The sequence below is a fragment of the Diplotaxodon limnothrissa genome, linkage group LG5 (assembly GCF_057381915.1).
Source record: "Diplotaxodon limnothrissa isolate DT_005_m linkage group LG5, D_limnothrissa_male_GT1.1, whole genome shotgun sequence".
Taxonomy (NCBI): Eukaryota; Metazoa; Chordata; class Actinopteri; order Cichliformes; family Cichlidae; genus Diplotaxodon; species Diplotaxodon limnothrissa.
This window is the reverse complement of record NC_140600.1, coordinates 24,235,141-24,376,208: the sequence shown is the minus strand read 5'-3', so window position 1 is coordinate 24,376,208 and position 141,068 is coordinate 24,235,141. Positions and strand designations below refer to the sequence as shown.

At 39.8% G+C, this 141,068-nt stretch overlaps 9 protein-coding genes and 1 pseudogene across 12 annotated transcripts; 2 read left to right on the top strand and 8 right to left on the bottom strand.

The window, feature by feature from the left end:
• The first annotated feature begins 6,930 nt into the window (after nucleotides 1-6,930).
• On the top strand, nucleotides 6,931-19,481 carry mmel1 (membrane metalloendopeptidase like 1). 2 transcript variants are annotated; one of them, XM_085354323.1, is made up of 23 exons: nucleotides 6,931-7,087; nucleotides 7,461-7,505; nucleotides 7,815-7,874; nucleotides 8,005-8,166; nucleotides 8,267-8,347; nucleotides 8,771-8,866; nucleotides 9,389-9,507; nucleotides 11,203-11,268; nucleotides 11,632-11,766; nucleotides 12,060-12,149; nucleotides 14,678-14,814; nucleotides 14,914-15,007; nucleotides 15,083-15,211; nucleotides 15,787-15,885; nucleotides 15,968-16,051; nucleotides 16,124-16,227; nucleotides 16,475-16,533; nucleotides 16,685-16,804; nucleotides 16,935-17,068; nucleotides 17,195-17,260; nucleotides 17,365-17,460; nucleotides 17,933-18,009; nucleotides 19,382-19,481. In XM_085354323.1, the coding sequence occupies exons 1-23, from the start codon at nucleotides 6,931-6,933 to the stop codon at nucleotides 19,479-19,481; spliced, it is 2,310 nt and encodes a 769-aa protein (XP_085210449.1). The 2 variants fall into 2 exon arrangements, with proteins under 2 accessions (XP_085210449.1, XP_085210450.1); XM_085354324.1 differs by lacking the exon at nucleotides 7,461-7,505.
• Nucleotides 19,482-26,588: 7,107 nt separating this feature from the next.
• prxl2b (peroxiredoxin like 2B) lies at nucleotides 26,589-33,978 on the bottom strand. The gene is made up of 7 exons (XM_085354322.1): nucleotides 33,814-33,978; nucleotides 33,214-33,418; nucleotides 32,941-32,992; nucleotides 31,824-31,887; nucleotides 31,654-31,729; nucleotides 30,270-30,388; nucleotides 26,589-26,730 (listed from the first exon to the last, which is right to left on the bottom strand). Exons 1-7 carry the CDS (start codon nucleotides 33,874-33,876, stop codon nucleotides 26,704-26,706), a joined length of 606 nt encoding a protein of 201 aa, XP_085210448.1. The 5' UTR covers nucleotides 33,877-33,978; the 3' UTR covers nucleotides 26,589-26,703.
• Nucleotides 33,979-37,860: 3,882 nt separating this feature from the next.
• slc45a1 (solute carrier family 45 member 1) lies at nucleotides 37,861-44,489 on the top strand. Of its 3 annotated transcripts, XM_085354321.1 has the most exons (10): nucleotides 37,876-38,281; nucleotides 38,391-38,483; nucleotides 39,390-39,614; nucleotides 39,739-40,051; nucleotides 40,127-40,403; nucleotides 40,503-40,643; nucleotides 40,747-40,900; nucleotides 41,024-41,200; nucleotides 41,318-41,523; nucleotides 43,058-43,330. In XM_085354321.1, exons 1-10 carry the CDS (start codon nucleotides 37,876-37,878, stop codon nucleotides 43,328-43,330), a joined length of 2,265 nt encoding a protein of 754 aa, XP_085210447.1. The 3 variants fall into 3 exon arrangements, with proteins under 3 accessions (XP_085210446.1, XP_085210444.1, XP_085210447.1); XM_085354320.1 differs by adding an exon at nucleotides 44,461-44,489 and having other exon boundaries at nucleotides 37,861-38,281; nucleotides 39,739-40,643; nucleotides 43,058-43,283; XM_085354318.1 differs by having other exon boundaries at nucleotides 37,861-38,281; nucleotides 39,739-40,643.
• Nucleotides 44,490-46,238: 1,749 nt separating this feature from the next.
• Nucleotides 46,239-48,182, bottom strand: LOC146632369 (uncharacterized). Its single transcript, XM_085354317.1, has 5 exons — nucleotides 48,011-48,182; nucleotides 47,323-47,394; nucleotides 46,847-46,910; nucleotides 46,549-46,622; nucleotides 46,239-46,462 (listed from the first exon to the last, which is right to left on the bottom strand). The coding sequence occupies exons 1-5, from the start codon at nucleotides 48,059-48,061 to the stop codon at nucleotides 46,391-46,393; spliced, it is 333 nt and encodes a 110-aa protein (XP_085210443.1). The 5' UTR covers nucleotides 48,062-48,182; the 3' UTR covers nucleotides 46,239-46,390.
• Nucleotides 48,183-58,925: 10,743 nt separating this feature from the next.
• odad1 (outer dynein arm docking complex subunit 1) lies at nucleotides 58,926-64,311 on the bottom strand. The gene is made up of 14 exons (XM_085354316.1): nucleotides 64,230-64,311; nucleotides 64,046-64,142; nucleotides 63,773-63,962; nucleotides 63,567-63,692; nucleotides 63,367-63,480; nucleotides 63,161-63,228; nucleotides 62,886-63,073; nucleotides 61,479-61,613; nucleotides 61,236-61,318; nucleotides 60,783-60,951; nucleotides 60,391-60,554; nucleotides 60,223-60,308; nucleotides 59,153-59,252; nucleotides 58,926-59,036 (listed from the first exon to the last, which is right to left on the bottom strand). Exons 1-14 carry the CDS (start codon nucleotides 64,309-64,311, stop codon nucleotides 58,926-58,928), a joined length of 1,713 nt encoding a protein of 570 aa, XP_085210442.1.
• A 3,729-nt stretch (nucleotides 64,312-68,040) lies between these two features.
• On the bottom strand, nucleotides 68,041-72,500 carry LOC146632367 (taste receptor type 1 member 3-like; annotated as a pseudogene).
• Nucleotides 72,501-81,561: 9,061 nt separating this feature from the next.
• Nucleotides 81,562-85,762, bottom strand: LOC146632366 (taste receptor type 1 member 3-like). The gene is made up of 8 exons (XM_085354315.1): nucleotides 85,560-85,762; nucleotides 85,153-85,453; nucleotides 84,521-84,877; nucleotides 84,006-84,422; nucleotides 83,718-83,916; nucleotides 83,482-83,613; nucleotides 82,561-82,931; nucleotides 81,562-82,164 (listed from the first exon to the last, which is right to left on the bottom strand). Exons 1-8 carry the CDS (start codon nucleotides 85,760-85,762, stop codon nucleotides 81,562-81,564), a joined length of 2,583 nt encoding a protein of 860 aa, XP_085210441.1.
• Nucleotides 85,763-90,630: 4,868 nt separating this feature from the next.
• Nucleotides 90,631-97,204, bottom strand: LOC146632365 (taste receptor type 1 member 3-like). The gene is made up of 8 exons (XM_085354314.1): nucleotides 97,002-97,204; nucleotides 96,599-96,899; nucleotides 96,121-96,477; nucleotides 95,598-96,023; nucleotides 93,779-93,982; nucleotides 93,548-93,668; nucleotides 92,112-92,482; nucleotides 90,631-91,233 (listed from the first exon to the last, which is right to left on the bottom strand). The coding sequence occupies exons 1-8, from the start codon at nucleotides 97,202-97,204 to the stop codon at nucleotides 90,631-90,633; spliced, it is 2,586 nt and encodes an 861-aa protein (XP_085210440.1).
• An 8,126-nt stretch (nucleotides 97,205-105,330) lies between these two features.
• LOC146632364 (taste receptor type 1 member 3-like) lies at nucleotides 105,331-115,499 on the bottom strand. Its single transcript, XM_085354313.1, has 8 exons — nucleotides 115,297-115,499; nucleotides 113,569-113,869; nucleotides 112,951-113,307; nucleotides 112,432-112,848; nucleotides 112,139-112,342; nucleotides 109,860-109,980; nucleotides 108,119-108,489; nucleotides 105,331-105,933 (listed from the first exon to the last, which is right to left on the bottom strand). The coding sequence occupies exons 1-8, from the start codon at nucleotides 115,497-115,499 to the stop codon at nucleotides 105,331-105,333; spliced, it is 2,577 nt and encodes an 858-aa protein (XP_085210439.1).
• A 5,462-nt stretch (nucleotides 115,500-120,961) lies between these two features.
• Nucleotides 120,962-126,973, bottom strand: LOC146632363 (taste receptor type 1 member 3-like). The gene is made up of 8 exons (XM_085354312.1): nucleotides 126,771-126,973; nucleotides 124,805-125,105; nucleotides 124,192-124,548; nucleotides 123,677-124,093; nucleotides 123,365-123,568; nucleotides 123,144-123,264; nucleotides 122,020-122,390; nucleotides 120,962-121,564 (listed from the first exon to the last, which is right to left on the bottom strand). The coding sequence occupies exons 1-8, from the start codon at nucleotides 126,971-126,973 to the stop codon at nucleotides 120,962-120,964; spliced, it is 2,577 nt and encodes an 858-aa protein (XP_085210438.1).
• Between the last annotated feature and the right edge of the window lie 14,095 nt (nucleotides 126,974-141,068).

The following is a 141,068-nucleotide window of genomic DNA, read 5'->3' as shown; positions in this document are numbered from 1 at the left end:
ACCAAGCTGACAAAGAGTGTCAGCACAACATACACTGTCAGACAGACAGACAGCCTCAACATCCACCTGCTTCTAACAAGATTCAATGCCACTGTTTCATGCAATCTCTGCCTCTTTCAGCAAACCACTCTTACATAACCAAGAGACTATAGTGGTTTTTGAAAGAAGAGACAAATATAAGTTCATATCACCTCATCAGAAAGTCCCAGTAAATGAGCTTTTTGTAAAATGGCATGGTTTTAATTGTTGGAGTTGAAATATTCTGAGCTTTTTAAGCTTACGCTGACTGCAGGCCTAATCCAACAACCCACAGGATGTAATTAATAGGGAGATGAGAATGTAAAGCCATGATTGCTGCTATTGTCGTGCACCAAGCTCTAAAATAGGCAAAACCGTAATGAGCAGAAATGAAAAACTGTTTTTTAAATGTTTATTAATTAAGGCGTTTACAGTTAGAACATGCTGTTTTCTTGTCTACTTAGTCTAATGAAAAAAATTAAATAAAATTTCTATTTTTTCCAAATTGCATAACACATAATCTATTATCATTCTTAGTTACGGGGTTTAAATATACAAACTGTCTTCCCACAACAACAACATCCTTCTAACCTCACTCTGAGAGTTTCTGAACACACATTCCATTTTCTGGCAAAAGCTTTTTAGCAAAGTAGATCAGCCTTCTCCATCAAATACGTACAGTAGCATTCATCAACAATAGCCTAATTAAAAAGCTTTCAAGCTTGTTTTTCAGATCCACTAATCACCAAGACAGTCCAGTATTTGTTTATGGCCTGCGCGAGAACAAACGGTCTTACAGCAAATAAATCTCCGATAATCTAATTTCAGGTTGCCTACTTAAACGCTATAAGACTCTTGCAAAACCGCAGGTAAACTCTGCACTTCAGTATATGACATGCAATACGTGGAATTGTAAAAAGTACGTTGAAAAAAGTAAAGACTTGATGCGAGCAGAGCAGCTTGTTTGAATTGTGGCAAAATAGAAAAAAGAAAAAAAGAAAAAAGAAAGGTCAACCAAATTAACCAAAGCTTTTTGTTTGCCTACTCCGAATTAAAGCTCGTATATGTTGAAAAATAGAAGTCCTTTCTTTTAAAGCAGCAACATTTTTATTGCCTAAAAAGTAATTTCACAGCTCTTTGTAACACTTAAATGAGCATCTGTGCAAGTCCTCTGCTTTTGTGTGTATTTAGCTCGGTCCTTGTGGGATGACTTCATAGTTCAGAAGCAGAGAGCGATGACCTAACACTTTTATGCCTGATTGCATGTTCCTGTTTCTGTGAGTAAGAAATACATCTCAGCACCTCCCCTGCAGGAATTACACTTGGACCATGCAATAAGACACATCTCTCTGTAGAGCCGACATTAAAGTATTAATAAATAATAATGATGATGTCTTGGGAATATGTTTCAAACTGTGTTTAAAATCCATGTGTAGTTTTCTTTTTTTTAATTGTAACAAGTTATTCTACTTTTTAGTAGTTATTAAAGTTAGTCTGATCATTTCCTATCACTGTAAGCCTTAATTACATGAAATCAGTGAAATCAGTGGACTGATGACCAAATTCAGGATCAACACTGAAATAAATTGATTGCAGTCTTGCAGAAACATTATAGGAGAGGAAACATTCTCCTGCTAAATAAAATCTATGAATAAATTATTAACTCAGTTTCAAATCTCCACTCCCTGCTGCGTTTCACTCCATCAGTCATGCTAAATGACTGCAGCTTTGCACTTGTAAACATCTCTCCACAATTCCTTTTTCTAAATGTAAATGATGCTGCATGTGAGTAATAAACACACGAGTGCATTTTCAACAACACGTGCTCTTTATTTTTATATTTTTTAGTTTTGATCAAGATCCTTAAATTTGTTGTCAATTTCTTGGGTAGCAACAACACCTGACTGGGAGTCTATGATCATCAGCCAAACACATTACTTTCTCTTTATTATCAGCTTATTAGTGTGGTTAATCAGGCTGATAATGAGCCCAGGCGCCATGCCATTTAGATTTGATACCAGGCCAGGTATCCCCATCAGGCTCTCCATAGGCATCTAAGAGCTCCCTGGAGTTAAGTTTTCCTGGACACTAGGGGAGAGAGGGGTGACAGGAGGATCAGCGGTGAGTGGTGCTTGTAGTGATGATGACTGGAGTAGTATAGATCCATATGTTTGTGGCTGCTGGGATGAGAACAAAACAGCTAAAATAGGTTTAAACACACGGTGTATGCCGGATTATTTGTTAGCAGAGGGCTTTGAAGACGTGTTTGTCTTATCTCTCTGAGAGCTTTCCAGATTTTTCTGGTCTTTCCGCTCAGCAGCTGGGCACACTCCACAGTGAGAAAAAGAAATTGATGCTCACTGTAACACAACCAATATCCTTTTGACCCCTCAGCTACACACCTCAGCTCTTCATAACACACACACTTGTTCCTGATGTGCGTTTTTTTTTCTTATCACAGTCATGCAATCAAAAACAATCTAGTACTATCACCTCCCATCTGCCTCCTCTTTCTCCCTCCCTCTATCCTCTCCTTCTTTTATTCTCCCTCCCTCTCGGCTGCCTCACTCATTCCCTGAGCAGCACACTGAACTGGATAACGTCTCCTTCAACCCGCAGCACAGACTCATTTCTCTACACACCAGCTCTGAGTGGATGCTCAGCAGGGGTGTTTGAGATATTAGCACGCTGTGGGGGAACGGCTCAGGGACTTCTGCCATCCATATACAAAGGTAAGCCTCCGGATCCTCTAGATTGCATTCCTGTTTGCTGTCAAGTGCCAAAGTGAAAGTGGTTAAAGTTACCCTGTGAAGCTGCAGCCTTCAGGCATCAGGTCAGCAGCAGAGTGGTCCCAGGACAGATTCAAAACACTAAGCTGTTAAGACATTGCTGTGGGGAAAACGTAGATGGCACCGTCACAAAGTTTAGGGCAAAATAAGGGAATGAGAATGAACGCCTATGAAAGTGTGCAGATCGCTGGCTGACCTGATAATCCTTGTTTTGTTTGTACAAAACAGTACCAGTCACTGAACAAAGCCGCATATAATCTTAACGTGCCTAAAACAAAGACTCCATAAGACCTTTAGCACAGATTGATCCCACTTACAGAGAAAGGCTCTTATTTTGGAGACCCTGAATCTCTGACTGTTAGATTGTATTTGATACTTTTGGGTTTTATTGTTTTCTAGCTTTTAATGTCAAAGCTGCCGTGAATACCTTTGGAAATGAGTTAAAATCAATCTGAAAGTGTTTAGCAGAATTTTAACTTTTGATCTGCAATGTCACTCAACAAATGAATTGGTTTTCGCTTAAATGCTCATCTCACTGTTGACAGAGTGTACCACTAACTTAAACACATTAATCTCTGTTGGTTCTCCCATATCTTTTTATATGAATGTGTAGAATTAACAAAATAGCCTGTAGAAGTTGTTTGCACTTGTAATTTGTCATTTTAAATATATTTTAAATAAGCTATACCATTTATTCTCTTCGCTCTTGTCTATTCTCCTACCCTCTTTGGCCAAATATCTTCAAATATGATATCGTAATTTCAGCATGGTTTTTAACTGATCAAACAAAGGAGCCTAGAAATAGAAATGCCATCTCAGCTGTGACAGACAGTGTTACTCTGCCTTGCTAAAAGCTTACTGACAGACTGTGATGGACTCAGGAATATTGAAAATGTGACAAGCCTGCTGCAGTTAGGGAGTTTCAGAGCTGTGAGTCCTTTAAATGGTGCTTATAAAGGCTTAGCGTTATGCTACATTGAGCACAGTAATCTCACAGTGTTATGAGTAGCAATATGATTACCGGCCAGGTAGCCATGTGAGCCTTTGAACTCAGCTAAACAAAGTAATTTGAACCAACAACGAGAGAAGGAAACGATCTCGATCAGTGATCTTGATGATAGAGTTGGAAATATTTACTCTCTTGGCTGATTAAAATTTTTGTCTTTGCTCGCTTATGTCTATTTGAGCCCTACTTCAGTAAAGGTTATCAAGGTTACCAACTCAGCAGCCACCTAAATTTCAGCACCCATTTTACTTCTGTGTTTTTTTGCCTTTCTTTTAAAAAGCAAGTAAAACTCCGTGGATCTCAGCTACAGCTGACGCAAGTTGTCCTCCACTGCTAAAAGCTCGTGATTGAGTCAGTGACAATGCTGATTCATCTCACTTTGAAAGCATGTGTTTAACATGTCTTTTTTCAATCTGCTGAACATCTGAAAACCTCAAGCATGGTGCCCATGCCGTCTCTTAAAAGTGTTGCCAGCTTTATAGTTGGTAAAATGAAGATAAATCAATACGCTGGACTGACAATGATGAGTGTTTTCGGTCCTCTTTTATCCCGAGTTGTGTCTCTCAGGCTACAAAGAGCCTGTCCTAACCATCTGCTTGGTCATGTTGAGGAATAAAGATGGAAGCCGGAGGTAGGCAATATGTTTTTGGCTTCACTGGACATAAAAATAAACGACAACTTTTTCCCACATGATAAAGAAAGTGGTCTGAGAAGGAATTGGACTCCTGAACCTCCTCTAGGGTCTGGTTATAGGATTTAGAAAATCGAATTTATAATAGGAAACGCTTGCCAATTACAGGTGTCTTCAGAAGGCTACATCTTGGCAGAGCACGGTTCAGATGCTGAGTGAATCAACACTGATTTAATTTTAGTGCATGTGAAGCACATGCGCTTGCGCACACTCATCTGCTTGTTGTTCATCTATAAGATAAAATTTTAAATCTCAAATGCACTAATTCAAACAAATCAGCACTGATAAATATCTCAGTTTCCGTAATGGCGTGAAGTACAAATTAAAAGTGACATCCTTGTGTTCAACTTTTAACCAGCTTTTCCTAAAATGACCAGTCAAAAATAATACATGATGGTTTTAAAGGTTTCTTGTCTTATTAGAAAAGGAGTCTGTAAAGAATAATGAATTTTGCTTCTTTATTGTCCATTTCTTTATGCCAACTCAGTTTTGCATTAGTTGGAAATGAACATTGGATTTAATATTCAGTGAGACTGTCTGAGAACATTTGAAATATGTAAATAAGTCCCTGTAGTGAGCAGTAAATCTTGTGTCGTCACAACAGACTGAACATTATTCCTGAACAGTTTTCTACAATATGAGGTCGGTCTTTAACGCTTTGTCAGGATTGAGCCTCAGAGGGTGTTTCTATGCGGTGTGATGCTGATACAGTCTGCGGCTGGTAGTGAAGCTTTAACAAGCCCCTGCCTGCTCTTCATCACTATAGAGCCAGATATGTGCCCATGAGTATTCATCAGGAAGGGCTAATGGGCCACAGCAGTGTGAACCTCTGATTTACAGCCCGTCCCTGTCAGGCCTAATGATAGGGCAATGGGAATGGTTATGGAAGAAACAGGTGCTGCAGAGTGAATAGATGCAAAGCAATGCTGCTGAAAGCCACGGGTGATTGTTGTTTTGTCCATTGCACAAATGCTCATTTGCAATATTGTGCTCACAAATGCATAATTATTGTGCATAGAAATTAGCTCCCTTGAAGTAAAGCATGGCTCAGTGTGCATGTGTGTGGGGCTGTAAGGTGGGACCAAATACTTGCATTTAAAAAAAAACAATGAACAGAGTAGGCAAGTTTAATGTTCAACTGTTTGTTAAATTGTTGTCAGCTTGAGCGTCGCATTCGATGCACAGTGACTCTTTTCTTGCCAGATTAATAACATATGGACCTTAGCGATAAGGGTGCACCGGTGAAATGATCTTCTACACAGTACAAAATATGCTGAATATAGTAAAAGTATTAAACCATGTAGACCAACCTCTGTAGAATCATCAGGATTATAGAAAAATATTTAACAACCAAACATTCCCGCTGACATATTAAAGCTACAGAAATCCATTGTGTAATCCAAAACAACAACACATCCACACGGCTTCTACAAAAAAGTCTTTGACCCTCACACTTGGCCTTAAAATGTGTCGAAGGTGATGGGCCCACAAGTGGACAGCTGAGACACATAATCATTTACACCTGTGTATCTAAGGTGTCCAGGTAAACGTTTGGCTCTACTGGAAGGCCAAGATGCCTCGAGCACAGTTCTCGTATCTGTCTGTTCATTTTTTATAGCAACAATGTTTGACCTATGCCTGTGGTTCCTCTCCATTTTGGCACATGGTTGCTTAAACTGAAGCACCTACTGTTTTGGACTGTGCCGCCGACTTTTTTCTGAAGGACTTAAGAGATAAAGATATCCACCAGTTTCACTGGGGGGGGGGGGGGGGGGGGGGTTAAAGTACCCAAAATGGAAACATAATTTTGACATTTCTTTCATAGTTACTGTCTCTTAAATCACACCAAAACTTTTCATCTCCCCCCATCCGTCTGCACGATGAAGACTCATTACCCACATGGTGACCTTTTCAGTTTAAATATTAACAGCAGAGTAATTTCTCCATATTTATATTTCTCCATATTTATAATTCAGCATTCCTCCTCCTCTAATAAAATAAAAAGATTGGCACTTTAACCTCTCCAGCTACTTGGATTTTATTAAGTTTATAATATATTGTTAAGCTGTGTAAAGAAAATCTCAAAACCTTATTTGTGGATTGAACAGGTTCAGAAGTCTTAATGAAAGACTACAGAAAAAAACCTGAGCTAAAACATTTTATGTCACTTTAGAAAAGAAAAATAAATCGCATCGTGCATCAAGACCAACAGTTTCACTGTCAGTGAAACTCATGTCAGTGAAGTTGTTGTAGGTGTTCGGCAGTTGAAGCTCACTCACTGCAGGTCAGCTGGCACAGTTTACCGATGGATCACTGCACAGCCCACACACACATACACACGCAAAAACACACGGCGGTAGCTCTGTGCCTGGACCATCCCACACTCCAACGGTGTCTTTCCTACAGAGCCGGCAGTTAGGAGGAATATGGGAAAATCCGAAAGCCAAATGGATATCATGGAGAAATCAAGTAAACCCGGAAAGCGTCGCTGGACTGTTGCGGAAATCGGTCTGTCTGTGCTGCTCCTGTTAGTCAGCTGTGCCTTGGCCGGGCTTGTAGTCCTCTACACATCAGCTATGAAAGGTAAATGCTCTGCTACGATAACCGTGGAAAAATCCAGATATTACAGTAGTAATGGCATGTGTCTCCCTACTCTGTTTGTTTGTAACATCAAGGCAAAACTGACACATGAAATAATCCTGGAAGTATTTTTTAAAATGGTCATCTTTATGCAATAATAATGTGTGTATGTTTTTAGATATCCTTGGTAGAAAGTTTAATGTTTAATGTCACTCACAAAAATTTAAACATTAAGTTGGAAAATGCAACTGGCTTCTGTCTGATGGCCTTTTGTTTAAAAATATAATTCAACCCACTCAACCCAGTTATTAAAGTCATGATAAATGATTGCAGAGTTTGTCTGATGTTTTGATCGTTTTTCTTGCATCCGACTCAGAACAATCAAGCAGGCCGAGCGCGTCCAGGAGCTCAACAGGTGAGGGTAAGTATAATCTTCTAAGCTCAACACAGAATACACTGCGGGATGAGCGGGGTGGCATGTGTCATATTTGAGCCTGCACCTCTGAAAGACACTGTAATACTGTAATTCCTTTTACTGCCTGATCAGCAGAGCCACACAAAAGTGAAAGAACACAGTCACTGCTGACACAGGCATTTCCTCTCTCGCACAGACTACAGATCTAGGCTACTTAAAATTGGGTCTGAACTTCACACAACAACATCCTCCCTCTCAGCTGGGGCACAGTTTGTCAAAGAGTTCTCTCGTAATTGTTCGCACTGATTTTTCCAGGCCAGCTGTTACGCTCCAACCCCAGCAATGTGTGTACAACTGCAGACTGTGTTACCGCAGGTGAGAAATCTGCTTTTTCTTTTTTTTCTCCTGCTCTTACAATTTTGAAACTATCATCCTCCCTCAGTTGCCTTGTGAGATTTTCACCGCACTGTTCTTACGTCTCTCTTTCCTCGCCGACATCTTAAAGCTGCCCGGCTCTTGCAAAACATGGATGAGTCCGTGAAGCCTTGTGATAACTTTTACCAGTATGCCTGTGGGGGTTGGCTGGAGCGACATGTTATTCCGGAGACCAGTTCCCGTCACAGCGTCTTTGACATTCTGCGAGACAAGCTGGAGATTGTCCTCAAAGGTCAGCTGGGTGAAATCTTCAGTGTGGGTCAGTGTGGGCTGCAGTATTTCGGTGAGACATTTTCAGACAGAAAATGTTTGTTTGTGTTTGGTTGTTGCAGGTGTTCTCGAGACAGTCAGTGAAGAGGACAGAGATGCCATCAAGAAGGCCAAAATCCTTTACAGCTCCTGCATGAATGAAAGTAAGGCTGTCTACAAAGGGGCAAGAGAGCACAAGATACACTGACAAAAAACTGTTTGCTGTTTATTATATCAGTCAGCCTTCCACAGCCGGGGTATCAGCAGGGTTCCCCAGCTTGAACTGAAGACTTTTTAAGACCTTAATATTTAATACTTACCAGCTGTGCATACCAGTAATTTCTGCTATGCAACCTGGGCCTGGCTAAATTGCATAAAATCGTTTGCTAGAGTAACCTGTTAGAGTCACTGGGAAATTTATTTAAGAAAACTTGCCTTTTGAGTCAGTGAATAAATAGCTTTGTATCTCAGAGCAGTGTAGGTGCCTGCTGCTGGTCTGAACTCAACATGGCGCAATTTCTTTTAGTAGTGAGACCATAATGTTCCTGTTATGTTCTACAACTGAGATTGTTCTTTTTTCCCTGCAGGCCTCATAGAGCAGCGTGACTCGCAGCCCCTCCTGAAGCTCATTGAGAGTATCGGTGACTGGCCTGTGGCGTCAGAGGACTGGAACACCACCACAGGTACAAATCACACTCTGATTAATGCCTCCTGCCTGTTCTATACAAACAAGCACGTGTGCACATGTAACACCGGCACACAAACAAGTGCTGTTCTTTCTCAAAAACATCACGCAGAGCCTGTGCAGCTATATTTGCTCTCAGTGAATAGCTGCGTATAAGCTTTGTTGGTGGGATCAAGAGGCCGGTCGAGGCTTTTCAGTCGAGCAGTCAGGTGTGGGGTTTGGGAGAGTGATGCGTGGGCAGAAGAGCAAGTCCTCAATCAGGACTGTGAAGGATGCTTTAAATAGTCCCCTCTTCCTCGTGCTCCTGGCTCTTGCCACTTTAATTAAATGTAATCATGGATGGTGGCTCAAACAGAATTAGCCACGCATAGCTGCATCTGCGCACACCGATTTACAAAGCGAACCCAGAAAATGTGCAGCAGAGGCATAGAGATTTCTGCAGCCAGGTATGCTGAATAGCTCCTTACAGCTAGATAAATGTTCTTAAACTGAGTACAAATTTCTCTTTTTTATTTTGCAGAGGAAGCCTGGAGCTTTGAGGACACACTGGCAACACTTACTGCTCATTTCCACAAGAAGGTTGTGCTGGACATGTATGTGTGGACGGACGACCGGGACTCTCAGCGCCATATTATCTATGTGAGAAAACATTTTGTCTGGGCACAATTAGTACATGACAGCTGCTATACAACTACTACAGATAAACCTGACATTTGCTGTTGTCAACAAGGTCCGTAAACTAATGAAATGAACAATCTGTCCAACTTCCTTCATTGACTCAATCCTAATCACACGTACTCAGACATTTGTCTGGTTTGAGCTGGGCTTGAGCACCCTCCCCTTTCCTGATGGGTGCCCAAAGTGCCCTTTTGTTGAGGCAACTTTTCAAAAAAAGTTATTATTATTATTTTTTATGTGTGTGTGCGTGCGGAGTCCTGTCTGTGCCCCTCAACAATAATATTTAACTATTAATCACAGTTTTGCTAAATAAAAGGATCTGGCTTGCATCAGTCACATGATCACATTTAACCAATGATCGCCCTTGACGGCAGAACGCGCTGGTTACGAGCCGGGAACGAGCTCACAAAGAGCACGCGCATTTTTAGCGGTCCGGAGCTGTAGGAGAAACACAAGTTAACTCAGAGACACAGACTTACTATATTTCTTCCATACAGACTGATGCGACAAAACCAGTAAGTAGGTGTACAGCGTACACTGTAGTGTATAGCACACAGGAGTATTAGCTTATTACGTACACGTTGGTAAGTTGTCTTGTTGCAACTGACGAACTGAAACAAATGAGCGTGCTGTGTGTGCAACAGCGCGACAAACATTACCTGTCCTTTTTTTTTTTTATTAATGTGTGTTTTTTATTTAGATGGATTTTTAAAAAAAATATTACTCATGATATAACATTAGACGTGCCTGGTAAGGACATGAGGAGGAAACAGTAGGAGCTGTGTGAGGCTACTAAAGGCAGGGCTATAACATTTTTCTGTCATCATTTTATTATAGATTAAGTGCTGGAGTTGTTAGGTGTGGATAATCAGATTATAGTTTGCAATAGCAAGTTGTGCCTTGTTGTCAGATAGACAGCAAGTGGAGAGTGATATATGAAATGATGGGATGGAAGGAAGAAGAGAAGCAAAGAGTGATTCACAGGCAGAGCCTAAATTATTTTTCACAGTTTTTTGTTGCCTTATGGTTCCAAGTGCTGTCACCAATCTTTGCATTTTGTTATTATCTCATGACATTTAATCAGCTACCATCTCTCCTATGGACTTTTTAATGTCTACAGTCTCAGATCAACACAGCCCTGCCCTTCCCATATTAGATTCTTGATGAATGTGTGTTGTTGTTATTCAGACTGGCTCAATGTGCCCCTTTTTAACTTTGAGCACCCGCCCCTTTAAACCTCTCCGCACGGCCCTGCAGCAGATCACCCTATCTCTAACATCTTCCTCCGTTACATCAATCCTCTGCATCTCCTACTACATCCACAAATCTTCTTTGTGGTCATTCTCTTATCCTTCTGCCTGGCAGCTTTATATCTGACATCTTTTGTCCAGCATACTTTTGTTTCCAAACCACTCAGCCTGAGCCATCACTTTGATGTACTCATTTCTAATTCTGTCTGCTCTGGTCAATCCCAGTGAGAGACTTAATATCTTGAACTCTGAAACGTCTTCAGATCTGACAGTCAGACAGATAATTGAGTTTAGCATGCGGATTTTTGATTATCATTCTGTTACAAACACATCTCTGCAAGTATTTTATGGATTATTGGTATGAAAAAGTGTTTAATTGCTGTCCTTATTCTTATATTTTGTTTAGATTGACCAGCCCGGGCTTGGGATGCCATCTAGAGACTATTACTTCAATGATGGAAACTACAAAAAGGTGATACGCAACATTTCACTCAAACCCTGATAAAAAACATACTGTTATCTTCATGAAATCTTGTGGATGTCTTCTCTTGTATTTGATTTTGAAAAATGAATGCATGAGATATCTGCCTCCATCACAGTTCAGTGGAGGTGAAAAGGATTAATATTAAAAGCTAGTATCTGGAACCTGCAGTCCAATGAAAACTGCTCATAGTGAGATCTCATCTTGAATAACAGCCAGTTTGGTTTGGGAAAAAATGTGCTGTTGAGTTTCACTTTTGCAGTTTTTTACTCATATAATACTTAGAATATTCGTTCTAAGCTTTTGTTAAAATAAAATTAATATATTCAAAATTTTATTTAATCTATACCACAGGTTCGAGAGGCCTACCTACACTTCATGGTTTCCATTGCAAAGATAACCCGAGAGGACAGGAATTTGACTCAAGATGACGACCGAGTGTGGGAGGAAATGATGCAAGTGCTGGAGCTGGAGACAGACATCGCCAATGTGAGTGCCAGCTGCAGCAGGAAATGGAACTGTGAAACGAGGTTCAGGAAAATTAACAATGACAAGATGAAAAATGAGCACCTCCTCTCTGCTTCCAGTAAATGAGAGAATCAGACAAATACATATTGGAACCAGGAGATCAGCCAAGCTCTTAACCATCCTTTTTTCAAATTCATGCCTCCTAGGAGCATAACAAATGAGACTCTGCTGATGAAAGGATAGCAAAATGTGACTATATAACAAAAAAACAAATCAGTTTAGATTTTTTGTTTTTCCTTCCTGTTGCCTGACAGGCTACATCACCAGCAGAGGAACGCCAAGATGTCACCATTCTTTACAACAAGATGGCACTTGGTGAACTGCAGAGCACATACACCTTTAATGTAAGAATTATTTCACTTCATTTTTGTTATTGAGGTGCAGGCAGGTCACTCTGATTGGTTACAAAAAGTCAGATTGCATTGAAGTCTATAAGAAAATGATCGTACTGCTTGCATGATGTATAAACTCACTAAAGCCTTTCCTGATGACTCTTTGGTCACATTCACAATTTTAATGCCTTACTTTATAAAGCCTGACTTTTTGAATATTTTGGGCCTCATTGTAGTTAAAAATGGGATAAAGCAGGGTGTGCTTTAGGGTGAGATTCCACTCAGGTTCCCTTCCTCTCTTCTTCTCTCCAATTTACCAAGACGTCGACACCCAAAATGCTCGGTTTAAGGCTTCAGAATAGGACTTCACTAAAAATGGATGACCTCATAATAACTACCAGGACTCAGTTAGCATGTAAAATGTTAAAAATCTGTGATAGTAAGATCAGCAAAAAGACTTTGGAAGGGTTGCCAAGAGAAAACCTTTTTCTCTCTAAAAAGAGCATGATAGCACAGCTTAGGTTTGCAAAGCAGCATCTGAACGAACCACAAGACTTCTCAGACAATGTCCAGAATGGACAAAGGCCAATTTCAAGAATGCAACAATGGACAGATGGGATCAAACCACCACATTTGGTAAAAGCCAAACACCTCATACGAACTGTCAGCACAGAGGTGATGATTTGGGCTTGTTCTGCAGCCACAGGTCCTGGATACCTTGCGGTCACTGAGCTGACTGAACACCAAAGTATTGTAGTGTCAAGTTTCTGAAAGCTAAAGCTTTGTGCCATGAAACAGAACAGCGATCCCAAACACAGCAGCAAATCCCCAGCAAAATAACTGAACATGGAAAAGAAATCACAGTGTTGCAATGACTCAAAGTACAGACCTCAACCCCAATGAAATGATGTGTTTGCACATGAACAACTACCTCCAAACCTCAATAAACTGAAGCAATGTTGTAAAGAAAAGTGGGTCAAAATTTCCCAGCAGTTATGTGAGAGACAGATAAAATCCAGAAAATATTACTTCAGGTTATTGTTGCTAAAAACGATTGTACACGCTACTGAATCATGGGGTGTGGTTAGCTGTTTATAGGACTGCAAAAAGCCCTGTGAAAACTTTCTTTTTCACATGACTCCATGTACTGTTTATGAGAAAACATCCGTTTCTGAAATGTAAATGCAATTTATATGCCTTGTTTTAAATTTTGCAAAATCACCTCATTCCTTTTATTATTAAGAGTTAGGAAGAAGATCGATGACCCTTTTCCTGTACAGGAAATATGAAGATATAACCGGCAACTAGTTAGGTCAGCTTTGCATAAAAAGTTCCCAAAATGCAAAATATTTCTCCAAAAATCTGCAACAAGAAGCCCATATGGCAGTTAACAAGCGCAAGACTGCTGGTTAATAAGGCAGCATTGCTTCAGAATTATTCAGGTTAATGCTTTTGACTCTTACATGTGATACTTATGTAGCTGCAAAGAAAGTATTTACAGAAAAAGAGACCTTTGGAAACATCTCTTGGATCCTGTGCACAACAAGCGGCCAGTGTTCAAAATCTGCCGTGTTATTTTTGTGAGTAATGACGCCTTGTACAATGTTTACACCTTGCACATTGTAATTGATGGTACCACTTTAACTTGTTGTGCATGGTGGCTATTTTGGACACCGACCGACACGGGGGCCATATTTGATAGCTGAAATTAGAAACGTTACAAAAACCCAGGTGATTGATATATGCTTTTTTTTCTTTTCTTTTTTTCTTCTTTTTTTTTCTTTTTCTGCTCATTCTGTTGGTTTTTGGTTTTTGCCCTTCTCCCCCGTCCCTCTTCTCAGCTGTTTCTCTTTCCCTCTTTCTTTCTCCCCTTCTTTCCCCCAGTCAAGTCTGTCCCATATTCAGTAAGTGAAAATAAAATAAACAAAAAAAAAGAAAAAAAAAAGAAACGTTACAAAAAAATGGCTGAAAAAAATAATGTTGTTATTCAGTTAAAAAGGAACATTTCATAAGCATCCCCCAAATACTCACATAAGAAAGGAGCACACTGACTTATTGGAAAGTCAGTGGTTTGATTCATGGCTCCTCAAATCCGCCTGTCTCTTTAGGCGAGATACTGAATCCCAGGAAAGTTCCTGTTCTTTCCTTCACTGTGTGTGTGTGTGTGTGTGTGTGTGTGTGTGTGTGTGTGTGTGTGTGCTTTCAGTAAAAAGCACCATATAAATGCAGTTAATTCACAGTGTTTGTATGGCTTTGGTCAAAAAGCAAAAATCAATAAGTAATTAACATGTTTCTTTAAGAAATACTGTTTATCAGCCATTGTTCAACCTTATTTTAAACAAAGGAGGTGTTGAAAACCATCTTAGTTGAATCCAATGAGATGTAAAATCTTTAAAGATTTAAAGTTTGTACCTATGAGTGACCCCTCACCCTCTAAATTAACTGAGAGCTGGAAGGCCTACAACATGTAACCATATTAAATTATAACTATACACAAATAAAACTAAATATGTTAAAAATATAATATATTTGTCTTGCAGGGTTTCAACTGGACACGATTTATTCAAGGTGTGCTGTCGAGTGTGTCCATTGATGTCCAGTTGGACGAGGAGGTGGTCGTGTATAGCTCTCCCTATCTTGAGAAGATGAACGATGTTCTCTCCAGACACAGTATCAGGTCAATCCTGGACTGTCATCCAAGGAGTCTGTAAAGATTATATTATAACTGAAAATATACACTGCAACACAGCTTAACAAAAACTATTAATCTTTGCAGAACTATGCAGAACTACCTCACCTGGCAACTCATCATTGACAGAGTTAACAGCTTGAGCCGCCGCTTTAAAGATGCCAGAGCGCGATACAGAAAGGTTTGACATAACAGAACAACATATGCTAATGCCAGCTTATTTGAAGACAAAATAACTGTATTTGTGCGTGGTTAGACTCTCTATGGGACCACTGTCGAGGATGCTTGGTGGCGAGAATGTGTGCGTTATGTCCAAAGCAGCATGGAGAACGCAGTGGGAGCTCTGTACGTGCGCGAGACTTTTGCAGGAGAAAGTAAACGAATGGTGAGTGCTTTTGGCCCCGAAACCGCTTCGAACACAGCAGAAAGAAGTTTGAAAATGAGTTTAAATTCAAGTGAAACACAAATTCTGCTTCGTTGTTACGTATTTGTAGCATTTTTATCCAAACGCCAAATTGGAAAAAAAAAAAGTACATATCATTTATTAGCACTGATGCTTTGGAAGAATTAGACAGTATGGGGATAACTTGCCTTCTTTATTTAGAATTTATCGCAGGTTTTAATACATGCTGAGTCAGCTGAGTTACTTAAATGCAGCTTTACTTAAACAGAAAAATAAAAAGGGGGTGCAGGTTACAATTGTTAATGCAGGAAAAGATAAAGACATGGATAATTTGCTCTACGGTCTAGGCTTGAACTTTTTTAGCAGTATTTTTGAGCTGCAGTGCCACAAAATTAGGAAGCCAAATAGGATGAGACTTTCCATTAGGCCATGCTTAACATTTTTATCACACTAGACAGACCTATTTGTAAACTCAAAACATATTTTTTGGCATATTTTTTCTGAGTTTCTCCTTTAGTACAGGACTCAGATTCTCAGTCTTTGTCATTTGTTCACAGGTGAGTGACCTCATCAGCAAGATCCAAGCAGCGTACGTAGAAACACTGGAGGAGTTAAGCTGGATGGACACTCCCTCAAAGGAGAAGGCGAGAGAAAAGGTATAATATAAATAAAAGTTTTTGTTGCTTTCCTCAGAGGGTGATTGGCATTATCATACTGATTGCTCTGCATCACTTCAAGGCCATGGCAATCAAGGAACATATCGGCTATCCAGATCATATCCTGCAGGAGAGCAACCAAAAGCTTGACCAAGAGTATGCCCATGTAAGTAAAAGCCTAGTTTCTAGTTTTTCTAAAGATTCTCTCATCATTGATGTGTCACATTTCTCTTTTTAGCTAAATTTCAGTGAAGAACACTACTTTGAGAACATCCTGGAGAACCTCAAGTCAGAAGCCCACAAGAGTCTGAAGAAGCTCAGAGAGCCTGTGGATCCTGACTTGTAAGTGACTGATACAACTGGTCCTGTTTCAGATGTAGTAAACACAGATGTAGTTCTGTCTATCTAAAAATGTACTGGGTGCACTGAATGTACTGCTGCTGCTCCACGTCCTTTTAAAATAACTCAAAGGATACTAAAAGTGAAGGTTAAAATTCATTTTTCATGGTGCAAAATGAGCTCTGCGCATGAGCTGTACAGCTGCTGTATTAAGTATAAATGTGCCTTAATAAAGCCTGTCACACCTCAGGTGGATCATTGGTGCTGCTGTGGTTAATGCATTCTACTCACCCAACAGAAATCAGATTGGTAAGAGCTTTACAAGAATCACACAAGGCCAACGGCAGCCTCTCTGACACATTAAAGATGTTTTTTATAGTAACTCTCCCTCCTAATCACATGCCTGTTCAGCACTGCTAGTACTTGTGATTTCACTCCCTCTTTGCCTGTATCCATCCAGTGTTCCCTGCAGGAATCCTGCAGCCGCCGTTCTTTAGCAAGCATCAGCACCAAGCTCTTAACTTCGGCGGAATAGGGATGGTTATCGGACATGAGATCACGCATGGATTTGATGACAACGGTGAGATGCTGGTGACTGATAAGTCATATTTTTAGGAACCTGAAATGATGAAGGCAGTTTGTTTTTAAGTAACCTTTTATTTCAAATTTGTTATTGCTAGCTAATGACAATGATGAGTGTCTCCGTGCAGGGCGTAATTTTGACCAAGATGGTAATATGCTGAACTGGTGGAGTAATTACTCTGCTGAGCACTTCAAAGAGCAGTCGCAGTGCATGGTGCAACAATATGGCAACTTCAACTGGAAGCTAGCAGGCGGACAAAATGTAAGCAGTTGCAGCACGTACGAAATAGCATGTTTTGTCTTGGCTGTAATACCGTTTATTAAGCGAGCACCACAATGAGTGTTTTCACACTGCTGTGTGTGAATGGTTTTGTCCGTGTGATTGCAGATCAGTGGAATCAGCACTTTGGGGGAGAATATTGCAGACAATGGAGGGGTTCGTCAAGCATACCAGGTTGGATGTTAGACGCACAAAACCCACATGTTACTATTTCAGCAGCAGTGACAAACTCCAGAAGGCTTATAATAAACTTTCTGTGTGGGGATGTGTGTTTACAGGCTTATCTTAAGTGGGTGGAGATGGAAGGTGAAGAGCCTCGTCTACCTGGTCTAGACATGGATCACAAGCAGCTTTTCTTTCTTAACTTTGCCCAAGTAAGTAATGGGGGAACATGAGCTAAAACCCGAAGCTCACAAGGAGCATTTCTTTCAGTGGATACTTTGCGCTGTGAAGTAAACAGAGCAGCAGAAGGAGAGGTTCAGGGCTTCAGAGGGTGAAGCAATCCCAAAGCAAATCACTGTTGAGCAACACACGCAGCTGTGTGGCAGAGTAGCTGCCAAAGTAAAGAGCATCTTGGTGCCACAGTATATAAAGCAAAGGCAGAAAGCTGTCACTGACAATAAAACAGTACAAATAATTAAAAAAAATCTGCTCCTCACTGAGATAAAGAGATAAAAAAATGGACATATAAAAACTGAGAGTTGATTTATTAGGTGGGATATTAATACTTTAAATACACAAAGTATTCAGAAGTATATTTGGTTGGTTTAATACAAAGAGAAGCCTGTGCAGTAATCAAAGTCTGCAAAAAATCGAGCGAAGCACTAATGCATTATTTTTTTCCAGGTATGGTGTGGTGCTTATCGGCCTGAGTATGCCAGCCAGTCCATTAAGACTGACTCACACAGTCCTTTAGAATACAGGTAAGAAGCTTTAGTATGGAATAATTTCAGAGGTACACTAATAACATTTTATTTTTGTCAGAACCTCAGACGTACCCTTAAGTCCTTCCTCTCCACTCAAATGTGAGATCTGTGCAGTGTCATTTCTCTGCACTGAGAAAAAGGACTTTAGGATCAAATCTTTATAGAAAGCACTGAAGTAAATGTGTATATATGAAAAAAATACACACACACATATGTATATATACATAGTGCGTGATAATGTAGCTCTGAAAAGCAGAAAGAGGAAAAATGAAACTGAATAAAACAGAATTAATATTACGTGTTTTGTTTTATATAATGACCCAATGAAGAAATCTTACTGACTAAATAAAGATTTGGATGCAAAATAAATGCTGCTGAATTAAAGTGTTGGTGCAGCTATGCTGAAAAAAACCCTACTTTTTACAAGCAGCAGTCCTTCATTTTTTAGAGCATGTTTGTTGGAAATTTTATACATTTACAACACTGGAAATTCATTCAGCAGGGCTATTTTATATAAAATCAAACAAATTTAATGTATTTATATGATATGATATATCTTTATTAGTCCCACAAGGGGAAATTTCATAAACTATATGAAATACTTATACATATATAAAGTGTTTTGAGTTTCATCTATTTTTAAAATTCACAATAACTTTAGTATATTCACTTAAGGCATGTACAGTTTTACCTTACCATAATAGTATGAATGTTCTCAGACGTACAGATGCTCTCAGTACATAGGGGTAGATCAAAGCTTTTTTTTATTGCACGTCATTCTTTCCAACAGTTATGAGCCCTCATGACTTCTTAAGTACAGCACATACCCACGTGAAGTTTTCAGACACATTTAAGCTGTTAAAAACCACAACCAAATCATCCACCCACTCCAAGTGTCAGCATAATGTTTTTCCATAATCAGCTTTGAGCATGGGCCCACACTGATGACGTAGAAGTCTCAAAAATGTATTAAACATGATACACTCGGTGTTAAATGGTTAAAGCTTGCGGGTAAGTGTGGAAGTGGCTCAAAAAATGAGGTACTGTGAGTATAATTATCACTTATTTGCACTTTGTAATTCATAGTTGTGCTTTTATGACTGACCTTTTATGACCTTTCCTCCCGTCTGAGTGCAGCTGCACTCCTCAGCTGAACAGCTCTGCTTTGCTTTATTCAATTTAAAGATTCTCCATACTGAAAATATAAGCCTGATACTCCCACTTGTCATGACAAAGGATATATCCGTGAAGTACTGGTGCAGTGTAGCTCAGTTTGTTGATCCAAATGAGTACTTGGAGACTGAACTAACACCATCAACATACTTTAGCTTTTATTATCCTTGATGTTCTGCTTTTCTTTTGTCCTCAGGGTCCTTGGATCGCTCCAGAATTTTGAAGCTTTCTCAGAAGCCTTTCAGTGCCAAAAAGGCAGTCCAATGAACCCTGAGCTGAAGTGTCGGGTCTGGTAGAACTCCTGAGATTTGTTGGTTTTCTTAGCATGGGCAAGTCAAATCAAAAGAATAAGTTGTACTTTAAAACCCACAGAGATATCCTGCTCATGACTTATTCCAGTATGTTTGGGGCCGAGTGATGACGCAGACACGTGCATATATGGTACCGTAGGTGTTTTTTAAACAGCTGGCGTCCTCAGTACTCCATAGGTTCTTAAATTTAAAGCACGCAGATTGTAAAAGAGAAACTTGCTTGAATATCTTATCAAGTTTGAATTATTGTCAGTGGATGAGGAGGTCAGTTGTTCCCTTTTGTTTTGTTTTTATTTGTATTTTTTTAATGTCCCACATCGGGGCACATGAATGGAAAGGCTACATGGAAAAGATGAGACTTTTTGAAAGGCTTAATGAGGTTGACTTTAAATGCCCAGTGAGCATTTGTTGAACAAATTCTTCTCATAAATCTTAAGTGGATTTTTGTAATTTAATGTGTAGCCTTTCATCTGATGTACTGTTTTTAAGACATCGTGCCACTTCAGAAGGAATAATGGTGAGCAAATCTGACTCTGGCTGAAGAGCATGAAATAAATGAGAACTTACAGCTTTGCTGATGCAAAGCTACAAAAGAATTAGTCACACTCTGAGAGTTTGGTCATTCACTGTTACATGAAAACAAATTGCTTAAAGACTTTAAGACTGTTAAATCTTTGCAGCTTTAACCTTAAATTAACACTCTGAGGGAGCTGCTGCGTTTAGCATTTTTACACTTACGGCATGGATAAATATTTAACATTTTCAAAGCTGGCTAAGCAGTTTTCTAAGTTTCTTTGCCACATTTTGCAAATGATTGTTACTCAATACTCTACCACGGAAATGTACTATATACATGTACTGTATGTCATGACACTTTGCTGTGGCCTGCTCCTTAGATCGTGAGAAAAAAAACCCAGGATTTGTTGGAGGTCGAGTGATGTGACATTGATATTAGTTGCATTATTGGTTACTCCCACTTTTGACTGTAATCTGTTTAGACCCCAGTTGTTATGTGTTTCTGAAGCCGAGAGGTTAAAGAGCTGAGCTCAAAATCCTTAACATGACGTGAACCTACATTCATTTTATAAAATAATGTTACTCGTGTGAGATCTGTAAGTTCACATTTAACCCAAAATAGTGCTTGGGTTTTTAGTTTTGTGCGCTTTCTTTCCGACATGAGTGAAAACTCACACAGACATTTAGCCTCTGGGGCGTAGCCAATTACATGCTGTGCTGAAATGAGGGGAAAACCCCCTCAGATACACTTGGACAGGCAGCAGATGAAGTGGTTTTCTTCTGATCTTGCATTGATCAGTGTCGTATGAGATGAAAGGATGGAGCGCGGTGACCGCTGTAGCTGATCCACAAGCTCGCACTGACAAGATGGCCAGGGCCAGGACTGTTATTTTCTACCTTTATTAACAAGTAATGACAGGAGAATCAAAGAGGATGGAGACACTGGCTGCCGTAAGCCGACATTTTTGTGCTGGAGAGAGCTTTCAAACACAAACAACACACACACACACAGACGGTTTTGAATGTTTGCTGTCACTGGTCACATTTAGGGTGGCCTTGGTTAACTGAACACGACTGTTAGGTCTCAACAGAGGCTGCTAAATTGAATGTGCATATTGAAGCTTTATACTTTCAGAGGGTCAGTCTCAGTGCTCCAAACAACAAAAACTGTTGTTTCAAACAGGGGGGGGGGGGAGAGGAAATATTACTGAGAGATTTTTCCCCAGAATCTAAGTGATGACAGTGTGCTGCCATCTCAAAGACAAATGTTTGACATTTTGGGAAATGCATTTAAAAAATATATACATGTAGGTATTCATTTTCATATTTTCACATTTAATAACAAAGAGGAAACAGTTACATCTGACTAATGGTAACAAAATTCACCTTTCAGCACCTTTGTCGTTTATAAATCACAAGGATGTCTACTAGAAATTACAGCTACTGTATATACTTAAAGATTTTCCCAGAGAACAACAATCACTTGGCTACAGTTAATAACCCTGGCTGTATCTAAAATCATTATGTATTATATTTTAATTAAGCCAGACCCAACTTTATCACAGGTGGGTAAAAAAAGCAAAGGACAAAATAGTTAAAGTCTCTTAACCCGTAAACCTTGAAACACGAAATAGTTACCAGTAATTTTTTTTTTAAATCTTCTGACAAAATCTTCTAAACAATATAAAGTTAGGATGCAAACCTCTAAGTCAAGTTTGGCAAAAGTTAATTAAAAAACAAAACCTGCCAAAGAATCAAAAAGAGGCACAACTGGGGGGTAAAAAAATGTTTGAAAATCAGCTAGCAATGTGGCTCAAAATCAACTATAATCACAATAGTTGCAGTCTACTATATATATATATATATATATATATATATATATATATATATATATATATATATGTGCGCTGAGAATGATACAAATAACTTTGTTGAGTGAACTGGTAACTGCAAGGGCGGGAAAGGCAGGGGTTATCCTAGGGCAGGTGGTAATAGCATGATCTGAAATGACAGAAGGGTTAGAGTTTGAATAAGCTGTGACAGAATCTTCTCCCAACGGAGGCCAGAAACTAACATAGCCAACCCATAGTGGACCACCAGGAGCAGTCATGTAGAAGATAAAGGGTGCAGGCGGACAGGCAGGAGGGACGAATGGTCCTGCTGGAGAAGTTGAAAGCAGAGCTGGGACAAAGAGACGGGACAGTTGCTCAGAGCAGGATACCTACTCGCCACTGTGCAGCTATTTTAGCTTGAACCTGATGTCACCTGATGTGAGGATAATGTCTTTATATTCCTCAGTTCTCAGTGTTTTTTGAACCAGAGAGATAAAACACTGATGGTTCAATTCAATTAAGTTTTATTTATACAGCACCAAATCACAACAACAGTTGCCTGAAGGCGCTTTATATTGTAGGGTAGACCCTACAATAACCAGTGTTGGGCAAGTTACTTTGAAAAAGTAATTAATTAGAGTTACTAGTTACTCCTTCAAAAAAATAACTGAGTTACAAGATTCTGAAAGTAATTAATTACTTGAAAAGTAACTATTGCGTTACTTTAAAAAAATGTTTAACCCTCTGGGGTCCGGGGATAATTGGCCATTTTTAACCACTTTTGATGTTCCCTCCACATTTCACCTTTAAAAACTATTTACTTTGCCTTGTTTGGTATCATTCTTTTCAGCACAACCTCACGTGTCTGAATTTACAGTTATGTTTTCATGTTGACATACTGTATTAACACAATTGATCTAAAATCAGACAAAAAACATAAAATCCGAGTAGAAAAAGTTATATTTTTTTACTGTAACAACCAAAAAACATGTTTAATGAATCATATTTCATAACTTTAAATGCAAATATAAATTCTCCATTTTAAAATCATATGCACAAGTTTTGCAAACAACAAAGTTATTTGCAGCCATTTATCTTTTACCCCCTTTTCTTTTTAATAACCATTCAAACTGTTTACATAACAATCAGCTGTTCTGCATTCAATAAGATGCCGCACAAATTATTTGTGCCACTCCAAATATTTCTGTCCACTATAAAGGAGAACATCACAGCCTGATACCTGCAGGTCTGAGAGCAGGTGTATCACTCCTGTTTCTACCTGGAGACAGCAGTCACCTCATTGTTCTGACACACAACACAGAACTATCCACAACACTACACACTAACTCCACAAGACACATTAACTACACACTCCAAACACGCTAAACGTCACAAATCTCTCACATCTCAAAACTCACTCTCTCTTTTTCTGCTCTCTCTCTCTCTCACTGTGACTCCTAAAACTTCCCCCTCTTCCTAAACAACCAAATCTCATGTTGCCATATCATTTTTTGATTGGTCGACTTGGTGCATTTTTCCACCAACACGAAGGGGCTGGGGTTTTTTTTTGTTTTTTTGGTCATAAGCAGCAAGCGCTTACTAGCGCTGTCCTTAGACAGTAAACGTGATGAAACTATTCAGGAAAAACACCGGTATATATTGTTTATCATGACTCTGGTTTTACGTGGCCTATCAACACAATTTAAAAACTGGTATATATCACCTTGTATGTCTTTAAGTGGTCATGTGATTGGCTTACCATGACTACTTTATTCTTCCTCAGTCAAACAGCAGCACTCATGCGATCGTTTTGCCCCCTTAGCTCCAGGTGTTGTGCTAGAAAGTGATCGTGATTACAGCCCTTGGAGCGCGCGCAGCTGCTTAAAGCTGTAGCGCCCAGATTACTTACGTAGTCAGCTACTTCCGTGCAACTGATATAAGATGCGGTAAGCTGAACACAGCTTCAACCGTCTGTTGAAAAATAGTAACGTGACCGCATTTTCTTGTTAGTAACGGTAACGGCGTTGTAACGATAGAGACAGTAATTAGTTAGATAACCCGTTACTGAAAAAAGTAACACCGTTACTCCCATCACTGACAATAACACATACAGGACTGGACAAAAGATAGAGGAGAACGTCAACGACACTGGCAGGAGTTCAGGTATTTGGTGAAGACCATGCACTCCAGGTTCCCGTCAAAAGTCAAAAAAAGGCTACTCTCAGCCAATCTCTGTGCTCCTCCAGAGCAAGCTCCACAGCTGTCAGTTCACAGTTGTTAGCATCTTCTGTTCTTTCTTTACCGGAAAGCTTCCAGCAGAAAATCAAAGGTATATGGATGGACATACAGTGAACGGTCACTCCCAAAGTTTGTTAAAGTCCTGGAAGTGCCAGCTGATGAGCTTCTGTATGTCACCAACAAATATGAGTACAAATGAAACTGTGAATCAACATGAATTGCGAAGTAGGAAAGAATCATGACAGACTCTGGTCAATTTTAATTACGTTTTATTTAGCATCAAAGGTAAAGAGCCTACAATAACACAGAGAAGCAGAGTGATACTGTGTGATGGCATTTGAACATGTCAGACTGTAAGCATAATTTAAACCAAGAGCAGTAGAGGGTCACAAAACCGTGTGACCCTCTACTGCTACTGAGCAGTACTCTACTGAGTGACCGACAGGTGCATTTTTAACTACTAGAGAGGGCGTTTTCTTTCTATAGCTTTAGGCAATTTTAGTTCCCTTTGGACTGATATGCGATTTCCTTCTGTTTCAAGTTTTTTTTTTATGCCGAGCCCAGTGAGGTATCAGTCCTCTGCTAACTTTCTCAAAATGTCAGATGTTTCCTTTGAACAACATCGCACATTTTAAAGCGATGCTGGGAGATGGTTAGAAGACAAACAGTTTAAACTTCATGTTTTGTGCAACAAGTTGTTAACTGAACAAGGGTATAACAAATAAAACGTGTTATTGTAGATGCTTGATGTTCTCCACGGAGGAAAATCAGGTACAGAAGAAAGTGTGTCTTCACTTAGTTTTAGCACCACATTTACCTAAATTGTGAAATTGTGTCGTTTTGAAGTTACCAACTAGAAACGCATTTTTTGCTATATATGAACATGTTTCAACCTGTATACCCATTTAGAGTTTATTTAGCTAAATGAATATTTATGAAATATTATTGCTTTGCAAGATTCCAGATGTTTAAGATGTTTTATGAATGTTCCTGCTGCTATGTAATTATCTAGACTGCTATTTTTGTGACTCAGATATGTTATTATTGCCATTAAAGTGACTGTCTCAACTGGCGCAATCTCAAGTCTCTCCTTTAAAAGTGCAATTTATTTTTTTAACATAAAACATGACTAAATCTTTTAGAAACCATTCTCAAACTGCAAAAGACTAAAAGATGGACACAGCCACAACTGCATCACCCATCGGTTTGTGCACTACCTTTATACACCTCATGGCTAGCTTAAGGCCGTCCCTATCTCTCTTTCTGAAACCAGGAAAGGCCATTTGTTGACAGGAAGGGAGAGCGCTAAATTATCAGTGAGCAGACTTGGTTAGGAAGGTCACAATTTCTGTCAGACAGCCGCAATAAAAATCCTCCAAATGGCACCAAGACAACACAATCTGGACAAGAAGTACAGTTCAGTTTGTAACTATTTTTTAAAGCCAGTAATTACAATCACTCACCACCAAGTTACTCTTGAACAGTAAGACCCTGCATAAATAAAACACATAAACAGACTCGGCCTGCAGACCATCACCTGAGTGCTGGTGATCCACTCGTTCCTCTAAACGTTTCAACTTTAAATAAACTCTTAAAAAAATATATTTGTTTACTGTTTACTCTTACTTGTGTCACAGGCTGGCTCAAGGAACTGAGAGGAGAGGAAGACTTGAACTTTTAACTAAATATTATTTTCATAAAATGCAAGATAACCATAATATGAGGAGAGTAACTCAGTAACATCAGTGGAGTGCATGCATGAGGAAATAGACCAGTGTTAGGTATCATGACAGAGGGCCTAAAATATCATCTGAATCTAAGTTTATGTTACAGGTTTGTGAACTTGTCCAAAAATGATATATAGTAAATTTAATATATGAGCATAAAATGAATCAGAAGTGACATTTTTCTATAAAGTGAAGCTACAAAATGGGCCAATTTCAGCTTTAAATTATAAACAAAAAGAGCTGTAGGTGTTAATATTTGAGCCCTGTCAGTTTAGATTTTGTTTTTAAAGTAAATTTTTGTGGATTTTTATCTTTTCTCCTGAGACGACAGTGAAGAAAAGACAGAAGAGAGGAGACAGACATGCAGTGAACATTGTCAGAGCACAGTCAAACCCAGACCTCTGCATTAGCTTTATGACATATGGGTCACCTGCTGTGCCCAGTGAGCTAAAACAGCCTCCAGAGTGTTGAATTATTAATGAAAACAATTCTTCTCTCATATCAAGAAGTCAAATACCTCCTGACCCATTTTGAAAGTCTTTAAATGAAGTCAAAGGCTTTTTAATGAGCAGATATTGTTAGACACATACAAAGTAAAGCTTGTTCTTTATTAACTGGATATTAAAAAAAGACAATCACAGTGATGTAAACACAATTTAAATGTAAAATACCAGCTGTTGTAAAAACAAAGATTAGAGCACTCTATTTGTACCATAAACCATTACAGTTTATTAAAAAACAAACAAACAAACAAACAATAGATTAAAAACTGTGGCACTGGAATATTATTAGTGATTTAATACTTCATTGTCAATCATTTTAAACGGTATCCCACTTCATGAATCTTCCAAAGAGGCGAGACGTGCAGTTCAGGTACGAAGAGCAGCTCCGTCATCATCGTGTACAAACATCATCGTTGCACTGCAACAGATGACAAAGATGCATTAAACAATGAGAACAATAAATAATGAGCCTCAGCCATGTATTTAGGAGAAGCAGCAGCTCATAGATAAAGATGCCGCTCACCGATCACCTTTTGTGGATAAAGCTCCATCAATAGGAAGCCTTGTTTGTCTAAACACTGCGTCTTGTTTGCGGTCCCTCAGAGTGATCGCTCAAGTTAGAACACGAGTCATTCTTGTGGGAAATCTAGTTTGAGAGTTCCCAAACCTGGGCACCTCCAAAGTAAACAGAAAGGTTTGAGGAGAGACATTACTTCTAAACCCATGAGTGGTCTTAGTGGTTTTATCTGGACCAGCCTGTGACCTCTCTCTGTTAACAAAACATTGCCCGGGCCTTTCCAAACCAGACATTAGCTTGTGACTTTTACTCGTTCCTGACACATTTTGACCCCTCAGAGATAACAAGGTCTATTCTGTTGTGGGTTGCAGAGATGACATCGGCTGGTCGTCAGAGATCATGGGGACATGTTGCAATAGTTTCGACACGGTGGATTCTGTGGGAAGCGAGCAATAGCGCTCAGAGGCAAAGTGGTTGAAGAGCATGTGCTGGATGTGACGGGCATGTCGAAAGCCCTGACGATCACAGGACAAACCCTGCAGAACTTAAAGTGTTAGGCCCATGATCTGTGAGCAGTTTGTTTTGTGAATACACTAACATAAACCTAGGCCACATTTTTTTGAAATCTTATAAATCAAACTGAATTCTTATATCTTATACCAACACAGCAATCAATGCAGCTCATTCTCTGAAGCAGAGTTTCTCAAAGTATATCAAAGGTTCTCAGAGCTACAGCCATCAGGATGTGGATGACCGGAGGGGGCGGGGGGGATCTAAGTTGAATGAAAATGGTTGTACAGGAGATAAACAACAGTTTGCTGATCTGACCTTTACTTCATTAAAGTTCAGATTAATTGTTGTCAATGACTGATAAAAACTGACAGGTGTGGGGCTTCTTTTCTTTTCTTTTTTTTTTAGTTTGTGAAGAGAGAAGGAAAGAAAAATAAAACACTGCACTGTCTGTCTGAGACCTGTGCAATGCCTGCACTTACAAACTGATAACATATAAACTGCTGTGCTTAACTGATGTTAAAAAGACAGTTTTTTTGTAGCCTGAATAGGTGAAATGGGATGCATAAGTGTTACCATTTTCATTAAACACAACAAATGCTCTGATTTTGCAAAACTAATTTGTAAGTGTAACAATATGAACACTTAATCCTGAGATTATTCTTTCTTATCAAGAACACAAAGCCAGCGCAACTCACCCTGCAGAGTGAAGCAATACTGAAGCTTTGATGTTTTATGATGTTTTTATTACGACATGCTGATGTCAGCCTGTTATGGCGTCATATATATTACTCGATATGGCTTCTTGAAACTTTTTTAGAGGTCATCCTTGACCTTGGGTGCTGACTGTGAAAGTCAAGGTCAAATGCTTAGCCAACCTAGGTACTCCTGTCACCCAGGTTGAAAGACAATCCAAAAACAAAACACATGTGAGTAATATAAAGTTTTTACTGATTTTGGCCTGACCTTGATCCCATTTTCACCAAAATGAAATCAACTCCTTATTGTTATCTGCCATCACACAAAATGTGAATATGTCTTGAAACCTCTGAATGCTAGACTGCTAACAAACAGACAAACAGAACATATTACATACTCCATAGTGTTACTCTTGTAGATGTTTTTATTATAGACACAGGACCGCAATCAGCAGCTGGTTAGCTTATCTAACAAGTGCCTGGCTCTGTGGGAACATAATAAATATCACCTCAGAATAAGATGTGCAAAACCTTTTTTTTAAGTTTGGATACAGCAAGCCATTTCCATTCTTTGTGTTGTATTAAGCTAATTTTAGCCTGGCTGTAGCTTAATATTACAGTCCTGTTTCAATATTCTTGCGATGCCCCCAGCCAGAAAGCCAGATCTCTCAAGAGATTTAAGAGTAAATAGTGTTGTTGGGTCTTGTACGTTAACATAAACTAGTGGTTTTGCAATAGATACTAAATTCCTGTTTGCAGTAAGCAAACAGTTAAAAAGCAGGCACAATCTGTCACTAAAAATGTGTTAAGTGCTGAGACTTTGCATATAAACATAATGATGGTAGTGCAGTAAGCAAACAGGAACTTATGTTATTGTTAAAAAATTCCCTATGCAAGCAGACTACTTAATACTACATAGCCTCCAAAAAAAATACATCCCATGATTTAAAAGGTTCATGATTACGGAGGAATTTTGATCCTCTCTCTTTGCAACAGTCATTGTTGTAGATTTACTGCTGACTGGAATCATTGGCCCTGTCCTCTTGTTACATTTCTAGGAAAATCCAAGTCAGGTTACACTGTAATTTACGACGTAGGGTTTCAGAAGGGTTTGAAGTTACTGCTGAAGCATAATTCCCAAGTAAGTGCTCAACTTCAAATTTGAAGTATCTGAAATCTAAGCAGCGCTTCATCACAGTGGTCGTAATCAATGAGGAGAATCACATGGATGCTACAGCGAGCCTCTAGTGAGGCTATTGCCAGTCGCATGGTGGAGGAGAAGCGACGATTATGAGCTCGCTACACAATAAGGTTGAGTCAGGACATTTTATAGAAAACAAATCCTCAGTATAACCATTTTTGAAAAGGCAATAATGCTCTAATAACATATAATTCTCAGTTTTACACTTTAAATCTGCTGTAGTTTTAATATTAAATATCTGTAGTTTCTGTTTTTCATTCACAACATGTTTGCCTGCCACAGGCTGTTTATCATTTGTCTCTCAGTGGTAACCAATTTATGACACTGTCATGACAACACTGACCTTCCAGCTTCTTAAAATCCCACTGTGCACATTAGGTAAGAAAATTCTGAGTCGCCTCTACCAGAGGGTTTAAAAAAAAGAAAAAGGATGTAAACAGGGCAAAATGATTAGGGTGGAAACCACATGAGGTAACAATGACCTCAACAGAAATGGTCACCGCAGCCAGTACTGCCAGTCATTCCCATGTCCTCTTACTAGACATGTCCCATTTCTGCTGTGCTGTACGAGTAATCTACCACACATACACAATGATGATGGTAGTGATCAAGGACTTGCTAAAAAATATGAATTCCTCCATAATATAGTGATAATTTCAATCTGCAGAGCATTTGTGCTTTTCAGCTTGCACTACAGCACCGCTATTATATGGATCTGTAAAATAACTGCTGTGTTTTCAAGTACGGAGATCATCTTCAGTCAAGTTTAAAAGGTTTCGGGGCCTTTGACACAGACACTGACAGACCATGAAGATGCTGTAATAAGTGTGAAATTGTCTGTGAAGAGGATACTCTGATGCATTTGTCTCTACTGACGTAAAACAGACTCTGTTGAAAGAAACTGATGATTAGATCCCTCCAGTGTTTTCACACACACAATGACACCAGTTTGCTCTATCCCATTTAACCCTTTGCTTTACAGCTCAGTTCATAGCATCAATTATAACATGGACATGCATGGTATGCCTTACCACTGGCCTCTGTCCTTCTTTTACTGTGGCTGAGATACCCAGAGCCTTGGTAATCTCCTCCAAAGGCAGGTAGTCTCCTGGTGAATCTTGGATAAAGTGCAGTAGGACCTTTTCTCCACCTTTGCAGTGCAAAAATAAATCACTTAGATACTTTCATCATATAAACAACTTGCTGGCCCTGTTTATTACAATATAATAATGTAACTTTGCTTTGGTTGCCTCACTAGGGATCCTTTTTTAAAAGCAAAATACATGAAAATAAAAAAAATGCTACGGCACACACAGAACAGTATTTCAAACATGTATGTATAGTGCAGTTTGGTTTAACGCAAAGCTTCTGTTTGATAAACTACTTCCAAACACAGAAAAATGTTAATATTATAGAAATAGAACTTCACAGGGTTTACTGTGTAGGTGTTGAAGGACTTTTGGTGGAGCCAAGGCTTTAACACTGGGAGACACACCAGACAAAGTGACCCACTACCTACTCTACCAGATGCCTTTTTCCATAAGGACAAACTGTTCTACCGCACCGTAAGAAGACTTTGGCACACAAAGAGGGAGAATTAGAGTGACCAACCATTTTATTTGTATTGTAAAATTAATTGAATACTGTCAAAAAAACCTTTTAATATAGTCTTCGTTTTCCTAATGTTGTGCTATAATGTATATATGTAATGTATTTAGGACTGTGCCTTTTTATTTGGTGAGCATATTTGCTTTTATATGTTTAAATATAGCTAATAATCTAACCTTAATATATTCGAACAATTGAAAAATAATCCTATACTTCATGTAAATGAGCAAGAATAGTCAGCAGACCTGTGGAAAACTGGATTTAGAAGTAAATGCTGCTCCTGACTGCGTCACCATAATGTGATGCTGCACTGCCCTCTAGAGGACACACCACAAAAATGCAACTTAAAATGACAGAACACCTTTTCTGTACTCAGTGCCATACCACAAGGTGAATTATGAGGAAAATCCTCTAATTTGTCATATGTTTTAACTCCTTATCTCCTGAATGGATACTAGGGGTAACCTCTGAACTGAACTGAACTGAGCCATTTCTGTCATACTTCAGGCCTGCTTCCAGAACAAAATACCTGGGTTTTCATCAGAAGTTAGCACGGATGATCCCTGCCTATACAGCTTACCATGGATGCCCTTAAAAACCTGAAACCTGTGCTAATAGTTGTCAAACCACATCTTTATTGGTACAGACTGAGGTAACAAAACTTGTCATTAGGGGTACAGGGGAGGTGGTCATATGTCATCTTTATTTGGTAAAGGTTTAAACAATCAGTGCCTTTCCACTTACTTTTACATAATCTTAAAATGGACCCTTGCACCCCTCCACCCCACTGGTGTCCACCCAGTTTACCTTTGGCCACAATGACCATGCCTCCACTCTGGAGCAGATCTCCTGAGAAGTTTCCCTGGATTCCTTCAGCGCTGGCCTGAAAAAAGCAAAAATTATCAGCTTGAAAAAGCCACCGTGTACCACTGCTCTTTTGTTTTTAATTCGTTTTTGAAAGTGACAAATATGTCTACCTTTGCTGCTACATCTCGTACTTTTTTCCCCAATGCTGCAGGAACCACACTTAAAGCGTTGTACCTGAATGGGAAAAGAATACAGTTTTTCCATTACAGAACATTAAATATTCGTGCATTTGATTTGATTTGATGAATGTTTTCTTGATTCCTGTTATGATCCCAAGATGATGTTTTAAAATGATTGGGTTGGTGAAATTTGTTTACTATAATGAATTAACTGAGTCAAGATCAATACTGTTTAAGTTACTCCTTTTTTTAGTAAGTTTGACAATTTAAAGCAAATCACATCTTGGTCAAAGCACTGGTCTTAGGAGCTTATCCGTTTTAGGTTTGCAAGAGGTAGTGCTGAACACTACCCCAGCTGTCATAGGGCAAGAAGCACTGTTCACCCTGGGTAACAAATACGAAGACAACAGCTCATGCAGACAATCGCCTGCCGGGGTGCATGGCTAATTAACAACAGCTAGTTAATTTAACACTGATTGTAGTAAAACCCATGCAAAACAAGGAATAGCATGTAAACCCCACACATAAAGGCCCCAGCAGGTTAAAACCTAGAACAGGGTTGTCACTTTAATCCTAAGTGGGCCACAATGGGTGAAACTCTTCTTTCTGTTAGTGTAAAGAGATTTAACTATACATTTAATTCCCAAGATCTTTTAATGCAAGAAGTGTAATTTAAACATTACATCTCTGTTTTTCTACGTGATTAAAAAATGCTTCTTTGGGCTTGAAATGAAAGACAGAAATTTGTAATATTGCAGAAGAAAATTTTGTTAGCTCATTGCACAGACTGCCCTTTAGTTATAAAATGGAAACATTTAGTTGATTCATTTTGCTTTTCTTTTTTTACTGTGAACCCACTATAAAAATCACAAGTTTCTATTAATTATTTATTCGTTTAAGTATTACATATTTACTTTGGTGTTGTCTCTTGGGGGGGGGGGGGGGGGGGGGGGGGTCTTTATCAGTTACAATTCAAAAATTTATGTCCTCAATTTTTCCAAAGATGTTCAGTGGGCCAGATTGGAGTCTTTGTGCCTTGTGTTTGACATCCTTGACCCAGAACCTTCTTGGTGTACTGACATTAGCGCTCTACATTTATTGCACTCACCGTTTGAAGCCCAGATCCTTGTAGCATTTCTTTTGTTCATCCACATAAAGGGCTAAAAAAAAGGAAGCTGATTAATGATTATTCACAATCACACAGCAGGAGTGGCTGCTGACAATTTTGAATGCTCTCAGCAGGGAAGTTCTAGTCAGTTACAGAAGGCCTTTTTTTTTAAGATACTCTAGTCTGGTGTAACCTAATTTTTCGACAGCTTTTATAAGAACTTACCAAAAGATAAATTAATATGCACTGCACTGAATGATTAAGGATGCTTACGTCCTTTTAAAAAGCCTCCTTGCTTGAACTCCTGGAGCCCAAATTCTTCTGGTCCGACTCCCACTAGCGCTACCCCGTTGGCCCTCAGGTCTGGCTCCAGTTTGCTGATCTCTGATGCCGTCCACCGACATACCTGACAGCCAAACCTGCGCAGGAAGAAGAGGACCACGGGCTGGTCCTGCCACAGAGACTGGAGCTCTACTTTCTGAAAGACAAGCCGAAAGAAACAGCAAAACACACACACACACACACACACACACACACACACACACACACACACACACACACACAGTAAATATATGAGGAGCTGGCCCTGTGTGTTATATGTGCAAATGAAACGTTATGTCACAAGTGAACATCATCATTATGTCACTTTAAAGGCCTCGTTACTCAGCAGTTGTTTCAGTGCTGGGGAGGGGGGTGGGGAAACAGGTTTAATTTAGCTGCCTCGGCGGGGTAACAAGTCTACTACTTCATATCACAGCTTAATTTGAAAAAAAAAAAGGGGGTGGGGGGCACAAAAAAGCGAAGCAACTATCCGAAACGATAAATAAAGTCCACAGCTGTAACCCTCAGCAGCCGCCCATCTACGTAACTCACCTCCTCGCTTTCATCGCTCTTCAGTAAGTTTTTTCCAACTTTAGCAAGGTCGACTGACGCCATTTTCTCCGAGCCGGGTAAAAGACTCCAAAACACCACGAATTAAGTTCACAGATCAAGGTGACAAGCTTCGGGAGTGAGTGACTGTACAGTAAAGACGTCTGTTACACCCGCATAAACTGTTGCAAAACATCTACATCCGTATACGCCCACTCAACACGAACCTCCAATCATATTCAACTGGAACTGAAAACACAACCAATCAAGGGGCGTGCTACGAGTCGCTTTCAGCACGTGCAGAGAGTACTACAAGCAGCTTTTTTTCTTTCTTTCTGTTTTTTTGTAACACGGTGTAGTAGTTGTTGTTTTAAGATATCTGTTGATGCACATGTGAAGCATGTGCGGAACAATTTTAAGCTGACCCCATGCTCTGTGCTTACAGTCGTGGTAATATCTATATGTTGTGTAAGGTTCAGCACAGGTGAGCTCAAAGGTGGGATTTTATTGCATGGTCTCTGTTTACTCTCTTCGCTCGATTATATATCCATTTTATAGCTCTTTAAGTTCATCCCATGTCCCAGCCTTCTGTTTTCTATTAACTCCACAGCAAGTTGTGCCACTCCATCTGAAATCACCTCAGGCCCCGTGGGTAGTCTTTATCTGTCCTCTACCCTTGTGAACAGAGATCTCCGATGTCGTTCCTGGGATCTGCTGGAGCCACCCGCCCAGTTTGGGGCTTCCTGTCTGAGTGCTCAGATTACCACCGGGACCACTGTTGCCTTCACCCTCCACATCTTTTCGAGCTCTTCTCTCATCTCTGGTATTTCTCGAGCTTCTCATGTTTCTTCTTCCTGATGTTGCTATCACTTGGTATAGCTACATCTAGCACTATAGCCCTCTTCCTCTGCCACGTGTGATTAGATACTCATCACCAGTTTGTCCCTTTGTATCTGGAAGTCACACAGGATCTTAACTCGGTCATTCTCAACCACCCTAGGGGGATGTGCTATTTTGACCTCCAGACTTCGAGACCATATTCGGCACAGATGTTTTTGTATACTATGCCAGACACTTGCTTATGGTGTTCCATGTATCCCCTGCTTGCTGGCATCTTGCGCCCTACTGTTATGTGCTAGATTGTCCAAAGGACATCTTTGCAGAGCCTGCACCTGGGGTCTTGGCTGATGTGGTCGACCCCACTGCAGAGATACTTTTGACAAAGGTGGGAAAAAAAATCTGAAATGATTAAATTCCTATGTACACATTTAAGATACTGTTGTCTTCACTTTCTGCTGCTTATTTTACTGATTTTTAGAAGAAAATTGTTTCTCTACTTACTGTAGATCAGCCCAATTACACAATGTAACAAAACCTTTTTCCTCTGTATATTTCTCGGTTGCTCATGTCTTAAATGTAGAGAAAAAATATTATTCTTTTCAGAATGTTCTCTCTTGTGACCAGGACAGTAACATTTTCTATTCTTTCTACTTCATTGTGTTATGAGACATCACTGACTATGTTACTTGCTACCTTAAACAAAAAAAATCTGTTTCTATATCAATGGGATGTGTGTAAGATGTATAATATTTGCGGTCTCGTTCTGCTCACTGCTCAGGCTGGTCAAGGCAGATGGCTGCCCCTGCCTAAGTCTGTTCTGCTGAAGGTCTTCCTGTTAAAAAAAAGTTCTTCCTTCCTGCTGTTGCCAATTATTTGCTCATTGGGTCATTGGGGGTTCTTTCTCTCTTTTAAGATCTTTAGCTTACAATATAAACCAACTTCAAACAACTGTTGCTGGGAAATGATTATATAAATAAATCAGCATTCAATCTAACCAGTTCTCCAAATAGAAACCATTTCATTAAAAAGATATCAACCTCAGTAACAATAAATTTAATACACTATACCTACGGGGGTGTTTCCATCTCTCATGTACCAAGGTGAACATCCTGCAGGCCAGATTAACCTGCTACAAGTCAATTAGACATAATGAGCCTGTTATCAGAGGTGGCCCTAAAACCACTTTAGTATTTCTGCAGGGACCAGAGCTATCTTTCGTGCTGCCATTTTAAATAAAGGGCGGTCGACTCCTTAAATCTTGAAGGAGCTGTTAAAGAAAGCAGCCTTACATCCACCTGCTGATCTGGGAGCGGCCTCAACGACACACCAAACTGAAACCCCCATCTGCTGTTATTTCCCTCTGTCAGTGCCAAACATCTAATCCAGGTGGGACTGCTCATGCAGAACAAGTACTGTTTTACAAAACATGCATTTTCAAATGTCATAATGCAAAAAAGTGTGAATTTGCACAAGACTTTAGGCCAGCTACAGTTTACCTGAGTATTCTTGATATGACAGCTCTACGTGTATCCTAGCAAAAGGTTCTGTAGCCATTTGACCTTTCCTTTAACACAGTCCTCTCACTCACTGCTAATGAGGGGTCTAACTGTGCCAGCAGCACCTTGGGGGGGGGGGGGGGGGTTGCACATTTTCTAGACTGAAAGACATGTTTTATAGACACAGTGTGAAAGGGCATGCAACACTCTTTGATGTAGCCTAGGATTTCACTCTAGCTCTGGTGGGTGTGTCACATGTATTACCCAACCGGCGGCAATGTGAAGCCTTCATAAACATGTCATACTAAAAAGGCAGTGCACACAATGGGCCACACCCTGATGTGCTGTGGATACATGCTATAGGGACAGGAAGCAATGCAACACCATTTGACTATCTGACTGAAAAAAAAAAGCGAAATATCTGCACAAACATCGTGGACAGGAAAATAGTATACAACCACATTCACGATGCACACAGAAAACTGAAAAAAGCCGAGCTGTCTGCATTTATATGTGTTGGTTATTTCGAATTTCCTGCTGCTTTCTTATCGGAAAAGTCACAGTTGAATAAAATAAAAACTATCTAGCAAGTCAAAGTTTCAGTTAAAAAGCAGGAAAGACATAAAAAAGTAGTTCAAGAATGCATAATTAAACAAAGATTAACCAATATGATAAAATAAAGGTGTGAATTTCTTTTCCTATAAAAGAAAAAGGAGTGCAATTTATTAAACCCGTTTACCTGAATTTGGAATATAATTATTACATTAATATTGCTGCTAAGTACTAGGCTCATATTGGAGTAGTGCTGTATGCAGATAGATGGATCCTCTGTGCTGATGTTGCAGGGAGGGGCGTGACGTCACGGGAGAGACCGGGAGGAAGACGCGAAGGGAGGGGGACAGATAGGGAGGGGGGGATGAGGAGAGGGGAAAGGAGAAGGGACGAAGGAGAGAGCGGGGGGATGACTGCATCAAAGGAAAACAAAAAAACAATCATGACTCCTGTAATTCATACTACGGTTTCTATACATCACAAAGGTTGCTGTGGTTATCTACACAGTATGCCGCAATAAATGACGAGCCGCCCCGAAAAGGTAATTATCCTCTTTCACGTCGTAATGTGCACGCTTTTTATTTATTTATTTATATTTCTGTGCATCCTCTTACACAGTAGATCGCCTAATCGTCACCTTAAGAGTCTATTGCAAACAGAAGAAAAAATCGAGGATCATGTCTCTTAAAAAAAAAAAAAAAAGCAAAAAAGGCTCTGGGTCGGCAGGCTATCAGTCAAGTATTTCTATTAAATGTGAGCGACAATGATGCGTTATCCTTGTGAATGTCCTGAAAGCCGTCATTGACATCCACACCGCTTACATTGTGTCCTGTTTGAGCTTCCTACATGAAAAATTAAAATGGAAACAGGCGTCATGAGCGCTGCCGCATAGTACACTGCTGTAGTCAGCCACGCAGAGCACATGGGCTTTGCGCACAGCATGCGCACTGGTTGCAGTGCGTCGTGCCCACCGACGGTGTCTGCACATGACTGCAGTGTCCTTTTGGTTGCACTACATAACCATTAGCAGCACCAAGTTAATGCTGTGCTAGACCGTGCTGATCTTGAATCAAGTCCAAACAAACTTTTGCGCATGTCTGACTTGTAATTCATCATTGGTATCACCCTTTAATATGTTCCAGTTGCTGCTGGCTTGAGAGAGATGTCATCTCCAGGAATGGGCACCCCCAGTGACCCCCTCTTGGCCAGTCCAGGAGGGAGGTTTTCCACAGCTCAGGAAGGTATCTGGAGGAGCTCACTTCCCAAAACTGCCAGCTTTCCAACTTCCACCACTCGGCACCTCAGTCACAGAGCCAACAACTTCCAAAGACAGCCAAAGCGGAGGAAGCTGATAAGACCTTCGCCTCCTCCGCCACCCAACACACCTTGTCCCCTGGACCAGTTGGACCTCAGTGAGCTTCCCCCGAGACGTACCTTCCAGGAGCTGCTCTTCAATGGCTGCATCTTGTTCGGGATTGAATTCAGCTACGCCATGGAAACAGCTTATGTGACTCCAGTGCTTTTACAGATGGGCCTGCCTGATCAATTCTACAGCTTGGTGTGGTTTATTAGCCCCATTCTCGGTAAGTAAGCAGCAGAGGTAGACGACTAGCTGCTGTACAGGCATATGTAATGTATAATAAGAATCCTAGTTGCATGGATTCTAACTTTGTATTTCGTTTTGACTTGAAGGATTCCTCGTTCAGCCTCTCATAGGAGCATGGAGTGATCGTTGCACATCCCGGTTTGGGCGAAGACGACCTTTTATTTTCGCCTTGGCAATAGGTAAGACGAATTAAAGCAGTACCATAGTGTTTTTGAAATGCAATTATGTGAAGCTGCGTAGCTTGCAAGTGACAGTGTTGATCAAATGGTAAATAATCTGCAATTATATGGTATAGTTACCTCAAATGTTAGCACTTTTGTGAAGTGCATTACAACATGTTTCTTATTGCTGTTATTTAGAAGAATGGTCAAAATCATAGCAGTTGTGGCCTCAAAGCAAATCCTGCATTTCCTCTGATGCAGCTCAATCAATAAGCAGTTCATTCCTGTAAAATGCTCAAATAAAACCATGGTTGGATAATCATAACTAAAGACCATAGATAGGAACTTGGCCACAGGTTCACCAAAATGCATGTGCTCCACCTAAGCACCTAAGTGTGGTTGCATAACACAGGGGAACTTATACACATACCTACTCAGTCTACTGCTTTTCTGTTACACTGTATACATGCCATGCTAGTACAGTGTGACATACAACATCTCAGATACATTTTAAATAAAACCACTGTGAAAAACATCCCACCATAAGGCACAACTCTTCATCTGGTTTTCAGTAAAGAGCTCAAGTAAACTCCCAGACAGTTCAGATTCAGTGGTTATAACTGGCTGTGTCTCTGTGTCGAATGTAATTCAGAATCAATCCACCTGGGAACTTGTACTGTTTCTCCATATTGACTGCAAGATCACAATTTTATTTTAAATTTATAGCCACATCATTTTGATGGCCAAAGATTATACACAGCCAGTAAAAACATGTAACCATTTGTTATGCTCTACATCAAAAAATTGGAAAACCCAGAGTTCAGGAGACATTCAGGTCTTCCGCCTTCATCTAGCTCTCATCTAGTTCATCTAGCTTTGGTGCTCATGTTAATTTTTTGTCACTTCCTCTGCTCTGCATTGTAGGAGCACTGATTGGTCTTACTCTGGTTCTCAATGGACGGGATATTGGGAGTGTCCTGGCTGACACAGCATCAAATCACAAGTGGGGAATAGTCCTGACAGTGTGTGGTGTGGTTCTAATGGACTTCAGTGCTGATTCAGCTGACAACCCAAGCCATGCTTATATGATGGATGTGTGCAGCCCAGAGGACCAAGATCGGGGACTGAACATCCATGCGTTACTGGCAGGTAGGAAAATAGTTCTGTAGCAGGGAAAGCTGAAGCTGTAACATATGTCCTTTTGAGATAATTTAGCAGAAAACAGTAGAAATTTAGCTTTACAAGTATTTTGTGGTTTCATTTCTCTACTCAGGTCTAGGAGGTGGATTTGGCTACATTGTAGGTGGCATCAACTGGGACCAGACACAGTTTGGAAGGTCAATGGGAGGTCAACTCCGGGTCATATACCTGTTTACGAGCATCACTTTGGTGATCGCCACAACCATGACTCTAATGAGCATCCCTGAACGGCCCTTACCGAAGAGCCAGCCGAACAAGAACTCAAGCAAAAACAGCCTGAAAAGCCCTAGCCTCCCTCTTCCCCCCTCCCCACCCGTCCACCCTGGACCAGATTTGGGACTAGATGAGGAAGACGAGGACGGTCTCTACAGCTACAATTTCTCAAAGTCTCACCCATGTAATCCTGACCCCTTGGCCCATTCTTGCAGTGCAAGTGCGCGTCTTTGTGCGGGCCTCAATAGCCCCATATCGCCCCTAAGCCCCCTCACTCCAAAGTATGGCAGCTTTATTAGTAGGGACAGCTCTCTCACTGGCATTAATGAGTTTGCCTCTTCATTAGGAACCTCATATATCGACAGTGTGCTCATAGACTGCTACACAGGCCAGCAGACACCACAAGCTCTGCCCCCCAGCTCCACCACTGTGCCACTGCCTCCAGGGGACTCCCCTCCCCCAGACGGGCTCATGCAGGGGCCAGGGAACCACCCTGCAGGTGCAGGACAGACCCAGGCCAATGTGGTGTCTCATCCAGTTGGGGACGCACAAGATGCAGAAGGGCCTCAGCCTGCTGGAGATGCACAATCTCACGGAGCATCTCAGGTCACAGCTGGGGCTCAGACTGCTGCGGGGTCACACCGGGGCTCCACGGCTGGCATCCTGAAGCGACCTCAGAGTCTCGCGCTGATGGAAGAGCCCATGGCAACACAGATTGTTGGGCTGGAGAATGGACGTAGGAGGACAGTGACTTTCAGCCAGCAGGTCAGACGCATGTTTTGAATCTGACATAAGGTGTTTTGTGAGAAGCCAGAACAGAGCTTTTTAAACATGATGTCATGTGGGTTTTTTTTCTCCTCCAATGAAGGTTGCAAACATTTTGCTCAATGGAGTGCGCTATGAGAGTGATCTAAGTGAGAATGTGGAGAGTGGAGAATCCCAAATGTCAATGAAGCTGCTGTGTATAGCCATCTACAGGATGCCTCCCTCTTTGCGGAGTTTATGCACTAATCATTTTTTAGGTGAGTAAAAAAAAAAACTTAATTGAAATGTATCTCTTTTTCTACACTGCTGAACCTTAAAATCAACCTGTTTTGCATTTAATTTCATAAAAGCGTGATTTTTTTTTTCAATCTGTGCTTTAGGCTGGCTGTCCTTTGAAGGGATGCTGCTCTTCTACACTGACTTCATGGGGGAGGTTGTGTTTGAAGGAGATCCCAAAGCACCCCACGACTCCGAGGCTTACCAACGCTACAATGCTGGTGTCAGCATGGGCTGCTGGGGCATGTGCATCTATGCATTCAGTGCTGCTTTCTACTCAGGTAAGTACTCACACATCACATCACATCTGGCAGGTGTGATTCCTTACCCTGGTTGGATTTGTGCACTGCTTCGTCATTCGCTGAACCTCTCTCTGCTTTCCCTTCTTCAACTTTCAGCCATATTGGAGAAACTAGAGGAGCGTTTCTCTCTTCGCACGCTATATTTTTTCGCCTACTTGGCATTTGGTTTGGGCACCGGCCTTGCCACACTATCCACCAACCTCTATGTGGTACTTTCTCTCTGTGTCACCTACGGGGTGCTCTTCTCCTCTTTATGTACGCTGCCTTACTCTCTGCTGTGTGAATACTACCAGAGCCCTCAGGTCAGTATCGATATAAGTGCAGCAATTACCTAATTATAGTTGCTGGATGATATTTTCCCTGTGTGAACGTAAAAGAATAGATCAAAATGTATATGATCACCTTACCATTATCGTGTTTGTTTGATGGCTATGAAGCCACAGCCATCAGCCAGTTAATTTAGCTTAATGTTAAATAATGGGGGTAATAAAATCTGCCTCTGAGCTGAATAACTAGAGGTTTTATTCCAAATCATACAAAATTGAAATATAAAAATAAAACTTTATTGTTGTGAAGCAGCTTTTTTTAAGCTTTAGAGTTGCAGGAAGTAATAGCGCCAGATTTGCTGTCTCACTGTTTCTTGGACGTTCTACAGTAGAATGCTTTTCTGGGTGCTTTTTGCCAGACATTAGCATCACCCTGGTTCATTCATCAAAGAGCCAATTTAATTTTTAGGCCTTTTGAATTACTGCAGAAAACGACCTTTCTGGGAAATGAACATGAGTTTTGTTCAGCGAGATCATTTTTCCCAATTAACTCAAAGTTTAGGATTTTTTAAAAGCTGTAAAATGCGTAGATTTTACTATAAACTTGTTATGCCACAAAGCTCTCATATTTTGCTGTGATCAAGTTAAGTTCTGGAGTTTCATTTCGCTATTTTTTTGGGGAAACGCCTTCTCTGAGACAGATAAAAGAAGAAGAAGTTGAGTATTTAGGTATGTATTTTATGTTGTAGAATAAAAGCCTGCGTAAGCATCTAGAATCTAACTTCCAGTTAAGGGACCCAAAAGTGCTCAAGGTCCATTTTCAGATTTTAGGACTTTTTCCCACAGCACTATCTAAAGCAAAGCTTTGTATAATTTGCATTGACTGTAGCTTCATATTTAGTTTAGTGATGTCAGAAGAAAACAAATGAGCATACTGTCAAAGTCTTTCACAGCTTTACCCAGCAAATGTTTCAATGGGAAGAAGACTTGAAAAATAGTAATCACTCTCACTTTCCTTCCTAGATGCGCCTTGAATATCATTGTTGGAGAGAAATTTTGTTTTCAGTGATTGTTTTGTATTATCTGTTTACTAATTAGATCAAAAATCAAAACAAAGAAATCTTTATTTATTAAGAGTTAAAAAAAAATACATACAACACAAGAATAAGTTGATTTCCTAACTCTTACTCTGGATGCTTTTCTTCAGGGAGCAAAGAGGCAGTGGTTGTGACAGTCCAAGTTCATCATGGCACAAATGAGGCAGAATTTACATGTAGATAACCATAAATGACTTAAAAAGGTTCATATTTAAAAAATAAACAAACAAACAAACTTTTTTCTACTTGATTTACATGGAGTTGACATCATGCAGCTGTCTTCATAGTTACATAGTCTCATTACAAAAAAAAAAAAGACAAGAGTGTTTGATTTCTCCACTCCTGTAAAATGACTTGCATTCTTGCTTTGTCCACTGTTAGAACATCACCTTCCAGTTAACATGTTTGCTGAGTACTTGCTTGCAGTGCTTAGACTGTTCCCACACTGTAATTAAACCAATTGTGTCTTTCAGTTTTGCGGCTCATCGGAGGAAGGGACCAGACGAGGGATGGGGGTGGACATCTCTCTGCTCAGCTGCCAGTACTTCCTGGCTCAAATCCTGGTCTCTGTGGCGATGGGACCTCTGACCTCCCTGGTGGGTGGGGCCCAGGGAGTGATGTACTTTGCAAGCCTGATGTCATTCGTGGGCTGCCTGTACTCCTCTCTCTGCGTGGTGTACCAGCTGCCCCCCCCTGAGGGTGAGCCCCCCGAAAGCGAGACCCAGCCACTATTGGTGCACATTTAGAAAAGCCTCTTACAAATTTATTTTTACCTCACACACAACCGCACGCACACACATACTCACTCCACAGCACTGTTGCTTTAGTGTCTGCTGTGTTGACCTTCACAGTGCGACAGACGCACTTGTAAATCCTGCCGCACACTGTACAGCACAGATTCATATATTGTTTTACACCAATTTAGCACTGCTCCTCTCAGAGCTAGACAGACAGACAGACAGACATTGGCCACCTCTCCAGTCTTTGTTTATACATGACCAGCGTGTTCATACAGTGTGTGTGCCCATGCATTTTTTCCTAACTTTTGCAAACGAATGTGTGACCTCTCTGAATGTGTGTGTGACTCTGAGTGACTCCTGTGAGTATAGATAAGCCGTTCTTGTGTCTGATTCTTTGCTGTCAAACTCTTGCATCATTTTTCTTGCTCATTTGTTGGTGTTTTTAGGATAGAAGTGTTTACCAGTATGCGCAAGCTAACCACTGCTTTCCCTCTCTTTTTCTTCCTTTTATCAGTTGCCTAACGTCTGCATGAGCTGCAGTGTAATCTCTTAAAGCCCTGTGTTAACGTTTTGTTTTGGTCATATGGCCAAGGGAATGTCTACCTGCCTGTTTCTCTGAGTTAGCATACTACACCTTAGGCAGGATTTTCTGACTAATTGAATGTGCTGCCAGTAGCCATTCAGGCTCACCGTTCATTCCTCTTTATTAATTCAAGAGCTCTCATTGCATAATTTAGCAAACACATACTTAATGTTCACGTGAAGGCGAACTATGCCTAATCACAGTCTGGAAGGCTTTCACATTCTCCACATTTTAACAGCAAATACAAACAACACTTTCCACACTATCCAGTCATTATGAGACTTAACCAGTGTGCTATCCCCAAAATTTCACAGTTTGGTGCTGGGTGACTCTTAATCAAGAGTCCAAATAGGAGTACAATGTCAACTACTTAATCATCATAGAGCAGTGTCTAATAGGATGACACGCGTACTCGTACAAAAAACACAGAGAAATGTGTACTGGTGGCTAATTCTTGTCTGGGCCCTCACTAAGCCATGGACAGCCCTGTGAGCTGTTACCCTACTCCTGGCCATACCATTGTAATAATGACAGTGATTCTTGTCATTATCAGGAAGAGGAGAAGTTGAAACTGGGGTCTGAATCAGCAATCAGTCGGAAACCGAACAAAACAGAAGAAGAGAAAACAGAGAGAAGACTCATGTGAATGATGGGTAACCCTGAAGGTGGACAGCATTTTAAAAAAGCAAAAAAAAAAGACTGGGGGTTCACAGCCAGCGGCGGCGAATGCTTATCGTCATCATTAGGGCGCATGCTTAAGGTAGTAGGCTTCCGCTCCACTATGCTCAGTCCATCAGTGACGTATAGTGATGACTTTTCGTTTGTTAGCTGGACGTTTTAAACCTCATTCCTTTTTCCATCATCGAGAAGCCATCTACATCACTAAACTGGTACATGCAGTTTATTTTTTCATGGCAAAACGGTACGCTTTGTCTGTTCAGCCAAACACAGGCACCAAGCCTGATTTCAGGGCTTCAAACAAGCTTTTCGTTGTGTTGGTTCCACTGACTGAGCACCTCAACATGCAGGTGCCCCAGAAGAATGTCTGTAATTGCCTACTATCAAAGCCTGCTGGACTGACCAGATGCACGCCACGCTAACGTTTCTGAGGAAACAGTAAATGTGCGGATCATGCTGTTGCAGCTTGCTTGGGAAAGAAATAAAACACAGTTTTTGTGTTACATGGTACCACCTATTGCTCAGTATTAGCAGTGCTACTGTAAAAGCTACTTTTATTCAGGGTTAAGTTAAAACTAAAATGATCATTTTTTGCCACGCTTGACTCCTGTGTCAATTATTTTGTTGCATGCCATGTCAGTTGTAGCTTCCCTTAATGATGGGGTGAACTTCTCAACTACACCACATGGGGGAGCAAGTGTATACAAGAAAGTAATCCATTGATTCTGTTCACCCTTTTCCATTACCAAGTGAAATTATTCCTCTTTCCTGCATCTAAGCCAGCCATTTTCCATGTTAAGAAAAAAATAGGTCAAGTGACATCATCCACTTATAAAACCATGTTTTGTTTTTTAAAGAAAGCACTGATGATGAGCTATTAACAGATAATAAACACACACGAAAGACATTCTTAAGTAAAAAGACAATTTATTTGTTAATCAGAATATACAAAGCAGTGGCTGAAGTAACCGAATGTCATTCTGGTTCTGAAAAAGGCAGTCTTGTACACAAAACTGAGCTACCCAACCATAACATAACACTCATTGAAAATGTAAGAGAAACAAAGTATAAATGGTACAAACTTGCGTGGAATGCATACAGAACAAATGACCAAAGCTTTAAGATTTAAGAGGGGTTAATTAACATTGCAAAATCCTGCCTCCACTGAACTGGGAAGTTTGGGGGGAATCAGGGGGGGTCAAACTATCTAATCACGGAGGTGCAAGACAGAGCCCCTCTAATTCATTTGCACCATCTGCTATGTTAACAGGGCAGCCAAAGATTAAGTAGCAGCTCAAACACAAAATATTATGCCTTTTAACTAATAATGCTAACAACTGTCCATTATCCCCTGCTTAAAACTTATCTTTGGTCCTTTAAGTGTATCTGAGAGGTCAACATGAGCCTTGGAGGTGAGCAGCTGCCTGTATGTATGAATCATCTGGTCAGCACTGACATAATAGAGATTGTGCTTCTAACATACTGATATCAAACCTCAGGAAATTTAAAAAAACAAAAAAACAAAACTGATCTCGTGGCATGGCCCGATTTGTACAAGTAGGAAAAAAAAAAAGAGCTCATTTTAAAGACCAATAAATAACATTTCATTAAAAAAAAAAAAAAAAAAAAAAAAAAAAAAAAAAAGGATGCAGGGCCACTATGTTTCAAGACTCCAGTGCAATGTGATAACATGGGAGCAAACAAAAAGAAATTTCTCTCCAAAGATACAAAAAAGCACAAGCTCTACAACACGATGTTGACCAGGCTGGTAAGACAGTGCTGCAAACAAGTAGCAGGACAGAGACCTAAGCCTCCACTTCTGCCTCTTTCGAATCCCCATTTTCCTCTGTCTTCTGCTTTTTTGTCTCCACCTTTTCCTAATGGAAAAAAGAAGAAGAGTCACATTAGCAAAGGCCAAAACCAAGACTAAAACTTGCATACTTAAGGCCCAAAGACAACCCACCTCCTCCTCTTCAGCTGCACGCTTCACAGGCTGTGCATCAGTCTCCTCAGCAGGGGGCGCCTCCTCTGCATTCCCTATAAGGACAGTTTGTCACTTCAGAAATTACAGCCCTCACTTCCAGCGCATTTTCATTTTTAAACATATCAAGATTCACTTGTATTAAAAAGGGAAGATTTTGAGGTCAGTACCACACAAGAGAAACAATTATAGGGCAAATCAGTAAAATCTGAATACAGTACACATATAGTTGCAATTCCAATCTTTCAGAAAACACTAGTAGCACTTAAAATTAACTTACCTTCCCCATTCTTGTGCTCCTCCTCTGTGGTTTCTTCCACTTTGTCACTGTGTTCAGCACCATTCTGGATGAAGCAGAGGAAACATCAGTCTGGTAAGGGTATGCAATGACTGGCCTTCAATTATGTAAACAAATTATTTGCAGAATAACAAGGCATCCCGAGCATATTTTAGATAATGCTCCCACAGACTTGCATGTACAGGCTCCTTTGGGGATTCTTTAAAAGGCAATGTGTAGTGAGCTGTTATTACACTCCCAGAGGATTAGCTACCAAGCTCTGGGAAACCTCAGAGTAGAGAAAAACCAATGGAGACGTCCAGAGGGTTGCTAGCGAACATCTGCCATTTCACAACCCAAACAAAGCACAGTGTGGAGAGCAGCTGAACAGGAGGGGGGAGGCGGGTGCAGCGACACCTGCATGATGAGGGGTGCTAAGACAAAAGGCCATGAGGCTGCCTCTCTCGGCTCCAACTTACTGTGCCATTGGCAGGTGCGTCCCCGTTATCGGTCTTTTCTTCCACTTCTGCCTCTTTCTTCTCTTTCAGCTCCTACAAAATAAAAGCCCCTTTGATCAATGTTCAGTTAAGAAAAAGAGTTAAGTGCCAAATGTTACTCCCACGTCCGAGTTTGATTACGAGCTGGGATTGAGAAAAAAAAACACGATGAAAACGGTATTAATTTTGTGTTCTTTTATTAAAACTAAGCGGGAATGCAGGTCTTTTTCACCCCCATGCCGCGCAGTTACACAGCAGTGTAAACCGTGCTGTGGCTTCCCGCCCACAGCGGCAGCTCCGCTCCACCAGCTGTACCGTTTGTGCCGCTTTGTCTGCTTAACAAGACATTTTTAAGTCAAACCACATCACACACATTTCAGTTTCCAGTCACAGCAATTAGTCGTCGATGCTGAAAACTGCTAAATGACTCGCCTCCACGAAGTATGGCTTTCGCCATGTGATATTTAAGACAAGTTGCTGGTTTAACTTACATGAACTAACGTTAATTACAAGCTTTGCTGCTGCCGTCAAATAACTCACTTGTTCAGCCGTAGTTAGCTAAAGAAACATAAACACTGTAACAACTTGTACAAGTTTTCTAAATCTTTCAACACGACGGTTCAGCCGAGAAAAAAAAAGAAAGGGGGAGAAAAAGGTGAATGAAACGCACCTTGGCTGTAACCTCTGCAGTGGCGGTTGTGTCAACAGCTGTGTCGGCCATGGTTAATTTTGTGTATTAATTTAGCTAATTATATTCCCGATCTAAAGAATAATTATTTCTCGTCTCTTCGCCTCTGTGTGAACAGTCCAAAGACGCTGAGAGAGAAACGATGTCTGCCTGTCTCCGCTTTTCTCTCGAGCTCGTTGAAAATCCACTCTCGTTGGATACAGCGGCTCCATCCTACACCTGATTGGACAATGTCGACCACCGGGATGTTTGATTGGATGAGTATCTTTTCAATCTTGAAAACGAATCCCACCTCTGGTCTATCTCACCGTTGATTGGTCAATTTTTTTTAAAGCGCTGCACTACACCATAATTCCCCCCCCCCCCCCCCCCCCCCACTGCCCTTCACTTTGCGTTTGGTTTTTTCACTTAAATATGAAGAATGAATACTGTGAAAGTTATAATAATCAACAAGAATGTATTATTTATTAATATTGTTTCAAGTTGATGGATTGTAAAAGTTTATTCATACACAGAAAGACCCCAGGGCAATATCTTTTGTCTCAGCGCTCTTTCTCCGCAGAGATGTGGTGTCAAATTACATGCAAAAAGGAATAATGTGACGGGCTTGAAAGCAGACGGCCACTCCTCCTTTCTATATTTAACATTTTTAACGAAATGTGCTCACGCCTGAGTGTTCTTACACTTTCATTTTTTCCTTTACAAGACCCGATCAAAGTCACTTCTGTTTCAATAACTTCAACACACATCTTAATTAATTAAGACCACAACTATAATCTAAACAGCAACACTATGCCCCGCAACCCTAGAGCCTAACATACATCCTAAAATGAAAGTTTAATTGTTTCCACAAATGCTGTGCATTTGGACTGTATCTATTTATAATTGAATGTCTCGTCGAACTATTGAATGAATAGTGACATTTTTATTTGTTTTGTTTTTTTTATTTGTTTTTCTTACTGAAAACAGTGAAGATGATCAATTAGTACTTTAAAAAAATGTACAAACCGCTATCTGCCTCAGTATGTATTTATTGCAAAGCTAGGAGGGGAGATCAGTTAAACATTGTATGTGGTATGTGATTTGTGAGCTTGTAAAAGATAGTAATAGAGTGTGGTGTGCCGTGTGAAAGCCTTTATAGCTGGCACATGAAGTTGTAACCTTTATTACACTGTCAAAAAATAAAAATAAAAATACAGACTTCCTTTTTAGTGGGAAAATATAGAGCGAGCATGAGCTCATATTTAAAATAAAATTGGCAAAAACTGAGTTTGTACAACTGTAGCAAGCTTGAAAGTCAATATTTGGTAATGACCACCTTTATTCTTCAACAAGGGCTGAGCTCTCTTGGGCAAGCTTTCTTCTAATTTCCTTAAGTAGTCTTCAGGAGTAGTTCTTCAGACTTCTTGCAGAACATTCAAAGCTCTTCTTTGGATGCTGGCTGCCTTTTATTAAGTTTTCTGTCAACATGATCCCACACTGCTTCAACAACGTTGAGGTCCATGCTCTGGGGAGGCTAATTCATGACTGATAGTGTTCCATTGTGTGTTTTACATCCAGGTATGCGTTTACTGCATTGGCAGCATACTTGGGAATATTGTTATGCTGAAAACGGAAGCCATTTCCAATCAGAGGTTTTCCACTGCCTGAAATGCAGCCCCAAACCAAATTTGGATTCATCACTCCATGAGACGTGTTGTGACTGATTTTCAGTCCAGTTATTGTGTAATTTGACATACTTCATCTTTTTGCCACATTGAAAGAATGAAGTAATTTTTAATGAGGCTTTAGTGAACAGTAGATGGATCAACTGAAGCTCCAGAGGTATCTCTCAGGTCCCACGTCAGATCTTTGCTGGTCTTTTTTGACGTTCAGATGCTGTTTGTCACCTCCAGCATGCTGCTTCTTCTTCTTCTGTGCTCAACTTGTTCAGTTTCTCCAATATGTTTTGGCACAGACATGCATACCATGCCAAGATATGTCAAGCCTTCCACTAACAGCTCTTTAGGGATCAGCTTGGTGCGAAAATACTATTATATGTCTGTCAAACTGTGTTTTGTGACAGCTTGCAAGTAACAAATTGCCTAACATTCAATTTATAATGGGTTCTTTGCTAAGTTGTCTGTCATATCTACACATCCCTTTAGTTAGAAGTCATTTTTTTTATGTTGAAATGATTCATAGGTCAGTGTTAACAGGCAAAAAACATTCCTTTGAAAATGGTGAAGGTAGAAGGACTGGACTGAAAATTAGTGGAAAAGCAGCCAATGTCCAAAGAAAAACTTCAGAAAGACATATGTGGAGGGATTTTGGTGTCATTATTGCCATAGCACTACCTGCAGTTTGATATGAGGTGCTATATTTTCATTTCTAATTATATTTCCTCTTGACTAAGAGAAAAAAAAAATTGGTACTGCCGCGTGATGTCTCCATCCAAACTATACGCGCTCCACTTCAGAATATTTCTGAGATGAACTTACTTTGCCATCACTGCAGTTGCTCATCGAGCAGTTAAACCAAAGGAAGTGGTAGCAAACCACGTTGTGGGCCTCGAAGTCTGTAATTTAAGCCTACATCTGGTCACTGCTTCACTGTCAGTTGAATACAAAGGAAAATATTTTTATCTCAGGTAAAATCTCCACATATGTGCCATTACACTCACAGCTAAAAATCCTCCACTTTGGGGCTGTTTAACCTTCACCGGCCTTCACCACCTCGCACAGAATTCATTTGTAAATTATGTTTAATGTGGCGTCATTTCCACTCGTTTGTGCCGTTTCACAAGCCATATTTGCATGTTTCACATAATGTATAATTTGAATTTGAACCATTTCTAGAAAGTCTAACTAATGTTTGTGTCTTGTGCTTGTCTCAACACACCCTAGCAGAATTTCTCAACACAACTATATGTTCACCCTCTAATTTTAAGACCTTCTAAAATCTAATCCCATGCTGCCTCAGTTATCGTCTCTGTGCATGCCAACATTCAAGCCACTGATTCTAAAGAAGCCTCCAGGCTTTATGTTGTCATTCACCTCACATTCGGCTGAAACACAATTATGAAGAGTGTAATTACGTTGCGAAAGATCAAAGGGTTGTGCTTCGGTCTACAGGCTTGCTACTTAAAAATGCATTTTCCGTCTGATGTAAGTTTGATGTTTTTAAATGATGTTAAGTTTATTATTCTATAACATTACCTGGTAACTGTACAGGTCTTGCCAATTTAATGTGTGAAAGATGCACATTTAGATGGTATAAATATTAAACAAGGTATCGGATGATTGTATTGATAGAGCATTAGTTTTTACAACGAGGTTGAAAATTCATGCGCAAAGCTGCAAAAAAAAAAAAAAAAGGCATTCATCACACCAGTGTCCTTGGATTTGGGAAACGAATGACCACGGAGAAGAGAATCCAGCGCACTGAAGCAGGAATCCACAATGTAATGAGCTCAGTGTGTGCAAAAGCTAGTGTGAATCCATGGCAGGAACAGTGGAGCAGACTGAAAAGCAGCAGAAGGCATTACTCACTCTGTTCCTGCAACTGGAAAATGGGAGCAATCAGAGAGAGGGGAGGTGTTTGTGAGATCATTTCCTGTCTTTTTTTTTCTCATTTGCCTACCTCGACATGTTTCCACGTGCCAACAATATGCTAGAGAGAGAAAAAAAAATCTATCTATGGGTAGCTTGTGCTTTCTGCAGGTAAAAGAAAAGACCAGCCTGGAGCTCAGAGAGGACAGTCAAGCATAAAACTAAAACAGAGATGCAGTGATTTTCATAAACCTCTTATTTGCCATGAACGGTGTTTACCATACTTTCCACAGGCGCAGGAAAACTTTTTATGGCACTGAAAATTATTGAGACCACAGAAAGTAATACTGCATAAAAGCTTCTTTGTGTTCACTGTGACTCATGTTTGAAAATAAATTAAATATTTTGTACCCGTTCAGCCTTGCCTGGGGAAACATTCGTTTGAGTGCTAAGATCTTACCTGCTGGGGTTGGAGGTTGTAAGATAAAAGATGGGAAGTTGCCCAGGTTAATTCAGGTTAGTTCAGCCCGGTAATTTCGTGTGGACAAAGGACAGACCTGACTTGTGGAATGTCAGCACTTTAGAGAAGAACAAAGTGGGGTTCATCGTGGAGCAGAGCTCAGGATCAGCTGGGGGGAAGGGTCCTGATAATTGGAGAAATTGGTGGGGGCAAACTGAGCTCTTTTGTTTTGTGTCCAGCATTGGCTGGCTGCCGATTATATAGAATATAGAGGCAACATAAAGTTGACTTCTCACTGGGAGTCAAGTGCCCAGTCATGGAACAAGTGTGAGAAAATGTGGTCTTTAATTAACAGCATATATACTGACCATTGACAAAAATAACAACCTGTACACTTGTAGTTTTGCCAAAAGATTTCTGGAAACTATCTCTCATCGCTGGTGCATAGGCCACTGACAACACTCCTCCAGCACACTCCTCTCCGATCTTCTCCTAAAATCCACACAGGGGCGTCTGCTCTGGATTTTGGTCTTAGCACCTTACACCATATATTCTCTTGTGCATTCCAGGTTAAAGCCCGCCTAGTGATGTTATTGATAGGCTTCCTAAGGGTGTGGCGAAACCAGCTCCACATTCTTCTCAGGATATGTGTGGCTGTTGGTTCCTGCTTTGTTCTTGTCCAGTTTGTCATTGGTAATCCTCTCTGGTCACTGGATAAGACGGTACAAGCTGTAGTTGTCCTGTCTGTTACAAAGCGGGTCAGCTTTGTAACTTCCAACGCTGCAACATGTCATACCCCATTACAGAAAAAATCCTTCCATGCTGAAATCTATTTGTTTTGAGTTTGCAATCAGTGTTTCTGAAACAGTTGTGCTTTTCCAGTATAATATGTTCTCTTTACCCGTTCACCTGTGAGCATGGGCGTCCCTAACAGAAGCTAATGTTCCCTGTAGTATAGGTCTCTGAGTTATTGAAGCACCAGCCAGCACACTGTGATTAGAGATGGACCAAGTGGTGGAAAAACTCATACTGTGTTTTGTAATAATAACTGCAGGCATCCTTCTTAAGTAGCTACTGTCTAAACCACAGCCGAGGGCTGTAACCTGTATGATAACATCTGTCAAGTAGCCTTACCCAAAGATACTTGACATACAGGTTAGAGGAGCCAGGAATTAAACCACCACCCCACTACAATAATGTTTTTTATTGTAGCAATACCTTAACATCCAGTGCAGTGTGTATTAATAAATGTCTAAAAAACAGAGCTTACAATCAGTTTACAGAATAATTATATGAAAGCTGGGGCACAGAAAAGCCAGAGCTTCAGCTGGATATTCTCAGGGTTCTTGCAGTTCTCTTTATTTATTTATTTTTGCATTAGTCTGTGGAGACTTCAAACATTTGGAAAAAGGCAGATGTAGAGTTCTTTTTTCTCTTTTGGTCTGTGTGCTTTCATGTGAAGCAGTGTTTGTCATTAATTCAACATAATTCAGATAATGAATGTCTCCATCCCTTTGTGTGATGATTATGATGCAATGGTGTTCTGCTATAAAAGAAAAAAACCCACTACATGTTACAAACACTGTTGCTATTGAAATAATATCTAATGAAAAACTGTGTGGTAAATGAAATAAGAATTAGGTTCTCCTAAACTGAGGCACACATTTTTATTGTTCAGTAAAAGGTGTCTTATCCCATTCAGGTGAGGGGAAAACAGCTACCACAGAGAGGATTAAATAGTTTAGAGGCTCATTATTAATGAATGAGATTAGGAAATACTGCGATCAGACATTTGGGCAAAATAAGCCCTCAAAGAGGTGCTAACTACTGTTAAATGAGTGTACTGTAAACAGAACCATGATTGTTTCTTTAAACCTAATCAGCTAGTTTTGTTGTTGCATGGCCTGAAAGTAAAACCAGAGAACTACATCTCCCAGCTAGCACGGCTGGTGAACGTGCTTTAGAAAACTGATGGGCAAAAAGAGATCACCTGGGGTACGCTAATGGTTATGGTGTGCATCTGACGCCTAAAAGCACTCAAAAAAATCAATGAGTGAACAAATGTACGACTGATATGATGTGCAGATGTACTGTAATAATGGTACAGAGGCAAGGACACTGTGCTCTGTTTATCAGGAACTCTTCGTGTAAGTCATCTGTCTGCAAACATGTCTCTGTTCGCTGTGTAATCCTCCACAGTTTCCTGTTGCTTTCTTTTCCAAATAATTATCAGAAACTGAACATAGGATCCATTTTTGAGAAATTATTATTCCAGTGAAGAAGCAGCAGGACATGCTGGCATTTTTCGGTCAGTGCAGTACTAAACAAAAAGGATGCATGACAGAACAAGCATTATAAGAAAGAATGCAAACATCTGTTTACATCTGTTGTGAGATTGTACACATAAAACAGGAAACCGTGCTGCAGGTAAAGTTAAAACAACTGAGAGCACTGGTATACTATGAAGATCTACAAAAATGCATATTGGGCTTCCTAAACCTAACATCTAACAGTGGAAGGTGGAGGACATGCTTTCCTCCACCCTCACCACTTGATTTTAACTCATACTCGTCTACCTTATTTATTTCACCTCTGTAGCTCCACCCATGTAACTGTTGCCAGAGAAAAGTGGAAATTTCCAGTAATTCCTGCTGCTTTGCAAGTAATGCTCCTCCTCCTTCTAGTTTCCCGCCTTTCACTCTACCTGCTCTTTACTGCTTCACGCTGGCCTCGAGACCTCATGGCTCTGTTGCTCAACCTTGCGGGGCCCGGCAGTTTAAAATTTTTTTTTCTTTGCACACTGAACAACTTGGCGATTTCTTGCACAGATTTTGTTTTATACTTCTAGTGTAACCTGCATCCAATACAATGCTTTACATTATCATTATAGATGCCTCATGTTTCTCTAAAGATGTCAAAGATTAGAATGGTTAATCTCCTTTTTATTCTGAGGGATTAGCAGATTAGCAGTTGAAAAATCCCTTTTCAAAGGTGCTGTTTGCACTTATCTTTCTGTGAGAGCTTGCCCCACTGTTTCTTGGTTTACTCTTCTGAAAACAAAGTATCTTATTGTCTCTATATTACTGGCAAAAACCGTCTGTAACTATTACATTGGCTCTTGAGTGATGAACACGGGGTAGTTTGGGATCACAGAGCAGATGGTAGATTTGCATTTCTATTTCTTTGGCTGATCTGATATTCTGATGTCTGGTTTGTCTCAGAGATCCTCCAAAAGCAAGCACGACTAAAACTGACACGTCATTTAAGATTCATCGAATGTGAGGAGCACTATGGTGATTACATAGAGGACCTCGGTGTAGTGTAGTTACGGCAAACAAGATCATAACAGCTCACGTGTTCGCAGACTGGGATGTCCACGCTATCTCTAAGCTACATGTGTGGTTTTATGACTTCCTCTTTATTAAAGAACACAATATAACAGTTTACAAGATGATGTGTGCTAGAAAATCAGCTCGGACGAACTGCAAATAAAGCCACGAGACAGCTGGAGTGAAGAAGTTTTGAGTATGTGGATGGCAAGAGGCACACTGACCTTAGACCCATTGTGAAGCACCAACAAAGAGCCATCTGCACGGCAACCAAAGCTGAGATGAGGGACTTGCACACAGGGGGACAGGAGGGGGGGGGGCTGGAGAGTAATAAAAGGCAAAACAAATCAGTGATAACGAGAAAAAAAAATTAGACTTGATCAGTTGAATGATGTGTAAAACATCAAAAGAGAAAGAGGTCTGCACACATGGGGAACAAGAAACACAGATCTCTCCACTGCTGGTAAAGTGGAAGACGAGAGCTGCAGGCCTAATCACTCAAGAGCACATTTCCTGCCTTCTGCATGATGAGATGAAGCCAACTGAAACTGTCAAAGGCTAATATTTAACCCGAAGCTCATTCATTTTCAGCAGAAAACACACAGGGTTTATCTGCACACATATCCGAACTGCAACAATATCCCAGCCTGGCGGGTTAAAATCTCGGATGTTGAGCAGCTCTTTATTGTGGGCAATAGGTGTGCTTTGCAAAATGGTGATAACAAAGACAAAATGGTGTCAGGGACATCTGTAAAAAAAAAGAAAAAAGAAGAAAAAAAGAAATCACAAATGTTTCACAGGTAAGGTATGAGAATCAGGATTGCTTAGCAACAGCAGTACAAAAAAAAAAAAGACTCGCTCATGTGTGGTAAGCAGAGAACCGGCCGTGCTGCCACCGAGCGGTGGCCTGACGGCACTTGCAGGAGGGACACCGGCACTTGAAAGCTCAGTCCTCAGAGGCATACATGCGCAGTAAGAAGAAGCTGCAGCTTTCGTGCAACGTGTGAACCACGCGAATGAAGAAGGGCTTTATTTTAAAAGGTGATATCATCTTCGTTTCCTCGACGCTTTGAAATATAGGCTCAAGTGATTTGATTGGCTAGAAAATGCACCGGCTCTCATGGTGGCTGGTTGCTTAGCAACGTCACTGGTGGGGAGGGGAGGGTGAGTGAGAGGGGTGCTTCGATGGGGGAGGGAGCATTGTGGGTGCAGACAGACTGACTGACTGGGGAAATACCTGGCAAAGTTCCCAAATAAACAAATAAGAGCGAAAAGGAGAAGGAGGTGGAGGGCAGAGCGCAGACAGAGTACAGGGGTATTTTCTGGTCCAGATAACAGTCCCGTAATAGTCGGCGGGAACAAGGCATTGTACTTCCAGCACAGTTTGCCCCCAGAGTAAGAGTGAGGTCAGCAAGTCAGAGCAGATTTTTTAAGAAAAGTTCAGTCTTTTGTGATATGAAAGTTGACCAGAACTTAAAATCCCGGTTTCTTTAAACAGTGTCTTTGTTTTTTTGTTTTATTATGAAGAGGAACTGAGAGGAACACAATTACTGCCATAGGAGGACATCGGCTGCTGTAGACGAGGAACAGATAAAGATGGGGCCCTGGACACATACTGAAGACGGAGAAGCACGTAGCTGCCAGATGCAACTTTGGATAAATAGCACATGTACCTGCATGTTCTCGTTTGCATGACTGTGGGTGTTGTAGGTGTTTCTAGGAACAGATCTTTGAATCCAACTGAAGTTGAGTTGAATTGAATAAAATAGCCTCAACCAAAGAGTGCAAAAAAAAAAAGAAGGAAAAAATGGAGTAAAAAAAGAAAAGGAGAGATGAAGAAAAAAGACCTATAAAATGGCAGCTGAGCTAAAGGAGAAGAAAAGGTGGGAAATGTGCTTATAAAGAGAGGAGGGGTAAAAAAAGAAAAAAAGGGAGGGCTGCTGCTGGTAGGTTGAGATCTGAAGAAGGAGGTGGGCTTTGGAAATGGCTGATGCAGGGCGGTCTCTACAGGCAATGAGGACTCTTTGTCAGGAGCAGGAAATGAGGTTTCTGTTGTGATTAAAAGGAAGGTTTCTATGGCAATGCAGAGAGCCGTGTGCACAGAGAATTTCTTGGCAGCGGAGGGGGCTAAGTGAGAGTCGAATGTCAAAGAAAGCAGCCTTCCTCCATCTCATCTCCCACCACCCCTCTGCTTTGCCACAGCACCACTTTTTATCTCTCATAATCTGTTTTCATAGACACAGTTAAGACTGCACCAGGGGGATTATCTTGAGCAAACCGAGCCACTGGTTGATCAGTCATTTATGTTTACGGAGTAGCAGTTTCACTTCACCAAATCGCTACTGTCAAATTAAATAAGGAAAGAAAGGTTTAGCTGAGAGGCTAATTAAAGCAAACAAAGAAAACAAACCCCACAAAACTGAAGATGATTAGCATAATGACCTGATTGTGTCTTTTCTTGTTTGTCCAGACAGGTACAGTTTTCTCCACTTACCCCCCTTTGCCTTGTTCAGCCCACGAAGTAAAAAAAAAAAAAAGCACAGTGGCATCAGTGTGACCTTTAAAATCTAAATATAGTAAAAATCTTTGTTTATTGTTTCACTGAGTTCAAATATATTTCTTTAAATAAATCCCACATCCTGATTTTCTATTTTCTCCGCTGGAGGAAGTTGCTCTCTGCAGTACGTGCCATATTTGCCCCGAACACAGATTTGATGCAGGATGTTTGGATAAGGAGACATTTCAAACTGGGGATCAAAGAGAATTTTTAAAATGCTGTTGATATTACTGACTCACGTGAAAATAATATGTTAATGTACCCGGTCTCCCTTCACTTCCAAACAGACCGAGTGGAAAAAGGGACTGATGTTAAATGGTTGATATGTGCGACAACAGAAAAAAAGCTAAAGGGGAAGTCAGAGCTCAGAGTTTATTTGATGCTCTTCTGACTAATGATATCTATCTAATTTGCACCCCCCCCCCCCCCCCCCCCTTCCCCTGGTTAACAAAAACATCCAGTTACCTGCATATTCTTCTCAATGATCATCATTTGTAAAATAAACAAAATAATATCTGAAAATAAACATTGTTATTCTGTTCAAAAGAATGTATTTAAAATCCCAAAGTACATAGAGCCTTAAAAGGTCCTAAAAAATCACCTTTTTTATTCTCAGCATGTCAATTAGAATTACAAAAGGTTCTGCTGCCCCCAACCTTTTTGTCTGAGCATGGCAGCAAGTATCATGTAATAAAGCGCTGCCAGGGAGGGAGGGCTGTGCTGGAACTGGATTGTATAGTCAAAGCCAGATGGCAAGTAACACATCAAAAGGACAGCTGGTTACTAGAGACTTTATAGCTCCTAAGCTAATTAGTCCCGCCTAAGCAAATCAGAGCTACGTACAATACAGCAGACCATGCCAATGATTCATCATAAAAGATGACAAACATACAACATAATTAGGCTTTGAAATGTTACATGTGGTAGCTGGTTCCATCAGCTATCACGGCCTTCGCTGATCTGTACAGTAAATGACAATGATCCTGTTTTTAAAATGTGCATCTTTACTGGACTGGTGGGGTCAGTGTTTCAGATTACTGCCTCTTCCGGTGGGTGTGATCTGACTCTGAACTGCAGACTGATCTTTGATGGTCTTGTTGCTGTCTGTCGTGCAGAACTCTTTCTCCAGAACCTGGAAATCAAAAAATCCCCCCCCAAAAAACCCCCAGATGAGCTTAAAAAACTGACCAGTGCATATATCCCAAATTATCATGTTGGGGTACATCTGGGACTTATTACTGCACTCACTCCCTTCATTATCCTTTGGCGAAGTTCCCCTTGTGAGAGTGGCCGTTCTTCTTCATCAGTAACAGGAGACTCTTCTGCATTATACGCCACGCTAATGGATCTAAGTTAGATGCACACATTCATCAACCCAATGCGTTGCATTTATTTATTTGCAAATACACAGTTCTGACCCAAGGACTACAGCAAAAGTAAAAGGAAAGATTTACAAGACAGCAGAGAGACCTGCTTTGATGTATGGTTTGGAGATGGTTGCACTGATAAAAAGATAGGAGGCGCAAGAGCCGAAGATGTCAAGGTCTTCAATGGGAGTGACAAGGATGGACATGAAGAAATAGGGAAAATAGGGACTGTCCCTTATTAGGGACAATAAGGGACAGCTCAGGGTGAGCGGTTTGGAGACAGAGTTAAAGAGGCATGGCTTGGATCAGGGGTCTCAAACTCCAGTCCTTGAGTTCTGGTATCCTGAAACTTTTCCATGTGTCCCTGTTGCAACACACCTGAATAAAATTACTAGGTCATTAGCAAGATCATAGAATTTGACTGCATGCTGAAGTGGCAATCCCTAACCCTACTGAAGTAAATTTAAGTAAATGTAAATGTTTGGAAAAATATATACTTCTAAAAGTACTTTTATTGCACCATGTTCATTCATTCATGAGCTGCTGTAACATGAATCAAATGGCTGAATTGCCACCTCAGTGTGCAGTCAAGTGCTATAGTCTTGCTAATGACCTACTAATTATATTCAGGTGTGTTGCAACAGGGTAACATAGAAAAGTTTCAGGACACCAGCCAGTTTGAGACCCCTGGCTTAGGTGGTTTGAACATGTGCAGAGGAGGGATAGTGAATATACTGGAAAAAGGGTACTAAACATGGATCTGCCAGGGAGGAGGAAGACCACAGAGAGGATTTGTGGATGTTGAGATGGGTTGGTGTGCCCAAGGAGGATGCTAGGGATAGAGTGAGAAGGAAGCAGTTGATCTGCTTCTCCTAAATGGAGAAGCTGAAAGAGAGGAGGAGGAAGAAGGAGAAATACACAGTTTTCAAAATGAACAGATAAACAGCTGACCTGTTGACTGCAGGTTGGATGCTGATATTCTGCTGAAGTAGTTTTGGATTCTGACCCAAAGGGAAGCCTGCTGGGTCTTCTAGATCCTGTAAGAGTTTTAAATGCAGAATCTTTGTATCACAGGAAAGAAAACAATATATACATATGTTAAAAGGCCAGCCTGATTACTTTAGTACTGAGGAAAGCCTGCACAGTGAGCAGTTCGTTGGTCTTCTGCTCCACTAAGCTGAGGTAGGACATTATGTTGTTCTCAGTGATCCCACTGGAGGAGCCCAGCATATCTTCTATCGCTGAGCGGTCGCACTCTACTTTAGTGAAGATGTTGTTTACACCTGCGATAAGGAAGAGAAACCATGAACTGTTTAATTTGTTTTTTTTAATAAATATCCAGGTGACAGCAGTAGCATGTTTTAGCTTTTTGTTTTTGCTTGTGATTGCTTGAGAGCTTTGATAATTTTCATGATTATTGGGACCTTCACTGCAAAAAAAGCCTTAAGGATGTATGGAGTTATGAGAAATTACTAGTTGTAATGATAACAAAATATGCAAAATAAATCAACCTGTTTTAGTCTTGTCCAGGATCTCGCTTATGATGCTGGCTCGGTTCTCGTTGGCCTTTCTTTGAGATAAAACTCCCTCTAGTTGCTCATCAATATCTTGCAACAAAGATTGGTGCTGTCGTTCCTGCTGTAAACCTTTAACCCGAAACTGCTCCATGTCTTGTTTGATCTGCCGAGAGGCAAATTCCAGCACAAACAGACATATATACAGTGCACGTTAAAAACATAAATGAACAAACCTCCCCACCCAGCACACCCTGACACTTCCTAAACTTAATCATTAGCTTTGATCTAATTTCCTAATATTTCTTCGTCTTTCAGAGTTTTTTGTTGTTGTTGTTGTTATTTTTGGCTTATTTGTAAATTGTATAACAAAAGTGTGTGCACACTGCATAACTGCACTGGGAAACAATATGTCATTTTTGTGATTTAAAGGGGGAAAAACACACTTACCTTGCTAATTTCTTCCTTCAGTGCCTCAGCCTCATTGGTTTGCTCATTAACAAAATTGAAAAGTGCAAAGTTCCGGTCTTCAACTGAAGAGCAAAACAGCAACACAGCAGTGAGACACCAAGTCCAATTATCCCTGTTTTCCAAGTGGGATCTTACATACATTGAATTTTACTGTATGTAGACAATGTAAGCTAAAGTAAAAACAAAAAACACAGAGATAAAAAGCTGGTTTGTTAGACTTACCCTGAATGTACCTGGTGACCAGCTGGTCCAGGTTCTCCTCCCCTGTAGCAATCCGAATCCTTTCAAACGCCTCCTCTAGAGCATCCAGTGACTCTTCTCCAGAGTCCATCCTGGACTGCTCTTTTGGCTCCAAAGCTATGAAACACAAAGCCCATCCCCCACCTTGTCAGTCTGGACCAAACTTGTTCCAAATGTCCCCAAGAAATTTACACACAGTCTTCTTTTCCAATTGAACAGTTAAGTCACTAACCAGAAATGCAACAGCGATCCTTTTGAGATCTATATTAAAGCAGCCAGGGACACGCTGGCAAGACTGACTGTGCCTTCCCATTTTTACTGGTTTCTAAGCCAACAGCAAACTTGTTTTACTGAATTTTCTGCTTTGTTGCTGCACTTTTAAATATGTTATTCTATATTAACATTTAACAATTTGTTAATAGTTTTGCTGCAGGAAAATTTTAATTTTGGGGACCAAAAGAAACACTGAAAAGGATTTGGCAATTTACAGGTCATAGCCATGGAGATGGAGAAGACCACATAAACATACACCATTTGGACAAAAGCAATAGGCCACACTGATTCATCTTTGAATTTAGGTGTTCTATATAAAATATACCTGTGGAAATTACTGTATAAAAGTCATTAATCCCCAGTAATGCTCAGGAAGCTTCAACCCTTCTCTTAACATCAGCACAAAAACTGTGCACCGGGAGTTTCATGGCATGGGTTTCCATTGCTAAGCAGCTCCTATAGATGTAATGTGTAGGTGTCCCAGTACTTAAGACTGTATAGTGTATTTTATCATTTGAAACATTCTTAATATTCATATTTAAGTACCATCTGTAATGTTGCTAGAGCACAGTTTCCAACTTAATAATAAAAAAAAGGCAGCTTAAATGTATATCTCAGTTGGCTTCTCATGGTTTTTTTTTTGGTGTGTTTATGGTTCAAGCCAATTCCTGTGTTGTTTTGTAATTTCTGGTCACTTCTGGTTACATTCCTGTGAGTTTATTTCCCCTCTACTCTTCTGTTTCCCAGATTACTTCAGTACAAACTACCATAAAGCTTTCTTGTATCCTTTGTGAGAATGACACTGTGTTACGCTTACATTTTAGCTACATGTAGACTGGGTTACATACAGCACTGTACTGTACATTACTAATCTTTGTCTGAAAACTTGTTAAGCATAAGTGTAAAGTGGTCTAGTTCTATTATTATCATCAACTCTGTCACAACATACATAACATGTATTATTGATAGTTCTTTAACTTACAATAATAAGAACCTTGAGGCAACTGCTATTGTGGTTTGGCAATATATAAATAAAACTGAATTTCATTGAATAACTTGATTAATATCATTAATATAAACAGACATAGCAGCTACAACACACTGGTTGCCTCTTACATTGTCCAGGTCCCATTTCATGCTCGTCGTCCTGCCTGCCTGCATCACTGCACTTGACGATCATGAACGTTTTCAGGGTGGACTCATGCGCAATAACCCTCTCCAGCTCCTTCAACTCAGTGCTGTACTGGTCACGGTCCTTCAGTGCCTTCTCTTTTATCATTGTTGCCTTGGAGTGAGCCTCCACCCTAAGGTGCAGATAACAATTAGTGCTTGAACTGAATAACATGCGGACATTTTTTTGCCCTTAATAGAAACTGAATCTCAAATCTCACCTTGTGTCATAAGCAGCAGAGGACTGGTTGATTACTTCTCCAATTTTCTTGCGTACTTCCTGCAGTTCCTATAACACAAATGTTCATGTGGAGACATGTTTTCAGTTTGCACCTGCTATTTAAATGTAATGAAACCCAAGTAAATAAATGCCAAATAACAAAAATATTTGCCTCCAGATCATATTAAATGTGATGTGACCTCTGACCTTGCTTAGCCTGTTGTGTAGTTGCTGAAAACGAACACGCTCAATATAAAGAGTATGCAGCTCCTCTCTCACTTGGCTGTTTTTGGTCATCTGCTCATTTAAGCGAGTCAAGGCCTTGACAAAGAACACATGAATTTCATGATATTTAACATTTAGTTCATTTTTCTGGGTATTTGGCTGTAGCGTGCTTCGTGACTCACTCTGTTCAGTTTGTATTCCATAGTGCGTATGGACTTTTGGATTCGCTGTTCTGGGGAACTTTGAGCGTTACTATTACTAACAGCTCCATTTCTCAACTCTGCTAGCTTCGACTCCATGCTGGAGATCTAAAAACAGCACATAAAAATCGTGGTAAGCATGAAACAATACGAGGAAGTATCAAATAATATGAAAGCTCATAATTAACCTCCTTCTTCAGCTCTTGCTGGCATTTTTTGCCTTTCTGCAGCTCCTCTTCCAGCATTTCTCTCTGCTCAAGCAGGACCTGAATAGTCTGGATGTCCTTGTTTTCCTGCTGTTGACGGGCCAAGCTGTTACAGGCACCGAGGTTTCGTTGCAGTTCCTCCTGCTCCTTCTGCAGCACCTCTATCTCCTGCCTTTATCCACATGACACAAGAGACTGAAGAGAAAAAAATACACAGACTCCTAACTATGTTGTATAGGTGTAGCTTTTACTCACTGTTGTTTGCGGATCTGTTTCCGGGTCTGCATGTTGTAGGCCTGCAGATCTCCTTCCATGATCCTGAACTGTCTCTGCAATTTGGCGATCTCTTCTACTTAAGAACAATATCATGTGCACATGATGTTACAGCTGTTTCAATCGAAATAAGAACAGTTAATAATACCAACACAGAAAACCTTACCTGCTCCATCAACATCAACCTCACTGTTATCTGAGCGTGCGCTTGCGGCTGATCTTCCTCGAGGCATGGCTACAATGAACATGAACATCCCTGACTAATTATTTGAGGAAAAAGCATTACATTTATTATTATATTACATCTTCTCCCCTTGCTGTTTAGTTTCATATTCTGCTTTTAAACTTAGACGCTGAATATTTGTTCAAATAAGTCAAAACTTTAAGCAGCTTTAGCCTAAATCTTAGAGACATATCAGTCATTTTTTCCCCAATTATTTATTTACTGTTTTTTATATCATGTGGTTTGTGCACTTTGAATGACACAGTTACAGTGCGTTTACAATAAACAATAAATATATCTTCATAACTCTTGCTGTAGTTTTCTGTAACTAAGTTAAGCTAAGTTAACAGGTTACCAAAAACACCTGCGTGTTTCATGCCAGCTGTTGTGTAATATATATAATATGTTGAGTTTAGAAATTGTTAGCTTGCCCCCGAATGCTACGCGAGAAGAGTGTTATGTTATTAATGACAAATACCATCTTATCTTACCTGTTGTAACGACGAGGGCCACCGAGCCCTTCACCACCTTCCGTAACAGAGGCCTGAGTTGTTAGCAACCGTTGCTAGGTGTTTTGGGACAAACAGTCCCTGGGCTTAGTCTTTCAGACAGCAGGCTCTCACCAATGAGTTTATCATTTATTAAAAAATTAAACACACGATTAAACAATTCTTTCATTCTTATTCAATAGTGGTTGTGGGTTTTATGAAATCTACAAATTTAGAGAAATGTATTCATATATATATTTTATATATATATATATATATATATAAATATATAAAAGAAACACTCTTGAAAGCAGCTGTGATTAAATTATTTAAACAATATATAATTGTGGATTTTCTTCACACACACACACACACACACACACACACACACACACACACACACACACACACACACACACACACACAAGTATATACGTTTTTAAAATTATTAACATACTTTGTATTTGTGTATTATGGTGCTTACTCTGTCCCCCAGCCAAGAACTTCCCTATAACAACTATTGCTCTGATCACCAAGTACACAGAAAAACTCCTAGAATTTGCATTTTGCATATATTTACCCCTCTGATTTCCGTAGTATATTTAGTAATATACAATACTTAAGTTTTATGATCTTGTACTGCATTTTCAGTTCTATTCTTGACCCCAACATAAGTATTATTTAAAAGTTGAATATTGTAGTTCACACTCTAGTCATTAATCTGACAGCTTGCCGGTTCTGGTACAAACAAGAAAAACGCAATACAAAAAAGCAAGGTTATAACTCCATGTTTACCAGTTTAAAAAATTAAACTCATAAAAACAATAATAAGATTCCACTAATGCCGCGTGTATTACTCTGAGGCATAACCTTATAACATAAGTCACAACACAAGTCATACCTTAAATTAACAAAACATTACACAGAACATTGTTTCATTGCATTTTTATTCACTTAATGCTGTGACTCTCAAAAGGATAAGTGAAACAACAATCCTGAAAGATAATTCTTTTTTAAAAAAAACGTTTTAAATCAAGTATGAATATATTTTTGTAACAACTAGTAAAATATTACATGCTACTACTGTATCTATGCACACTGTACTCTTGTGTTATATGATGTATTTGTTACATTGAGAAAAAATGCTTATATGCTTATTAGGGCTGCCACGATTTGTCGACTAGTCACGATTACGTCGACTATCAAAATCGTCGACGACTGATTTAATAGTCGACGTGTCGTTTGAAGCTTTGTAAGATCGCAAAAGACGCAGGAATAATAGCAGGATTTAAGAGTGTAATAACGGACTGAAACAGAAGATGGCAGCACAGCATGTACAAGGATGCCAGCTGCCGTTAAACCCCGAAGAAGAAGAAGCAGCTGTGTCCCAGAATTCATAGCGCGGCCCAGCTTAGTTTCCAACAATGGCGGTAGCTAGTTAGTTTTAATATTACTCTTATTATTCTTTCTGGGTCACAAAATAAACGTTTAACATATTTTCAGGCGAGAATGTAGCTGTGTAAACCTCAAATATCTGCTCAGTTTATCAGGACACCACATATTTTCAAAAGCGCTCCGACGTTTTCGGAGACGTCTGTTACCCACTAGCTCGATAGCTAGCCGGGGGCTAGGTCACTAGCGCCGTGAGAACACCGGACTCCCGGCAAATTGTTTTCAAACCCACCGCCGTCTTTCGCGACTCAGGTTAAATATATATGAGTCACTTAGATAAATTAAAAATGTTATTGTTTGGCTTTTTTTTTAGTATTTTATTTGTTCTTGAGTAAATCGGTTTGGCTGAGATTAAAGTTATAGTTTTTACACAGCTGAATAAACGACAGCTGATTATCAGAAGTGTGAGATGCTGGAGAATATACTTCGGTGTCCTGTTATATTTTAGATAGCAAGGAGTTTATTAAACTTTACCGAAACAATCTGCAAATTTCATTAAAATTGAATAAACTATCATCTTGTCTTTATTTTTAGTTAGCACCTTAAAAGCTTAAAGCTGTAAGCTAATGATAGTTATATAAGAGCAGATGCTGCTGGTGCAATAAGCTGTAGTTTTACGTCCAGTGGATGATGATCTGATTAGTCGACTAATCGCATAAATAATCGGTGACTAGTCGACTATCAAAATAATCGTTTGTGGCAGCCCTAATGCTTATACTTATCCCAATCTAATCTAGTGGATTTTATAGTCTACTGAACTACGGTATATATTACACAGTTGTTCCTATTCTTGTAGGAAGTAAAAAAAAAAGTACGTTTTTCAAAATGAATGATTCTTTGATTTTCTTATTAACCAGTTTAATTGTTTATTGTCTTTCCTGTGCTTTTGGCTGTGGCTCCTCTTCTGTTTGAGTTGGTGGGACATCCTCTAAGAAGGTACAGAAGTACACCAGGCAAGACCCCAGGTGCAGGCTGTGTAAAATGCCCTTGAGACAATCCAGCACATAACAGCAGGGTGCAAGATGCTAGCAGGCAAGGCATACATGGAACGCCATAACCAAGTGGCCGGCATAGTGTACAGGAACATCTGTGCCGAGTATAACCTGGAAGTCCCGAGGTCAAAATGGGAGATGCCCCCAAGGGTGGTGGAGAATGACCGAGCTAAGATCCTGTGGGACTTCCAGATACAGACGGACAAAATGGTGGTGGCTAACCAACCGGACATAGTGGTGGTAGACAAACAGAAGAAGACGGCCGTAGTGATCGATGTAGCGGTTCCGAATGACAGCAATATCAGGAAGAAGGAACACGAGAAGCTGGAGAAATACCAAGGGCTCAGAGAAGAGCTCGAGAGGATGTGGAGGGTGAAGGTGACGGTGGTCCCCGTGGTAATCGGAGCACTAGGTGCGGTGACTCCCAAGCTAGGCGAGTGGCTCCAGCAGATCCCGGGAACAACATCGGAGATCTCTGTCCAGAAGAGCGCAGTCCTGGGAACAGCTAAGATACTGCGCAGGACCCTCAAGCTCCCAGGCCTCTGGTAGAGGACCCGAGCTTGAAGGATAAACCGCCCGCAGGGGCGTGCTGGGTGTTTTTATATATATATATATATATATATATATGACAATTTACATACACAATCTGTCTAAAAAATACATGTCGGTCTGTAATTCCTGTAAGTATGGATAACAAGTTCAATCAAAATACAAGTTTATTTTAATCACATTAAATACAGAACAGCTGAGAGAAGAATATAATTTAAACACTGCATACTTTCTATCTGCACACTGCCATTGTGTGGCAGTGTTTCACCAGTCTTAACTCACCTGTAGTGAGATGGACAGGATAACGGAGAGGGTGACAGTTTGGAAAATGGAAGTGCAGGGCAGCTGAAGACGACACACCACATCCCCTGGCTCCCCCAGGAAGAGCAGCAGACTCAGGCATGCTCCCATTGTGCCGAGCACAGCCACACAACTCAAGGTTCCCCCAGAAGCCTTTAACAGGGAGTTCCTCGATGCATCAGAAACATGACACCCACTGCACCCTGACATACCAGCAGCAGCATCCCCACCAGCATCATTATCACAGCATCCTGGCTGTTCCAGGTGAAAAACTTAAAGATGGGGTCAGTGCAGTTCGTGCTGTGATTGTGGGACCACTGGTGGTTGGGACACTTAGTGCACTCGATGTCATCTATGAGTGAGAAAGCACAAAAGTTTAGGTTGGTTAAAAACAAAAGAAAAAATTAAAAATGAAAACATTTAAAAATCAGTTTAACTGATGGCTGTGATTTACTGATTTACTGAATCTTAAACATCCTCAAACTTCAATTTTGGGTTTTTAAAGGGTTATTTTGTCAGAATATTTCTTCCCTGCATGCAGTGACTGTTGGAAGTCACATTTCTGCCCAAGAAAGGTTCACGCTGTACAACTATGAAACATTCTCTAATATTTTAATTAATTAAAACGGGCTGGAGCATGCTAATCAGTGAATTTTAAAAGTGCTGGCAGGTAGAGGAATGCCCACGAGATTGACTTGTTCTCATGTTATGTTAAGCTTACCTGCTGGATTATTCTCTATTTCTTGACAAAGATGCAAATAAGCAAGGTCACATATTGGAGACAATGGTGGAAAACCACATTACCCTTATTTGGTGCCTGCCAAACAGTCAATACAGTCAAAACAGCAGGAATGGACACCTTTGACTCTGTGGTCCTGGCCTTTGCCACACATTGCTGAACAGGCAGACTCAGGAACTTGTAACATTTGCTGTAAAAAATCTTAGAAGTCAAATACACTGGACATTAAAGCTTTTATACAATATAAGTTGATGTACATAGTTTCAAAAGTTACCTTATTAGTGCGCCATCGAAGGAGAGACTTATTGAGGAACAATTTTTGTTCAGTATATTCTCTCACAAGTCCACTTGAGATGAGTTTGTCCAAACCCACTGAATCACATTGTATCCTATGTTTGGGTTGCTGTCTTTGTCAAAGTCTAGATCTGTGCCATTTATGTCAACAGAAGTGTTCTTTAAAACCTGCAACACCTGCAAAATTCTTTAACGTTATTATTGACACCGTTGTTTGGAAATTGTGTCCAATCATCTACAGTTAGGTCATTAATTTGTTGTAGTGTTGCCCGTGTACACAAACCACTGACGACCAATCAGTCGATCAATATATGATCGATGTGTAAACTTTCAGGTTTAATTCCAGGAGAGAAAAAACTGCCTTTAGAAAAAATTGTATTAACTGCTTATGAATTAAAGACATTAATTATTCATGTTCCCCCACATTTAGAGGCTCAAAATTAATTAGAAATTTGTCTAACCAGCAGTTTCATGGCTGTATTTGTCATGATCTGTGTGCGCAGATGGTGTATTTGAAGAGAGGACCCAAAAGCAGACAAAACTAATCTTAAGAAAAGGCAAGCCAACTATTTAAGGCTGCATGAAATACAAAAAAGGCCAAAAGAAGAATAAGACTTTACTAACAAAAAACTAAACTGGCCAAAACTAAATGCTAAACTGGCGTTCCAACGAGGGACAAATGGGAACAGACACAATATATACACATGAAGGCGATTAAGAAAAGTGGAGACATATGGGAACACAAAAGCAACAAATCAGGCATAATGAGACAGGGGAAGCGAAACTGAACACAATGCACATGACACGAGGGACTGTGAAAATAAAATAGAAAGACAAGGACACCCAGCCCTGACAAAGACGGAGATAAACAAACATGGAAACAAACGACAGACTGGGGGAGACAAAGGATGAAACACAGGAAGAAGAACATGGAGACAGAGCACAGGGACGAGAGAGAGAGGGCAAGAGATATGACAGAGAGGAGGGAACGCCAAGGAACAAAACACAGAGACCAGACCAAAGGAGCGGGAACATAAACTGATAACCCTAGATTAACTTAAAACTAACCTAGAGATTTCTAAACAATATAGAAGGAAAATTACCAGGGATTACCAAACGATACCATTTCTAGTCCTCTGAATTAAACAAGAAAACCCAACATAATAAAATCTAGAAACTAGGTTCGCTTCTCAAATTCAAAATTAATTTAACGAGATTCAAAAGTGCAAAGCACAGAACACTGGGTCACGATCCCAGTACCATAAAAAGATAAATCCTGTTCCCTTCTTAAGCCATAAGAAATGAAGCATAATATTTGATATTCATTCTGTGTTAAATTTGAATTTTATAGTGTTTCACTGTAATTTTCATGAAAGGAAATACAGAGGGGCTTAGAACAAGGGGTAAAGAAGTGGTTATTGGATTTTCATCCAAGTATAATTATGATAGTTTAATATAAGTATGAAATTTAAAATTGTTAGTTTAATTACTTGTTAATTACTTGAACCTCTTAAAATGGCTAACTATATTTGAAAACGAGCTTTAGGAATTTGTATTAGAATTAATGAAATGTCCTAATGATGAGAAAAAGCTGACAATCTGCATCTCACTCACATCTTAATTGTTTGATTTAAAATACAAAATGCAGTGATGCACAAAGGCAAAATTATATACCTATTAAGAATTGTGTTTTTGGCCTGCAAATTAAAGACCTAACTATATGTACTGGGTGAAAAAAAAATCACCTTCCAGGGATAGATTTTACTTCCAGATCCCCACTTACAGGCAGTTGAATTGCACTCCAGCAGGTTATGCAGTGCCTGTGCTACACTGTAAACAGCAGCATACACACTGAAAGCTGATGTCTGGACTGCAGGTGCTTCCACTATGCTAATGTTGTCTGGTAACAAATTCCAGCATTGTGGTCAGGGATTGTTTGACTGATTGATTGTGACTTTCTTGAAGAGCTCCATTGCATAATCGGCGAACAGGCCGAGGGTGTCTGTTTTGTCAACAAATGCAATGACTGTGCCAACTGTTTCAATGTTGGGCAGAGAAGTCACTCGAGTATGTATTGCCCAACTTGTGCTGCCAATCCACACAAGCGTTAAATTACTCCTGATAACCTAGAAAAAATGAAATGGTTTACCGGTACTGAACAAACTCCATACACTAATAGATTATAATAAATTTCTTAGTTGCTTTAACCTTCTGCTTCACCAACCTCTTTGAAAAAGGCCACAATTGGCTCTGGAAGAGTAAACACCACTACCACTCTGACACTGGTCACTCGAATGTTATGAATGATGGTTTTGATCGCTGGTTTGGGGTCAGTGTACACTGGAATCAGACTCTGATAGGCCACACAGACAGATGTGTTTTCTGCCAATTTGTTTACTGTCATTTTAGTGAACATCTGCACACCTCGTTGCCCGTACTCCTCGTCACTGCCCACAATTGCCACCCAGTTCCAGCCAAACTCCTCTATTTTCTTTATCATGACATCCACTTGCCATTTATCACTTGGCACAGTACGAAAGAATGACGGGTAGAGAAGTTTATCACTGAACTTGTCACTGGTGGCCCCATAGCTAATCTGGTGTGAAAATTAAAAACAGAAAATCAGAGATACTTACCTCTAATTTATGTTTATCAGGGTTAAAAAAGGTTAAATTGACTGCTGAACAAAACCAAATCCAAAAGAACAAGTTAATTTTTCTGTGATATAACCTGGCACCAATACATGGAGTTTTTAAAGATTTATTTTTACATTTGAAATATTTATTGCATAATGAGTCAAATCTTTTCCAAGTTTTCCAATGACTGACACCATTTCTGAGCCAAGAGGACCAATCACTGCAACTATACTGGTCTCATGGTCAGTGTAATTACACTGCACAGGTAGTTCTTGGTCGGATTTTTCAGTGAGGAAGGACAGAGTGGGCTTTATAATAATTGAAGATTGTCTGCATGTGTCATAGATTTCATAACCTAACTTGATGCCAGTGAGGAGAGTCTGATTTCTGTTGATTTCATCCACTGCATATTTCATGGCTATAGCAAGTCCCAGTGTGCGTAAATTTAAACTGTTCAGCCACAAGCAGAAAACAGTAGAAGTCGTTGTAAATCAGGGTTAGCATACACAGTTATTCTGATTCTCATATTATTAAGAAATGGTTGTTCATAACCATCCTTACCTTTTACAGCTTATCTGGTTGGTCTCTGTTATGTCACTGAGATTACTGGTGACATCATTAATGGGAAAGAGCCCTCCAAGCATAATGTCCCCAGACAAACTGAAGCGGTTGGGAGAAATGTCGCTGACCCATTCAGGCAAACTCTCACTGCAGCTCAGTGTAAAGAAACAGCACAAAACCAGCAGAGTGAAACATGAAGCCATATCGCCAGTAAGCCAAAGCAATAACAGGAGTATAATTATATACCAGTGCATAATGATAGGTTGTTTTATGCAAATTCACCTGTAAGTTGTCATGCCCTCCCTCTTCTGGCCACCCAAACCTGACACTTCAGTAAGAGCATATCATAAAGAAAACAAATAAACAAAAATACATGTGTAGTAAAAAGTTTTTAAAATCACATTAAACAAATTTTGACTACTGTTTGTGAGGATTTATTGACACAGTCTCATTTAATGTTCTTGATGGTTTTCTGAGAAAAAACATTCTCTTTGCACCTTGTGTGTATGTTTGGGTCTATGCTGTGTTGGTGGTGTTCATATTTCCGGAGTATTTTCATAGAATTTGTTTGTGGTTTGAAATTTGTTTTCCTTTGGTGTAACTATCAATGATTCAATTCAATTCAAAAAGTTAGCGGCCATCCAGGTCTTTATGTCCTTAAGACATTCCTGCAGTTTAACTAATTGGTGTGTGTTACCTGGCTTCATGGATAGATAGAGCTGGGTGTCATCTACATAGCAGTGAAAATTTATGCTATGTCTTCTAATGATACTGCCTAAGGGAAGCATGTATAATGTAAACAGAATTGGTCCTAGCAGTGAACCCTGTGGAACTCCATAATTAACCTCAGTGTGCGAAGAGGACTCTCCATTTACATGTACAAATTGGAGTCTATTAGATAAATATGATACAAACCACTGCAGTGCAGTACCTGTAATACCTACAGCATGTTCTAATCGCTCTAATAGGATATTATGGTCGACAGCATTGAACGCTGCACTGAGGTCTAGCAGGACAAACACAGAGATGAGTCCACTGTCAGAGGCCATAAGAAGATCATTTGTAACCTTCACTAAAGCTCTTTCTGTGCTGTGATGAGCTCTGAAACCTGACTGAAACTCTTCAAATAAACCATTCCTCTGCAGATGATCTAGCTAAGACTGCTGGGTCTAGAGATGCTTTTTGAGTAAAGGTTTAACTACAGCCAGCTTGAAGGCCTGTGGTACATAGCCGATTATTAGAGATAGGTTGATCATATTTAAGATCGAAGAATTAATTAATGGCAGGACTTCTTTGAGCAGTTTTGTAGGAATGGGGTCTAAAAGACGCGTTGATGGTTTAGAGGAAGTAATTATTGAAGTTAACTCAGAAAGATCAATTGGAGAAAAAGAGTCTAACTTAACATCAATGGTACTAAGAGTAGCTGTAGATAATATTACATCTGTGGGATGATTATTGGTAATTTTTTCTCTAATGATAAGAATTTTATTTGTGAAGAAGTTCATGAAGTCATTACTAGTTAACGTTAAAGGGATGGTTGGCTCAAAAGAGCTCTGACTTTTTGTCAGCCTGGCTACAGTGCTGAAGAGAAACCTGGGGTTGTTCTTAGTTACTTCAATCAGTGACGAATAGTAAGATGTTCTGGCTTTGCGGAGGGCTTTCTTATAAAGCAGCAAACTATTTCTCCAGGCTAAATGATGATCCTATAAATTTGTGACACGCCATTTTCTCTCCAGCTTACGAGTCATCTGCTTTAGGGTACGTGTTTGAGAATTATACCACGGAGTCCGGTACTTCTGATTTGAGACCTTAGTTTTCACTGGAGCTACAGTATCCAGAGTCGTACGTAGTGAGGAGGTAAAATTATTAACAAGATAATCGACCTCTGTTGGGGTAGCGTTCAGATAGCTGCTCTGCTCTATGTTGGTACAGGGCATTGAAGATGATAACAGTGGGTGGATTATATTCTTAAACTTAGTTACAGCGCTTTCAGAAAGACATCTACTTTGATAAAGTCTACTCTCCACTGCTGTGTAAGCAATTATTGTAAAAGTAAATGTTATCAGGAAATGATCAGACAGGAGAGGGTTTTCAGGAAAAGTCTGTCTTGGTCTTCCGTTAATTAATAGGCTGGTGTGAAAAATTGCTGCCACACCGCCCCCTCGGCCTGTGCTTCGAGGTTTCTGGTAGTTAGAATGACTCGGGGGTGTTGATTCATTTAAACTAACATAATCATCCTGCTGCAACCAGGTTTCTGTAAGGCAGAGTAAATCGATTTGTTGATCAATTATTAAGTCATGTACTAACAGAGACTTGGAGGAGAGAGACCTAATATTTAATAATCCACATTTCACTGTTGGTAAATGGCCTGTATTTATATAGCGCCTTACTAGTCCCTAAGGACCCCAAAGCGCTTTACATATCCAGTCATCCACCCATTCACACATACATTCACACACTGGTGATGGCAAGCTACATTGTAGCCACAGCCACCCTGGGGCGCACTGACAGAGGCGAGGCTGCCGGACACTGGCGCCACCGGGCCCTCTGACCACCACCAGTAGGCAACGGGTGAAGTGTCTTGCCCAAGGACACAACGACCGAGACTGTCCAAGCCAGGGCTCGAACCGGCAACCTTCCGATTACAAGACGAACTCCCAACTCTTGAGCCACGATCGCCTGTTTTACTCTTTGGTTCGGATGTGGATACTGTATAGTTCTTTCTTTGTGATTTTTTTATGTTTAAGTTGTTTGTTGCTGGTTTTAAGTTTGTTTTTTGTCTTTTTGGGAGCTGACACAGTCTCTATGGAGATGGGTTTTTTTGGGGGGGGGGGGGGGGTAGCAGGAGGAGAGAAGCTGCAGAGAGGCGTGTAAGACTGCAACTCTGCTTCCTGGTCCCAACTCTGGATAGTCATATTTTGGGGGGTTTAATAAATTTGTCCATATTTTTAGAAATGAGAGCTTCTCCATCCAAAGTGGGATGGATGCCGTCTCTCCTAACAAGACCAGGTTTCCTCCAGAAGGTTTGCCAATTATCTATGAAGCCCACATCGTTTCTGGGACACCACTCAGACAGCCAGCAATTTAAGATAACATGCGGCTAAACATGTCACTCCTGGTCTGATTGGGCAGGGGACCAGAGAAAAAAATGATGAGTGTAGTGATTCCTGGTTTGGTCACTGAGTTTTGAGTTGCTTTGGACTCCTGTTAAGAGTTTTCTATTCTCTCTGTTGTTCTAGTATTTTTGATTATTCTTTGGTTAAGTTTTTTATTCCTGTTTAGATTTCATAATCATTCTGATACCCTAGGGTTCTTGTGGTATTTGAGTTCGAGTAGTATTTATGAAGTTTAGGATTCATGTTTTGATTTGTTCATTAATCTAAAAGTCAGGTTGATTTCTTGCTCTCTTTTATTCAGATTAGTTACATTTTATTTATATAGCACAAAATCACAAGATAATACTATCCAGAGTAAGAATATGGTTAGTCAGGCGAAGTACAATAACCTTGGTTTTATCTGAATTTTATCAAGATCTTAATGTTTAACTAATTGATGTGAGTCATCTGGCTTCATGGATAGATAAAGCTGGGTATCATTTGCATAGCAATGAAAATGTTTGCAATGCCTTCTAATAATACTGCCTAAGGGAAGCATCTATAATCTAAATAGAACTGGTCCTAGCATGGAACCCTGTAGAACTCCACAATCAATCTTAATGTGTGAAGAAGACTCTCCATTTACATAAACAAATTGGAGAGAGTTAGATAGATATCATTCAAACCAGTGAAACACAGTACCTTTAACCATGGCATGTTCTAATCTCTGTAAAAAAATATATAGCTTAAATACAGCTATATAATACAGCTTAAAGGCCTGTGGTACGTAACCCATTACCATAGATAGATTCATTTCATTTAGGATTGAAGCATTAATTAATGTTAGGACTTCTTTGAGGAGTCTGATAGGAATGGCGTTTTAAAGACACGTTGATGGTTTGGAGGAAGTGATTGGTAAAGTGGACTCAGAAGTACAACATGGATACAAACGAATAGTCAGCTCAACAGACCTCTGACTGTTTGTTAGCCTAGCTACAGTGCTGGGGTTGAGAAATCTGGGGTTGTTCTTTTACTTCAAGGTTTTTGTTGTTGAGCTTTAGTATTGTTGTATTATGGAAGCTCTCGTCTTCACGGAGGTCTGGATTCCTGTTTAGTTTTCATGATATTTTCTCTGTCTTAAGCGTTACTTCGAGTCCTTGAATTCCTGTTCAGTATTTATGAAGTTTTAATGCCTTTGAAAAAGACTTATTGTTCTCGTGTTTGGTTTAGATTCTTTGGTCTGTATTCAGCTTCAGGTTAGCTTTTGAGCTTGTTTTTTGCAAAGGTGTATTTTCCTCAGTGTTTCACTGCCAATTCTTTCAGCAGTCACTTCTTTCACCCTTATCTCTGTCTTTACATTTAAGACTTGTTATACCCATGTTTTGTTTTTTGTCTTTGGGATCTTTTGTTTTATTTTTGACAATTGGTTGCTTTTTGGTTGAGTTTTGCTTCCATTCAGTTTCCTCTATTTCTGCACTTGTGTCCCATTCAACCAGCTGTCCTTTATCCCTAATCAGCCTTCTGTGTGTACATACTTCAGTCATCCTTGTGTCTATTGTTTGTCTGCATCATGAGTCCTCTGAGCTCCTTTGTATGTGTTTCCTGATTACGCTTTGCTTTTGGATGATAGTTTTGTTGTTTTATGTTTAGTTTAGGTCTTCAATCAGCCACAATAATGGGTCACTTTTTGTTTAGTATTCTGCCTGCAGTATTCCACATTTGATTCCTCCCCTGTAAAATCCACACACTAACCATGCTGAACCTGTACAGTAAATTGCTGTGTCTGTTTGCTGAGATGATATGAAACCAAAACCTTGTTATCTGTTAACCCATAAGAAGTATCAACAGCCTGACAATGATCATATTGATAACAATATTAATGGTAATCATTTTAATGCACACTTTAAAGCACTGGTACAATGCTTTGAATAAAACATACATTAATGAATTTTACAAACACACAGTCAAACATACAGTCATCCATTTGCTCATACGTAACTCATATTACATTATATGTAAACTATAACCTGAAATATTGGGTGAAATATTAACAAATAGCTAATCTTTAAAAATTAGCTTTCAGCAGCTGTTTAAAACAAAACACAGATTCAGTCAACCTGAGAGACTGAAGAAGATTTCCCGAGTTTCAGTGCAACAACCTAAAAAGAGTGGTCCCTTTTGAATTTAACCTCCTAAGACCCGAACTCTTCCAAGGCATGCATTTTTAATTTCTCTTTGATATTTGGGCTGATTGGGACCTGATGAATGTAAAAACAAAGAATTACCAGATTTTTTTTTTAACCTAATTTTTGTTTCTAAGAAGAATGAGAGCCACATATGAGGATATTCATTTAAAATGTTGATAGAACAGTAGCAGTATAATGTCCTCGTAAGTGGATATCAGGCCCTTGTAGAGCAAAATTTAGTATTTTGGTCTAAATAACCCAAAATGTGGTGTCCACATATTTGGACGCCAGGACCTAGGAGGTTAAAGTAAGAATGTGGAACAGTTAAAAGACCCCCATTAAATGACTGGAGAAGCGGATTCAGGTGTGATATGTAAACAAGGGCTTGGCCATGTATAGGTTTAAAGTAATTGATGAATTAACACAATCTTTAAATGAATTTCGCTAGTTTTTGTGCATTCTGGTTCAGCTGAAGATAAGTTACAGAAGACTGAGAGATATGTGTGAAAAGCGAGTTACAATAATTGAGATGAGACAAAGTTCTACATTTATAGAATTTTTAGGACATTACATCTAAAAATTCTTTGTCTCAAAGAAAATTTGAGTCAAAAGGAAATTACTAAAAATAATGAAGCATTCGCTGAGGTAAGAGACTTTTGAGGTTTGTTAGACTTACCTGAAAAGTACAGCTGTGAATTGTCAGCAATGCAAGGAGATGACTTTAAAGCTGTTTAGTAGATAACTCAGCAGATAACATATATATGGGAAACGTATATACATTATATACATTTGTATTAAGATCTATGTTTATCCATTTTAACTTTTATGTTTTGTATTCACCTCACTGATGGTTTTGAATGTTTATTTGCATGTAATGTTGCTCATGCACAAAAGCAAATTTAGATATTTCCTCCCAAGATATTTGCATAAAACTACAGCAGGCATGCAAGTAAGCTCTTTTTAAATATTAATTTAAACACATTTTAGATCAGCTTTTTTGTTCATATTTGCATATTTTGGATTCATATTTTCAAACAATATGAATATTTTCATGTTCATATAAATATGAAAATCTTTTTGGGGAAATTTTTAGTAACAGGAGTTTGAAAAACATGTAGCCATTTAAAAAAAATCTATATGTATCGCTTAAATATCTTATAACTACTTACAACTACTGTATGAAAGGGTTGAAAAGAGAAAATTGATATTTGGTGTGCCTGATTAAATGCATTAAAAACACAGACATATTTCCAGTTGTTAAGCTGATATCTATACCAATAAAAACTTTCTGGCCACCCGATATGCCTCCTTTAATTTCCATGTAAAGCCAGTGTGAATTCAAATGAAACTAAAATGAGGTGATAGGGTGATTACTGTTCTGCTTACTGTTTATTTGAATTATTAAAATCATGACAAGCAGTAAGGCGTTGAGTTAAAAATGAAAAAGCAGCAACAACAACAAAAATAAATTTGTTGAATTGATACATTCTTTAATTCTTTCTTTTAACTTAACTGGCTGCAGGTTCTTAAATGTTCTTAAATGTTAAGCTGGAGTGTCGGAGTCATATTACTTCAAGGACTCATACAGCCCAATTTGATCTCAAGTGGGTCAGATCATTAAAGCCATTTCATAATGAACTGTCAGTCTTCCTGTCTCTCCACTCTCTGCTCTCTCTTTCTCTTCTCGGTTTGTGTGCATGAGGGCGTGTGAGTGCATAATTCTGATTCTGCTTCAGCATTTCAAAGGCAGAGTCTCATTCTGGTTCCTGCTTGTTTCCCCTGCCTGTGGCACCTGGAAGCAGTCAATTACCCCCCCCCCCCCCCCCCCCCCCCCACACACACACACACACACACAATTCATGCTACAATTATTGGTAAATTTGTGTGCTAAGTACATTTAGTCAAAAATAGCCTTCAGGTTTTATTGTACAAAGCATGTCAAAAACTTTGGACTCCTGTTTTAATGTATTTAGAATCCATATACAATTCAAGTACAGTAGTGTACAATACATTCTAGTACTAAAAGAGTTATACAGCAGTAATTTGCAATACAATATTTATAATAATGGATTGCATTTATATGGCGCTCTTCGGGACCCTCAAAGCGCTTTACAATGCCACTATTCATTCACTCTCACACACTGGTGGAGGCAGCTACAGGTGTAGCCACAGCTGCCCTGGGGCAGACTGACAGAAGCGAGGCTGCCATCGGCCCCTCTGGCCATCGACACAATGACCGAGACTGTCCGAGCCGGGGCTCGAACCGGCAACCTTCCGATTACAAGACAAACACCCAACTCTTAAGCCACGATCTCCCAGATTTACCAGATAAAAGGTCAAACCCAAAATTAGTCAGTGACACAATAATAAAATTGAAATAATTTAATGTTTATTATTCTGAAGCAAAACTGTCTGCATGACGTGATCACTGAGAGTGAGATTATTCTAAAGCAAAATGCCATTAAATCTCTAATAGTAGGTTTCTAAACTACAACCAATAATGTTAGAGTAAAAATTTCACACTACATTGTTTAATTACAGCATTACTTTAATTCAGTAAATACTTTTGTCACCAACATCAACACAAACAAAATATGAACCTGAAAAATAATAATTTCTTAGACGAATAATCTATTATAGATTGCATGTTACTAAATAAAAATAACTTCTTCTTCTTCTTTTTGGCATTTTTATTTGATAGGGACAGTAAAGATTGACAGGAAAGTTGAGGGAGAGAGGGGAAGACATGCAGCAAAGGGGAGGTTGAATTCAAACCTGGGCCGGCAGCCACTCGGCATATGGTTGCCTTCTCATCCCACTGAGCTAAACTGGCACCTGCAATCAGTGTTGGGAAGGTTACTTTTAAAATGTATTCCATTACAGAATACATGCCCTAAAATGTATTCTGTAACGTATTCCGTTACGTTACTCAATGACAGTAACGTATTCTGAATACTTTGGATTACTTAATATATTATCATGCTTTTTACAACAACGTGAATGTACTATTGCTGTGTGATTTATTACTATTACTGAAGGTCTGCGACTCCGAACTGTAGTAAAGGGACCTCTGACTAATACGGCGGCTCGTAGCCGAAAAATAGCTTTACTTTGTTGTGTGGGTCAACTCTGCTTGCCAGAGACAGAGAGGCGTTGAAAGGCTGCTCCAACGGAACTTGTTAATTTCGGAGGAAAACACGAACACGGTGTACAGTCGAGTCTTAATAGCTTACTTACAACTGGGCTCGTCAGGCACTCTTCTTGGCTGCAGTGGTTATTATTATATTTACATGCTTCCAGCTCCCGTTTTTCCTCGATGACAACTCGTACCTTTCCACTCCCCTTTTTCTCCCTCCTCGCGCTCACAGACCCATAACGTGTATGGCAGTCCATTCTCCCTGCAACACGGACTACACTGCCCACGATGCTACATTCTTTAGAGCTATGCTTGTAGCATTCTGCCTGTTAGCTTAGCACAACAACAACAACGAAAAGGCGCTCTCTCACCCAGGAAACACACAGTCGCAGAGAGAGAGAGAGCGTCGCCCTGTAACCATGGCAACTGTAATGCTGCCGCCTGGAACAACAGAACGTAGCTGTCAAACAAAACCCAAACAGTCCTGACCCGCGACAAAATGAAACAGGAAAGTACCGCAGTGTAATCCATTTATTTCAACAAAGTAACTGAATACCACCTTTTTAAACGGTAACTGTAACGGAATACAGTTACTCATATTTTGTATTCTAAATACGTAATAGCGGTACATGTATTCCGTTACTCCCCAACACTGCCTGCAATATATTCATTCTACACTATTTGGTGTATAATTTACATAATTGTGGCGTGATTGAGAAACAATGATTATTATATCATTATTATATCTAATCTAGTGTATTTTGTAGAGTACAGTCTCATGGTATACATTACACAACTATTGCTGTCCTTTTTTCATATTCTTTCATTTACTTTATGAACAGTTTGTTTATTGTCCTTCCTGTGCTTTTGGCTGTGGCTCCTCTTCTGTTTGAGTTGGTGGGACGCCCTCTAAGAAGGTACAGAAGTACTTTGGTGTGTTTAAGTCAGGTTTCCTTAACAGCAAGTAGCATTTTGGAAAGTAGTAGGCTGCCAGCAGTCCAAAGTTGCTTGCTAGGCTGAAATAAACATGGACAATTGACCTGTTCTTGTTATTATCTCTGTTGTTGTCTACGTAGATAGGAATAAAGATCACCCAAATGACACAGTAGATCAGGGTGGAAAAGGTGATGTCCCTGGCTAGATTATACTGATGAAGAGGCTTCACTGCCATGAAGGTGCACATGAACGATGCAAGGGCCATTGCATAATTGAAACCTTGCATTAAGGCAAATACAATCAAAGGTGAAACAGGACACGAGAGGAATGATTCTACAAAGTCTATTGTCATATTTGCCACATATCCAGACAATGAAGGTCCTTCTTGAACAAACCAGCCACAGAGACCAGCCTGCACAGCGCAGCAGATCAGCACAAACAGCCAGCTCACAGGGCCTCTTAACAAATGCAGATGAGAGGCAGCCATCTCTGGGAACTCTGTCACATAGAGTATCTGTTTGAAAAGAAAGGTTGGGTTCTAAGCATGCGTAAGATCTTATGGAAAGGCCTAAAATAATGTAATAAAGTTAGACATATTTAACCAACAAATGAGATTCTTATAGATCAATAGTTCATTCATGTCAGCTGTTTGCTTCAAAGTTGAATACTGCTGCAATTAAGGTACAAAATTAAAAGTACAATAGAAACTGTCTCTAATTACACACGATGTCTCTAATTGGATGTGCCATAAGCAATAATCAAAATATTTTTTAAAACAAACTTAAAAAAGGCGGGAAAGCTGAGAGAAGAATTAAAGCACTGCATGCTTTCTATCTGCTTTTTCTGTAACTGATTCTGAAGTTTCTGCACAATGCCATCGTGGGGCAGTGTTTCACCATTCTTAACTCACCTGTAGTGAGATGGACAGGATAACGGAGAGGGTGACAGTTTGGAAAATGGAAGTGAAGGGCAGCTGAAGACGGCAGACCACATCCCCTGGCTCCCCCAGGAAGAGCAGCAGACTAAGATTGGCTCCCATCAGGCCGAGCACAGCCACAAAACTCAAGGGTCCCCCTGAGGCCGTTACCAGGGGGGTTCCTCGGTGCATCAGGAACACGATACCCACTGACCCCTGACATACCAAAAGCACGGTACCAACCAGCATCATTATCACAGCATCCTGACTGCCCCAGGTAAAAAACTTAAAGATGGGGTCAGTGCAGTTCGTGCTGCGATGCTGGGACCACTGGCGGTAAGGACAGTTAGTACACTGGGTGTCGTCTATGACCGAGAAAGCACAAAAAATTTGGTTCCATTAAAAACGAAAAATCAACCAACCAAACAAACAACATACACACACCATTTAGGGATCCTGTCACACATCAGTGACATGTTATGGATTATGCTGATTTGCAGATAAAGACAAGAAAATGATACAACTTTCTCATTTGTGTTTTTAATCTAGTATTACAGGTCATTGATTTAGCTAAATACTGCAAAGAAGATGCATTAATTGCCTGAATACAGTGAGTCTTGAAGGTCTCCTTTCAGCACAAAAAAGGTTCAAATATAATGTCTGCACATCTACTGAATACTATTTTAACTCTGTGATTATCACAGATTAAAACTAGTTGCCGCATTTTAATTGTGAATTTTTACAGGTGCAACAGGTAGATTTTGTATTTATTAGGACAGTGAAAGGCTCTTTATGTTTACCTGTTTTTATTCTATTTTAAATGAATCTGTTGACATTTATATGCTTAGATATGCACTGAATATCTTGACAAGGAAGCAAATAAGCAACATCAGATATCTGAGACTACCACATTACCCTTATTTGCCTGGTAGGTGCCTGCCAAACAGTCAATACAGTCAAAACAGCAGGAGTAGACGCCTTTGACTCTGTGGACCTGGCCTTTGCCACACATTGCTGAACAGGTGGAGTCGGGAACCTGCAAAGTTTGTGGTAAAAAAGAAAATCCAAGATCTCAAACTGGATCGTGACCTGGATATTAAAGTTTTTACATAAGTTGTACATATTTTTCTGAGTTACAAAAATTACCTGATTAGTGTCCCACTGAAAGAGGGACTTATTGAAGAACAGCTTTTGTTCAGTAAATTCTCCCACATTTCTAAAGTCCACTTGAGATGAGTTTGTCCAGATCCACTGAATCACACCATATCCTATGTTCGGGTCACCATATTGGTCAAACTCTATATGTGTGCCATTTATGTTAACAGAAGTGTTCCTTAAAGCCTCAGACAGCTGTAACAAATGTAATTTAACTCATTTTGTTATTGTTGATAAGCTTGATTTTAAATACAACGGTCTATAAATTAGAAAAAATAAATCACCTTCCAGGGATAGATTTTTCTTCCAGATCCCCACTTACAGGCAGTTGAATTGCATTCTAGCAGGTTATGCAGTGCCTGTGCTACACTGTAAACAGCAGCATACACACTGAAACTTAATGTCTGCACTGCAGGTGCTTCCACTATGCTAATGTTGTCTAGTGACAAATTCCAGCATTGTGGGCAGCGATAGTTTGGATTCTCAGGATTTGTGGCTGGAGTGGATGTCTTTGCCCGCTCTTCACTGAGTTTCTTGAAGAGCTCCATTGCATAATTGGTGAACAGGCCGAGGGTGTCTGTTTTGTCAACAAATCCAATGATTGTGCCAACTGTTTCAATGTTGGGCAGGGAAGTCACTCGAGCATCGATGGCCCAGCTTGTGGTGCCGATCCATACAGCTGTTAAATTACTCCTGATAACCTGGAAAAAATTAAACGATTGACTGGTACTGAACAAACTCCATGCACTAATAGAAATTAATACAGTTCTTAGCTGCTTTAATTCTCTGTTTCACCAACCTCTCTAAAAAAGATTTCACTTTGCTCTGGAAGAGAAAACACCACTACCACTCCAACATTGGTTATTTGGATATTGTTTATGATGGTTTTGATTGTTGGTTCGGGGTCAGTGTACACTGGAATCAGGCCCTGATAGGCCACACAGACAGATGTTTTTTCTACCAATTTGGTGAACATCTGCACACCTCGTCGCCCATATGCCTCATCACTGCCCACAATTGCAACCCAGTTCCAGCCAAATTCCTGTATTAGCTGTATCATGACATCCACTTGCCATTTGTCACTGGCCACCGTACGAAAGAATGACGGGTAGAGAAGTTTATCACTGAACCTGTCACTGGTGGCCCCATAGCTAATCTGGTGTGAAAATTAAAAACAGAAAATCAGAGATAACTCTAATCACTATTGACATGTAAGACCTAATATATCATTTTCAAGGTAAAAACAAAACAAAAAAACAATTATCTAAAGATCAGGCAATAAAAGAACAAGTTAATTTTTCTGTGATATAACCTGGCACAAATCCTTTGATCGACTTGTAAGAGTTACTTTTACATTTGAAACATTTATTGTCAGATCTTTGCATTAATAGAAACTATGCTGCAAATCTTAAGATGTATGTGTATTCAAACCTGTGGCATCAAAAAGAATCCCAGGAGTTTTCCAATGACTGACACCATTTCTGAGCCAAGAGGACCAATCACTGCAACTGTACTGGTCTCATAGTCGGTGTAATTACACTGCACAGGTAGTTCTTGGTCGGATTTTTCATTGAGGAAAGACAGAGTAGGGTTTATAATAATTAAAGATTTTGTGCAAGTGTCATAGATTTCATAACCTAACTTGATGCCTGGGAGGAGAGTCTGATTTCCGTTGATTTCATCCACTGTGTATTTCATGGCTATAGCAAGTCCCAGTCCAAACTTATTTACACTGTTTACCCACAAGCAGAAAACAGTAAATATTGTGGTAAGTCAGGGTTAGCATACACGATTAGAGTCTCATGTTATTATTAAGGGTTGTTCACAACCATCCTTACCTTTCACATCTTATCTGGTTGGGCTCTGTTATGTCACTGAGGCTGCTGGTGACATCGTTAATGGGAAAGAGCCCTCCGAGCATAATGTCCCCAGACAAACTGAAGAGGCTGGTAGAAATGTTGTTGACCCATTCAGGCAAACTCTCACTGCAGCTCAGTGTAAAGAAACAGCACAAAACCAGCAGAGCGAAACATGAAGCCATGACACTGATAAGCAAGCGAATGAAGCCACAGCAATGACAGCAGCGTATTTTTATGTCAGTGCATCATGTAGGTGGTTTTATGCAAATTCACCTGTGTTCTCACACAGACATATTTAAAACCTCTATGGTTTTCTGAGAAAAAAGATTCACTTTGCACTTTTGTGTGTTTGTGTGTATGTCTGCAGTGTTCATCTTTCCAGAGTATTTTCATAGAATTTGTTTGTGGTTTGAAATTTGTTTGTCTTTGGAATAATTATCTATCATGAGTATCATGATTCCTGGTTTGGATCTTTGAGTTTTGAGTTGCTTTGGACTTTTAGGGCTCCCATTAAGAGATTTCTATTCTCTCTGCTGTTCTAGTGTTTTTTAATTTTTGCTTCTTTTTTTTTTTTAGATTTCATAATCATTCTGGTATTCTAGAGTTCTTGTGGTATTTGAGTTTGGGTAGTATTTATTAAATTTAGGATTCTTATTTGAATTTCTTTAATATTCTAAAAGTGAGACTTATTTCTTGTGCTATTGCTGAACTCTGTTTTTATTTCAAGGTTTTCTGTTACACTTTTTTACTGTTGTATTGTGTGAGTTCTGGTTTTTATGGATCTCTTGATGCATGCTCAATCATCCGGGGAAGTACATCTCCAAAAGTTTGATTCTGTTCATCTGGACGTGGCGTTTTCAGTGGGAGAAACGTTTCGTCACTCATCCAACTGACTTCTTCAGTCTCAGCTGACTGCAGGTTTCCCCAATCTTATAAACAGTACATTTGCATAATGACTGAAACCAGCCCACTGAAGGAACAATGGGCATCATAATTATGCAAATTCTCATGTGTATTTCCCACAGTGTTTGACTGCCTCTTCTTTCCTCTTTCAGTGTTTATGTCTTCCTTACCTCCGTCTTCGTTTTCATGTAAGACTTCTTACAGTCATATTTCCTGTTTTACTTTAATGGTAGGTAGTTGGTAGGTGGTTGCTTTTATGTTGAGTTTACCTTCCTTTCAGTTTCCTCTTAGTCTGCACCTGTGGTTCATTCTCCCAGCTATCCTGTATCCTTAATCGGTCTTGTTTGTGTACATACTGCAGTCATCCTTGTGTCCAATGCCATGTTGTCTGTTATGCTCCCCTTTTATTTGAAAAGGTCTGGGACTTTTTGTTAAGTATTCTGCCTGCAGTGTTCTGAATTTTGGTTATCCCCTCTTCAATCCACATACAAACAATGACACTTAAACAATCTCACACATTAAATTCCATTATGCCTCCTTGCTAAGACGCTATTAAACCAAAACCTTGTATCTTGAGTGTTTTTGATTAACTTTTCAGTTTTTTCAACCCCTGAAAACGTGACTATCCAGAGCTGGGTCTAGTAAGCACATTGTTTTGAAATATCATGTCATATATTTCCCTCACTGTTGGCTTGGTATGTTTATTTGCATGCAATGTTGCTCATCCACAAGGCAAATTAAATATTTCCTCCCAAGATATTTGCATAAACCTTCAGCAGACTTACAAAGTAAGCTCCTTTTAAATGTCCATTTAAACACATTTTAAATCAGCTTTGAAGTTTTTTTTCTTTTTTGCCTTCTTTTACTATTACAGGAAATCTTTGGTAACAGGGGTTTGAAAAAACACAAGCCATTGTTTTTTATCATAAGGTATCTCATAGAAAACTTATAACTACTTACAAGTACGAAATTAAAAGGTGTAAATCAGAAAAGCAATATTTGATAATTAAACTCATTGAACACCACAGCCATAATTTTAGTTGTTAAGCTGATATCTATTACAACATCATTCAAGAATTCAAATTACACTATGGGCCTACAGAAAGATGGGCATTGCGTGACTACCAAAACTAGCAATTAGGACATGGAATGTTATCTCTCTTGTGGGGAAGGAGGCCTGGTTAGTGCTTAAGGTTGAGAGTTACCGGCTAGATATAGTCGGGCTCACCTCAAAGCACAGCTTAGGCACTGTAATCAGAGGGTTTGTTCCCAGCACCTTTGGGTCAGGGAATGTGCCCTGTCTGTCATCTGCGCTTATGCACTGAACAACGTTCAGAGTACCCAGCCTTCTTGGAGTCCATTGGGTGGTTGAGGGTGCTCTGGGAACACCTGGCAGAGGCCCTGGTCTGAGAGATCTTCAACTCACACCTCCGGCAGAGCTTCAAGAGCATTCCAAGGGAGACTGGGAACACTGAGGCTTTCTTGGTTGACACGCCTCTACAATGTTGTGTAGAGATGGTGGACTGAAGCATGTGTTCTAACTGCCATGGATAAGCAGTCACATGATATCACACATTGAAGGGATTACAAAATGTAGTATAATACACAAATATATGTTTCTAATAAATATATTGAGAATATTAATATAGATAATGACAATTAGTTTTCCTTGGTCAGTGATACAGATGGAAGCTTGAGTGTGAGAAGTGTTTAGGCTAAGTTAGAGCTGGGCGATATGAGATTTTTTCATATCACGATATGTTTTTTTCATTTCAGTCGATAACGATATCTATCACGATATAAGCCAAATAACTATATTTGTAAGATTTAAATGTGCCGTTGCTCACAAGTAAAATGTGAAATAATCAGCAGCTTGTTTTGATTTAAATATTTATTTCTCATAATAAGTTCAACAGGGTAGATGTACTTAAGGAACATGAGACTTTTTCAGATAAATAAAGGCAAATATTGCAAACTACACAAAAGGCAGCCGCTAAAGCGTTTAAGTTTCAAAATAGAACAAACGAAACAGACTAAATTGTCAATTCCACTTAGAAACAAAATATTAATTCTAAAAATAAATCTTAGTTTGTTTTACAGAAGAACAGACAAAACTGACTAACTTTTGTCAATATCAAATAAACTGAGAACTAAAAGGAAATTCTCAATCTCTCCTTGTTGTATAGCTGAGCTTTTCAAACAGTTTTAACAGTTACTTTAGTCTGACAAAAGCCGAATGACGAATTAGCGCTTCCAGCCAGAGACTGAGGCTACGTCCACACGTACACGGGTATTTTTGAAAACGGAGATTTTCCGTTTTCGTTTTAAAAAATAATCCCGTCCACACATAAAGGCAGAAATGAAGGAAAACGCTGCTATGAACATGCCAAAGCAGCAGGTGGCGCTAGATTCCTAACCGTGCAGAAATGTTGGCCAATCAGAAGTCTAGAAGCCTCGGTGGGAAAAAGTAAACAAAGCTGGGGCATAGAAGCAGAACCGAGTCGTATGTGTGGACGGACAGTAACTGTGTGTATATGTAAGCATTTAAACACTGCAGAGAGTAGAATTAACAGTATTGTAGAAATTCATTTCACTGAAACAATAACGTGGCGCACAGTGTGACGCATGCACCAGTTTATTGTATTTCCAGACTTGCTTTCGGCACAATTTACAGTGCACGCTACTCTGTTTTTTGTCAGACTTGAAATAGCCGAAATACCTTCACACTACGGAACTTCTATGGCTCTTCCGTTTGACAATCTCTCCGGCATTGGAACCATCATCTGTTTTCTCTTCGGTCACGCTCGGTTGATTTTTCTAGTCGGCACACTCATTTCCTCCATTACGCGCTGGCTCCATTACCTGCTGGCTGCTTCCCAAACAAACACACGTGCAGCTTGGCACTTGTGCTGTACGTAACAAGTCACACGACGTGATGCTGCGGCTGTGATTGGTTCGGCTCTGCGCTACTTAATTTGGATTGGCTGACCTTTTTTTTTTTTTTTTTTTTTTTTTTTTTAATAGGACAAGAGCGGCGAAGTCTATCGCGATAGCTTAATTTCTCTATCGAGTAAAAGTTATATCGCGATACATATCGTTATCGTTCTATTGCCCAGCTCTAGGCTAAGTACAACTCAGCATTGCAAATCATGTGGATATATGTTTGAAAATTATGGCCTCAAAGCTTTTCTTGCCTGTGGCACCTGGAAGCGGTTGGATACACACTTACTCACCTGTGTGCACTCTGATGTCACTGCAGAGTTCCTCAGTTTCTCCCTCTGTGGTCTTAAAGATTTGCTTCTCATGCACACACACACACACACACACACACACACACACACACACACACACACACAATATGGCAGCTTTATTTAGTAATAAATAGCTCTCAGGTTTTGTACTGAGCATGTCAAATATTTTTGACTAGTATTTTAATGTATTTAAGATGAAAATACACTGCAAGTACAATAGTGTACAACACATTCTATATTATTTATGAAGTTCACACCACAAGTATTAATGCAAAAAAGAAAAAAAAGACGGAACCAGTTTCACAACAATAAATTTACAATCTGTCTTTACCAGAGAAAAGATTAAACCCAAACTTAGTCAGTGTATCAAGATTTTGATAATTTAATGTGTATTACTCTGAGGCAGAATTGTGTACATAACAATTTTACTTTTAGATAACTTGAGAGTATTTTTAAAGAGAAAAGCAATTATTATATTTTTAAATGATAAACATTGTAGGTTAAAAATCCAGTGTTAGAGATAAAAAACTGTCACAGTACAGTATGTCTAATTGCTTCATTATTTTCATCCAGTTCATGAAACTGCAGTAACACAAACAAAAGAAATATAGAAAAAAAATTCTTGAATAAAATAGTTTACAGGTACAAATCTATTTTAAACTCTTTTGCAGACTACACATTATTATATAAATGCAATGCACTTTCTGTGTTATTTGCTATATGTATTACGTGATTGTAGAGTAATTCAGAAACAACTATTTTTATAATATTATCTAGTTTCTTTTGTGGTGTACTGAACTATGCTGCAAATTACTCAATCATTCCTATCCTCATAGAAAGCAAAAGCTATGGAATTTTGAGATTCTTTGATTTTCTTAATAAGAAGCTCAGTTGTTTTATTGTCCTTCCTGTGCTTTTGGCTGTTGCTCTTCTTGAGTTTGAGTTGGTGGGACGCCCTCTAAGAAGGTACAGAAGTACTTTGCTGTGTTTAATTCAGGTTTCTTTAACAAGAAGTAACATTTTGGAAAGTAGTAGGCTGCCAGCAGTCCAAAGTTGCTTGCTAGGCTGAAATAAACATGGACAATTGACCGGATCTTGTTATTATCACTGTTGTTGCCTACGTAGATTGGAATAAAGATCACCCAAATGACACAGTAAATCAGGGTGGAAAAGGTGATGTCTCTGGCTAAGTTATACTGATGAAGAGGCTCCACTGCTATGAAGGTGCATATGAATGATGCAAGGGCCATTGCACCATTGAAAACTTGCATTAAAGCAAATCCAGTCAAAGATGAAACAGGACACGAGAGGAAGAATTCTACAAAGTCTATTGTCATATTTGCCACATATTCAGACAATGAAGGTCCTTCTTGAACAAACCAGCCACAGAGACCAGCCTGCACAGCGCAGCAGATCAGCACAAACAGCCAGCTCACAGGGCCTCTTAACAAATGCAGGTGAGAGGCAGCCATCTCTGGGAACTCTGTCACGCAAATTATCTGTTAAAAAAAGAAGAAGTTATCATCCTGATTATATCTTTATTTTTTATTTTTCTTATATTACATTATGTGTTTTGTCCAAAAGCGCTTGTGCTTTTATGCGCTTTCACTAAAAACAACTTCTGAATTTTTTTGAGAAATCTAAAGTAGATTACACTTGTATGCCTCCACAAACCTGTCAAGTTACAGTTTACGCTGAAAATAAGGTAAAAATTCTAAAATGTGGAAACACTGCAATGAAGATGAAGCTGAGCATCAAGCCAAATGGTTACAACTGCCTCATAGATATTAGACAGAAAAATGTTTTTGCAAAATACTGAGCCGTAGCAGTTAAATTGACCTTTGACCTTTTATATGTAAAATGCCACCTTTTTACAATTTATGATCGTTTTTTGCTGTTGGTGTATTATTTGTAAAGTTCTTACTGAAATCCCTTTTCTTGACACCACACACTGATCATGACTGATGTTTTTACTATGTTTTACACAATTTTGTGGGGTTTTATTTAAACTGCATGTATTAAATTGAAAATGTAGATTTTCTTTTATTGATGGGAGTATATACATATTAATAGCTCTTGAACGGTTTTGTTTCTGTGTCATGCTATATATCTGGTCTGTCTTGCAAAAGTAAACGTTCCTTGAAAACTGGCCAATAAATACATGTGATATCTCTAATTTGTGTAAGTATGTGTCAGTAGCAATTATCAAATTAAAGTTAGAAACAAAAATTATTGAAGACTGGAAAGCTTAGGGAAGACAGAAAAATTAACACACTGCATACCTTCTATCTGTATTTTATCGAGCATGTTCTTTAACTGATTCTGCCATTTCTGCACACTGCCATTGTGGGGCAGTATTTCACCAGTATTAACTCACCTGTAGTGAGATGGACAGGATAACGGAGAGGGTGACAGTCTGGAAAATGGAAGTGAAGGGCAGCTGAAGACGGCAGACCACATCCCTGGGCTCCCCCAGGAAGAGCAGCAGACTGAGACATGCTCCCATCAGGCCGAGCACAGCCACAAAACTCAAGGGTCCCCCCGAGGCCTTTACCAGGGGGGTTCCTCGGTGCATCAGGAACATGACACCCACCGACCCCTGACATATCAGCAGCAGCACACCAACCAGCATCATTATCACAGCATCCTCGCTGTCCCAGGTGAAAAACTTAAAGATGGGGTCAGTGCAGTTCGTGCTGCGATGCTGGGACCACTGACCGTTGGGACATTTAGTACACTGGGTGTCGTCTATGATTGGGAAAGCACAAAAATATGGCTAAATTAAAAAGCAAAATAAAACATCACAACAGTACACACACGCACCATTTAGAGATCCTATCTTGCACAGGCTACATGTGTGACTTACTTCATTTTTATGCCTTCTTACACAGAAAGAGATAAGAAAATCATTCCCCTGATTTGAAGAGGAGAAATGTATTGCCCTAATTAACAAAACCTAATGATTTGGAAAGGGACACATCTGTCTATATAAGGTTCCATAGTTGCAGTGTATGTGAGAGCAACAACCATGCCTAAAACACTTCACTGATCAGGCCTGAAGGGTAGACTCGCAAGAGAGAAGCCACTCCACAAGAATAAGCACATAGCAGCCTGCCTGGAGTTTCTCAAAAAGGTACTTGAAGGACTCTCAGACCACGAGAAACAAAATTCTCTGGTCTGATAAAACAAAGATTGAACTGTTTGACATTAATTCCAAGTGTCATGTCTGGAGGCAACCAGTGCTCTGGACCTCTGATTCATCAGGTTCAAGTTCATCTTCCAAAAGAACAACAACCTTAAGCACACAGGCATCATAACAAAGGAGTGGGTTCGGGACCGCTCTGAATATCCTTAATTGGCCTAGCCAAAGCCCACACTTGAATCCAATTGAATATTTCTGGAGAGGTCTGAAAATGGCTGTGCAATTACACTCTCCATCAAACTCGATGGAGTTTCAGAGGTTCTGCAAGGAAGAATGGGAGAAACTGCCCAAAACCAGGAATGCCAAGAATGTAGCATCATAGTCAAAAAGACTAGAGGCTGTAATTGCTACCAAAGGTGCTTTAATAAAGTATTGAGAAAAGGCTGTGAACACTTATTTACAGTTTATATGTTTTATTTTTAGAAAAACTTATATTTATTTTGTAGAATTAAGACATAGAATTTTTTTCACTTTGCCAACATGAAGTATTATGTGTGAACTCTTGAGGTGAAAATGAATTTAATCCATTCTGGAATAAGGCTGTCACATAACACTGTGGATTCTTACTGGTTGCTCTGTATGAGCATGAATCTCATCTGAGACAACATCACCTTCATTTGCCTGGTAGGTGCCTGCCAAACAGTCGATGCAGTCAAAACAGCAGGAATAGAAACCCTTGACTCTGAGGACCTGGCCTCTGTCACATTTTGCTGAACAGGTGGACACAGGAATCTGTGAAGGTTGCGGTACAAAATTTAAGATCTTAAAATAGATCATGAACTGGACATGAAAGCTTTTACATGCTAGAAGTTGTGAAGATTTTTCTGAGTTACAAGCGTTACCTGTTTAGTGTGCCACTGAAAGAGGGACTTGTTGAGGAACAGCTTTTGTTCAGTATATTCTCCCACATTTCTAAAGTCCACTTGAGATGAGTTTGTCCAGATCCACTGAATCATATTGTATCCTATGTTCGGATTGCCATCATTGTCAAAGTCTAGACGTGTGCCATTTATGTTAACAGAAGTGTTCTTTAAAACCTGCAAGAGCTGCAAAATGCAATTATTGTTGTTACTGATAAGCTCGATTCCAAACTTTGTATAGTGTCTCATATATCTGTGAAGGTTCTCAGTCATCCAGGTCATCGTAGTCAAAGGAGCTTGCAAAGAAAAGCGTCTGGACTTCTTTAAGTTGCTTGAAGACGTTTCACCTCTCATCCGAGAAGCTTCTTCAGTTCTAAGGTCAAATGGTGGAGAGTCCCAGATATAAACCTAGTGGGAGTGACCCCCACAGAGGGACAAAAGGACCCCCTGATGATCCTCTAATCACCTGAGCCAAGGTGTGAAATTGGGTGTGGGACCCAATCAGCCAGAGTTTCGGGTGTGTTCATTGTGAAACCTGGCCCCACCTTGTCATGCGAATTCCTGAGGTCAGATGGCCCAGGATGTGAGTGGGCGTTAAGGCGTCTGTGAAGGGATCTCAAAACTGGATTATAGATGGCAGAGAGTTGGTGTCGTAAACCCCCGCCTCTGTTCAAAGATGGTCGCTCACAGTGGACATAGATGGCTTCTTTCACTCCTCTTTCAAACCATCTATCCTCTCTGTCCAAAATGTGAACATTGGCATCCTCGAAAGAGTGTCCTTTATCCTTAAGATGCAGATGGACTGCTGAGTCTTGTCCTGTGGAGGTGGCTCTTCTGTGTTGTGCCATGCGCTTGTGAAGTGGCTGTTTGGTCTCTCCAATGTAGAGGTCTGGGCATTCCTCACTGCACTGTACAGCATACACCACGTTGTTAAGTTTGTGTTTTGGCATTTTGTCTTTCGGGTGAACCAGTTTCTGTCTGAGTGTGTTGCTGGGTCTGAAATACACTGGGATGTCATGCTTGGAGAAAACTCTCCTGAGTTTTTCTGATACATAGGGGATGACAATGTTGTTGCGTCTGTCCTTCTTATCCTCCTTCGCTGGTGGATAAGAAGGACACCAGCGAAGTCCTTCTTATCCGCTCAGGTGACACTGAGCGAAGGAGGCTCAGTGTCACCTGAGCCTCCTTCGCTGGCTCAGGTGACACCAGCGAAGGAGGATAAGAAGGACAGACGCAACAACATTGTCATCCCCTATGTAGCCGGTGTATCAGAAAAACTCAGGAGAGTTTTCTCCAAGCATGACATCCCAGTGTATTTCAGACCCAGCAACACACTCAGACAGAAACTGGTTCACCCGAAAGACATCCCCGACCATCTTTGAACAGAGGCGGGGGTTTACGACACCAACTCTCTGCCATCTATAATCCAGTTTTGAGATCCCTTCCCAGACGCCTTAACGCCCACTCACATCCTGGGCCATCTGACCTCAGGAATTCGCATGACAAGGTGGGGCCAGGTTTCACAATGAACACACCCGAAACTCTGGCTGATTGGGTCCCACACCCAATTTCACACCTTGGCTCAGGTGATTAGAGGATCATCAGGGGGTCCTTTTGTCCCTCTGTGGGGGTCACTCCCACTAGGTTTATATCTGGGACTCTCCACCATTTGACCTTAGAACTGAAGAAGCTTCTCGGATGAGAGGTGAAACGTCTTCAAGCAACTTAAAGAAGTCCAGACGCTTTTCTTTGCAAGCTCCTTTGACAGTGTCTCATATAGTAGAAAAATAAAAGAAATCACCTTCCAGGGATAGATTTTGCTTCCAGATCCCCACTTACAGGCAGTTGAATTGCACTCCAGCAGGTTATGCAGTGCCTGTGCTACACTGTAAACAGCAGCATACACACTGAAAGCTGATTTCTGGACTGCAGGTGCTTCCACTATGCTAATGTTGTCTAGTGACAAATTCCAGCATTGTGGGCAGCGATTGTTTGGATTGTTTTGACTGTCAGGATTTGTGGTTGGAGTGGATGTCTTTGTCCGCTCTTCACTGAGTTTCTTGAAAAGCTCCATTGCATAATCTTTGAACAGGCCGAGGGTGTCTGTTTTGTCAACAAATCCAATGATTGTGCCAACTGTTTCAATGTTGGGCAGAGAAGTCACTCGAGTATGTATTGCCCAACTTGTGCTGCCGATCCACACAGCTGTTAAATTACTCCTGATAACCTGGAATAAATTGCATTGGTTGACTGGTACTGAACAAACTGTCCATTAGCAGAAAATAATACATTTGTGAATCACTTTAAATCTCTGTTTCACTAACCTCTCTAAAAAAGTATTCAGCTTCCTCTGCGAGAGAAAACACCACTACCACTCTGACATTGGTCGTTTGGATATCATTTATGATGGTTTCGATCGCTGGTTCGGGGTCAGTGTACACTGGAATCAGGCCCTGATAGGCCACACAGATAGATGTGTTTACTGTCATTTTAGTGAACATCTGCACACCTCGTTGCCCGTACTCCTCGTCGCTGCCCACAATTGCAACCCAGTTCCAGCCAAACTCCTGTATTAGCTTTATCATGACATCCACTTGCCATTTATCACTTGGCACAGTACGAAAGAATGACGGGTAGAGAAGTTTATCACTGAACATGTCGCTGGTGGCCCCATAGCTAATCTGGTGTGAAAATTAAAAACAGAAACGATTTACTTTTACATTTAAAATATTTTTGCAAGTCTCAAATTTGTAAATCAAGAGAAAAAAATCTGATAACTACAAAATGTATGTGTATTCAAACCTGTGGTAGCATAAAAAATCCCAGGAGTTTTCCAATAACTGACACCATTTCTGATTCAAAAGGACCAATAACTGCAACTATACTGGGCTCATGGTCAGTGTAATTACACCGCACAGGTAGTTCTTGGCTGGATTTTTCAGTTAGGAGAGACAGAGTAGGGTTTATAATTACTGAAGATTGTCTGCATGTGTCATAGATTTCATAACCTAACTTGATGCCAGGGAGGAGAGTCTGATTTCCGTTGATTTCATCCACTGCGTATTTCATTGATATAGCAAGTCCCAGTACAACATTATTTGCACTGTTCAGCAGCAAGCAGAAAACAGTAGAAGTCATTGTAAGTCAGGGTTAGTTATTTTGAATCTCATGTTGTTAAGAAAGCGTTGTTCATAACCATCCTTACCTTTCACATCTTATCTGGTTGGGCTCTGTTATGTCACTGAGGCTGCTGGTGACATCATTAATGGGAAAGAGCCCTCCGAGCATAATGTCCCCAGACAAACTGAAGAGGTTGGTCGAAATGTTGCTGACCCATTCAGGCAAACTCTCACTGCAGCTCAGTGTAAAGAAACAGCACAAAACCAGCAGAGTGAGACATGAAGCCATGACGCCAATAAGAGGGAGACTGAAGCCACAGCAATAAGAGCAGAGTGCTTATGTCAGTGTTTCGGAAATTATTGTTTTATACAAATTCACCTGGAAGTCCTCATCATGCCTTCCCTCACTTGCCCAACCAAACCTGACACATTAGCAAAAGCAAATGCAAATCATACACATAACAAATCAAATTTGAATACAAGTGAACCTTTTGACATGATTAATCTATTTTTTCCAATCATACCAAAACGATTTTTTAATTTGAAATATCGTGGGAGCAAGAAATGATGCAGTCTCCTATACCTTAATGTTTTTCACATGGTTTTTCACATTTTGCTCGAGCAACGACTCGCTTTGCACAATGTGTAGAGATATGTTTGCTTATGCTGTTCCAGTGGTGTTATCTAACCAGGGTAATTTCCTGAAATGTGTTGATATTTGTTTGTGGTGTGAAATTTGTTTCTCTTTTGTCTAACTATATCTCATAAGTGTCATGATTCGTGGTTTCTCGTGTTTGAGTTGTGTTGGAGTATGTGGGTTCTCATTATGTGTTTTCTGTTTATTCTCCCTTTTATTCTACTAAATTGAGGACAGATGATACTGTGGTGGAGTTTGGTCTACGGCTCTTCTGCAGAGGAAGAGTGGTGCAGAGGAAGGGTGGTGCAATAGGTTCAAAAGCTCAAGAGTGGAAATCCCTGTAAATAAAAGATCACTTGCCTGCAATGCTGTCTGTGTGTCTTGGTGGGGTCCCAGAACTGGTGTGTTTCACAGTTGGGCAGAAATCCAGCCAAGGAATGTTGGAGACATAGCCTGACTTATTGCTGGTGCATATGGTGGTGAAAGTTGTAGCACTGTCAGCAAGAGCAGGCGGCAATATGGCAAGTGCAACTGGAGAAGCTGTAGTACCAGGCTGAGCGCCTGAGGCAGGTTATGTAGAGACTGGTTCCTCACTGGTGCCTCTGCTACACTCTCCGTGACTGATGCTGAGGCTGGACTGGATGGGGGTGGAGACCATCCTCAGGCCATCATAGAGTTCAAAGTGAAAGCAAAGGAATGCCACAGCACATTCAGGAGTGGGCAGTGTTGCTACAGGGGGAAGGCCCAGATGGTGGCACTGAGCCTGCTGCCAGTGTTGCGAGGGCGCTTTGCCGAAGTCTCCAAGGTAAGTGAAATTCAATACATCCTGGACCCAAGACCAAAGCTACACACATTGGGGAGTTTATCAAGGGATAATATGCTCTATTGCTCTATACATAGATAATTTACTATATTTCTTTATTGTTGTCTTTTTTTGTCCTTAACCCTGTCCTCCCAGGTCTTTCTCATTACATCCAGTGGACCTCTGATTGATGGACAAATAGCAAGTCAGAAGATCAAAGGTTTTCAAACACTCTTCAATCATATAATAAATGACAGCAAAATAAGAATCAACAGCCATGGCCACAACCCATACACTCAGTTCTGCTGCTCAACCCACAAAAGCATTTTCCTTGTGGCAGCAGTTAAGTAGAAATAAACAGGCTTTCCAAGAGTATAACATTTATTGGCACAGATCATTGTTACAACAAAAAAATAATCAAACAAATGTACTTTTTGTGCCAAGTTTATATGAAACCATACCGTAGTGGTTCACAGCCAAGAATGAAAGATGGGGATGAAAATTAGCACCTCCAAGTCTGAGGCCATGGTTCTCAGCCAGAAAAGGGTGGAGTGCTCACTCCAGGTCACGGACAAGTTGCTAAGTTACTGATATTGTTACACTACTGATATTATTACTCCTGCTCTGCCTGCAGCCCCTAATTCTTTAATGAAGATTGTGAAAAAAAAACATAAACATAAAGGTAAAAAACACTAACATAAAGGTAAATAGTGAAGGAGGAGCCAAGATGCTAATTTTCAAATGTTTATTTCATGCTAGCGTTGAAATCATGGTTCAGACTGAGGCAATAATTTCAGGGAGAGCCAAGGCCAACATAACAAACAAAACATTCCTGATATGAAAATAAAAGAAATTGACCTAACTCCAAAGAAAACAATAAAAAAAAAGAAAAAAAACTATACAACCTATAACCATAACCTACCTAACAACCAGTATTGGGGAGTAACGGAATACATGTACCGCCGTTACGTATTTAAAATACAAAATATGAGTAACTGTATTCCGTTACAGTTACCGTTTAAAAAGGTGGTATTTAGAATACAGTTACTTTGTTGAAATAAATGGATTACACTGCGGTACTTTCCTGTTTCATTTTGTCGCGGGTCAGGACTGTTTGGGTTTTGTTTGACAGCTACGTTCTGTTGTTCCAGGCGGCAGCGTTACGGTTGCCATGGTTACAGGGCGACGCTCTCTCTCTCTCTGCGACTGTGTGTTTCCTGGGTGAGAGAGCGCCTTTTCGTTGTTGTTGTTGTTGTTGTGCTAAGCTAACAGGCAGAATGCTACCAGCATAGCTCTAAAGAATGTAGCATCATGGGCAGTGTAGTCCGTGTTGCAGGGAGAATGGACTGCCATACACGTTATGGGTCTGTGAGCGCGAGAAGGGAGAAAAAGGGGAGTGGAAAGGTACGAGTTGTCATCGAGGAAAAACGGGAGCTGGAAGCATGTAAATATAATAATAACCACTGCAGCCAAGAAGAGTGCCTGACGAGCCCAGTTGTAAGTAAGCTATTAAGACTCGACTGTACACCGTGTTCGTGTTTTCCTCCGAAAACAATAAGTTCCGTTGGAGCAGCCTTTCAACGCCTCTCTCTGTCTCTCGCCAGAAAAGTTGACCCACACAACAAAGTAAAGCTATTTTTCGGCTACGAGCCGACAGGGACCCCGCCGTATTAGTCAGAGGTCCCTTTACTACAGTTCGGAGTCGCGGACCTTCAGTAATAGTAATAAATCACACAGCAATAGTACATTCACGTTGTTGTAAAAAGCATGATAATATATTAAGTAATCCAAAGTATTCAGAATACGTTACTGTCATTGAGTAACGTAACGGAATACGTTACAGAATACATTTTAGGGCATGTATTCTGTATTCTGTAATGGAATACATTTTAAAAGTAACCTTCCCAACACTGCTAACAACACATAAACAGGAGAAAACAGGGTGTCAAAATAAAAGGCAGCTCTCCCCTACAGGCAGTCTGAAAATGAAAACATAAAAATGCAGATACAAGTCACAAAGGCATGCAATCAAAATGGCCAGAGGGCCCAAACACACAGTTCCACAGGTCTTAAGTAGCTCTCTGCTGATTGACAATTAGCTGGATATCTGTGAGTAGCATCCAATCAGGACAGAGGAGATGGAGCCAAGACATAACATAAGGAGTTAGTTGAAAGAAGAAAACCAACATCCTCCTGGGGGATGTAACAAGTTTTAAGACCAAATGGTGGAGAGTCCCAGATATTTAAACCTTAGTGGGAGTTACCCCTTAATAGGGTCTTTGACCCACTATTAAAATCATGTGTTTCATCACATGAGCCAAGGTGTCAAAAAGGGGTGTGGGTCATTATTAGCAGAGGTTTCGGGTGAAACCATTGTGAGTCCTTGCCTCAACCCATCATGTGACCTTTTGAGGTCACCTGACGCAAGATGTGAGTGGGGGTTAAAGAACCTGAGAAGGGATCTCAAAACAACATTGTAACTGATAGACAGCTGATGTTGTATGGCACCTCCTCTGTTCAAGTATGGTCGATCACAGTGGACATAGATGGCTTCTGTCAGTCCTCTTTCAAACCATCTTCCTTCTCTGTCCAAAATGTTAACATTGGCATTCTTGAAAGAGTGACCATTATCCTTTAGATGCAGTTGTACAGCTGAGTCTTCTCCTGTCGACGTGGCTCTTCTATGTTGTGCCATGCATTTATAGAGTGGATGTTTGGTTTCTCCAAATGTAGAGGTGTGAGCACTTCTCGCTCCACTGCACAAATGAATTTTTGTGCCACTGTCTGTACCCAGGGGATGCTATACTTTGCATATATGAACTTCCAAAGATCCACAAAGGATTAGTTCCACTCAGCCCCATTGTTAGCAGTATAAACAGCCACCTACAACGTTTCCAAGTACCTCGCCACCATTCTAGCTCCCCATGTGGGGAATATACCTCAGCACATCAAAAACTCTACTGACTGATGAATCGTCATGTGAGCTTGTGAAACGTAATTGCCTTCCACATTGCGTCTTTGAGGTAGTGCTAAATGAAAATAAAGCAAATTGAATCTTCTCTGAAGGATGACTGGTCTTTAGAAATAGGATTTTCCCCCAGATGAGCTAGAGGAGGAGGAAGTGACTGGGACGCGGGAGGTCTAGGCATCTGGGATGTTGAGGTTGTTGATCCAACAACCCAGATGTGAAGAAGTGGCAGAAAATGGATGGATAGATGCAGTGAGTGCAGAATTTCTATTTCTAATGGATTTCCACACTGTGAAAATATATACGTATCATATATTCAAGTAAAATACCTCATAGTACACTTTTGTCACACCGTATGTTTAATTGCATCATTATTTTTATTCAGTTCATGCTGTTATGACCAACATTACCACAAACACAACAACATTCCTGACAAATAATTCTTTCACAAAAGCTCATGTACAAGTAAGAATGTATTGTAGACTACATGTTGCTAAATAAACACACAATATTCTTTTTATGTTATTTGCTGTATGTATTATGTGATTGTAGAGTAATTGAGAAACAATAATTATTATAATCTAGTGCATTTTGTAGAGTACAGACCCATGATCTACATCACTTGAAGTTCTTCAGAGGCCTGGTAATGAACTAATCATTTGATTCAGGTGTGTTGACCTAGGGTGACTCAGCCCTCGAGGCCTGGAGGATTTAAAAGATAAAATGAAATCTGACGGATGGATAGCGATAGGAAGGTTGTTCCACAGATTCGGTGCAACCAGGGCAAAAGCACGGTCACCCCTAGATTTAAGTCTAGAGCTAGGCTGAGCCAGGAGTAATTGGGCTGAAGACCTGATGGCTAAGAAGATCGGCAAGATAACGAGGGGCTAAATTATTTATAATTTTAAAGGTGAGCAATAATATTTTAAATTCAATGCGATATTTTATGGGTAACCAATGCAAATCAATAAGAACAGGGGTGATAGAGGCATGCTTTCTAGTGCCAGTCAGGAGGCGAGCCGCAGCATTCTGGACAAGCTGAAGTCTGTGAAGGACAGCAGATTGAAGACCAAAGTAGAGAGAATTACAGTAATCCAATCTAGAAGTCACAAAAGCATGAATGAGCTTTACAAGATCTTTATGAGGGACATAGTGCTTAGCCTTAGCAATAAGGCGCAATATCCTATGTTTGGGCTGCTTTGTTAATCAAACTCTATAAGTGTGCCATTGATGTTAACAGAAGTGTTCCTTAAAGCCTCAGACAGCTGTAAATATGTAAATTATTTTTATTATTATTTATAACCTTGATTCTGAATTGTGTACTAAATTAGAAAAAAATAAATCACCTTCCAGGGATAGATTTTGCTTCCAGATCCCCACTTAAAGGCAGTTGAACTGCATTCCAGCAGGTTTATTAAAGAAACAGCGCAAAGCCAGCAGAATAAAATGTGAAGCCATAATGCCGATAAGCAGGAGACAGAACCCAGAACGCGTCAATGTGCTTATATGTCAGCGCATCATGGGCGATGGTTTTATGAAAATTCACCTGTAAATCATATGTCCTCCTTCTCCTGACCGCCCACCCTGACACATTCGGAAGAGCAAGTCATAAACAAAACCAAAAATGTACATATAGATACGGATATGAAAGTTTTAAAATTATTATATGAAACATTTTCAATCATCTTGGAACATTTTAAAATTCAGATTATTATATGTGAAAATTCCATAACACACTTTTATTGACCTCAACAGTTTTCATGTAGTTAAACTATTGCATTTTATCAACATGTAACTAGAAGTAAAGGTGGACTTTGCATATTTCGTGTGTGTGTGTGTGTGTGTGTGTGTGTGTGTGTGTGTGTGTGTGTGCGCGCGCCGTGTTGGTGGTAATCATCTTTCCGGAGAATTTTCCAGACATTTGTTTGTGGTTTAAAATTTGTTTCTCTTTGGCATCCATCATCACATAAGCACTTATGCCTTCCCACCTGCTTACTGAGATCAAAACCTTACCTGTTGATGTTGTTTTTGCTTTTGCTAACTTTAGCCATTTTTGTGGAAATTTATACTTATTTTTTTTTCTGTTGTTGATGCCATTTTTAACCAAAGAAATGCATTAATAACTGGTCGCGCTAATATGGGTGATGTTGATAATAACCATTATATTAAGATCTTTTTTCATACATATCACTTTACCTCCCTATTGGCTTCAGATGTTGTTTTGTTTTGTTTTTTGTTTTGCATGCAATGTTGCTCATCCAGCAGCCGAGTGTGAAGCAGCGGGAATGAGGATCAGCACCTCCAAATCTGAGGCCATGGTTCTCAGCCAGAAAAGGGTGGAGTGCCCACTCCGGGTCGGGGATGAGTTCCTGCCCCAAGTGGAGGAGTTCAAGTATCTCGGGGTCTTGTTCGCGAGTGATGGGAGAAGGGAGCCGGAGATCGACAGACGGATTGGGGCTGCAGCTGCAGTAATGCAGACGCTGCACCGGTCCGTCGTGGTGAAGAGGGAGCTGAGTGTAAAAGCGAAGCTCTCAATGTACCGGTCGATCTACGTCCCTACCCTCACCTATGGCCACGAGCTGTGGGTAGTGACCGAAAGAACGAGATCGCGGATACAAGCGGCAGAAATGAGCTTCCTCCGAAGGGTGGCTGGCCTCTCCCTTAGAGATAGGGTGAGACGTTCAGCCATCCGGGAGGGGCTCAGAGTAGAGCAGCTGCTGCTCCACATCGAAGGGAGCCAGCTGAGGTGGTTCGGGCATCTGACAAGGATGCCCCCTGGGCGCCTCCTGGGTGAGGTGTTCCAGGCATGTCCCACCGGGAGGAGGCCCCGGGGCAGACCCAGGACACGCTGGAGAGATTATATCTCTCGGCTGGCCTGGGAACGCCTTGGTGATCCCCCGGATAAGCTGGAGGAGGTGGCTGGGGAGAGGGAGGTCTGGGCCTCTTTGCTTAGGCTGCTGCCCCCGCGACCCGGCCTCGGATAAAGCAGATGAAGATGGATGGATGTTGCTCATCCACAAAAGTCAACCGACATAATAGCCCCCACTATAGCTGCAGAATCCTGCAGTGGACATACAACTCAGCCTTCAGTTTAAAAAGTTTTAGCTCATTTTTTTAGGTTTAGAAAAAAATGTATATAATATATTTGAATTAACTCACGCCATGATTTCATTTTTGATGTGCCATGATTTCCCAGACTACCTCAGTACAAATTAATGCGAACCACTAGTGTGTTCTCGTTTAAATGACACATTGTGCTGTACTTACGTTTGTGCTGAATGTAGACTGCAAGTTTTTTTCTTCTATATTTCAAAGTCAAATATCGCACAATGAAGTTCATACTCATACTCCATTTAATTTCACAACTTTCAAGTACAAATACAACAAAGAAAAAAAACCTGTCAGTTATACAACATGAAATCTGCTGTTAAAAGATTAAAAGCAAATTATAGTCAGTGATTCAATAAGGCTCCAATAAGGCGCACGGGATTATAAGGCGCACTGTTGATGAACGGGTCTGTTTTCATACATAGGGCACACGGGATTATAAGGCACATTAAGCGAAACAAAACAGTCAGATAAGTTAAACTTTACTCAACTCATTCTTCTTGCTTCCTCCACCTCCGTGCCATTGTTTGATTAATGATGAATGCACCTTATAGTGCGGAAAATACGGTATATTAAAATAACACAGCTCACAGTTACCTACTTTTAGCTACAATTTTGTGACTAACATTATTCCAAGCAAAACAATAATCCTGAAAAATAATAAAATTTCAACTACAAGACTGTATGTTCATTAATAAGCACAAAGCACTCTTTCTGTGTTATGTTTATACCTCACATTTTCGAGTAACTCAGAAACAATGCATCATATAATCTAATGTGATGGTACAATTTATAATATGCTAAGATATGGTGTATATATAACAATCATTGTCTGTGATGAAAGAAAATAAATGTAAGTTTTTCAGATTCTTTGATTTACTTTATAAACAGTTTAACTGTCTATTGTCCTTCCTGTGCTTTTGGCTGTGGCTCCTCTTCTGTTTGAGTTGGTGGGACGCCCTCTAAGAAGGTACAGAAGTACTTTGGTGTGTTTAAGTCAGGTTTCCTTAACAGCAAGTAGCATTTTGGAAAGTAGTAGGCTGCCAGCAGTCCAAAGTTGCTTGCTAGGCTGAAATAAACATGGACAACTGACCTGTTCTTGTTAGCTGAACTATTGTTTCCTATGTAGATTGGAATAAAGATCACCCAAATGACACAGTAGGTCAGGGTGGAAAAGGTGATGTCTCTGGCTAAGTTATACTGATGAAGAGGCTTCACTGCCATGAAGGTGCACATGAAGGATGCAAGGGCCATTACACCATTGAAACCCTGCATTAAGGCAAATCCAATCAAAGGTGAAACAGGACACGATAGGAATGATTCTACAAAGTCTATTGTCATATTTGCCACATATCCAGACAATGAAGGTCCTTCTTGAACAAACCAGCCACAGAAACCAGCCTGCACAGCGCAGCAGATCAGCACAAACAGCCAGCTCACAGGGCCTCTTAACAAATGCAGGTGAGAGGCAGCCATCTCTGGGAACTCTGTCTCATAGAGTATCTGTTTGAAAGGTAAGGTTACCATCTTGATTATAATGTATACTTTTTATTTTATCCTACAATATCCTTAAGTTTGGCATCAATACATATAATTCCCATTTAAAAAGCTTCTGAAATTTCTAGAGAAATTTAAACTAGAAAACCTGTCAAGCTGCAATTTACATTTATCTGTCCAAGCAGGTATGTGAGCTGATAGAGAGACTATGACAAAACAAATTGAAATCTGGAATACAGACACATTACACAAAAAAACTGAATATATTATAACAGAGGTTCTGGGCCAGCATCCAAAATCAAATGTTGCAAATAAAGTACAATTTCTTAAGTGTGGATCCTTCTTTCAGAAACAAAGACAAAATTTGATGTGATTTTGGGGTAAATTTCTTGAAATTGTATATATAGAAAAGACAATTCATGTTTTTTTTCTATTAATGTCAGTATATTATAAATATTAATAGTACCTGGACAGACACAAACTCAGCTCAAGTATGATTTTGCTGTAATACCAATCTGACCCATCAAGTAAGAGTTTATGAGGCTTCATATTTTCACCACCTTCACTACCTCTATGTCTTGCATCTTCGCTTTTTTACCCACCTGCATCTAATTCACACACATATATTCTGATTGTTTCTGTAGACATTTACTTAAAAAACATTGTAAAACCTCTTGTAGACAAACAAACAAAAAAAGCTATCTGGACTCCATGGATAATTTTAGATCAATCTCCAAACTTTCTTTTCTTTAATTTTTTTTTTTTTTTTTTTTTTAGAAAAGCTTAATCCTAAACAAACCTAATGACATTCACATGCTCAACACACTCTATGACTGTATCCAATATATTAAATCATGGATGTCCCACAACTTCCTTAAGCTAAATAGAGACTGAAGTAGTCATTGCTAACCATTGCACAATAAACACCGATCAGGCAAAACATTATGACTACTAACAGGTTCTGATAGAAAAGTGTCAGAATACACAGTGCTTCACAATTTTTTGCATCTGGGCCTGCAGCTGCAGATCAGTCAGGGTAAACTTGCTGAGCTCTGTCCACTGCTGAAAGCACCAACAATGGGCACATGAACTGGACCATGGAGCAATAGGAAAAGGTGGTGTGGTCTGAATAATATTTTCTTTTACATCTTGTGGATGCCCAGGACCATGTGTGTTACTTACATGGGTATCATCTGGCACCAGGATACACTATGGGAAAAAAAGCAGCCCGGTGGAGACAAGGCAATGTTCTGCTGGTCCCGTCATCCATGTGGATGTTACGTTGACACCTAGCTAAATATTGCTGCAGACCATATACATGGAAGCAATATTCCAAGATGACTGTGGCCTCTTTCAGCAGGATAGCGCATACTGCCACAAAGCAAATGTGGTTCAGGAGTGGCTTGAGAAGTCTCAATCTAAGTGAGTTCGAAGGAAATGTTGCTAACATCTTGGTGCTAGATACCACTGCTCTAGTGGAGTCCATGCCGCCATGGGTTAACCCTGCTTTGGCAGTACAGTGGTCCCTCGTCATAACGCAGTTCACCTCTCCTGGCCTCGCTGTTTCGCTGATTTTTTAAAATAATAAATAATAGTGGATTGCATTTATTCTCTGGCAGCTGCTCTATTCCCATGTTCTGGACCTGAAAACAGGCTTTGATCTTTCTTTTCTTTCTATAATATTGGACTTATTTTTCTAGGAAGGTTTGAACTTTGAGAGTGTGAAAAGTGTGAAAAGGGTCATGCCTGTCTGAGAAAGTGTATTAGGTGTGTAGTGAGGGGTTTAACGGCCTTAAAACATCTATAATAATTGTAAAAAATAAAGCTGGCTACTTTCATTTCACCTATCGCGGATTATTTGTAGAACGTAACTCCCGCGATAAACGAGGGACCACTGTAAAAGGAGGACCAACATGATAGTGGGCAGGTGTCCATATTGTTATGCCTGATCATTGTATAATGTCTATAAGTGATATTTTTGTAGGTTCTAAGTAATTATTAGAATAACACAATTTCTTAATACAAACAGAAACATTACACACTTTTAATCTGCTTTACAATCTGTTAAGGTTCAAATACTGATCCACAAATCCCAGCTGGGAAATTTCAATTTTTTTTCTCTCACTAAAGCTGATTCTGTAGTTTCTCTACACTGCCATCGGGAGGCGGCATTTCACCAGTCTTAACTCACCTGTAGTGAGAATAAAAGGATAATGGAGAGGGTGAGCGTCTGGAAAATGGAGGTGAAAGGCAGCTGAAGACGACACACCACATCCCCTGGCGCCCCCAGGAAAAGCAGCAGACTGAGACATGCTCCCATCAGGCCGAACACAGCCACAAAACTCAAGGGACCCCCCGAGGCCATTACCAGGGGGGTTCCTCGTTGCATCAGGAACAAGACACCCACTGACCCCTGACATATCAGCAGGAGCGCACCAACTAGCATCATTATCACAGCATCCTGGCTGTGCCACTCAAAAAACTTAAAGATGGGGTCAGTGCAGTTTGTGCTGCGATGCTGGGACCACTGACGGTTGGGACACTTAGTACACTGGGTGTCGTCTGTGAGTGAGAAAGCACAAAAATATGGCTTGATTAAAAAATATGCTATTTCATAATAATCAGATTAACTCAATACCGTATTTTATGTATGATTTACTGAATCTGTAAACATCAAATGTATGGTGTATTGCAAAGAAGCAGTTAAAAAGATCAATATCATCTGTGTTTTAGATCTATAGTTATCATTAGTTAATGTTTTAGATTAGGTTTTTACAGGGGCTTTGTGTGGAATTATCTCTTGGTTGCATATTGTGACTCTTTGAAGCTACAACTACCACAATATTAAAACTAGCTGTATGTTATTCTATGAACTAGAGATGCTAGACCATAGAATTTTATTAAGGAGGGGAAAGGCTCTTTTTACATCACCTGGTTTTATGTCATATAAAATTACCTGCTAGCTTAAAAAAATAAAAAAATATACATAAAGAAAATTCCCCTCTCGCCCTTACGAGCGGTCTGTATTCTTCAAGCTCATCTACCAGAGGCCTGGGAGTTTGAGGGTCCTGTGCAGTATGTTAGCTGTTCCTAGGACTGTGCTCTTCTAGGCAGAGATCTTGGATGTTGTTCCTGGGATCTGCTGGAGCCACTCGCCTAGCTTGAGGGTCACTGCACCAAGTAGTCCAATTACCACTGGGACCACTGTTATCTTAACCCTCCACATTTTCTTCAGCTCTTCTCTGAGCCCTTGGTACTTCTCCAGCTTCTTGTGTTCCTTCTTCCTGATGTTGCGGTCATTCGGTATCGCTACGTTGATCACTAGGGCCATCTTCTTCCGCTTGTCTACCACCACTATGTCCGGTTGGTTAGCCACCACCATTTTGTCCGTCTGTATCTGGAAGTCCTACAGCATCTTAGCTCGGTCATTCTCCACCAACCTAGGAGGCGTCTCCCATTTTGACCTTGAGACTTCCAGGCCGTACTCGGCACAGATGTTTCTGTATACTATGCCAGCCACTTGGTTATGGTGTTTCATGTATGCCCTGCCCACTAGCATCTTGCACCTTGCTGTTATTTGCTGGATTGTCTCAAGGGCATTTTACACAGCCTTCACCTGGGCAGCCCATATCACGATAAGTCAGCTTTTATGGATCTTGTACTTAGAGATTGCTCCTGGGCTGCCATGATTACATGATTAGTGCCTCTGTGCTGTCTTTCAGTCCAGCTTTGTCAAGCCACTGGTAGAATACACACACACACACACACACACACACACACACACACACACACACACACACACACACACACACACACACACACACACACACACATATATATATAACACATAAATCCTTTTTTATTCTCTTGACAAGGATGCAAATAAGCAAATAAGGACACATATCTCAGATAAGAGTGGCCGAACACATTACCCTTATTTGCCTGGTAGGTGCCTGCCAAACAGTCAATACAGTCAAAGCAGCAGGAATGGAAGCCTTTGACTCTGTGGACCTGGCCTTTACCACAATTTGCTGAACAAGTGGATGTAGGAACCTGCAAAAGTTGTTTAAAAAAAAGGAAAGGAAAAAGAGAGAACAAAAAAACACAGTATCTCAAATTCCATGATGATTGGGATAAACTGGATGACAAATCTTTTACATAATATAACTTACTATAAAAGACTTTGACAGACTGGGTCAGCTAAACCCCAGAACCCTTAATTAAATATCAGAAGAAATTGAGTGGACGCAGATGTAAATATTTAAGTACCCATTCTATTATAGCTTGCTAATAAGGATGTAATAATAAATAACAGAGATAATAATAAGATGGGAAAAGGAAGGTAATAATATAGAAATAGGAAGTTATTTAATTAGCATAATATACAATTAACAAATAATATGGATTATCACTATTACAATGACATGTAGAGAAATATTACACTGAAATATATGGAATAATACATTGATTAAAAAAATACTACAACCTGCTAGCAATAAAATACTAACACTTGTGCATTAGAATTATTATTATTATTATTATTTTACATATGTGTAATAATGAAAACTCAGGGCTGCAAAATAAAAATGGCTTCTTTCTTTATAATTCTGTCTTTATAATCTATTAAAGCAAACTTCACCATGATAATTACCTTGAAGACTTCTTCATTATTGTGGATGATTTTAACATCCATGTTGATGCAAAAAATGACAGCCTCAACATGGCATTTGATCTGTTATTGGACTCAACTAGCTTCTCTCAAAATATTTATAAGATAAAATCCATAAAACTAGAACATCTTACTCTTCAGCCCTGTAGCCAGGCTGACAAAAATTCAGAGCTCTGTTGAGTCAGCCAGTCTGCATCACTACAGGCGCACCACCAATTCGCCTGTTGATCTCCCACTTCATTCTCCCCTAACGCTTAAACAAGGCCCCAAGATACTTAAAGTCTTCCACTTGGGGTATGAACTCTTTCCTGAGCCGGAGTGGGTATGCCACCTTTTTCTGGCTTCACACTCCACTGCAAACTGCTCCAGAGTGAGCTAGAGGCAGTCACCTGATGAAGCCAACAGAGTCAGAACACCTGCAAAAAGCAGACATGAGATTCTCACACCATCCAAGTGGAAGTCTTCCGCCACTTGGCTACGCCTGGAAATTCTATCCATAAAAATTATGAACAGAATCGGTAATAAAGGGCAGCCCTGAATTCCACCAGGGCTGCCCCCTGGAAATGAGTCCAACTTATTTCCAGCTATGTGGACCAAGTTCTTGCAATGGTTGTATAAAGCACTCGTAGCAGTGGCCCAGACACCCCTTACTCCTGAACCACCTCCCACAGGACACTGCGAGGGACAGGGTTGAATGCCTATTCCAAGTCCACAAAAGACACTGGTTGGGCAAACTCACATGATCCCACGAGTATCTTCAAAAGACTAAAGTGCCGGTCGAGTGTTCCACAACCGGGACGAAAACCACATTGTTCCTCCTGTATCCAAGCTTGAACTAACAGATGGCAGCACCCTGGCATAGATTTGGCCAGGGAGGCTGAGGAGTGTGATCCCCCTATAGTTGAAGCACAGCCCCCCCGGTCCCCTTTATCAAAAATGGGAACCACCATCCCAGTCTGCCGATCCAAAGGTACCGCCCCTGATCTCAATGCAACATTGTATTTCACAATTACACTGACAACTGCTCTTTGCTAATTCTCTTGAACAGGGGGATCAGGTGTGGAAGAGGAACGCTTTCTTAGATCATGACGCATATGGTTCTCCTACATTTGATATTTGCATCTCTATTTGATACATCAGCATTCTGTTACAAGAGAATGCTGATGTGCTCTTGTTTGACTATAGTTTTTGTTCATGTTTGAGGAGAAACACATTAGGACAACTGTAAATCTGACACTTAGACTTATGCCTATAGTTCTGTGGTTAATCATATATTTTCATTATGGAAAAAATAACAGTTGTGGTGTGAGGGTGTGAAAACCGAGACAGACCTACAACATCCAGAGCGTAGAGGAACTTAGGGCAAAACTCGTCCACCAGGTCTGCCCAGCATCCTCCCTTGCCACCTGATCAAACTCACCACATTGAAAATTAATGGGTAATAACTTGCTATTTCCAGATTGTTCTCTTCTGTTTTCACCGCAATATTACTGAGCTGTGATATAATGTGCAACCAATATTTTACCTAATTACAAATGTTACCTCTGCTGTATGCCATTCAAAGTGGTTCTTGGAGATGTGCAGTTCTTGCTCAGAATATTCTCCCACAGTTCTGATATCCACTTGAGATGAGTTTGTCCAGACCCACTGAATGACATCGTATCCTATGTTCGGGTTGCCATATTGGTCGAATTCCAGATGTGTGCTATTTATGTTAATAGAAGTCTTCCTTAAAGCTTCCAACAGCTGCAAAATGAAATGGTTGTTGGTATTATTGATAAGTTTGATTCTAAATTGTGTACAGTGGTCTTTATAATAGAAAAAAATGAAATCACCTTCCAGGGATAGATTTTGCTTCTAGATCCCCACTGACAGGCAGTTAAATTGCACTCCAGCAGGTTATGCAGTGCCTGTGCTACACTATAGACAGCGGCATACACACTGAAAGCTGACGTCTGCACTGCAGGTGCTTCTACCAGGGTAATATTATCTGGTGACAATTTCCAGCATTGTGGGCAGGGATTGTTAGTATTGTAAAGATTTGTGGCTGGAGTGGATGTCTGTATCCTCTCTTCACTGAGTTTCTTGAAAAGCTCCATTGCATAATCGGTGAACAGTCCGAGGGTGTCTGTTTTGTCAATGAATGCAATGATTGTACCAACTGTTTCAATGTCAGGCAGAGAAGTCACTTGAGCATCGATGGCCCAGCTTGTGGTGCCAATCCATACAGCTGTTAAATTACTCCTGATAACCTGGAATAAATTGGATTTGTTTACCAGTACTGAACAAACACTAATAGAAATGAATAGAAATGAATACATTTCTAAGTTACTTTAAATCTCTGTTTCACCAACCTCTTTAAAAAAGATTTCACTTTGCTCTGGGAGAGAAAACACCACTACCACTCTGACATTGGTCATTTGGATATTGTGAATGATGGTTTTGACCATTGGCACAGGGTCAGTGTACACTGGAATCAGACCCTGATAGGCCACACAGATAGATGTGTTGTCTGCAAATTTGGTGAACATCTGCACACCTTCTTGCCCGTACTCCTCGTCACTGCCCACAATTGCCACCCAGTTCCAGCCAAATTCCTCTATTAGCTTTATTATGACATCCACTTGCCATTTGTCACTGGGTACCGTACGAAAGAATGACGGGTAGGAAACATCATCACTGAATTTGTCACTGGTGGCTCCATAGCTAATCTGGTGTGAAAATTAAAAACAAAGTGTTAGTTACCTTTGCTTATTGTTGACACATAAGACTTGATATATTTTTATCAATTAAAAAATGACAATAATATTAATTATAGACTGATTTTGTTTTTTATGACACATGTGACATAACCATACGGATCAAGATTTCGATTACTGCACATTATTTAATGCATGCATTGCATGCACTCTCAAATATGTGCAGCAAGAGAAAATATCCTGCAAATTATAAAAAAAAAAGTGTATTCAAACCTGTGGCATCAGAAAGAATCCCAGGAGTTTTCCAATGAATGACACCATTTTTGAGGTATAAGGACCAATCACTGCAGCTACGCTGGTCTCATAGGTGGTGTAATTACACCGCACAGATAGTTCTTTGCTGGATTTTTCAGTGAGGAAGGACAGAGTGGGCTTTACAATAATGGCCGACTGGCTGCATGTGTCATAGATTTCATAACCTAACTTGATGCCAGGGAGGAGAGTCTGGTTTCCATTGATTTCATCCACTGCGTATTTCATGGCTATTGCAAGTCCCAGTCCAAGATCATTTACTCTGTTGAGTCCCAAGTAGAAAAAAATAAAAAACTTTTTTAGTCAGGGTCAGTATACACAGTGATTTAGAATCTGAAATGTTAGATATAAAAATATATATTAGATTAAAAAACTTGATATAATGAGTATAAGGAAATGTGAAATTAATGCGATAGAGGTGGGAGATCATGTTATAAGAACAATAACAGTAGAATTGTGATCTTTGGAACAATTAAAATGAAGAAAAAATATCTATTATAGGAGGCAGCAAATGCATTGATGAGACGTAATATTATATCCAGTCGGAAGTAACTTAATAAAGTACAGAAGGAAATAAATGCAAAATATTAGTTATACAATACAACAATTTTTGGTTAAAACATAGTCAAAAGGAGTGTGCTGTTCTCTGTAACGTACGAGGGGAAATTATTACACTAACAAAACATACGTTGTAGATAATATCAAATACTTGAATGAAAAGAAAATAATTTGGATTTAAAAAGTATATAAATACAATTAATCTATTGCATATAATGCACAACTAACAAAACTCATAACTGAGGAAGCACAAGGATTGTGGGAAATGATGGATACGGTAATGAATGTTTTTACAACACCTTTAAGTTAATTTATGTCCAGACATTTAAGTTGATTTTTCGGAAAGAAGAATGCTTGACATGAAATTATTATTATGTTTGTCATACCAAAGCAAGACAAGGACCATATTGAGTGCAGTACTTATTTCTATTTCTTATTTACTTAACACAAATAATGAACAGCAATCATAGCAGACATTTAAAAAAAAAAATAACCCCACATTTATAAAATTATATACCGTGATACTAGTTTTGATCATTAAGTACCTGTGCTGTTTATAAGTCTGGGGAAACCTGCAGTCAGATAATGAAACATTCTCCCATGCAAAACATTTTGAACTGAATCCTAATGTATCATCACCCAATGTAATGCATCCAGGTATTTCCTTACTTGGATTATTGAGCATACATAAAGACAAAACTTCACCAGTATTAATGAATAAGTTGAAAAACATAGCACTTTGCTACTGTTTTTTAAATAATTAATTTATAACCATGACAATTTAAGAAGAGAAAATATATTTCAATGGAAATGCACTCAAAAGTAATACATAAATAAAGCTGAGAAGAAAATTCCATTCAAGTGAAACACATTTGCTGACTTAAAACATGAAGAAGGATTTGTACATTTTATAACATAATGAATAAAGAAGCAATTCCACCCAGATTTATAACCAGATATCTTAGATATTGTCTTCTGATACTTTAATTCTTTAGCTAAAACAGGACTGGTAAGATTTTGGAAGATCTTCACTGAAATGGATTCCTTTGAAAATACTCCTACTTTTCCACTCCTGTTAAAAATAAAGATAGAATCTCAGTTTTTTAAAGAGTCCTTCATAACCATCCTTACCTGTCACAGGTTATCTGGTTTGGCTCTGTTATGTCACTGACGTTGCTGTTGAGGTCGTTAATGGGAAAGAGCCCGCCAAGCATAATGTCCCCAGGTAAACTGAAGAGGTTGGCAGAAATGTTGCTGAACCATTCAGGAAAACTCTCACTAAAGCTCACTCTAAAGAAACAGCACAAAACCAGTAGAGGTAAACATAAAGCCATGATGCCAATAAGCAGGAGACTGAACCCAGAAAGTTTCAGTGCACTTTCATGTCAGTGCATCATGTTTTTATGCAGACGGTTTCATGCAAATTCAGTCCTCATGTCCACCTTCTCCTGACCACCCAACCTGACACTTTAGAGCAAATGGTAAACAAAACAGAAAATTTACATGTGTGGTATGAACAGATATGAACTTTTTAAAATTATTGAATAAAACCTTTTTCATCATAATGAAAAGTCAAAAAACAAATGCAAACTCTGGTGTATGAAGATTGAATGGCACAGTCTCATTTAATGACCTTAATGGTTTTCACATAATTAGGACACTGCATTTAATTAACATGTACCTAGAGGTAAAGACTTTGCACATGTTATGCATGTTTGTGTGTATGCTGTGTCAGTTGTGTTCATCTTTCCGGAGAATTTTCCTAACATTTGTTTGTGGCTTGAAATTTGCTTCTCTTTGGTGTCTGCCATGAGATGAGCAATTCCTTTCCGCCTACTTACCCAGAGTAATCCTTGCATATCGAATGTTAGTTTTTGGAAGGTTTTCACTTCACTGACTTTATAACATAACTTTTGTGATAAATTATGCTTATTTTACCCTATTATTGATGCAATTCTGAGCCACTGAAGAGCATTAATAGGTGTTTGTCCTGAAATTGGTTGATAATAACCTTTATATTGAGATGTGTTTTCATGGAGCTTTGTACTCACCACACTATTGGCTTTGCATGTTTTTGCATCCAATGTTGCTAAAACCAACTGAAATATTAGCTCTCATGACATCTACATAATTCTGAAGTGCACATGTATTATCTACAGGTGGGTGAAAAGTTTAATACCCATGATTAGTATATGTAACGTCATGGTAATTTAATGTGTTCTTTAAATTGTTCTTGTGGAATAATTGCACAGCATACATGTTAATGACAAAGGAACTCAGTAAGGATCTAAGAAGGAGAATTATACATTTCCACAAATTAGGAAGGTCTCTTGGAGCCATTTCTAAACAAATGCAGATTTCAAAATTTATCAGTTCCACTTTGCCAAAGTCAGAAAGAAGGCTCAAACTGTCAGCCACAGATGGGAGGAAACTGGTTAGGGTATTAAGGAACAACCCAGGAACCACCAAGACTCAAGCCTGCCATGAACTAGAACTTGTTGGAACAGCAGCTTAACTGTCCACAGTGAAATGGGTTTTACAACACCATGGATGGTAAGGGTGCCAACCAAGAGGGAAACCTCTGCTCCAAAACTCACATCTTCATTCTCAAATGAAGTGTATACACATAGAAGCCAAATGCTTTCTGGAGAAAAGGTTTTTGGTCAGACGAGACAAAGATTAAGTTATTTAGTCACAATGTCAAGTTGTATTCTTGGAGGAGTAAAGGTGATACTTTACCTAAGAATACTCTGACAGCTGCTGGTGGTAGCATCATACTCTTGGGCTGCTTTGCTGACATTTGTATTGGTACATTGCAGAACATGTATGGAACAATGAAGAAGGAGGACCTCCTCAAATCAATAGCTAAATGGCTGAAACTTGGACACAGTTTAATGTTCCAACAGGAAAATGATCCCAAACACACATCAAAACTGGTTTTTGGAAAATATAAAGCCCTTGCCAGGAAACCAAGCATTTTAAATGAACTCAACTAATTCTGAGAGTGGTCAAATATCCAGGGAGATACAACAGCATCATCATGTATTGCCAAACAAACAAAAAAACAAAACAAAAAATGAATCAAAAGAGAGCAAAAACACTTGGCTTGCTACAGGTTTATCTTTTCTTGAACTATTCTCAAATATTAAGCCAGGAGTGTCTGATTTTACTTCATGTACTCAGTTTCATCTGAAATGTTATAGAAAGCAGTTTTTTCTCTTTCTTTTGGTGTCAAGAAGTGCATGCATATTGTAAAACACTCATGATGATCAACAGCCAGTTTTCCACAATATGCCAGGGTCTTTCCATATTTAATAAGTCTGTTATCTTTATTTGTGCTTACAGTTCAGAATCACAAAATCTTCACATGGTGATAAGTTTGTCTTGGTAATAAAAAAAAAAACACAAGAAGTTTTTTTATGATTTGAGCAAGTGGTTAAATCGTTTTCTTATTTAAAATTAGAATTGCCAGTGATTCTACTAAGTTTTATATTTGCAAAGTCAATCATTGTATAACATTTGACCTTCTGGTTGAATGAATCTGGCCTGTAGTGTATCTGGATCCTGTAAGCCTTGTATTGGCCCTTTCAAATATTTTTACATTCATGAATTTTTCTTTTTTAAATACCACCACCCACCAACAAATAGCTTTAAATGCACATCATTGGGTCAATAATTATGATCCAGTAATTCCAGCAAATCCAGTTCTCCATAGTATTCTGAAAAGTGGGATTCTACGTAATGTGTTTACTTTAGGTACTTTGATTATACAACTAAAACAATATCAAGTTACTGTATGATTAAACATTTTACATCCGTAAAAAGCCCAGTGTGCAGCTCCACTTTTTGTGTACCAAATCTGTAACAGATCACAGGTACAGACTCACCATCATGTCCAATTTTTTGTTTACAAATTGTAAATTAAAACCATTAAAATGTGATGGCCTACAAACATAAGAGGAGAAACATGAGTAAAAGAAAACCACATTAATCATTTCTAGGGTTTAAGTTGGAAACATTCAATATGCATCACTGTAAAACACATTAACCGACATACTATAGAGGAAGATCCTAAAGACAGAAATGAAATGGAGAGCGATTCATAGTAATCTTACTATAAGGAAGAGCTGCATTATTTAGTCCTGATTCTCTAGTTGACATTTGGAGCATGCAAGGGGGAAGTGGTTTCCAGTTTGCTCCACATAACTAAAGGCATTCTTACGAATCACATTTCACTGAGAAATACTCACAGCAACAGCAGAGAAAGTCAAGGTGCAAAGCAGCTGCTACAAACAGATTATGAAAATGTGTAGTTTTAACAGTCATCTCAATTTATTTCAATTGAATTACATTTTATTTATACAGTACCAAATCCCAACAATTATCTCAAGGTGCTTTATATTACAATATATATTTTGAGAGCATCTTGCCTCTTTCCTTCCTGTAGGGAAAACCCACAGGAGTGTACCCTCACCTGTTCCTGCTGAATCACATCTAGACACATCTGCATTTTATCAGATCAGATCATTTCCTGCACATGAAAGAACTGCTTCTCATTCGTTCTCGATCCATCACCAGATCGTTATAGTTATCAAAGCGGTAAGAGACTTTGAATGCTCAGATATGCCCCGCACTGATCCAGTCTGCTTTTGCTCAACCACAAAGACATACACTGCCTGTTGGAAATACTTCTCAGGTAAAAATCCTCTGAAAAGATGTTTACCTGTGACTGATCGGAAACTACAGTATAGAAATTTGCAAAATTTACTTTTGTTTAGCATTAAAACATGTTGAGCACACTTCTGCAAGTTCTTGCATTATATGTGAATAAAACTTCATCAATCATTTTTTCAGTGTATCTTTTGACATGAGTAAGCTTGACTTTAGGACAAAGGGTTTGCCGTGGGAATAAAGGAAGTCTGCTGCTATCTTGTCATCTTGACGTAAGAAGGTCGGTGTTAGTTTGCTTTAATACAGCTTGTCTGCTCCTGTCTTCTTACCCTCACCCTTTTACACAAGCTGGCATGCAAGGTTTTATCCTCTCTGTGAATGGTCAGGATCTCTTTATTTGCAGAAACATTTAAAGATGCTTACATGTCTCTGACTGGATCTTGTGTGCGGGCGGGTTCAGTATTTGTGCATACAGTGCATGCAAGATTAACATCTTGTTTATGTCAGAGCAGCTTTCTTCCTCAAGCATGAAATCACCTCCTACCTTTTTGTGTTTTGTAGCTAAGGAGACCATTTATTGATAATCTGGCCCAACATCACACACATGCAAAGAGTTGCCTGTTTTGTTTCATACACAGTGATAAATCAGTGCGGTACTAAGACAAAGGAAAAAGTAAAAAAATATATTAACACGACTGCAAAACCTATAACCATGGCTGTTAGCTGTCTTCTCATAATGATTCCTATGAATGCTGTAAACAGTTTTTTCTTGACAAAGTAGCACAAAATCTTTCTGCTTGGCTGGATGCCATTAGAGGTTAGGATGGGAATTGTTTCACACACTGTACAACTATGAAAAAGGAGTGGATCCCTACTGTAGTGGTTCAAAAATGTTCTTGACACAAGAAATTTTAAAGGTTTCAAGACCAGGAGAAGACACAAATTAGGAAAGGCATCTGGTGCAAAATTGGTGGCAAAGGTAACATCTGTCTGTTGTGGTGACCCCTTGGAAAGTAAGGGAGCAGCTGAAAGCACCTACAGTTTATGGACTTTGATTTAGGTGGGGGGGGGGTGTCATGTGGGCACCCTGTGCTGCTGGGGTTGTGCCAGCTGGTATATTTCCTGGGCTTTGGGTTTGTTAGGGTTCCCTTAGCTCTTACTGTGCTATGGTTCCTTTTCTTTGCAATCCATACTGCTTGGGTGAGACCAGGATGCGTTGTGTGGCCTCGGGCACTGGTGGAGGCCTCCCTGCATGTTTTTGGCTCAGCACCTTATTATCCACTCTGTCCTGGTCTTCACTGTTGGTTGGGGCCACTTGGGGTTTCTGGGTTTGTGTGGGTTCTCGTCATCCCTCCGTGTGTTAGTGTTCAGGTTCCTTTGATTTGCGTGACCGTGGTGGTGGGAGCACGTGTTCTCAAGGTGTGAAACAGCCACATCTATACAAGATGATGGAAACTAATCCTGTAGCTCATGGCACATGTGACATTTGAGTTTGCTACCTGTTTCATCATTACATTTCATTACAGTAAAACAATAAAGGAAAAAAAGAGACTATCAGTTATTCAACAACAAAGTTCTAACACTGTGTTAGCAGCTAAAAGATTAAACTCAAACTCAGTGATTCAAATAACATAAAGTGTATTATTCAGAAGCAGAACTGTCTGCATGACAATTTTATTTTTGTTCAAGACAATACTTGAAAGCCAACTCTATTGCATGCATGACTTGCATCTCTAACAGTGTATTTCAAAACTGCAAACATGCATATTGAAAAAAAACAAAAAACATTTTGCAGTACATTAAGTTTAGTTCCTCAATTATTTTTATTCAGTTAATGTTTTTGTGACTAACATTAATACAAGCAAAACAATGTTCCTGGTAAATAATCAGCGACAAATGTGAACCCATAGACTTCATGTTACTAAACAAACACAATGCACTCTTTGTTATTTGCTGTATGGATTACATGCTTGCAGAGTATTAGGATAAAATGCTTATTATAACCTAATCTAGTGTATTTTATAGTCTTCTAGCCTTTGTTATATATTACACATCCATAAATATAATGTAATGTTTGGTTTTTAGAATATGATTCTTTGATTTACTTTATAAACAGTTTAACTGTCTATTGTCCTTCCTGTGCTTTTGGCTGTTGCTCTTCTTCTGCTTGAGTTGGTGGGACGCCCTCCAAGAAGGTACAGAAGTACTTTGCTGTATTTAAATGAGGTTTCCTTAACAGCAAGTAGCATTTTGGAAAGTAGTAGGCTGCCAGCAGTCCAAAGTTGCTTGCCAGGCTGAAATAAACATGGACAACTGACCTGTTCTTGTTATTATCTCTGTTGTTTTCTGTGTAGATTGGAATAAAGATCACCCAAATGACACAGTAGATCAGGGTGGAAAAGGTGATGTCTCTGGCTAGATTATACTGATGAAGAGGCTTCACTGCCATGAAGCTGCACATGAACGATGCAAGGGCCATTACACCATTGAAACCCTGCATTAAGGCAAATCCAATCAAAGGTGAAACAGGACACGAGAGGAATGATTCTACAAAGTCTATTGTCATATTTGCCACATATCCAGACAATGAAGGTCCTTCTTGAACAAACCAGCCACAGAGACCAGCCTGCACAGCGCAGCAGATCAGCACAAACAGCCAGCTCACAGGGCCTCTTAACAAATGCAGGTGAGAGGCAGCCATCTCTGGGAACTCTGTCACATAGAGTATCTGTTCGAAAAGAAAGGTTACCATTAGTCTTGTACTGTGTACTTCGGTTCCACAGTATATTATGCACGCTCCCACATAGGCAATAATTACACAAACGTTTGGGGTTGTGTCAAGTCACAGTTAGGTGGTTAGAAATTCATATTCTACAAAACTAAATAAGAAAGCAACTATATCAGTCATTACAAGGCTAGTTTTATAGACCTCAGAAGCTGCCATTTCGTGTTTTTACTTAAGTGCATTTGAAGTGATTTGTTGGCAGTATTTTTGAATACACTAAAGTTGTTAATTAGATTTTTTTAATGATGTTAATATAAATATAATTTGTACTTTGACGATTTTCATTTCTATACTATGCTTATCTTTTGAAAGTTCAAACCATTATCTTTATGTCTAACCAATTCTGTAGTTTCTGCACACTGCCAATGTGTGGCAGTGTTTCACAACTCTTTCCTCACCTGTAGTGAGATGGAAACTATAATGGAGAGGGTGAGCGTCTGGAAAAAGGAGGTGAAGGGCAGCTGAAGACGACACACCAGATCCCCTGGCGCCCCCAGGAAAGACAGCAGACTGAGACATGCTCCCATCAGGCCAAGCACAGCCACAAAACTCAAGGGACCCCCCGAGGCCGTTACCAGTGGGGTTCCACGGTGCATCAGGAACATGACACCCACTGCACCCAGACATACCAGCAGCAGCGTACCAACCAGCATCATTATCACAGCATCCTGGCTGTGCCACTCAAAAAACTTAAAGATGGGGTCAGTGCAGTTTGTGCTGCGATGCTGGGACCACTGACGGTTGGGACACTTAGTACACTGGGTGTCGTCTGTGAGTGAGAAAGCACAAAAAACACACACAGCTCCTCTGTTAATCAAGAGCATAGATAGGACTCATAGGAATGTAACTTAATGTGTTTAGTTGAATACTTCATTATTACTTCATTTAAGTACTTAATTTGAAGTACTTTTTATGTTATGCTACTTCTGTTTCTACTCCACTATTTATTTCTACTTCATACTAGGTCATTTATTTTATTTTAACTTATTATTTTACAGATAAATTACATTATACATTATAAGATCTGCCAGTTATTGAATCAGTAATATTTAGGTAAATAAAATAATCAACAGCTTCAGTGACCAAGTATCACAATCTATACGATTTCACATAACATGTATATAAAAATAACAGAAAATTGCTCACTCAACACAGCTTTGTGTTGGATAATATTACACAGCACAATTTATCATTTGATGGGAGACAGACCTGAACATCAGCCTGAAAACTGTGCCCAGTGGCATTTTATACTGAGTTTAATTTATGATTAAATATTCTGAGTTCCCAAGTTTTTGCCTTTGCGTGTTTTCCTGGCTATTCAATTATTCAATTATAATAGCATCACTCTGAAAACTTTAGCGGTGCTGGCAGGTAGAGGAACTCTCATTATGGTTATTTTTTAGGTTATACTAAATTAACCTGCAGGTTTATTTTATGAGAAATGCGTGAGAGTATCTATCTCTGACAAGAATTCAAATAACCAAGGTCCGATATGTGAGACAAGAATGAACAAATACACTACCATTTTTTGCCTGGTAAGTGCCAGCAAGATAGTCAATGCAGTCAAAACAGCAGGAATGGAAGCCTTTGACTCTGTGGACCTGACCTGTGTCACATTTTGCTGAACAGTTTGATGTAGGAACCTGCAAAAGTTGTGGTAAATAATTCAGGAATTCAAACTGGGTCATGATTTCACTAAATTGGTTGAAATACCTTTTACACAATTTTTTTTTTTAAAGTTACCTTGTTAGCTGACCAATTAAAGAGGGCCTCATTCAGGAACAGTTTCTCTTCGGTATAATTTCCCACAGTTTTAAAATTCACTTTCGATGGGTCTTTCCAGTCCCACTGAATGACATTGTAACCCATGTTTGGGTTGCCATTATCGTCAAACTCTATACGTGTGCCATTTATGTTAAGAGAAGTGTTCCTTAAAGTCTCCAACAGCTGCAAAATGATGATTTTTTTTAATGATTTGATTATTGTTGTTATTGATAAACTTGATTGCAAATTTTGTGCAGTCACCCATATACTAGAAAAAATAAAATAAATCACCTTCCAGGGATAGATTTTGCTTCCAGATCCCCACTTACAGGCAGTTGAATTGCACTCCAGCAGGTTATGCAGTGCCTGTGCTACACTGTAAACAGCAGCATACACACTGAAAGCTGACGTCTGCACTGCAGGTGCTTCCACTATGCTAATGTTGTCTAGTGACAATTTCCAGCATTGTGGGCAGCGATTGTTTGGATGATTAAGATTTGTAGTTGGAGTGGATGTCTTTGCCCGCTCTGCACTGAGTTTCTTGAAGAGCTCCATTGCATAATCACTGAACAAGCTGAGCGTGCCTATTTTGTCAAGGAATCCGACGACTGTTCCAATTGTTTCAATGTTGGGTAGAGAAGTCACTTGAGCATCGATGGTCCAACTTGTGCTGGCAATCCAAACAGCTGTTAAATTACTCCTGATAACCTGGAATAAATTAAATGATTAACTGGTGCTGAACAAATTCTGACCACTAATAGAAAATAATAAATTTCTTAGTTGCTTTAGATATCTGCTTCACCAACCTCTTTAAAAAAGATTTCACTTTGCTCTGGAAGAGTGAACACCACCACCACTCCAACTTTAGTCTCTTTTATATTGCCTATAATGGTTTTGACCATTGGCACAGGGTCAGTGTACACTGGAATCAGACCCTGATAGGCCACACAGATAGATGCGTTGTCTGCAAATTTGGTGAACATCTGCACACCTTGTTGTCCGTACTCCTCGGCACTGCCCACAATTGCCACCCAGTTCCAGCCAAATTTCTCTATTAGCTTTATTATGACATCCACTTGCCATTTGTCACTGGGCACCGTACGAAAGAATGACGGGTAGGAAACATCATCACTGAATTTGTCACTGGTGGCTCCATAGCTAATCTGGTGCAAGTATAAAAAAGTAAAAATTAGCGTTGTTTACCTGTACTCACTGTTGACATACTGGATAATACCTAATATATCATGGTAAAAATGTTAAATTAACTAAACAGGAAAGAATTAATTTTCTGTGATATAACCTGGCACAAATCCTTAGATCTACCTGTAAGAGTTACTTTTACATTTGAAATATTTATTGTCAGATCTTTGCATTAATAGAAACTATGCTTTAAATCTTAAGATGTATGTGTATTCAAACCTGTGGCATCAAAAAGAATCCCAGGAGTTTTCCAATGACTGACACCATTTCTGAGACATAAGGACCAATCACTGCAACTACGCTCGTCTCATAGTCGGTGTAATTACACTGCACAGGTAGTTCTTGGTTGAATTTTGCAGTGAGAAAAGACAGAGTGGGCTTTATAATGACTGATGCTTGTGTGCATGTGTCATAGATTTCATAACCTAACTTGATGCCAGGGAGGAGAGTCTGGTTTCCGTTGATTTCATCCACTGCGTATTTCATGGCTATAGCAAGTCCCAGTCCAAGATCATTTAAACTGTTCAGCCACAAGCAGAAAACGGTAGAAGTCATGGTAAGTTAGGGTTAGCGTACACTGTCATTTATACAGGGAGTGCAGAATTATTAGGCAAGTTGTATTTTTGAGGAATAATTTTATTATTGAACAACAACCATGTTCTCAATGAACCCAAAAAACTCATTAATATCAAAGCTGAATGTTTTTGGAAGTAGTTTTTAGTTTGTTTTTAGTTTTAGCTATTTTAGGGGGATATCTGTGTGTGCAGGTGACTATTACTGTGCATAATTATTAGGCAACTTAACAAAAAACAAATATATACCCATTTCAATTATTTATTTTTACCAGTGAAACCAATATAACATCTCCACATTCACAAATATACATTTCTGACATTCAAAAACAAAACAAAATCAAATCAGCGACCAATATAGCCACCTTTCTTTGCAAGGACACTCAAAAGCCTGCCATCCATGGATTCTGTCAGTGTTTTGATCTGTTCACCATCAACATTGCGTGCAGCAGCAACCACAGCCTCCCAGACACTGTTCAGAGAGGTGTACTGTTTTCCCTCCTTGTAAATCTCACATTTGATGATGGACCACAGGTTCTCAATGGGGTTCAGATCAGGTGAACAAGGTGGCCATGTCATTAGTTTTTCTTCTTTTATACCCTTTCTTGCCAGCCACGCTGTGGAGTACTTGGACGCATGTGATGGAGCATTGTCCTGCATGAAAATCATGTTTTTCTTGAAGGATGCAGACTTCTTCCTGTACCACTGCTTGAAGAAGGTGTCTTCCAGAAACTGGCAGTAGGACTGGGAGCTGAGCTTGACTCCATCCTCAACCCGAAAAGGCCCCACAAGCTCATCTTTGATGATACCAGCCCAAACAAGTACTCCACCTCCACCTTGCTGGCGTCTGAGTCGGACTGGAGCTCTCTGCCCTTTACCAATCCAGCCACGGGCCCATCCATCTGGCCCATCAAGACTCACTCTCATGTCATCAGTCCATAAAACCTTAGAAAAACCAGTCTTGAGATATTTCTTGGCCCAGTCTTGACGTTACAGCTTGTGTGTCTTGTTCAGTGGTGGTCGTCTTTCAGCCTTTCTTACCTTGGCCATGTCTCTGAGTATTGCACACCTTGTGCTTTTGGGCACTCCAGTGATGTTGCAGCTCTGAAATATGGCCAAACTGGTGGCAAGTGGCATCTTGGCAGCTGCACGCTTGACTTTTCTCAGTTCATGGGCAGTTATTTGGCGCCTTGGTTTTTCCACACGCTTCTTGCGACCCTGTTGACTATTTTGAATGAAATGCTTGATTGTTCGATGATCACGCTTCAGAAGCTTTGCAATTATGAGACTGCTGCATCCCTCTGCAAGATATCTCACTATTTTTGACTTTTCTGAGCCTGTCAAGTCCTTCTTTTGACCCATTTTGCCAAAGGAAAGGCCGTTGCCTAATAATTATGCACACCTGATATAGGGTGTTGATGTCATTAGACCACACCCCTTCTCATTACAGAGATGCACATCACCTAATATGCTTAATTGGTAGTAGGCTTTCGAGCCTATACAGCTTGGAGTAAGACAACATGCATGAAGAGGATGATGTGGACAAAATACTCATTTGCCTAATAATTCTGCACTCCCTGTATATGTGATGAATTTTTCTTAACCATCCTTACCTTTCACAGCTTATCTGGTTTGGCTCTGTTATGTCACTGAGGCTGCTGGTGACATCGTTAATGGGAAAGAGCCCTCCGAGCATAATGTCCCCAGACAAACTGAAGAGGTTGGTAGAAATGTTGTTGACCCATTCAGGCAAACTCTCACTGCAGCGCAGTGTAAAGAAACAGCACAAAACCAGCAGAGTGAAACGTGAAGCCATGATCCCAATAAGTGTTAGACTGAAGGCACAGTACTGACATTACTGTATTTTCTTGTCAGAGCATCATGACAGATGGTTTTATGCAAATTCACCCATAAGTCCATATGCCCTCCCTTGCCTGTCTGACCAAACCTGACAGTTTAGGAAGAGCAAATTGCAAATAAAAACAAATACATGTGTAGTATGACCTGATATGAATCTTTTCATACAATCTTTTTAGAAATTTTTTTTTTGATGATGTTAAAAAGACTCTAATGATTTTCACACGGTTAAGATATTGCATTTAATTGTCACGCTCCTAGATGAAAAGACTCACCATAGAGACACTATGTTATTACTCTATGTTAGCGTGTATGCTGCATCAGCGGTGTTCATCTTTCATGACATTTTCATTACATTTGTTTGTGGTTTGGAATTTGTCTTTTTTTCTTTGTGGATTTTTCCTTTTTTTTGGTGTATCAGTCTTTCATGAGATGAGCACACACAGTAAACCCCTGTGTGTGTCAACTTACTGAGATGTTATCACAGCAACACCTTGCATGTCCAATGTTATGTTAAGTTGGTTACTTTTGGTCATTTACGTGAAAATATATAGTGACAAACCCAAGAGGCCACAAAAACTACTCACATGTTTAAAGTTTGTGTGATGTTGAACATTACATTATTATCTGTTTTTGTTCATTTTTTAAAAAAATTTTTACCTCACTGTTGGCTTTGCATGTGTATTTGCATGTAATGTTGCACAAAGCAGGTTCATGCAAAGGTTATTTAAATAAACCTACAGCAGACATATAAGTAAGCTCTTTTAAATGTTCATTTAAAAATATCCTGTACAAACTTTGAAGGTTTTGTTCATAATTCAGTTGCCTTTAAAAAAATATTACAGGTCCAGTTTATCTGTATTTTAAAAATATTTGGTAACATATTTTTAAAAAACATATGGCCATTCCTGTTTTAACGTGCATGTATCCCATAAAAGATCTGTAACTTCTATGAACTACACTCTGAAATGGTGCAAATGTGTAAAGAGACATTTTGCAAGCTTGAGTAAAAGTTTTACACACCACATATTTTCAGTTGATAATTGGCTGACTGGTATTTGTACCAACAAACAGCATAAAAACTTACAATGCACTTGATTTGCATCCTTGAGTTTCTACAGAAAGGAGGTGTGGATTCACATGAAGCCAAAGTGAACTGACAGGCTAAGTGTTGTTTTCTTTAGAGTGCATGTTATTTGGTAAAACTGGAATCAATATTAAGACACTGAGCTAAAAACAAGCCCAACTAAGTCATTATATTATTAACTAATCAACATTAATAAATAAATAAACTTGGCTTGCTTCAAGTTTATTTTCTTTCCTGGAGTTATTAACACAAGGCCTTGAATTGTTCTCAAATGTGTTCATGGACCACAAACAGTTTAGGTTAGGCTAAAGTAAGCCAGACCTGTTAAACCCTTCCATAATAATCAGCTTTAAGAAAGCATTTCCTGTCCTTTCTCTTTCTTGTAGTGTAAACGAGTAGCAGTACTGTGAAAAAGCCATCCCTCTTTTCATTATGTTGAAATAGGTGCAGTGACTTGTTAAAAATTTGCAAACATAAACATAAATACAGGATATAAGGCAAAAGCACAGTTTGTATTCTTCATAGAGGATGAGTTATTCAAAGCTCTTCTTTGAATATTAGCATTGCATTTTTTCCATCCTGTAAAGATACCACACTCCTTCAATAATGTTGAGGTCCAGGATATTGGAAGGTCAATCCATAACTGATATTGTGCATTTTCCATCCAGTATTTGGGATCATTGTCATGCTGAAAAGTGAAGCTGTTGGCAATGGAACGAGAGGACTAAAAATCTGATTGTGCTTTGTTGTGTTTATAATTCCATCTATTTTGACAAGCTCTTGTACCTCTCCGGACAATCTCTGATGACGATTTGAAATAAAATTTTCAAATTTGGACTCATCACTCTATGAGACCTGTTTCCACTGAAACAGTGGAACAGACACTGTTCATCTACTATAGAAACTTTTTTTTCTTGCCACGTATTAACAGAAGTAGCCAAGGACCTGAAGATACAATTTAAAATTGGCTCTTTTATAGCTTATCTTGTGGACTTGTGGACACAAAACTGGTTAAAAAAAGATCCCTCTGAAAATGGTCAGGTTCAAGGACCGGACTGAAAACGAGTGAGGCAGCAAATTTACAAAGAAAATTTTGAAAGGCCTTCAGAAAACCTGGAGAACTATTGTTTAAGACCATTTAAAACATTATGAGAAACTCTGGCTCCCTGGAAGCAAAATATAAAGCAATGAGTTGTGCTTGAGACTTTTGGACAGCTCTGTATTTTGTAAAATGATTACTTTTAATGAACCATCTATTTAAGTTTACTGGCTGATAATGAAAAGTCTGTTTTAATATTTCTGCGGTATTTCACAATCAACAAATCTGCTGTTGTTCTGGGTGCTTTTATATTGCACACATCAAAGCCCAAAACCTTCACATATAGTTAGTTTGAATTCTATCTGATTTGAGCAATTTGTTTTGAAAATCTTAATAGAAATTTTGAGTTTCTCTTCTATTTTTACACCTTGTGAAGTGATCATTGTGTCAGATTTAACCCTGTGGTTGTCTGATTCAGGCCTGTAGACTGTGTGTTTGCTGTTAGCCTTTTTTTCTCTTCTATATAGGGCTGCTCAATTAATCGAATTTTAATCACGATTACGATCTGGGCTTTCAACGATCATTAAAAATGACTGAGCCGATTATTAGCCCCTCCCTCGTGCTTTACTCTCGCGCTGCTCCGTGTGGCAAATCGAGCGCACCTCTCTGCATTTCGAACAGGTGTCACAACAATTAAGAGGACCCAAGGGAAGCTCGGAAAGCTAAGCATAAGTTATTTGGAGAGGAGAGTGACTGCCGTTGGTTGAAAAGAGAGGTAAAAAAAAAAAAAAAACAACTTCTGTGGTGTGGAAACATTATGGGTTCGTGGAGTCAGACGTGGATCAAGTAGACATAGTGTGTAAACTTTGCTACAGTGTCGTAGCTGCACCACAGAGCAACACTGCAAAGTTCACGAAACATAGATGTTTACATTTTTCATTTATTTTTTATATTGCAAACATTTGCACTGTTATCAGTATTTGCACACTATTTTATATTATTTTTTAAAGTCATTATTCAATACATTGTTATTGTTAACCCTTTAAATCCCTGTAGAACCAGAAACGCGTAAGCTAGCGCAATAATTTGTTTTGGGGAGGAGTTGTACTTACATCTTATGCCATCAGCTTGTCCTCGGTCACGGTTTCCTTCCACGTAAAGCTTTACAAAAATTGCATAAAAAGCACTTGCAGGAAAAAAAACATAATATTCCAGAAACAGGCGTTGCCGATCTGATCAGCTGTTCGTAACACTTCCCACAATGAAAAAGAGGTCAATGCGAACTACCGCATGTCCACCATTTCCTGTCTGAAACCGGAAGTGACGTCATTTTCGCGGAAAATGTATTTTTTTTTACTTGTAGGCCTTAAAAGCCTATACTGGTCATGTTTACTTTTCTGAATAGTTTCTGGGATGCTTAGAACTCGAATTGCACTGCTGGAAATAGTTTATTTTGATGCACATGCTGTTTTCTTTGCAAATTTGCATCATAGGATTGTTTTTTGTTTTTCCTCCAGTACATAAAAAATGCTATATCTCCAAAATAAAACTATGAAGACACTCAAAATAAATTTCCTGTTGTTGTAAACTATTTTTTGCAACTTTTTTGTATTTAAAGTTTTGAGGGATAAACCTCTTCAATTCAATTCAATTTTTTTATATTTATTGCACTTTTTGTAATTAATGTAATTACTATGGACTTAATGCATACATATTATTAAATAGGGGTGCAACGATACTCGTATTGATATTGAACCATTCGATACAGTGCTTTCGGTTCGGTACGCATATGTATCGAACAATACAAAATTTGTAATTTATTTTATCAACTGGCACGGTGGTTAGCACTGTTGCCGCACAGCAAGAAGGTCCTGAGTTCAATTCCAACATCAGGCCGGGGTCTTTCTGTGTGGAGTTTGGATGTTCTCCCCGTGTTTGCGTGGGTTCTCTCCGGGTACTCCGGCTTCCTCCCACCATCCAAAGACATGCAGCTTGTGGGGATAGGTTAATTGGATAATCCAAATTGCCACTAGGTGTGAATGTGCGAATGAATGTGAGTGCGAATGGTTGTCTGTCCCTGTGTGTTGGCCCTGCGACAGACTGACGACCTGTCCAGGGTGTACCCTGCCTCTCGCCCTATGACAGCTGGGATGGGCTCCAGCGCCCCCCGCGACCCTGAAAAGGATAAGCGGAAGCGAATGGATGGATGGATGGATGGATGGATTTTATCAACTTTCCTTCTGACGATGCTGTCTGTGTTGAGTGCTCAGTGAATCTGCGTTCGACTACTCTACGTTCGACTACTACACTGTCGAGCGCAGATCCACTGAGCGTTCAACACAGACAGCATTGTCAGAAGGAAGAGCGCAGGGCAAGCTAGCGAGACAGAAGTTAAGCTCTCATTGCAACATGGCAAATTGAACCTCCCCCACCATCATTCAGATCTGGCGTTTGGAATTATTTTGCTTTTCATGTGACGTATGACCCTGAAGGTAAGCGCGTCATGGACTAAAGTAAAACAGTATGTTGGATGTGCCACGCAATGCTCAATTACATGGGTGGAAACTAGTGTGTTAGCGCAGTTAGCTCGTTAACGTGTTGGCCGTCTAGCCCCACGCACAGGGCGATCAGGGGTAGCTCATTAACGGAGATTTGCCGTGTTGTGGCGTTAACGTCATTTCAACGGGCTCCTACCTCAAAGCACACTGTGTTCTGTTGATCTTATGTGCTGCACAATAATGTTTAACATTTAGTATTTACTGTCATATTCCCATATATCATTGTGATGTTGTTTATTCTATTACTCTTGTTCTCTTCTGCTTGCTTTCTTTTTTCTTTCTCAGCAGGTGATCCAGGTGATTGATATATGCATTTTTTTTTTCTCTGCCCGTTCTGTTGGTTTTTGTCTTTTGCCCTTCTCCCCCGTCCCTCTTCTCAGCTGTTTCTCTTTCCCTCTTTCTTTCTCCCCTTCTTTCCCCCAGTCAAGTCTGTCCCGTATTCAGTAAGTGAAAATAAAATAAACAATAAAAGGTGAATCAAATGGACCATTACGGCAAGGCTGGGATGGTCAGTTTGGTAAAGTAAATCCGTTGGGCATCTTTCTTTGCCTTTAGACAACAATTCTGAGGGCAAAAGAGCCAAACGGGACAGGCCAAAAAAAACAAAAACAAAAAAAAACCAAAAAAAAAAAACCGTCATTTCAACGAGATTAACGCTGACAGCACTAGTGGGAACACAACGAATATGACTGCACATTTACGCTGACATCATCCTAGTGCAAAGACAAGTGGAAGCAGACAAAAACAACAAGCATGCATGCTACAAACTTTACCCGAGTCATTTAGACAGCCGTTAGCACATGATTTTCCTTATGGGGACCTGATATGTTTAATATTGTGGCGAGCTCAGACAACAAGGAGACGGAGGTGTCGTTTGGTCTTGCTTCCCATGAGCTAGCCAGGGAGCACAGCCGTTTATTGACATCTGGAAAAATAAATGTCAATGCTTTTGCATTCTTTCGGAAATGTAGCTGGGTAATTATGTCATTGGCATCGGTGAGCCACTGTCAATATGTGACATATTGAAATCGCGTTTGAATTTGCGCTTGTTTTTTGCTTTCACTTTGCAAATGTCCAGGTGCCTTCTTTTGGCGCACCGGCCGGTCACAACCGGCGGGGAAAAGTCACTCGGGTCAGAACATGGGGTGCCACCATCATCCCACTTCTGACACCAATGTGGCGAGCTCAGACAAGGAGTAGTCGGAGGTGTCGTTTGGTCTTGCTTCCCGTGAGCTAGCCAGGGAGCACAGCCGTTTATTGAAATCGCGTTTGAATTTGCGCTTGTTTTTTGCTTTCACTTTGCAATCGCGCGAACTGTGTATAGAGAGCGACAGCACTGATTGGTGAGTGATGATAATTTACGCACCAATTCCTCTGACATCGTCTTATCAATCGTTAGCTTACTATGCAAACATGACAAGTGAAATCTCCCGCAGCAAGCTTAAACATATGAGAGGTTGATCGCGCAGAGAATCGCTGACCCTTGTGTGTGTGTGTGTGTGTGTGTGTGTGTGTGTGTGTGTGTGTGTAAAAGCAGCAGGATATATATTTTAGTTCTGCTGAGCCAAATAAGACAGGTCAGGGTGAAGAAGTGACAGCCAAAGAAAAGCTTACCACAAAACAGAAAAGTTATGACAAATCAGACTATAAGGCAAAAATAAAGTGCAGCTTTATGGTTTCATGGACAAAAGAATTTCTGTGGCTGCAATATGACGAGCTATATAACCGGGGCTGCACATAAGTGGTCCGCAGGTGCGCATTCGCTGTCAAAAAAAACCAAAAAAACGCGCACAAGATATGAAGTTGCAACGCGTGTTTGCATACATAAGATTTTCTGGAGGAGGACAGACATTTGTTTAGAACTCTTAAAGATGTCGAAGAAGCTCCTTTAAGCAATTACTTTGGTGTTCCTCCACCTCCAAAGAAATGTCAGAAGGAGTCCGAACCACAAAAGAAGCGCGTATTCTCGGAAAAGTGGTTGCAGGGGGTGAGCTGGCTTCAAACAAATGATGAACGCACAGAGATGTGGTGCGGAATGTGCCGTGAAAATCCCACTCTAGCGGACAAAAACAGTGCTTTTTATATGGACGCAAACGCGCGTTGCAACTTCTTATCTGGTGCGTCTGGTGTGTCTTTTATTTTGACAGCGAATGCGCACATGCGGACCACTTATGTGCACCCGTGTAAATAACATAATGTTCTGCCGGGTGTGTTGTTGGTTTTCTCTCGATTTCTGAGTCGACAAGCGCCTTTGTTACTGGGACCAGTCATTTTAAGAAAGGCCCCCATTAGAACCCATGAGAAATGCAAGAAACGCATTATTGCTCAGTCTGCAATATCTTTCCCAGAACAAACACCAATTGCAAATAACATACTAAAAATAAACCTGAAAAATCTGTTTAGAACAGCGTACTATGTTGCAAAGAGTGAACTACCACTGGCAAAATTTAGCCGTCTTTGCAAACTTCAAAAAGCAAATGGCCTAGATCTTGGTTCCACTTGTCTCTCACCCGTGACTTCAGTGGAAATTTCAGGATCTGACACAGACTGATTCATGTCCTACACAGTTCTTACAAGTTCATAGAAATTTCTGTTCAATTAGAACCAAGTATTTGAGTTGATGATTGTAATTTTTATACAATGTTGTAATTTGTTTTTCAACAATTTTTTGATTAATGTTTTGTTTCCTTTACAATATTATACTTTAATGTATAATATTGTAAAGGAAACAAAACATCAATCAAAAAATTGCTCTCTTTTTTATTCGGGCTACTTACATTTATTTTGGGCTACCAAAAACTGAAGAGTCCCTGCCCGAAGGGCTACCAGGGATTTTGAAATTTTGAGAGCCCTGAGATATATTTATTTTTTTAATTACTTTTGTTTCAGCAACATTAAATTTAAAAGCTGTACTTTTGAGTTAAAATATATATTTATAATTTTAATAAATGACAAATTAAAAAGGCATGAACATTTTTTTTGTATCGAAAAAATATCGAACCGTGACACCAAAGTACCGAACCGAACCTGAATTTTGTGTATCGTTGCACCCCTATTATTAAAATATGGGCTATAACAGTTGTATTGATGTATAGCAACTTGAAATGCTCCCAAAAATGGCACTACAACATGTAAAAAAAAATATATATATATATATATATATATATATATAAGCTCTGGCGGACTTGGTTCTATGGTAGGTCTTAAAGGGTTAAATAAATATCGTCAAATAATCGAGATCTCAATTTCAGTGAAAATAATCGTGATTATCATTTTTGCCATAATCGCGCAGCCCTACTTCTATATACCAAACAAATATTTACTCATGTAATCGTTTGCCCTTTCAAATATCTTAAAATAACCAATTGTTCAATTGCTGTTTGTTATGGGTTTGGTCACAAAAGTCCTGAAGTATTTTTAACAGGAAAATATTCCAACATCCTTTTTATCTTATTTTAATGTTAACCCCCTTCTGTATTCTCAACTATCTTTTTTACATTGCCATAAAGTCTGTACTATAAACAAGGAAGCATTTGAGAATGTGAGAGAAGGCAAAAATGAAAGGGAAACAGATTTGTAGTATAATACTATAAGGAAGAGTTTCGTTTTTTCTCTTTGATGTCTGCATATTCACTTTATGAAAAAATCCTCAAGAGAAGCAGTGGAGGAAGTGGTTTCCAATTTGCCCTACTACTAAAACCATTTTTCAAAATCACATTCCCATTTGATTAGACACTAAACAGGGCACAGAAAGCCACATCAGAATCAGAATCAGAATCAGAATACTTTATTGATCCCTGGGGGAAATTATTATTTTTTTGTTACAGTGCTCCATTTTAAACCAACATTAAGACAAGACAGACAATACGCTAACTAAGAATAGTACAATATATACATATATACAGTGGGGCAAAAAAGTATTTAGTCAGCCACCGATTGTGCAAGTTCCCCCACCTAAAATGATGACAGAGGTCAGTAATTTGCACCAGAGGTACACTTCAACTGTGAGAGACAGAATGTGAAAAAAAAAATCCATGAATTCACATGGTAGGATTTGTAAAGGATGTATTCGTAAATTAGGGTGGAAAATAAGTATTTGGTCACCTCAAACAAGGAAAATCTCTGGCTCTCACAGACCTGTAACGTCTTCTGTAAGAAGCTTTTCTGTCCCCCACTCGTTACCTGTATGAATGGCACCTGTTTGAACTCATCATCTGTATAAAAGACACCTGTCCACAGCCTCAAACAGTCAGACTCCAAACTTCGCCATGGCCAAGACCAAAGAGCTTTCGAAGGACACCAGGAAAAGTATTGTAGACCTGCACCAGACTGGGAAGAGTGAATCTACAATAGGCAAGCAGCTTGGTGTGAAAAAATCAACTGTGGGAGCAATCATCAGAAAATGGAAGACATACAAGACCACTGATAATCTCCCTCGATCTGGGACTCCACGCAAGATCTCATCCCGTGGGGTCAAAATGATCATGAGAACGGTGAGCAAAGATCCCAGAACCACACGGGGGGACCTGGTGAATGACCTGCAGAGAGCTGGGACCAAAGTAACAAAGGTCACCATCAGTAACACACTACAACGGCAGGGAATCAAATCCCGCAGTGCCAGACGTGTTCCGCTGCTGAAGCCAGTGCATGTCCAGGCCCGTCTGAAGTTTGCCAGAGAGCACATGGATGATACAGCAGAGGATTGGGAGAATGTCATGTGGTCAGATGAAACCAAAGTAGAACTTTTTGGTATAAACTCAACTCGTCGTGTTTGGAGGAAGAAGAATACTGAGTTGCATCCCAAGAACACCATACCTACTGTGAAGCATGGGGGTGGAAACATCATGCTATGGGGCTGTTTTTCTGCCAAGGGGACAGGACGACTGATCCGTGTTAAGGACAGAATGAATGGGGCCATGTATCGTGAGATTTTAAGCCAAAATCTCCTTCCATCAGTGAGAACTTTGAAGATGAAACGAGGCTGGGTCTTCCAACATGACAATGATCCAAAACACACCGCCCGGGCAACAAAGGAGTGGCTCCGTAAGAAGCATTTGAAAGTCCTGGAGTGGCCTAGCCAGTCTCCAGACCTCAACCCCATAGAAAATCTGTGGCGGGAGTTGAAAGTCCGTGTTGCTCGGCGACAGCCCCAAAACATCACTGCTCTCGAGAAGATCTGCATGGAGGAATGGGCCAAAATACCAGCTACTGTGTGTGCAAACCTGGTAAAGACCTATAGTAAACGTTTGACCTCTGTTATTGCCAACAAAGGTTATGTTACAAAGTATTGAGTTGTATTTTTGTTATTGACCAAATACTTATTTTCCACCCTGATTTACGAATAAATTCTTTACAAATCCTACCATGTGGATTCATGGATTTTTTTTTCACATTCTGTCTCTCACAGTTGAAGTGTACCTCTGGTGCAAATTACTGACCTCTGTCATCATTTTAGGTGGGGGAACTTGCACAATCGGTGGCTGACTAAATACTTTTTTTGCCCCACTGTATACATACATACATACATACATACATAAGTCACTTATAAATAAATAGTTGGAAAAGAAACATGTGTAGCTGTAGCAGCAAACAGTGTGTTAAGTGGATGCGTTGTACAGGGAGATGGCCACAGGCAGGAATGATTTCCTGTGTCGTTCAGTGGTGCTTTTCGGTAATCTCAGTCTCTCACTGAACGAGCTCCTGTGACTGACCAACATGTCATGGAATGGGTGGGAGGTGTTATCCAACATTGTCTTTATCTTGGACAGCATCCGCCTCTCCGACACCACCTTGAGGGAGTCCAGCTCCATCCCCACAACATTGCTGGCCTTACGGATCAGTTTATTAAGTCTGTTGGCATCTGCGACAGATGCCAACAGACACATAGAGACACTGCAATAATATTTCAAATTGAATAAGGTGAAATTTGGTTTTTGGCCACTTATAGAAAACTGTAGTAATTTTGCTCTGCAGGATAACACATTAAGGATTTCTTCAGCATTACAAACTGAAACATTTACAGCCCACTGCTTAGGTTCTTGCATTATATGCAGATCAAACGTCACCATTTTTTGTTGTGTACACTTATCTTTTGACCTGAACAGGCCTGATTTGAAGACGTTTCAGTTACAGGAAGTCATTGTTCAAGAACATAAAGGAGGAGTTTTGCTGCCTATCTTGTTTGTCATCTTGACGTAAGAAGAGCAATGATGAAATGTTTTCTTTAGTGCAGCCTGTCTGCGCCTGTCTGCTAACCTTCACTCTTTTAACACAAGCTGGCATTCAAACTTTTATCCTTCCTGCGAATCGTCAGGATCACTTTATTTGCAGAAACATTTAAAGATGCTTACATGTCTCTGACTGGATCTTGTGTGAGGGCGGGTTCAGTGTTTCTGCAAGAAGCGCATGCAGATTAACATCTTGTTTATGTTTGAGCAGCTTTCTTCCTCAAGCATAAATTCGTTGTGTTTTGTAGCTAAGGAAAACCTTTACTGTTGATGTGGGCCAACATCACACGTATGCAAACTGTTCCCTGTTTTATGTCAAGCACAGTACTAAGTGAGTGGGGAAAAGGAAAAAGAATACATAAAAGTCTAACAGCAACAAGGCTTCAGGAGCAGTGCCTCAATCTCATGACTTTCAGTTGTTTTTACTTGCTAATGGTTCTTCTGTGTTTATAAGAAACAATGTTCTTGTGACAAAGTAGGAACAAACTTTCTCTATGGCCAGATGCCACTAGAGGTCTGCACTGTCTCTCTAAAGATCTGCGTGATGCTAAACACTCTATACAAATATATATATGTAAATATAAAAACTATAAAGTGTGTCTTCTTGTATGCATCTCGTTTTGTGTCTGCTACACCTGAATTTACATAGCTCAGCCACTAGATGTCAGATGTGTGTATTCTACTGGCTTTACCACACACACTCACAAAGTCTGCCTTGTCAGGTGGACAGAGATCTGACACTGTCTAATAAATAGAGGACAGTTATGCATTAAAAAAAAAGAAAAGTCTAAGTTGATCAAATTCAGATTAAGATGCATCGCTTTGTTGGCCATGAAGTCTAGAAGGTGTCAGCAGCTGTGTGGGCAGCAGGTACACTGTGTAGCAAGCTGCTGTTTGAACAACTGATAACAGATGGGAGTCAACCTGTTTAAATGTTGAATCTAAGAAGAAAAGTGTTTTGTCCTGGAAGTCTGACGCTACATTTCCTGTTTGTCTGTACATTTCCACGGGTGCACTGCAAAGAAGGGAACATTCTTGGACAACACTTCTGAGAAACAATCTATAAGGTGTTCTTTGCATCAGGGGAACACCATGTACATGCTGATGTGAAAAAATAGATACTTCTGAACACATTTTCTGCCCTTGTGCCAGCATTAATGCACTGTGGTTGGCAGTGATAATGTGCCAATAGTGCCATTGTGTCTGTCCCAAGTGACTGTGACTGTTGCAAAACACTGTCTGAGCTGCACTCCCTCTCATAGTGAAAGTCAGGAAAACGACTTGCTCTCCCTTGCTTCCTTTGTCCCTCCTTCCCTCGCTGTTCCCCCTCCTCTTTGCCTGCAGAGTGGCCGGATCAGCCTCACTCTCTAATCTTCATTGCTGGCTTGAGAAACACTGGGCCCGTTGTTGACATGTTGGCCTCATACCCCACAGGGGCTGACAAATTATTAGCCAGCCTCTCTGTGCAGAGTGAGGACAACCAGCTAGCCAGGGAGTCTGTGCAGCCGGGCAGCAGAATACTAAACTGTAACAGTGGACATGAGAGCTGTCCTGATCACTGATAGTAGAAGATACCTGGGGCAATGATGAGCCGCCGCCTGTTGTATGACTGCAGGGGCAATTGGTCAGGACTGAACCATATGTGGTGTCGCAATCCAAACACGCACATGCAGTGCTTTTACCTCACCTTGAAGAGTTAAATAAAGGATTCATCCTCCCCCATGTCAGCAGTAAAACTTGTTCTTCTTCGTGTCTTTAGGCTGTGTGTAAGCGTCTGCGTGCGTGTGCACCTTGTTGTGTTGCAACCTCTATTTGTACATAGATCCACATGTGCAGTGATACAGTATATAAACAAAGAAACATATTCGTGTGTATTGTTTTATTACATTTACAACCAGTTGACGGCAAGATTTGCCTAGTTAAGTATTATGCAAATACTTAATACTTCAAAAGCTACCACACTGTTCTGTGGAGGTTTATCATCTAGGTACAGCCTACAGGAGTAGCTTCATAAAAATCAAGAAAAACTACACACAATTTAACTCAGTTCTTAGAATTGGGTTAGCCCTGTCCAAATTCAGAGTGCAAACAGCGGAACAACAGTGTTTGCACTCTAAACTTACTTACCTTCAGGTCAAGGCAAAAAGGTCTTTTCATGCTTGGTGCGGAAAACTATTTCCAATAAGGCACAATAGCGTTTGGGTGCATTTCTGGATCATGACTGATTTACGACAGCCTGTGGGGCTGAAGCAGTTTATGAGTTTGTTGAATTATAAGAGTACACAGAAAAATTGTTACATCACATGTTAGGAGCTTGTAGTGAGTTACGAAATGAAAAAAGGCATTGCCAAACAGCTGATTTGAATATCCGACACACAAAAAATGCGTTTCTATTTTATGTGTTGGGAATACTGTGAAGGGCAGAAAGTCAAAGAGACATCACCTGAACAACTGTTCGGTTATCTATCTGTTTGTCCACATGTACGATGTTGTCACAGCTGTGCAAACTCTGGGGACATTATGGACCAAAGCAATGAAGAACAGTACAGCTTGTCTGACCTGTGCTGTACAAACAATTCCAGATCTGCACACAGCTACAGCTGGCCATGTGGGCATATTGCATTTTTACATTTTTACTCTGTGGGCTGTGTTTGGTTGAGAAATATCTTTCTTTTTTCTTCTTCACACATCACACTCTGTTGTACATCATAATGTTTCACTTTACGAATTTCAAATAAACATTCAAAATCAGAAGGCGCTTCATTATCTGATTTGATGTGTGTCATGTTTCACTGTGTGTGCCTAAGTTTATGCGTGTGTGTGTGTCTCTCTGTGGTGTCACGTTACACTCCAAAGCTAACTGATAGGTCTAATCTGTCATCCTACAGTCTGTGACTCATTTGATGAGTTATCTGTAATCTTTCTGTTCCCCTCCTGTGGTTTTAACCTGCTGGAACTGGTGATATGAGCTATTTCCTCCAGTAAAATAAAAGCAGAAGGACATTCAAAGAGCAAAGGAACATCAAGGCCCTACGTTGCAATGTCAAGGAAAGTGGTCTAGATCTGTCCCAGAATGTAATAGCTTTTTTTTACTGCCCATATCCCATAGCTCCAATAAAATTTGCTTTGCTAGTTTTTATATC

Bases quoted from the DNA above. Each gene is read 5' to 3' on its own strand.
- odad1 (XM_085354316.1), bottom strand. From the start codon at position 64,311: ATGTTCATTGTAGCCATGCCTCGAGGAAGATCAGCCGCAAGCGCACGC. The intron at 63,481-63,566 runs GTGAGTCACGAA...TTCTTTGTCAAG, and splicing joins TGGAATACAAACTGAACAGA to GCCTTGACTCGCTTAAATGA. The intron at 61,614-62,885 runs GTAAGAGGCAAC...TGTGTTTCATAG, and splicing joins TGAAATGGGACCTGGACAAT to CTTTGGAGCCAAAAGAGCAG.
- LOC146632363 (XM_085354312.1), bottom strand. From the start codon at position 126,973: ATGGCTTCACGTTTCACTCTGCTGGTTTTGTGCTGTTTCTTTACACTG. The intron at 125,106-126,770 runs GTAAGGATGGTT...GTGGCTGAACAG, and splicing joins AACCAGATAAGCTGTGAAAG to TTTAAATGATCTTGGACTGG. The intron at 124,549-124,804 runs GTTTGAATACAC...TACTTGCACCAG, and splicing joins GATTCTTTTTGATGCCACAG to ATTAGCTATGGAGCCACCAG.
- LOC146632364 (XM_085354313.1), bottom strand. From the start codon at position 115,499: ATGGCTTTATGTTTACCTCTACTGGTTTTGTGCTGTTTCTTTAGAGTG. The intron at 113,870-115,296 runs GTAAGGATGGTT...GGGACTCAACAG, and splicing joins AACCAGATAACCTGTGACAG to AGTAAATGATCTTGGACTGG. The intron at 109,981-112,138 runs GTAACATTTGTA...CAACTTTTGCAG, and splicing joins TTGAATGGCATACAGCAGAG to GTTCCTACATCCACTTGTTC.
- slc45a1 (XM_085354318.1), top strand. From the start codon at position 37,861: ATGTCATCTCCAGGAATGGGCACCCCCAGTGACCCCCTCTTGGCCAGT. The intron at 41,201-41,317 runs GTAAGTACTCAC...TTCAACTTTCAG, and splicing joins CAGTGCTGCTTTCTACTCAG to CCATATTGGAGAAACTAGAG. The intron at 41,524-43,057 runs GTCAGTATCGAT...TGTGTCTTTCAG, and splicing joins AATACTACCAGAGCCCTCAG to TTTTGCGGCTCATCGGAGGA.
- LOC146632369 (XM_085354317.1), bottom strand. From the start codon at position 48,061: ATGGCCGACACAGCTGTTGACACAACCGCCACTGCAGAGGTTACAGCC. The intron at 47,395-48,010 runs GTGCGTTTCATT...TTTATTTTGTAG, and splicing joins CTGCAGAGGTTACAGCCAAG to GAGCTGAAAGAGAAGAAAGA. The intron at 46,463-46,548 runs GTGGGTTGTCTT...TTTTTCCATTAG, and splicing joins GTGCAGCTGAAGAGGAGGAG to GAAAAGGTGGAGACAAAAAA.
- prxl2b (XM_085354322.1), bottom strand. From the start codon at position 33,876: ATGGCGTCAGTCGACCTTGCTAAAGTTGGAAAAAACTTACTGAAGAGC. The intron at 33,419-33,813 runs GTGAGTTACGTA...CTTGTCTTTCAG, and splicing joins AGAGCGATGAAAGCGAGGAG to AAAGTAGAGCTCCAGTCTCT. The intron at 26,731-30,269 runs GTAAGGCATACC...CATCTGTTGCAG, and splicing joins AAGAAGGACAGAGGCCAGTG to TGCAACGATGATGTTTGTAC.
- LOC146632366 (XM_085354315.1), bottom strand. From the start codon at position 85,762: ATGGCTTCATGTTTCGCTCTGCTGGTTTTGTGCTGTTTCTTTACACTG. The intron at 83,614-83,717 runs ATCAGGTAATTT...CTTTTTTACCAC, and splicing joins CCTCTTTCAGTGGGACACTA to AAACTTTGCAGGTTCCCGAC. The intron at 82,165-82,560 runs GTGAGTTAAGAA...CTTTTCAAACAG, and splicing joins TCCTGTCCATCTCACTACAG to ATACTCTATGTGACAGAGTT.
- mmel1 (XM_085354323.1), top strand. From the start codon at position 6,931: ATGGGAAAATCCGAAAGCCAAATGGATATCATGGAGAAATCAAGTAAA. The intron at 8,348-8,770 runs GTAAGGCTGTCT...TTTTCCCTGCAG, and splicing joins CAGCTCCTGCATGAATGAAA to GCCTCATAGAGCAGCGTGAC. The intron at 17,261-17,364 runs GTTGGATGTTAG...GTGTGTTTACAG, and splicing joins GGGTTCGTCAAGCATACCAG to GCTTATCTTAAGTGGGTGGA.
- LOC146632365 (XM_085354314.1), bottom strand. From the start codon at position 97,204: ATGGCTTCATGTCTCACTCTGCTGGTTTTGTGCTGTTTCTTTACACTG. The intron at 93,983-95,597 runs GTGATTTCTTTT...TGCATTTTGCAG, and splicing joins GCAAAATCTATCCCTGGAAG to CTCTTGCAGGTTTTAAAGAA. The intron at 93,669-93,778 runs GTAACGCTTGTA...CAACCTTCACAG, and splicing joins TTCAGTGGCACACTAAACAG to ATTCCTGTGTCCACCTGTTC.